Consider the following 110,452-nt stretch of genomic DNA (forward strand, 5'->3'; position numbering starts at 1 on the left):
AGTTTGTTTATTGTTTCTTTTCATGCATTTGATGATCTTCACTAGTTCACCAAGGCACCACCTCGAAGATGCATAATTCTCCGAAAAAACAATAACTGAGATCTTAGATTCTTCAATGGCTTTTAAAAGTGCAGGTGATATATCTTCCCCTATTCTCAGATTCTTATCATCAAAGAATGGATTGATTCCCCTCTTCCGCAATGCATCGCGAAGATAACCGATAAAATTGTGCCGCGTATCTTCCCCTCTGAAACTAAGGAAAACATCATAGGTAAAACCACGTGATTGGTCTCCATATTTTCCATAGACATGGTGAACAGAAAAGAACAAAACGGAAGACACTTGAGAGAGGGAGGGAGAGATGAGAATTTTTATTTAGTAACAGAACAGTCTCGACGAATCAAGCAGCTGGGTACCATGAAATATGAACTATATATGAAGTTTCTTGGAACATTTATATGATATCTTGTACAAAAAACGAAAATCTGAACTAGAAGATTGTGCTTCTTAAACATGCTTATATAGTTATATATGGTGTGCGTAAAACGTGAGTTTTTTTTTTTGTTTGTTTAAAACTTTCAAAAGGTACGCTTATTGAGTTATTTATTGATGTACTATTTCAGCTAATTTAAAACTTAAATTAGTAGACTGCCACAATATTAAAATTTGCATCAATATTCTATTCATTCTCATTATCAGTCAGTTCAGATCTGTTATGTTCAAATTTTCAACTACAGACGCACGTCAATAGTATATTTGCATATGATATGAGTGCAAGAAAAAAAAAAAAAAAAAAAAAAGTCTTTATATTTACACTTTTTTTTGTTTCACACATAGAACATGTTTTGTTTTAGTCCTTCTCTCTGCCTCCAATGCAAAAGCACATGTTATCATTGCTGGCTGGCACAAGAGATGAGAATGTCACACCATTTTTTTCTCAGGTCAACACTTGCCATATAAGCATTTATGGTAAATGCTGCGAAAACCAATATTTTGAAAGGGAAAGAAAAACTAGAGATCAGAAATGCTTATACTGAGACTTCAGAAGTTCATCAAAAACAAAATACCAAAATGTTTGATTCACGTAAAACTAAAACAAACCACAAATGCAAAAGGAAATTAGCAGAAAAGAAGTAAAACACGCCGCAGTTGTTTCCTTTTCTATTGATCAGGAACTTGGTTTGTCCTTCAAGTACTTTCAGTTTCGGTATCACTATCAGTATCCGTATCACTATCTGTGTCTGTGTCTTCACTTTCACTGTCACTTTCTTCCAAATATTTCAGGTAATAGATACATATCAATGCAGCCGCAGCCATAATCATCTGCATATGCATACAATGGAGCATTCGCCTTCGCTCTTCTTCATTGCCATCATTTCCACCACGTTTTTTATTCGAACTAAACACGCTATTTGTCATACTTGAAAGCCTGCAATGTTTCGCATACGACAGTTCTTGAATATATTTTATCCACACAGATACAAGAACCAATAATCACAAACACTACTACTACTTGGCTTGCTGCATAAATTGGAGGAATAATATGATGAGAAATTCTAATATGGACCACCTTAACAAGTGGTCCACCGTGGACTAGTATTACAAAATGTTTAAAAATTAAAACTACAAAACAACAAAAGAGGTTGTCTCTTGATAATGGTTCTTATTTTTACGATTGAAATAATGACTTAATTGATACTGATTTGATTAAAACAATGGAAAATAAATAGATAGCCGGTATTAAACCGACATCGTTTAAGTCACCGTCTTAGCCGTAAATATGAGAAATGATGAATTTTAACTTTTAATTTTTGAATAGTATCATCAACCGCTATGAAATTTCTATAATTTTTTAGTGGTTCACGGTGGACCACCGAAGAACTCACTGTTATATACCAACTTGTATTCACATTTTTTGTACACAAGTCACAGAAAAACTAACTGAAATCATCATATTAAAATTGACATATTATTAGACAAATTTGTACAATAACAGGAAAACTAACTGAAAGCATTATATTATAATTTTATTGAAGAAAAAAGAAAACAGAAATTATAGTATATGTGCAATGCATCAATAATGATAAGTTCTTTTTTTTTTTTTTTTGAGGGATCAATAATGATAAGTTCATCTTGCATTCATGTAAATTATTCTACAACATGGTGAAAAATGATGGAATAATGAATTGATAAATAATTAGAGCATGTTAAAAGTAGTGTAATCGGAGTAGTATTACCGTGGACGTGGGAAAACCAGCGACGGAGGAAAGCGCGCGATTAAGGATTGGAGTGAGCAGTTATGTTGTGGTGAAGTGGTGTGTAGAGTCATTTATAGCATATGTAATCAAACTCTTTTTTTTTTTTTTTTTTTGAGTATAAAACAAAATAGTGTTGTTTGACTAAAGATTTAGCGTTTTTGTTATTTTGTTATTTTAAAGATATAATTTGTCAATTAAACTCTTTCTTAGTTATTCTTATCTTTTTCGATAAAACCAATTAATCTTATGTATTTGGAAAACTAAAGTTTGAATTTTTCTAAATAAAGTTTGTTTCTTTTTAAACAAAGTTTGTTTTTTGTTATCTTCAACATTCAAATTTATCTATACTATATGTTAAGAGAATAGGGGATTTCGGACCGTATTTTTTGTTATTCTAATTATATTTTTAAACAATCTTTTTCTATAATAATGTTATATTGATGGTGTTATTAAAAAAGATGAGAATTTTTGTTATGTTATTGTTGTCATTGAAAAAAAAATATGGTTTGTTGAGTTTGTTACATTTGAAAGTCACAAATATCTATACTTATAATTTTAGTTTATATCAAAAATTTATATAAAAAATCGTTTGTAATTTACACGCAAAATTTATATAAAATATAGTTGATAATCTACACAAGTTAGCGCAATAAAAATAGCAGAAAGACGGACACATGAGTGTCTGTCTTTCCGCTAGTGTCACATGCTTCCTCCGTTCCTTTTTAAGTGTCTTTTTAGAAAATTAACACCAAAATAGCGACGTGTATTTTTGCACATTTTCTTCCTATTATACCCTCATTTTAATCCATCAATAAATTACTTTTTTTTGCACGCTCTCTCTCTCATAACAAACATTTGTTAATTTTCTAAATATTGTGCATATCTTTTTAGTTATTTTAAGTCAATATAAAAATTATATTGATGAAAAAATTTCTTCTTCATTGTCATCTTGTTATTGTTCTTGTATTTTACCAAATAAGTCTTCAACTATTGCTCCCTCTTCACCTTTCATCAGCAGTTTCAATGAGTCTTCCACTTTTTCTTCCTTTTGAACATTAATGGAGTCTTTTATTTTTCTTCTCTCAAATATGTTATTTTACTTTGCACTTGAAATTTTTGTTTAAAAAAAACAAACTTTATTCTAAATAGATAGCATTAATTAGTTTTATTGAATAAAAGATAAGAACAATTGACAAAGGATGTAATCGACAAATCGTATCCTTAAAATACCAAAAAAACGGTTAAATAATGAAAAATTCACCCTCTAAAGAAGTAGTTATCAAGCTTAGTGATCATATATATGTCCATATCTAGAAATTCAAAGATGTCATTTTTGTCTATGAAGTCGGATAAGTGCCGTGGACTTCATGGCTTTTATTCAAGCTTCTATCACCCTTTTTGGTCTTTGTGTGGTTAGGAAACTCATCGGATTTATTGTTCCTAGTTAGATTCGGGCACGCTCCTTTAGGACCAGCCTAAACTAGGACTTTAGGCCTTTAAATTTTTGAGTATACAGCAACCAAATGAATTGAGTAATAAAAAACTTTAATTGAGAAGATAATCCCATGAGATTGGTCTAAAGAAATGGGGAGCTTCAGCCACCATGAAATGCAAGTATTCCTTAGGAAGATTCATGTAGAGCAACCAATCACCATTCCTTTTAGGACTAGGCATTGGCATAACGTAGCCCGCATCACCACCACAAGGAATATGATAAGATCCAACCACGGGCTTCCCCCATCCGAAATCTACCTTCGACTCTGAAAACCTTTGCCCAGAAGACACCACAAATGTCGGTCCATCTGCTCCACCAGTTACTCCGCAATAAATCCTTGCCAATCCCGGAACCGGTCGATGCTCTTCCACCCAATCAATTAGTCCCAAGAAATGTTCTTCCGTGTCCGCAACCTCCACAAACTCATGAACTTGCTCTGTCACCCAACATAACGACTTTTCAACAAGTTCTTCTATTAATCTACAACTATAGGGAGTTGAAAGCACATTCCCAAAATACGAACTCATAAACTCTTCTTTGTTTTTGTCACCGTTGCTTAATCTCTTTCTTCCGTCAACCACAATCCCCATTTTTGCAACAACATTTTCACTATTGGTTGAAGCGGCTGATGCAACCATTTTCCACAAGAAAGCAGAAAACGATTCAAGTTTTGAGCGCTTAACGCTTCCACTATTATTTGTGTTGGCTAGTAACTGCATGGTGTTGAGTTCTTCGCTTGTTACGTAGTACATGCGACTTATTAGTGGGTTGGTTTTAATATCTAATTCGGGCTTGGATTCAGGTGGTGGAGGTAGATCCGAGATGGGGATGTACATGTCATAGAGTGAAGGATGGATGGAAGGTGGGTGTCTTGGGGTCAGAAGGGACCTTTGAAAACAAGGTTGTGTTGTTGGGATCAAAGACTTGTTATTGCTCGATCGGGCTATCTCGGCCCATGATACAAGAAACATGTTTGCAGAATAGGCGTCGGCTATTCGATGGTCAAAATTGCACGCCACTACTAACCCACCACATTTCATCCAAGTTGCCTGCACAGTTACAAGATGATAATAATTCTTTCACTATTCTAATAATCCCTTGAGATCAAAATGTTTTTGTAAATATGAACAAATATTAAAAACTTTCACCTGAACAGCAAGTACACCATATTTCTTCTTTGGAACAAGCTTCCCTTCAATGGTTTCCTCTGGCTTATACAAATCGAGAGATTGCAACTCAACATCAGCAACAGCTTCAACAAAATCCACACCACGGTTATTGCAAAGTAGCTCAGGTTCACCCATGGAGTTAGTAACCATTTCACCAGCAAATACGTAGTAAGAAACAAGAGCTTCAGCTAAGGAATTTTTCAAGCACCCCACAATAGTGTTATTGGTGGTGCCAATAGTAATCATAGGATTTTTGTAGCAAAAGAACACACCAATACTAACAGGGGGAAGTAGTAAATCAAGATTTGATAGTGCTAGCCTATGTTCTTGCATTGCTTTGGTAGCTGCAACTACCTCCTCGTTAGTAATATTGACACTGAATTCTACTTTTCCAATATTCATTTTAGTGATTAGATGTGAGAATAATCAAAATGGAAAACGTATCACCACTAGTTGATTTTGCCTTACTTGGTGAAAAATTTAGAAGGGTAGCATCCATGTATTTATTCGCTATGTGATATTTTTGGTAGGTGGTATTCTTTATTTTATCATTATTATTCAGATTCAAAGTCAATCTTTTTTTTTTTTTTTGTGTGATTGTAGATTAATCAAAGTCAATCTTGTGAAAATGATTTATTTTATATATGGGATATTTTTTGGGAGCTTGTAGGATACTTAAATAAGTTGAATTGTCTTGGTAACCAAAATTGGAACACAAGAGATACTACAACTTAATACAGCAGCTTAAGTGAAGCCATCCTAATCCTCTTGTTTTGTCCTGCACTTCGTCTATGCAATAGCCGGCAAAATGTGATCACTGCAACAATTATAATGACTAATGAGAGATTTTTTTTTTTTTTTAACCCATATCAATATTGATATGAAATTATGATAAGATACATCAGTTATTGTTGGTTTAACTTTGTTTTATATATTGAATTGGAAGAAGTAACTTGGTGAGGCTTACGTTACCCTCTCTTGTTTAGAGGGTAATTTATCCTCTCATAATATCAACCAATCAAAATGTAATATACATAAGTAACATTAAATGTCAAATAAATGAGTAGATTTTTTCTAAAAATAAATGAGTTAATCTTAATTATTATTTTTTTGAAGGAGAGTTAATCTTAATGATAAGGTAACTTTTAACACTTTTAATTTTTATTTAATTTTTTTTTTAAACAAAAAATGATTTAATTTTTTTTTATATTAAGGTGTTCAATCTTAATTAATTTACATTACAAGACTTATAACAAATAAAAATTTTACATCAAATTTCTTTCATCTGGATGTCCTTAAATTCATCATTTACATTCATAAATTTTCTTTCATTCCAGAACTCCGAACGTGAGAACAAAAACATCTCCTTCTTTCAAATTTCTTCTTCTTTATTCTTCCATATTGATCAATTTTTGTTTCTTTTTCATTCTTCTTCACGTTTTGATTGTTCAATTTTGTCGTTCCAAATTGCCGCAATTTCCAATTATCGTGAGAATTGTCGTTGTTTCTAGAACCGCGTCAGGTATCGTGACTTATTTTTTTTATTTAAGGAGTCAACCTACTAAAATATGTTAACACGCATAGACTTGTCTCACTATCAGCAAAAGCCTTTTAAGTCCAAATAAAAGAACAAAAGCCTCATCACATAACCATTTCAGCAGCAACCAAAAAAATGCTAGCAAACTCCCACAACATCACAGCGGCAACACCTGCTAGCAGCCCTCAAAGTACAACGGATGATTTACTCAATTGTTATAATTAACTACCTCACAACCAAGAAAAATCAAGTCATCATACCTGACGTTGTACTGGAAATAACGGTAATTCTCACGATATTTGAAATCATGACGATCTCACGAAAATTGAAAAATGCGGCAGTTGGGAACGACAAAATTGAACAATCAAAATGGGAGGAATAAATTTTATGAATATAACTAATAAATTTAAGGACATTTAGATGAAAGAAATTTGATGTGAAATTTTAATTGTTCTAAGTCAGTCATGTAGTGTAAATTAATTAAGATTGAAAACCTAAATATAATTAAGGCAATATTACATTATGGGTCCTTTATCTTATTTATCTGTAACACTTTAGTCCTTTGTCTTTATTTTTTCCCGTTTAGGTCTTTTATCTCTCTTAAAAGCACATATACATATTTTTTCGCATTTTTTTATTAAAAAAAACATAATTTTGTTTTTAAAAATATATTTTTATTAAAACTGAAAAAAAAAATCCAAAAATATGATGAAAATGTTCATCATCTTCATCTTCTTCCTTTGAATCTTCATCATCTTCCTTAAATAAAAAAAAAGAATTGGCAAAATTACACTTTTAGTCCCTTAACTTAATTTCAGGTAACAGTTTGGTCCTTTATCTTTTTTTCATTTCAATTTGGTCCTTTTTGTCCATTTTCATATGGTCCTTCAGTCTTCAAATCTATGATCCTCGTCTATGTTTGCATAAGAATATTAGATTTGAAGCTTGAAAATGTATATGAAAATGGACAAAAAGGATCAAATTGAAATGAAAAAAAAGATAAAGGACCAAACTGTTACCTGAAATTAAATTAAAGGACTAAAAGTATAATTTTGCCAAAAAAATTGTACTAAAATATATCTCCAAATATCGTGAATTAATGTTATATTCACCTCAAATCTTATTTTAAACACAAAAATCAAAATCTTAATTTCACAAATGTTGCAAGGCGGATGGTGGAGACTTAGTCACCGGCGGGGTTAGGCTTTACGAAAGTTAATATTTTTCTGAAAACAACAAAATTGATATGCAAAGCTGCTATCAATTTTGGGGTTATTTTTATGTCGGGCTTGAATATTGAGTTAGAAAATAATAATAATAATAATAATAATAATAATAATAATAATAATATACAGCTTTCACAATTTATATAACTATTTTTTTTGTGATGAAACTAAATCTCTTTTTCTATAGGGGTTTGATTTTTGTGTTTAAAAGAAAATTTGAGGTGAATATAACATTAATTCATGATATTTGGAGATATATTTGTGTATAAATTTTTTTGATTCAATGAAGATGATGAAGATTCAAAGGAAGAAGATGAAGATGATGAACATCTTCATCATATTTCTGGATTTGTTTCATTTTTAATAAAAAGATATTTTAAAAAATAAAATTATGTATTTTTTTTAATAAAAAAAAAAAATGAGAAAAAGGATGTATATGTGCTTTTATAAGAGATAAAAGACCTAAGTGAAAAAAAATAAAGATAAAGGACCCAAGTGTAACAAATAAATAAAATAAAGGATCTCTAATGTAATCATGTCTATAATTAAATAAAAATTAAAAGTATTAAAAGTTACCTTATGATTATAATTGATTCTTTTTTTAGAAAAAAATTGACTCATTTATGACATTTAATGTTGCCAATGTATATTACATTTTGATTGGTTGATATCATGAGAGGGTAAAATACCCTCTAAATAAGAGAGGGTAATCTAGAAAAAACCAGTATCTTCCAAATAATAAAGTTATCAAAATCGTTGTATAAAAATTGAGAAATGTTCTCTCTTGTGAACCGTCATTTAAAATCTTAATTTCTTCTCCTTCATCCACTAAAGAGAGGTGGTTTAAAATAAATTTTTTAACCCCAAATCACCCTTCTATAAGCCTGTTTAAAATTGTGGTGGATCTCCCTCCCACCGCATGTCTACAAGAAGCAACAATTTTGAGCTTCTTAAAATTCACGTTTAATATGCTTAGGACGCGATAATATGTTGCTAAACTCCAATCCAAACAAATACTAAATCGTTTTTCTCTTTCAATTTTATTTAAATAAGTGATTTTCAAATCAATTTAGGTTTTTCTTTCGTGATTTCGTCTTCTTGATGAGACATTATTTTGTTTGTCATCTTTGTGTAGTGTTGTTTGTCTTTCCCATCTTTTTCAAGTGTTTGTTCAGTTCATATTGTCAAATTAGCTTCGATCAAGTGCAGATCTAACCATGATTTTGACGTCGTCAACGTTGCGGATCTGAATGCATGAGTATTCCAGAGACTTTAATATATTCATATATGTAGGCTTATGTATTTTGTCGTTTTATGTTATTAACATGGATGTTATGAGTTTGTTCGCAGATTCAACCTTTTTATTTTTAATAAATTTGTATTGTATTGAGGTACTCTATCAATTTAAATGAATATCGTTTATTTTAAAATAAAAATAAATAAATGTTCGCCCGTCATCAAAGTCACCTGAATAATTTGTATCACCTCTTCTAAAATAAATGAATAATACTCACCGAAGTCATTGTGTAGGGTCACACTACAATACGTTGTCAAGTAGCCATGTGAACATTTATGGTAAATGCTGCATGTGGTAGAGATAAATCCAATATTTTGAAATTGAGAAATGATATTTGAACAACTTTTGACAGTTTTTGTGATAATTTTCTCTCACATACTCACATTATGTTGTTACTTTCTCTCTCTATTGCTTTGGTTTGTGTGTCAATCTCTCATTTTCTTTGTAAAACTTTGGTTGTCACAAAGGTTGTCATATAAATAGATGTTCAAATAACACAACTCTTTGAAATTATGTGTACGTAAATCATATGGGGTGTACATTTATAATGACCCTTTGAAAAACCCTATATGCTTGTCTTGACTTTAAAAATAAATGAATAATACTCACCGAAGTCATTGTGTAGGGTCACACTACAATACATTGTCAAGTAGCCATGTGAACATTTATGGTAAATGCTGCATGTGGTAGAGATAAATCCAATATTTTGAAATTGAGAAATGATATTTGAACAACTTTTGATAGTTTTTGTGATAATTTTCTCTCACATACTCACATTATGTTGTTACTTTCTCTCTCTATTGCTTTGGTTTGTGTGTCAATCTCTCATTTTCTTTGTAAAACTTTGGTTGTCACAAAGGTTGTCATATAAATAGATGTTCAAATAACACAACTCTTTGAAATTATGTGTATGTAAATCATATGGGGTGTACATTTATAATGACCCTTTGAAAAACCCTATATGCTTGTCTTGACTTTAAAAATAAAAAAGAGAGAAAATATATTTGTACTATTATTTTGAAACAATTCTATTTTTCTCATATTTTCATTTTATTTGACCATTTTTTTAATTTTTTCTGTATTATTTTGGTTCAATAAAAAGAGGAAATAGTATTTCAAAATGATCATACAAATATTATTTTAAAAAAATAAATAACTACCCTTTCAAATTGGCGGTCAAAACAAGTTTTGAAAAATATTGTAAAAAAAACTTGAAAAAACCTAGATGCTTGTTTCGACTTAAAAACCAACACCTAGAGGCACATTTTTTTCAATATTTATACTCTAAGGAGTAGTACATTAAAACATTAATTGATGATATTTTCAATGCATTTTGTTAATATATTTCATTTTTATATCTTCAAAAAATATATATACTATACTATTGATGTGTTTTAGCCTTGTAACAAAAAAAAAATATACATGTGAAACTATACGTAATGTTAATATTAATATTTGTTAGATTGTGAAAATATCAACTTGCTCATGATAGCTTCGTGGTAAACCCGAAAGCATTTGGGTTGTATGTGCATGTTCAATTCCCACCAGGTCCATATCAAATTTTTTTCGCATGGCGGTAATCATTAAATAATAAAAAAGTCAGCAAATCAGGGAGTGACACGCGGCGCATTTTGGCAGTAAAAAAAAAAAACAGAAAGAGGGTCATTTATGTATATATATCTCATTGGGGGTCATATCTGAAAAAAAAAATCAGAACAGGGTCGCAAAAAAAAAAAATCGAGTAATGGTTTGTATGGGATCAACTTAATGTGTCCAAAAGAGGTTCGGGAATATGATCCTCCATTTAATTATTTCAAAAAGATATATAACTCCTCTCTCTTTCATACTTTTTCCATTTATGTGTGTGCCTAAATGACATATATTTATGTTTGTGATCAAACAAGTGTTTCTCAATGTCTCAAATGGTTTGGCCTTTGATTATCTTTTGGAGCATTGTACTTGGTGCGAGAAACAATGATGATAAGTTTTTGAATTTTGAGGTGTCGGTTCGGGGAGAAGTTTCAACCTGTTGGATGGTGACAGTTGATTTTGATATTGTAAATTCCAAGAGTCCAACATAATATATTGTAAAAATATATTATTATTGTAAATTGACAAAATGAGAATTTGAATTTTGAGGAAATCAAATTGAAAGAACAATATAATGAAAATAATAATAATATAATGATAAAATAAATATACGAGTCCAACATGTTTTTAAGAGAAAATTACCAATCTTTAAAAAAAGAAGTTGAAATTGCTAATATAATTTGAAATGAAAACAATAATAATAAAATATATAGATTTGGTTTGAGTCTCGAATGATCAATTTTAAATGAAGTGAAATCGATACCCAATATCAAATTGAATTGATTTGGTTTAGTTTTGATCCAAACACGAAAAGAAAAAAACAAAATCAATTTAATCGATCAATTTGGATTGGAATGTCAGACTCATCGAATCGTTGATTTGATTTTTTTTTTTTTGTTGGTCAAATACCATAGTGCTAGAAATCCACGTAGACAAGTGTGGTGTCTTGAAATTCATTTTGTGTTATTAAAGTTTTTGTGGTTTTTGTGAAATTGTGATATCCAAATGAGATGTTACAATATGATTTTAATTTCCCCCTCATAGTTGGAAATTCAAAATATTTTGAGTAGTAACGTAAAATAAAACATTTCTTGAATGCTCTATTCTTTCTCGATTTTGAAACGAACTGAAACAGAAGAAAGAAAATCACATTGCAAAATCATCGTGATATGTTGTGGCTTGTGAAACGTGGATTAGGTTTTCTGTTACGATTCTTCTTCCGTTCCGTTAAAGCAGCTATGCAGTGCTTCTTCGGAATCAGAGACGATAATCGCCACCCTCCTCCACCTCTTTTCATTTCAAATCCTCCTCGCTCCACCGCCGTAACTCTCTCCCTAAAGATTTCCCAAGATTTTTCTTTCATCATTTTGTTCATTCAATTTCGAATTTCTCATTTTCAGCTGATTTTGATATTGTAAATTGCAAGAAATTGTAGAAATTATGCATGAATTTTTAAATTTTCAAAATTATCGAATATTAGGTTTATAATGAAAATTATTATTAATTAAAAATGTTGATGTTGTAAAGCAGGATGTGTTGATTTCGTGGAATCGTTTGTCATCTATAGTATCAAAAGGTATTTTTCTGTTAATCTCTTATTTTCAGCTTTTTGTTTTTGTTTTGATTTTTTTAGTGGTTATTTAGTGATTTGTGTTTTGGTTTTTCAGAAGAGAAAGAAGGTTTAGCTCGGAATGCTGATGTGGGGACTCAGGATTATGATCAGGGACTTAGAGATGAGGTATTTGTTCATACTGAGTTTTTCCTGTAGTGAATTTAGTCCTGTTTGGATATGCTTATACCACATAAGCTATTTCTATAGAAAAAGATAAAATAAAGTAAATTGTTTTCGCATAAGTTGTAAGCTGTTTTCATAAGATATCTTGTTGAACTTATGAAAATAAGCTGAAAACAACTTAATAACATTATCTTCAGCTGTTTTCATAAGTTGTCCCAAACAATCTAACAAAACTTATGTCGGTAGATAAGCTCAAATAAGTCAATCCAAACAAGCCCTTTGTCTACTAGGGTTTTGAATTGCAGTTGCGGTAATAGTTGCATTGCAGTTGCATTTGTCTACTAGGGTTTTAAATAGCAGTCTACTAGTGAATTTGTCTGCTTAGGTTTTAAATAAAAATTGCAGTAATAGTGAATTTATTACAATCCTTGATATGTGATTGATGTGACTTCAATTGTAGTTGCATTGCAGTCTAAGCAACATCAAAAACTATTTTGCCGCAGCTCATATTGTATCGTGAATCTTTATTTAAAACCCTGGTATCAACATGCGTAAATGAATATGCAAACTGATATGTAAATTTTATGAGAAATGATATTTGTACAACCACTTTGTGACAACTTTTTGACAACTTTCTCTCTCATACTCACGTTATTCTCTTATTCTCTCTCTCTTCCTTTTTCTCTCTCCATTGTTTTTGACCAATGAAAAGAGAGAAAAAAGAAGTTGTCACAAAAGTTGTATCAAATGGTTGTTCAAATATCATTACTCAAATTTTATTATAGTCTGCATTTGTTCATGGACAGGGGTGAATTTTGGTATATATTATCATGTGAGTTTTGGTATATATCCTTTCTAAGCGCTGCATTTCTGAGAGCAATTCAAAGTTATTTTATAAACCTTACGAGATTCAAATGAAAACAATCGAATAATGATTAATCTAGGACCCTCACTTAGCTTTCTTTTCTTCAATTATGAAATGTCATAAGTCATTACTACTGTGTCATGTTGTTTAGGAAAAGCTATCCTCAACTTATATATGCTGTTTTGTTTGCATTGCCTAAAGTTGTATCTATGCAACTCAGTATTGTTTTTTAAGTACTTCTAAGTCACTCATTTTGCAGGTCAAGTTTCTTAAAGCTTGTGGTACAATAGCAGGAACACCTGCTGAAATACGCAAAACATCGGCGAAACTGAAAGTGTCACCTGTTTGCGATAGTGATTCTGACCCTTTAAGGTTTCATTCCTGGCTTCCCAATACATCTGTTGAGAAACTTCAGCTGAATGTCCCGCTAGTTGACCCACCAACTCCCATTAAAATTTGCCAAGAATTGGGAGATAGCACGGATTCTTTTGAGCACACACCTAGCAGGTGCCCTTCAAATAGTCCCCCTGTCTCTTTCTGTTTTGGTATTTTTGAAATGGATATGCTGTATTGTATTTTGACTGAATGGTGGAGATGTATTTTGGTGGTTTTTTTTTTTACTGGATGTATTTCGTTGGCTAAAACTTGTCTATTTTTTATATTACATAGAAGTTATAGAACTAGAACCTGAGATCTTAATTTCTTTTGCAGCTTTGTCTTCAAGGCACAAGGAACTCAACATGACTCTCCTGACTATGTGGAAGGGAGTTGGACAAGGAGTATTCATACTGCATATAAGACTAGAAAGAATGAAGCTTCAGTTACACCTTGGCCAGCCGCAGACACTCAGAAGCAGAACAAATCCGTACGTTTTAAATGTGAATGTGACTTGGTATCTTATCAAAGCCCGCCAGATGATTGGCATATGAAGAAAAACAAGTCACCAGATAGCCAAAGTGCATGTAAACAATCACCTTATCCTACCCCATTGAAGTTGTTTGATGATATGCAAACACCTGGGACTGTGTACCCTACATCATTAGAAGATTTATATGATGGTAAGCATCGTGTACGGTCCCAGTTCATCTATCCAAATTGCAACCCAGGTCAGAATATCTTCCTTAGCAAGTTACTTGAAGAGCAGGTTTTTAACCCTGAGCAAGATTTAAGTGAGCTGGGTGATTCTATTGAGCGAGATCAAAATCAAACTCCTGCCCCTGAAAAAGGTCTGAAGAAAATCGAAAATGAAACTGAATCTAAGATCGAAGCAAGTTTGTCGTCTTGGTTAAAACCCGCATCAATCATTATGGAAGGTGAAAATGAGGAAATGGAGACTGCTGATTGCAAGATCCCGCAATCTGCTGACAGGCCTATTATTGGGGTAGTTTCTGCTCAGTTGAATGAAGATAAGAATTCTCATATTTCTCCTCCTAAGTGGCGCATTGGTAATGGCATACCCAACTCAACTAAGAAGTACAAGGAGGTATGCCTTGTAATCATTATTTCCTATTTGAAAGAGTATTTAAATCTAAATATTCTGCATCTGATTAGTGCTGATTGTTTCCAGGACCAGATGGTAAAGTGGCATGCTACACCATTCGAAGAGAGGTTGGATAAAGCACTGTCTGAGGAGAATTTTGTCTCTCAAAGGTATCCCTAAAACATCTGTTCATGCTATCCTCAAACATTAATGATTCATCTATGTTGCTTGAAATTTAACTCGAGTTTAGCACGCTGTGATGATTACAAATCAACAAAGAATGCTCATTTGCTTGACATGTCTGTGTGACAAATCTACTTGTTATTTCAATTTAATGAGGAATTTGCCGTTTCATTAGTTTGCACTTTGCACCGCTGAGTGTTATTGTTGGATATCTGTTAATAGTTGATTCTTAATATCTTAATGTATTTACAATGTCCATTTAATTTGTTGTTATCACCTTACAGGAAACTTGCTATTGCAAAACCAGTGGCATTTGAGGAGATTGAGGAGTGATACTCAACAGTCTCGGCAACAATCATCCACGATCAGTGGTGTTTTTGAAACATGTACATGTCCATTGATCCATCCCAACCAACTATCCCCTCTTATATTAGAAATCGTTCAAATTTAGGGACTACAATAAACTTATCATTCAATATGCTGATTGATTATAGAAATTTTGAGGTTTTAATTAGAACTATCAGGCTATTTGTGACAGTACAGTTCCATCCTCGTGGAAACAAATATTATGGAGAACCTTCATTTACTGGAAAAGTAATAGAAATGAAAGTTTTCAATGAACATGATAGGAAGCTTAATGCGGTGTCCTCGGCCCTTTTGCCTCTCTGTCAAAATATCTGTCGTTTGATTAATCTAACTGCTAATACAGTTTGATTAATTTAGTGGCAATCGTGAAGTTAATCAAACGACTGAGATTTTTCTCGTGGAGTTTTCTGCTGATCATACTTTGAATATCCTGAGATTTGATTGGGAATACTACCAACATTGAATTTTGATGAATGTTGCTTGTTAAATTAAAGCAATTAGAGTCGTACGGAAAACAATGATTAGAAAGGCTTGGAGCGGTCCTCTTTGATTGCTTGGTTCACTTTAGTTGATAAAGATAAAAAAGGCCATCGTCCCTTCATTTGTTATCCTTTCACTAGGCTTCGCATAATAAAAAATACTGAACCAAACTTTGCAACAAAAAATCTTCTTCTAAATTTGTATTCGAGATAAAGAATTGAGATTTTTTGTAAACAAATTTTCAAATGTAAAAGTATGTGCACTTTAGATGTACTGGATTTAAATCAAAGTAAAACTTCAGCCATCCTCTTAAGATCCACTCCAGACTAGTGGAGTAAGCTCTAGTCAACTTTATTTCTACAAAAAAAATTATTTTCGCAAGTGTCGTAACATAATTTTAAGATTTAAATTAGTCATTTATCTTTGATTCTCAACTTGATCATTTATGTCACAAAATGTTGGCTTTGAAGACCTTTTTTCTTTAGATTTGTTTACAAGATTTATTCCTTAATACAAAATAATTGAAAAACTTTAAATCCTAGTGGTCCCTATCCATACTCATTATCTTCATCAATATTTGGCATTCTTAAAATTTTAGATTTGGAAAGAACTGGGACGTTGATTCTTAACAAATAGTATTACATTAATAGATGGATATTGAGAAAATAAAAAACTAGACTCAAAAACGATATAGTGTTTGGCTTCGTCATGGTTTGTCAAAATCACGAGCAACCAACCATGATTCCTAAAAAGTTAGATTGAAAAAAAAAAAAAAATTGTGATGTTAATCCTTAGCAAATAACATTCCATGAAGAGTCCAAAGAAATAAAAATTAGACTCTAAAAGATGATATAAATTTTTGGTATTATAGTAGTTTGTCAAAATTATGAACCAAGCCGGTTTTAAAAGCACAAGGAGTTAATTCTGATTCTAACAAACTTATCTTCTCATAAGTCTCTCTTGATCTTGTCTTTGTTTCGTTATATGGTCCCTCTCTACCTTCTAGAACAAGATCCAACAACAAGGGTTAGAGTTGAGATAACATTTCCCTGTCTTTTCTTATCGTTCTTCACTCCCTATTTTGTCAATTTCTTAAAAATTTGAATGGTTTTAAATGAACGTTACGTATTTAGAACACTCTTCTAGCCAATTTCCCATCAATTAGTCCTAAACGATAATCAGCATTCATCAACCACCACCACCACGTCCCGTGTGAAGACCAAAAACCAAACATATTAATTGCTAACATAATGGGTTTATCCCACTAGTACTATTATTATTAAAAAGGCTTAAATGCAATTTTACCCCCCTATTTTGATTGAATTTGAATTTTATCCCCCCTATTTTAAAACTCGGAATTTTACCCCCTCTATTTTGATTGAATCGGGATTTTTCCCCCCTTATTTTAAAACTCGGAATTTTACCCCCTCTATTTTACGTTTTTCAGAATTTTACCCCCTACTTTAAAATAAAGAACCAAAAAATACTAGAAAAATAAAGAAACGATTATAAAATATTAATTTGGTAAAAAAATATAAGGAAAACAAGAAGACAAAAAAAAAAAAAAAACCTAAAAAATAGAAAAACAATGAAATTACAAGAAAAAATTCAATTAAGAATACATGAAAAAACTAGTTTGCACCTCTAAATATTTGCTATTTTCATGTATTTTCATACTAATTTTTTATTTTATTTTTAGAGATCATAATAGTTTTATGCATTTTTTTCTAGTATTTTTTATTCATTTTTTTAGTATTTTTTTGGTTTTATTTTTATTTTTTCATTAAAAAATATTTAATACAAATAATTAATTATGTGGATAAAATAGGGGGAGGGGGCAAAATCCTGAAAAATATAAAATGGGAGGGTAAAATTCCAAGTTTTAAAATAGGGGAGGCAAAATCCAGAATCAATAAAAATAGAGGGGGTAAAATTCCGAGTTTTAAAATAGGGGGGGTAAAATTCAGATTCAATCAAAATATGAGGGGGGTTAAAATTGCATTTAAGCCTATTAAAAATAAATCCAGTCCTACTCTTTTTTTTGGTCAGGCAATCGTGTCTTACTCTATTTGATTAAGAAATAATTTTGTTTGTTACACTAATTTATTTAGTTTAATTATTGTTTAATATATTAAATAAAGAAAAGTACCTTTCAAAATAAAAAATAAAAATAAAGATAAGTAATACAAAATTAATCAAAACTTAACGGTATTTATTTGTCTACCAGATATTTTAACACTGTTATATTTTCAATATCGATTTCGTAGTCAAAATATTTGATTAAACTCAAAAGGATCTCTTACTATCTCATTAAAAAACTATGCAACAACTAATAGTAGGAAAACAAAATTTGTCTAAGAAAACGTGCGTGTAATGCTCTCACCGCTTCTTGCCCCACGTCACGTGGAGTCCCAGCAGATTCCACCGATCAACCTCCCTCAGTGATTATATATTATAAGAAAGAAGTGAACTAACCATAAGAGGTTCAATAGAAACCAAACCATGGTAGTGAAGGTGTATGGTCCCCACTGTGCCTCAGCCAAACGAGTGTTGGTTTGTCTTGTTGAGAAGAAAATCGAATTTGAGGTTGTCCCTGTTAATGTCTTGGAGGGTGAACACAAAGATCCTGAGTACCTCAAATTACAGGTTCATCTTTGTTTAGTACTATGCTAAAAGTTTATTTATTTTGATTATTCATTTTCTGACTCATGCATGTTTTTTGTTCATAATCTGCAGCCTTTTGGAACTGTTCCTGTAATAAAAGATGGAGACTATACCCTTTATGGTTAAAACATCTTGACCCCATGTCATACTTTTTCTACTTCTTGTTTTTCTACATATTTGATATGGTCACAGCTTGTAAACACTTTAAACAAGGGTTTTATGTTGGTTATAAATATAAAATATGACAAACAAATTATAGACATTTGCATAACTTAATTGTCTTTTTTATCTTTATGTTTTCATCTATTTGTGCAGAATCTAGGGCAATAATGAGATACTATGCTGAAAAATATAGATCTCAAGGGGTTGAGTTACTAGGAAAGACAATAGAAGAAAAGGGTCTTGTGGAACAATGGTTAGAAGTTGAAGCACATAATTTCCACCCATCAGCATACAATTTGACCTGTCATGTTTTGTGTCCTACACTACTAGGTGGCAGCTCTCCAGATCCAAAGGTAATTGAAGAAAGTGAAGCAAAGTTGGTGAAGGTGTTCAACATTTATGAAGAGAGGCTATCAAAGAACAAGTATTTGGCTGGTGATTTTTTCAGCCTTGCTGATATAAGTCACCTTCCATTTATGGATTACGTTGTTAACAATATGGGGAAAGATTATTTGATAAAGGATAAGAAGCATGTTAGTGCTTGGTGGAATGATATAAGTAGTAGACCATCATGGAACAAAGTTCTTGAGTTATATAAACCTCCAATTTAAGTGTATCTTTGGATTGACAATAAGATTTGTTTTTAGGAAAAATAATAGTAATAAAGAATAAATGTGGCTTTAGCTCAAGGGCAGTGAGGGATTTTGGCCACTATTTGTTACTTCTATCCTTTTAGTTTTAGTTTAGTTGTGTTGAATTTGAGTATGCTTATGTTTTTCGCTTGTACTTTGAAATAACTTTTTATGAGCAATATAAATTAATCACAATATTAGTCCACTCTTCTAGATGCAATCACGTAGTAGAGTTAGGAAATTATGGAAAATGCTATAATGCACGAGAAAGTCTATCGTCAAATTTGCACGAATTGATATATCATTGTAGTTTGGTATTTTATCTTAGTTTTAATTTGAGTCAAAGTGGCCAAATATGTATTTAAATTCCATAAACACGTTTCCATGTTGTGTGTTTTCCAAATCATGCATGTCTTAGTATCACCTTATAATTGACATGTGGAAAGGTGATATTCTTAGATCCGGATGATATCATTTTAGTTACATTGATTTTTGTACTATATGTTATATATAAGAATACAATAACACCAATAAGCTAGCAATAAGTCCAATAGTAAAGTAAATTGCCTGTAATTTAACAAGTCGTGCGACATCGTGCGCTTGAAACTCTCGTACCATTTAGCATCGCTCGGAAATTATTACCCGTATAAAACATTTCATGGAATAAAATAACTTTTCATTTCCCATCTTTTTATTTCTAAGGAAATGGGTGGGAATAAAATATTCTCATGAAGGTGAATAAAAATGATGTAACCACTTAGTAACTAACCATATATTCAATGTTTACAAATAATTTCAAGAATATGGTAAATATTAACCAAACACTCCCTCAACAAAAAAATTAACGAAACACTTTTTTTTTTTAAAATACCCGGGATTAAGATTCCAATTATTAATTCCTAAACACTATTATTGGGCAAAAAGAGTTTTATACTAGATCAATAGTGTTGTCTAGACAAAAAAAAAAAAAAAAAGCAGGGACAAATTAAATTGAAAAAATGTCGTATACATAGAAACAGATTAACTAAAAGATGAAAAGAGGAACATAAACATGCGTAGTGACAAAATGATGACGGAGTGGACATCTGAGAACATAGTGACTCCGGCTGAAATACGAACACAAATAAAATGAAGTGACGAAGTGAGGACCCGAAAGTGGCGGAGCGACGGAGTAGAAAACGATACAATTGGGAACGATGTAAAAATTGATGGCAACTGACGATGGTGCAGTGCCTAGCCAGCGATGACGGTCTTGAAAATTCAATGGGGACAATGGTGAAAAAGAAAACTGAACTGTCTCTTCATTTTTTTAATATTTTTAAAAATATAATATATGACATCATGGTCAATGCTTATCATTCATATTATCTTCAAAATCGATGTAGAAATCATTTGGTCAGTAAAATTTCATTTTATTGATTCATTTAATAAATTATGTATGTGGTCTACATAATACACTCTACCACATACATCATTAATTGAATAAACCTAAAAAGTAAAATTTGCTTATATTTTGAAACGGATGGAGTAGGTCGTTACCTAAAATATAGGTTTTTGTTAAAAATAATAATCGAAAGATGTGGTTTTTAGATAGACGGTGTGATGATCAGCAGAGATCTCCATATCAATTATAATTTGAATTAGGGTTTTAACATAATTCATATTATATAATCTCAAATCCGGCAAAAAAGAAAAAAAATTGTTTGGATTTTATAATCCGAACGAAAATATTTGATAATTTTGAAAGGCGAACGAGAAACCAAAAGATGAGAGAATAACAAGGAAAGCAAAGATCCTAATAATGACCCGATCCTATTCTAATTTTTTTTAAAGAGAGAAATTATATGTTCTCTCTAACTCTCTTTCTCCTTTATCCACATGATAATAACCAAAATAACGATTTTTGTATGACTTGCTCTTTAATCTTCTTTAAAAACCAAAATATGAATAATATATTAAATTTATTCAACCCACAAAATGCGCCATGATTACAAACACTAATTATCTCAAAGGATAATATACCGATTCAAAAAGTAAAATCAGACAGGATAATATGATAGATGATACCCACCCTATAAACAAACAGCACAAAATACACGTGACCAAAAAAGAAGAACTTATAATGAAAAACGACAAAGTTACAAGAACATCAACCTCTGAAGAAATTGAAAGGTTGTATCCATTAATGATTGAAATCATATTTGAAACTGCTGCCTTTAAATTTGAACAACAACCACGAGATAATTTTAATCTTCTCCAAAATTTGATGAGAGTCACACACTTGTTACGAAAATATATATAACACAATTTCTCACTTTCTAAATAAACCATAGTCTTATTTGATCCATTGATCCCTCAAATAATTTCAAGTTTTCATTTTGATCCCACAATTAATAAAACGTACGTTTTGGTCCCTCAAATTTTCCTCCGTTTGCCAAATAAATCATGACTGTTAAGTTTAACCCCAAATGATGTCTATGGTAGACCAACCTTAAAAGTGATCCACCATAGATCCTATTAATTATTTTAATTTAAACTGTTTGATTTTTTTTTAAAAAAAAGATAATCATTAATCAGCAAGTCTATCTTATCATATGATGTACCACCAACACCTGATTTTTTCTTTTCTTCATCTTCTACATTTTCATCTTCTTCATCTTCATCAATCATATTCATATCTTCATAAAAATAAAATAAAAAATTCAAACAACCCCAAAAAAATTAAATTAAAAACCAACAAATTGTTTCTCCTACAAACAACAGTAGCATAAACAAAACCCCTTTCCTTTTTTTTTTTCTCTCTCGGATCCCAATAGAAAAAGAAGAAAAAACGTAGAAGGGAACAAAAGAAGAAGAAACGCATAAGGGAACAAAAGAAGAAGAAACACAGAAGAGAAAAGGGCAGGAGGAAGAGAGGGAAAACGGCGGTGGTGATATGAAGCTCTGGCGAGGTAACGAAGAGAAGGTTCGACATCGACGTTGTCGTCGCCGTCGTCTCTCTTCCGTTTCTTGATTGTTGCGACGCCGTTGATTTGGGGGGGGGGGGGGGGGGGGGGTTGGAGGCGTTGGATGTGATTCTGATGTGGAATAGTGAACGTTGATTGTTAGAGGGAGATAGTTCAGAAGTGGCCGCCATTGATCTTTACTGTGATTTATTTCGGTTTTGCTGAGTCACTTAAGTCTGTGTTGTTTTTGCTTTCTTCGTTTTATGCTGCTGTCTGTAAGGTTCCTTTGTGTTACTTGTTTTTCTTTGTTGGTTCTTGTTTGTATATAAGTGGCGGATTGCCTATTTGTAGGTTTGGTTTTGGGTTTTTGGAGACCTGTTTTGCTGCCGGAGGCGCTCCCTTTTGTTTAGTGTGATAATAAATTTTTGCTGTCATAGAAAAAAGTGCCGCCATTGTTAACCTCACTGTGTGTTTGCTTTGATTATTGATTGTTCTTGTTTCAACTAGTAAGTTCCTAAGAACATTTTTTTGGTATCCGATTTGATTTTTTTATAGAAGAGATGAATGAAGAATGAGTTATGATTCTACTGGTGTTAGATTACACAATGGTGGTGGTGGATTTGATGGTGTTGGTGGTCTGGAATTTGATGGTGTTAGAATTAATGTTTTGTGTTATTGATAGTTGTTGTTGTTGTTTTTGGATTTTTTATGTTTTTTTTTTTATGAATGTTGTAGAAGATGATGAGGATCATGAACATTGCAAAGATGCTCGCTAGAGAAGAAGAGAAATGAAATTGAGAATTTTAATTTGGCATTAGGGGTATTTTTTGTATTTCACATCGTTAGCATTATTTTATGAAGATCATGATCAAGAAGGTGAAGATCTAACGGTCCCTTTTATGATAAATAGATCGAACGGATAAAATTAAGAAAATTAATAAGGTCTACCATAGACCACTTTTTAAGATTGGTCCACCATATACATTTAAAGTTGAAGTTAACCGTCAGGATTTATTTGGCAAACGGAGGAAAATCTGAGGGACCAAAACGTATGTTTTATTAATTGTGGGACCAAAATGAAAACTTGAAATTAATTAGAGGACCATTGAATCAAATAAACCTAAACCATAAGCACAAATACCAAATAACATGATGTTTCTCCCTATCGTTCATTCCTTGCAAACTCAAAGCACAACATTAGTGAGTATACTCTAAAGCGATATTAGACAAAGGAGCAGTGGCGGAGCCAGAAATTTTATAAAGCTAGGCAAAAATTGCATATTTTCTACAAATAATTTTATAGACTTCCCATATAATGTTACTTCATTCATGCGGATAATTGCACATTTCCTGCGGATATATCTTTCCTGCGGATCCTAAAATCCTAAGGACCCACGAAGGTATTGCATTTATCGAAAAACCTAAATCCTTGGCAAAATCTGCAGAAAAAGCAAGAGGTTCTAATAATGGATGGACTTGTTACAAAGAAAGTAGAAGCTGAGTCTGGGCTAGTGCTCAGGCTAGCTGGGGGTGGCTCCGCCCCTGCAAAGGAGTAATATTTGATTCCCTCAACAAAACAAAAAAAAAAAAAATTGATTATAGCTCCTCTTATATGATGGAGATAAATGACTAAAACGAATGTAACATTTATCAATTCTTATATGAACAAGTTTCTTAGCAACTAAAACAAAATACGAAGGAAAAAAAAAAAAATTAGATATTTTTTAAGGAAAAACTAGATATATTTAAAGACTAAAAATAAATTACGAGCACTAAAACAAAAAATGCAATATTTGGAATTTCCGTTTAAAATTATAGATAAAACAGGTCGAAAATGACTGAAAAATATAATGCAGATTGCACTGTCTGCATTTACTGGCGTGAGTGGTAGTTAACTACCGCTGGGATAAAACAACCATTTCCGTGTGTGTTTAGGAAATAAGTTTGTGAGAAAAGCAATCTTCAAAACAAAAACCTTTTTTTTTTTTTTAACAACAAATATTATTTAAAAATTATATCCCTGCACAAGACGAACATATAGTAGTAATTTAGAGAATACAAACTAAAGGCACCGTATATAGGCGGATAAATTACGCTAATGATACGATCATATCAAGAATCTAGATGTTACTTCTTCAATAAATCACCAAGCATGCATGAACAATTTCTCAAAACATCGCAGCGGAATAAAACATCATTACATCGACACCTAAATAAAATATTTCAACAGTCATCCAAATATAATAAGTCACCAAGTTGCCATGTCATCACAATACACATAACATCATTGATACATCGTCTCAAAATCTCCAACAGACATAAATAAAGACAAACATCAAAGACCGACTCGTAATCAGAGCCCTAAAAACCAAGGCACCAAAAGCAGTAGACGAGGTAGCTCCAAGCTATCCTCAAGCGACTCCCAAAGCAAACAAACTACTCTTGCACACTGTCTATCCATCCATATGGATAAGGATGACGATCAACCAAACGACCACTGGGGGTTAGTTCAGTTTTCACAATTAAACATAATCTAACATAAGTATTGAAGGATTCATACATATCAAATATACATACTCAACATTCCTAGAATGCTAACTCTACATGAATATTATCCCTCATTCCATACACATCATGTTATCACACTTCTATACGAGCATAGCAAGCATATTCAATCTCTAATCAAATCATCAACATAAGCTCATCACTTAATAACATCAATCAATATAAGAATTTTCAAAGATCGTATCGTTTTGCCGTTTTTCAAAGAATCTAAGTTTTCAAAGCAAACTCAAGTTAAAGTTCATGATTCCCATCCAAAACATTTTTATAAATCATAACAAGAGTAAACAACCCTAACCCTACCCTTTTACACTTATGAGTTGTGTGTTCATTATTTTCTAAAGAATGTCTGTCATTTACATATTGGCCCTTTAGCTCATGAACCACTTCATATGAGAACATAATAATTATTCCAAGGGTTAATAATATATTTTATCATCTCTAACAGTAAGACATTACTCTAACTTGATTCAAAAGCTTATCATGAAGAGCTTATCGAAATAAGCTGAAAACAACTTATACAAGCATCAAATAAAGCTTTATCCAAACAGGCCCCTAGGTTAACAGTAAATTTCCCCAAAATAACACCCCCTAGCTTCATCCAAACAGTCACTCTCCCAAAATCATTCATTATACAACAAAATCATCAACAACAACAACAACAGTAACGCTCTAGTCGTTGTTTTATTTATTAAAATTTATTTGGAGTATATTATATGATTTTAATTAATAATTGGTGATTTATGTGGTGTGGTATATTTTATTATATAGTTTATTTTATAATAATTGGATTAAGTGAGAAATTATTATTATTTTGAAGTTTGGGGAATTAATAGAATTTAATAGAATTAGGAGGGAGTAAAGTGAAATAAAGGAAAGTTGAGAAGGAAGTTAAGAAAGAAAGAAAAGAGTCAAAAACATTCTTACGTGAAACTGTCAGTTTTGGGAGAAAGGGAGAGAAGAGCAAGTAGAGCCAAGAACCATTGTTTGTTGTGCATTTCTTCTGCAATTTTAAGGTAAGGGTGAGGTTTGCTTCAGTATTATAGACATTAATTTCTGATTTTAAGTTTAACAGAGTTTTTGGTGAGAATTAGGGATTATGGGTTTTGTGATGAAATGATGATTTTGGGGGTAGAGATTGTTGTTATGATGTTAGAAATAGGTTCTAAGTGTATACAGCAAGTTAATTCTTATCTGTAAACTGATTTGGGGAGTGAATTGAAGAAAAATGGGATTTTGGGGAAAAACCTGTTTTCTGTCTGTACAGAAGTTCATCGCTCGCCTCGCGAGTAGCTTGTGCTCGCCAAGGCGAGTGAGCAACTTCATAGCTCGCCTCGCGAGCAGACCAACTCGCCGTGGCGAGTAACCCAGTATAAAACTTGATTTTTAAATTGTTGTTATAAGATGTTTTTGGGATAGTTTAATGTACCTAAATGATTTTAGAGAGGACTAGAGCAAGTTTTAGATTAAAAAGATGAATAGGGAGCTTAGAATTGAAGTTTGAGTGAGAAAAATGTCAAAACTCCCGAGAGCACCATATTTTCACTCGCCTCGAGTTCGCCTTGAACTCGCCATGGCGAGCAACCCGTTTTGTGAGTTCGCCATAGCGAGCAGATGTGCTCGCGAGGCGAGTTGCCCAGTTTTTGTATGCTGATTGTACTTATATGAATGGTGATGATTGATGTTGTTGTTGAGCGTAATTGTGATTAATTGTGCATCTTTCTGGATTGCTGGATTACTAGTTGTTGATGTTGTTGATGGCTGTAATGTATGTTATATTTATTAAATCATACATGTTGAATAAATTCGGAGTCATATGAGAATGTATGCATGGTCAAGTTGTATGTAGATATACACAAGTGAGTCCATAACATATGCATAAACAGCGGGAGGACTCATGTCCTGGAGCACTAGTTGTTCACAGCGGTGAGGACTTCGATCATGATGAATGCTTTAACCATTCAAAAGCGGTGAGAGCTTCGGTCCTGTTTGGTACCACATGCATAATTGCATTTATTAAGGGGTCTTAGTGGTGTCGTCATGTCATGCATGAGTCTTTGTTGTTGGTTGTAATTGTTATAATGATGATGATGATGTTGTTGTTGATGTATGTATATTTATACACCTATTATGATGAATTGATTTGAAGATAAGTTGTTGCTTTGTGAAATATATATTTATATTTACAAGATGATGTATTGATGTTTAATAGGGTGTTAGATTCAATTGATGATTTTAATATCTATATTTTATTGTTGTGAATCTCACCCCTTCTGCTTGAAAATGTTGCCCTTCCTATGGGTAACTTGCAGGTGATCCTGAGTAGTCGGTGGTGGCTCAAGTGTCGTGTCTAGGGCTCTGATACGTGGGATGAGATTTCTTATTGTTTTCTTTCCTATGTATCAATTTTTGGAACATGATGATGTGGCCCTATGATTGTTTAGATTTCTTTGATGAGGCTTTTATGCCAGGATAATTTGATGGAGAATTTAACCGTTGTCATTGTTGTTTAAATGCAAATATTCCGCTGCAAGATTAATGATGTTTTGAAAGTTGTTTAATTAAATAGTTTCATATGCTATATAAGAAATTTTGAAAATGTAGTGTAGCATGCCCGTTTGGTGCTTAACACTGATGATTTTATTTATACTTTGATATATTTGGGATATCGGGGTGTTACAAAAAACATGCAACAAAGCATAAAAAACTGAGATAAAAACAAAAACGAAATTAAGAGAGAATTGAACTATAAAAGAAGAGAAGAAAGAGAGAAAGCATTTTTACAAAAGGAATGAGAGAGAGAGTTTTCACGACCGCGGAATGACTTCGATTCCAACTTAGAGAGAGAGAGAGAGAGAGAGGCTTCTGACTTCGATTTTGACCGAAGCAAGAAGCTGGTTTTGGGTTTGGATTTATGACTTCGATTTTCATTGATGCAAGGAAGGTGGTTTGGATTTCAGTTTTGGGAGAAGGACGATGGTTTAGTTTTCAGTTTTCTGACCAAAGGAATGGACGGTGGTATTGGTTCTGACTTTGAATCCCATTAGATTGATAGGGTTGATACACAGTGAGCTATCACGATTTTAGTAAGTGTTACACATTTAGTAAAATCGTGGTGTCATTATGATTTTGCCCAACTTATCAACCATCCAAACATTCAATCAGTTGCTGAAAGAATTTTACTATCTTATGAGACGTATCCGTGGTGTACATTGACATGTATGAAGTGGTTGACTACGACATATATTTTGAAAGTTTGCAAGGAAAAAGTAAGACCATGAAAAGCAAAAATTCAATTTTTTTTATAGTGATCGAGGTTTGAACTCCAAACATTGCATATATTATGCATTGTCCATATCAACTGAGCTAAGCTCACGAGAACAAAAATTCAATCCTTTAAAATTATTGTTATAATATATGAATTAAATTATACATAGATACAGATGGATGAGAGAAAGCTGTTAAATGCGTGAAAGGGTTCGTATTCTTTTTTAGTAAGAGTTACTTTTTTTTTCTTGTTCTTAGCTAATTTTTGTTTTTTTATTCGGAAGGTTGGAAATATGTAAAATAAAATTAATAATGAATTTAATTAAAGTAATAAATCAAAAAATAATAATTAAATTATAAATTAAATACATCAGTTATTCAATAAACTTAAAAATTAAATATAAAATCCTTATATCAATGATGACAACAAAATGTGAACTCGTTTTAGGTGGCGGCCAACTCCATTAATTATATTACTCTCACCAACTAGCAAGTTAAATTGATACTTTATAGGGAAAGTAACATGGGCTTACAGCCAGGATCAGGAGGACTACCCTTCAACCTCAGTTTTGTTTGTTTGTGTTGGCTATATATATTTTCAGATGAAGAGTAGAGACTCTATAAGAATGAAGTGAACTACCCACCCAAGAGTGTTAACAATCCCCCTTCTATCTTATTGAAGCATTTATTTTTTCAAAAGAAACCAAAACATGGTAGTGAAGGTTTATGGTCCCCATTGTGCCTCAGCCAAACGTGTGTTGGTTTGTCTTGTTGAGAAGGAAATAGAATTTGAGGTTGTCCCTATTAATGTCTTGAAGGGTGAACACAAGGATCCTGAGTACCTCAAATTACAGGTTCATGTTTGTTAACTAGGAATTAAAGTTTATTTATTTGAATCTTCATTTTCTAACACTCATGTACTTTGTTCATAATCTGCAGCCATTTGGAAATGTTCCTGTTATTAAAGATGGAGACTATACCCTTTATGGTTAAACATCTTGACCCCATGTCATGCTTTTCTAGTTCTTGTTTTTACACCTTTTGTTCCTTACCTTAAAATTCATGTTTGGTATATTGTAGATTTGTTAAAATAACTTGATCCACCATTTTACAAAATTAACATGGTTCACCAGGATTCTTGGAATCAATCGTAATATCAAACATATGCTAAATTAGTTTAATTTTAGAGTAAAGATACAAGTTTGACATCAAATTTAATCTATAAAAATAAAAACAACTTTTAATTTCTAAAATATATAAACCGTAATGACTTAGATCCCTTACCGGACAAAATTGGAGATAGATCAATGTTCACATAGGAACTAAATTGTTTTCAACTTATTTTTTGGAAAGATTAAAGTTTACTTTTATTCTTCTTATAGAATAAATTTTGAGTACTACATAATTTTTTCAAGGATCACAATGGTTCCTCACCCTTAGTTTTAATACAACAAGAATACATAAACATTTAATATACATTATGAGCTAATCATAAATCATTATTGCATGCCTACTGAATCTTATACTATTACCTTGCTGATTTTTATGTTTTCATCTATTTGTGCAGAATCTAGGGCAATAATGAGATATTATGCAGAAAAATATAGATCTCAAGGGGTTGAGTTGCTAGGAAAGACAATAGAAGAAAAGGGTCTTGTGGAACAATGGTTAGAAGTTGAAGCACACAACTTTAACCCACCAGCTTACAACTTGGTCATTCATGTTTTGTTTCCTTCACTACTGGTTGACGGCACTCCAGATCCAAAGGTAATTGAAGAGAGTGAAGCAAAGTTGGTGAAGGTGTTGAACATTTATGAAGAGAGACTATCAAAGAACAAGTATTTGGCTGGTGATTTTTTCAGCCTTGCTGATATAAGTCACCTTCCATTTACTGATTATATTGTTAACAATATGGGGAAAGATTATTTGATTAAGGAGAGGAAAAATGTTAGTGCTTGGTGGGATGATATAAGTAGTAGACCATCATGGAACAAAATTCTTGAGTCATATAGACCTCCGGTTTAAGTCTATGTTTGGATTGACGATCAGATTGACAAAATTACTATGAATCACCGCGATTTTGATAAATGTTACAATTTAAAACTTCTACAAAATTGTGGTAACATTGTGATTTTGCTAGCTAAAATGGTTGTCCATCCCAACATACACTTGGTTGCTCGAAGAAAGTCACTTTAAGGGAAAGTGCATGGAATTAGTGTTATCAATATCATGTTGGTAAAGAATAAAATGATTTTACTAAGTTTAAGGGAAGTGAGGGATTTATGGAGTGAGTGGGTTATTGTCCACCATTCGTTACTTCTCTCCTTTTATTTTTAGTTATGTTGAAGAATTTGGGTGTGCTCATGTTTTTTGCTCACATTTTGTGATCACTCTTTTTATTTTATATGAATCAATAAAATTATATATGTGGAACATTACAACTTAAAAATAATATTAGACCATTCTACGTGGTTCATTCATTCTTAAAAAAAAAAAAAAAAAAAAAAAACACCAAACTGACCTAAGATCTATGCATGGAAATTTTCAAGGGTTGTAAATACAGATAAAATACATAAATCTACATAAATTGATCACCAACTCATAATATTTTCCGTCAAAAAAAAAAAAACCAACTCATAATATTTCTTTTCAATACAAAATTAATTACATTTTTTAATATGTATGAAATGATCAAATATCATATAATTTGAGATGAAAAGAGTAATACTAATTTCATTTTAAAAAAGAGACTAATACTGAAATTCTCTCTTCAACTTCATTAATTTGTTAATGGCAATAGTTGAATTTAATTCGTTATTCCGTGCAATATGAAGGATAATATTGTAAGTGCAACTGTCACAATAATTTAAAACCATCATCAATATATGTGCTGATTTGTTGGCTTATTTTATTTGAGTCACAACTGATCTTCTTCTACTACATGATAATGAGAATCCAAAGAACATCGATGTCTTTTTAGTCTTTCTTTAGCATTTTTTAGTCTATATCTATAATTTAATATATACGATAAGAACAATGTGTTGGTATAATAATTTGAGTGTTGGTATAATAATTTGAGTTTTAAATGAAAAAGGTAAGAAAGCAATAACAAGAGTTTGATTCTAAGTTATAAAAAAAGAACTCACATGCAGCAGACACGCATAGTATATTTTGTTATTAGTAGGAATCAAATTCAGTATTCTAATATTTACGGACTCACACATCATGTCTAAAAAACACTCATATCATATGTAAACATGTACACCAATAAACTATATTAGACCTCAAGGTATGCACCATTATAAACATGACTAAAAGTCCGTTCAAGTGCATATTTTGATTTCATTTTTAGAGGAGTCAAAATTGATATTAATTTTGTTATTTGGGATTGAAATCTTGATAAGGAATATTATACACTCTCAGTGGTGTGTATGCTATCAAACACTTCAACACTCTTTTTAGTATAAGCTTAAAAGCTACGTGAATGGATGTGGATGACGAAATATGGGACGGAGACGACGGTAAGGAAGGGGTGACCGGGTGTTATACCTACAAATACTTTGATACTCAAATATGCACTTAATCAAGCCCATAAATTACGTTTTGAAGTCGAAAGAGTAGTTATTGTGATTATTTTTCTTATTGATTAAGTTTAGGGATAAATATTCTTCTGGTGCTTACAAAATTTGTGATAATTCGTTTAATCATTATGCTATATTGACCGGGGGTTCAAAAGTGAAGCGCTCTTTTTTTCATTTAATTTGGTTTACATGTGTGTGAGTTATATGGCAAGAGCGAAATGACAGGGTTTTTAATCATACGGAGAAATTGATGTCTCAACTGCTTGATAAGGTTAAATATTTATCTTTGTGGTGGCTGAAGCATAAGGTCGCAAATGTTTCTCTTGAGTTTGCTGGTTGGTGGCAGCGCCCCCTTTGATTGTCTGGGTGTTGTTTAATTGTATTGTTTTGTTTCTTTTTTATCCGTGCTCTAAATCTTTAATGTGTATTGGGTTTTTTTATGTGTATTTGAATTCTTTGCTTGAAGCATAAGACTGCAAATGTTTCTCTTGAGTTTGTTGGTCGGTGGCAACGCCTCTTTGATTGTCAGAGTGTTAATTAATTGTATTGTTTTGTTTTTTATCAGTGCTCTAATCATTAATGGGTGTTGGTTTTTTGTTTTATGTATTTGAACTCTTTACTTTTTCTCGGTACACCTTGTGCTGAGAATGTGACTTTTCGTGGTATTTTTGACTTGTTAAAAAAAAATCTTCGCTTTTAGAAATTAAATAGAAGGACTATAAACACTTATTTATTGATTTTTTTATTTTTTTTATGAAAGTATGAACTAAAATTTAATGAAACTTATACGAGGACTAAACATAATAGTTGTAATTTATTAGTATTAAAAATAAATTTAAATTTAAATATATTTTAATTTTTCTTTTTACTTAGTCCCTTTGTGAAAAATCATATAACTTCACTACCACTCCCTCGATTTCTTTTTAACTGTCGTTTTGGTATTTTAAAGATACGATTTGTCAATTATATCCTTTGTTAATTACTCTTATCTTTTTCAACAAAACTAATTAATGCTATATATTTGAAAAATTAAAGTTTGTTTGTTTTTTTTTAAACAAAGTTTGTTTCTTATTATCTTCAAATTTAAACAAAATTGTGTTACCTATAATGATGGTTCTATGGAGAGTTAAAATTCTATAAATAAGATAAATAGTAATTGTTAAAAATTTGAAGTGCAAAGTAAAAGAACAGATTTGAGTGAAGAAAAAAAAAATGCAAGAGAAAAAGAGACAGTAACTAACCATGGTTTGTTAAAAAAGAAAAATAACATATTAAATTTATTAGGAAGAGAAAGTGTGTGGAAAAAAAGAATTTATTATTGAATTTAAACGACACTTAAAAAGGAGCGTAGTGAGTGTACGAATGCAACTTATTTGACTCCTACAAATATTGATATGCAAGAACATAAGTTTGAATATGATATCATTTCTCCACACTTCAAAATATAAGTTTTATTTTTTAACTGGGTATCATCAACGTGCAATTGCAGAGACTAATAATTTGAATTTTGTAGAACTCAAATGAGCGACAAATTCTCCCTATAAGTATTAACGTTGTTGCAAGTTCAAGACTGAATTTGAACCGAAAACCTTAGTTAAGTTAAAAGAGACTCGAGTGTGTAATTACTAGGTATGTAAAAAAAAAAAATAGTTAAAAGAGATTAAAATCGAGTTCCCTGCCCTCCAAAAACGTGTAAACCAAACATCTTCTTAAATCTTAAATTTAAATAATCTCCTTTTTCCCGTCATTTCCCTCCAACCAATTCCCACGCACCAACCAAAAAACCATAAAATAAATACCCTTTATTTTTCCCTCACTAAATCTGATCGCACGCTTTCCTCCGCCGCTGGTAATACTACTCTGATCACACTCTTTCGTACCTCACTCGTAAATCCTTTTTCTCTTTATTATTATTATTCCATGATTTTCAAGCATTTTCTTTCTTATTGTTCCGACTTGCGTTGTGTCTCCATTTTAGAGGAACCTACTTCTGACCTAATACTATCATTTTGTTATTCTTTTTGTTCAAAATTATTATAATTAAATGGTTAAATTAATATCATGTTTGTGGATAAATTAAATGGTTAGTCAAATAAATGGTCCTTATAAATATTCATAATTTTGTTTTTAATCTCTAAAAAAATCACACTTTTTAATCTCCGTAAAAGTCTGTTAACATTTTTAGTCCTTATACAATTTTCCACCAGCATTTTCGATCGCTGAAGAAGTTACAAGATTAAAAAGTGCGATGTTTTTGTAAGGATTAGAAATAAAATTCTGGATATTTATAGCGTCCGTTTACTTAAATTAACCATAAAATAAAACTGTGACAATTGCTCCAATTTCAGTAATAAGGCATGTAGTGAATGTGAAAATTGTTCTTTGTATTGGTTTGGATACAATTCTCAGGAAACTTGATATGTGTTTAAAGATTTTTATTTTGATTGTAATGATGTATGTGTTGATATATTTACTCTCTTTTCTATGTAAATTTTCAATAATATAATGTAGTAAAACATTAATGCAGACTTTCAAATATGATGACTAGCTTGTTTAGTTCAAATAAAAAGCGTGGTAGAAATGATGATGATGATGAAGAAGAGCGAAAGCAGAATCAAAGGCCAATCTTCCATTGTACGCGTATGAATAAGATTATTATTGCTGCGTTGATAGGCATCTATTACCTGTACCTTTTAGAAGAAGAAAGTGACAGTGAAAGTGAAGACAGTGATAGTGATACAGATACTGATATTGATACGGAAACTGAAAGTACTGGAAGGACAAATGAAGTTCCTGATGATCAATAGAAAAGGAAACAGCTGCAATTTTGTTAGTACAAAAGGGATGATTCGGAAACTTGAGCTTTATGCTCTCATAAGTTAAATTGCTTGTGAATTTTGAGAGCCATGTTACAATGTGACTAATAGATAAGAAAAATGACATGCATTTTGGTTATTTTGAATTTTCAAGTTAACTAGGAAATTTATTATTGTTTTATGAAATTAGTAGTTTTGGATTATTGAACTAAAGTGCCATAAGAAACAATTTTTCCTCTTTGCTATGCACAGCTTTGATTTCTGTTTCTTCTGTTTTTCATGTTACCCTAAAGTCAGGTCTGTTGGTATTTGTTCTGCTCATGGAGGAGATTCAGTATTGATTTATTTAACCACCAACAGTGTGGAAATATAACTAGAAGTTTTTTCTTCTGTTAGACTGATGTTAGTATTTATGTAAGTTCCTAACGTTCTAACTTAAGACTCTTTCAGTGTCACTAGCTCATCAACCAAGCTGCCTAGTTAAGGTGACAATATTGTTGGTTACTGCCTAGTCCCCAATTCTATCATCAAACATCCATTTGAATTTTCAAGTTAGTGAGGAAGTTTATTTTATTGTTGTATGAAAATAGTAGTTTTGTGCTGTGGCAATAGAAACAATTTTGTTTCTTTGCCGTGCACACCTTCATTTCTGTTTCTTCTGATTTTCATGTTACCTAGAGTCGGGTCTGTTAGTATTAGTGCTCAACAGCTAGGCTTGTTCTGCTAAGAGCTTTTTTTAGCATATGAGAATCCCCCGGACCCCAACTACCAATTGTGTGGGGATATAGCTAGAAGTTTTTTTTTGATAGACTAATGTTAGTGGTTATGTTAGTTTTTAGGGTTCTAACCTTGAACATTCGACTTAACTTCTTTGGTGTTGCTTAGGTCATAAACCGAGCCACCTAGTTAAGGTGATATTATTGTTGTCTTGTCTTCAATTCTATCATCAAACACCTATTTGTTATTTAGCTTTGCCTAATGAAATGCTTAGGTTTTATGGTTAAAAAAAAAAATCAGCTGTCATATTAAATCTGTTTGATTAGTTTTTTAAAAGGCATGATGTTATCTCCTAGTGTGTTTTACTTCTTTTCTGCTAATTACCTTTTGATGTTATCGATCATTCTGATCTTTTTTTGGTAGTCTCACTTTTAGCAGCTAGTGTTTCAAAGGGAGTTTTGGGAAGAAAAAAATTTGTTGAGAAAAAATGGATTAAAAACACAAACTATTAATGTATTCAAAATATTGACCTGACAACATAATGTAGTGTGACACTCTCATCTCATGTGCCATTCATATAACAATAATGCTACTTATCACGAAACTTTTTGTGCCGACAAAATCACGATGTATGGAAATAACAGAGTACCACTGCCTCCTTTCTCTTTAGCCGCACATGTATTTCAAATAAACAGCAGATCTGACGGTGGAAAGGCATTCGTGAAACACTCGGGATGATTTCTTCGTTGTAAATAGCAGCGCCCTTAATATAATTAATTGTTGCAATAACCACATGTTGGCCATGTCATTGCTTTTGCATGGGATCCCAAAAAACGCAGAACTCGATAAAACCTGTTATTTGTGTGAAACCAAAAAAATATGTAAAGATGAAAACTATATTTTATTCTTGTAGTGATTGCATATCCAAATATAATATTGATGTACAGTATATCTGTAGATGAAAATTTGAACATAACTGATTGGAACAGCGTGATAATGAGAATGCATGGAATATTGATGTATCCTTAATTGGAACAGCGTGATAATGAGAATGCATAGAATATTGATGTATCCTTAGCTGAAAATTTGAATTTCACAGATCTCAGAACATGGTGGTTAGTTGTCTACTATTTTAAATTTTTAATTAGTTGAAAGAGTTGAAAAATAGCACATCAATAACTTAAGAAGTGGACTTTCTTTGTTCTACTTAATTTATTTGAGTTTCCTTTGAATTTTTAAAAGCAAAAAAAATAAAGAATAAAGCTCACGTTTTACCCACGTCATTATAATATATAAGCATGATCAAGATGCACAATTTTTAATCAAGTAATTGGGCTTAAGTGATTAATGAACTTCCCTCTAGAACGAATCGTTTGGAGAACTGAGTTCGATTGGAACAATTTTTTGTTAGACTTTACTTACATATCTGCCGAATTACGGATTACTAAGGTCTCTTCTCCATTGAAACCGAAGAGTTAACACAAAAAAAAAAAAAAAAAAAACGCAATCTTCCAATTCATATTATCGTTGTTTTTAAAAGATATCATAATAATGGGTTTATACTACTGGTAGTATATATACACTACTAGCTTTGGTAACATTTGTATCCATAGATATACCTTTTTGTCAGGAGAAAAAAAAAATCTATACAAAAACTACTTCGGTGTTCTAATCCTTTCTGTTCAATATGTCTATTGAAAAATATGGAGAACACTCGAGTGGTTTCACCTATGATGTTTTCCTAAGTTTTAGAGGAGAAGATGTGCGGCACAATTTTATTGGTTATCTTCGCGATGCATTGCAGCATCGGGGAATCAATGCTTTCTTTGATGACAAGAATCTGAGAATAGGGGAAGACATTTCACCTGCACTTTCAAAAGCCATTGAAGAATCTAAGATCGCAGTTATTGTTTTTTCTGAGAATTATGCATCTTCCAGGTGGTGCCTTGGCGAACTCGTTAAGATAATCGAATGTACGAAAAGAAACAAAAAACAAATTTCTTTTCCAATCTTTTTCCATGTTGATCCATCAGATGTAAGACATCAGAAAAATAGTTACGAGAAAGCCATGGTTGATCATGAGGTTAAGTTTGGAAAAGACTCTGAAAATGTAAAAGCATGGATAACAGCATTGTCTGAAGCAGCAGACTTGAAAGGCCACCATATCAATACCGGGTATGTAACTAAAGTTGTCTTATATGTAGAAATAGTCTTGTATGTCACAAGATCAAATCTATAATGTTTAGGCACAGTACATATTCTTCTAGTTCAAAAGGTCCTTGTCTCTGACTCTTTTTCAAGTCTATATTTTATGTTGATAATGTTGGATTTTAGTTCATGGCATGATCCGCTTAGGTACTTGTAAATTAAAGTAAAATACTTCCAAGAACAAAAATATTGATTAAGCATGAGTGAATTTGAACTATATAAACATTTATCATATAAATACTTGTAAATATAAGTAGTTTCTTTGATTAAAAAATTTACGAACTGTGTTATCCTATACTGATGTTCAAGTAAGTGAATCGCATTTTTGTTTAAAAATGAGTGGTAACTATTATGCTAGAATGAAACAAGTCTTGATTTTTGAAAAAATTACGTGTCATATTCTTGCAGATCCGAAATTGACCACATTAAAGAGATTGTTGAAAAGGTCCATGCTAACATTGCTCCTAAACCTTTGCTTTATGGTGATGATCCAGTTGGACTTGAACATCATACAGAAAATGTGATGTCACGTCTAGACAATACTGATCATACAGTAATGTTGGGTATACATGGACTTGGTGGAATAGGGAAAACAGAACTTGCCAAATCATTGTATAACAAAATTGTGCACCAATTTGAAGCTGCAAGTTTTCTTGCCAACGTTAGAGAGAAATCAAACAAAATCAATGGCCTAGAAGATCTTCAAAAGACACTTTTATCAGAGATGTTTGAGAAGCCAGATACCGATCTGGGAAGTACAAGTAAAGGAATCAAAGAAATAAAGCAAAAGCTGGGCAATAAAAAGGTTCTTTTGGTTCTTGATGACGTTGATAACAAAGAACAATTAAAAAATTTGGCAGGAGGAAGTGATTGGTTTGGCCCAGGTAGTAGGATCATTATAACTACAAGGGACAAAGGTTTGCTCATAGGTACTCATTCTTTTGTTGTTCAAAAGATTTATGAAATGACTGAACTTAATGAGAAAGATTCTCTTGAGTTGTTTTGTCGGAATGCCTTTGGAAAGAGCCATCCTGAAACAGGCTATGAAGCTGTGTCTTCTCGTGCGGTTGGATATGCCAAGGGTCTTCCATTGGCTTTAAAAGTAATAGGTTCTAATTTGGGTGGTGGAAAGAGTTTAAGAGCTTGGGAAGATGCATTGAAAAATTACGACAGGATTCCACGTAGAGGAATTCAAGAGGTGCTCCAAGTAAGCTACAATGTGTTGGAGCCCAATGCCCAGAGTGTTTTCCTAGATATAGCATGCTTCTTCAAAGGGGATAGAGTAGATTATGTTGAAGAGATACTTGATGACTTCGCTGCAGTAACTGGTATTGAAGAACTTGTTAATAAATCTCTCTTAATAGTTAAAGATGGCTGCTTGGATATGCATGATCTAATACAAGAGATGGGCAGAGATATTGTCAAGCAAGAGTCGCCACGAAATCCCGCCAAACGTAGTAGATTATGGTCTCATAAAGATATTATTAAAGTATTATCAAATGAAAAATATGTAAGAATCAAATCATTTACTTTTATTTTATGTATTTATAAATTATCGACGTGGTAGATCACAATTACATACCTTTTTCGGAAACCCTGATTTTATCTTTTTTACTTGTTTTAAAGGGAAGTGATGTACTTCAAGGGATAATGCTTGATCCTCCCCAACCTATAAAACAACAAGATTGGAGTGATACTGCCTTTGAGCAGATGAATTGCCTCAGAATTCTCATTGTTCGAAATACAACATTTTCATCGGAGCCTAAACATCTACCAGATAATTTAACTCTGCTTGATTGGGAGGAGTACCCTTCAAAGTCATTTCCCGCAATGTTTCATCCAGAGGAAATCATCGTCTTCAATTTGCCTGAAAGCAAACTTACACTGGAAGAGCCATTTAAGGTAAACTCGTAGCTTTTTATATGTTATTTTTTGTTTTATTTTTATTTTTATATATAACAATAATAACTATGTTTGTTTGACTTTTCTTTTGGCAGGTATTTTCAAAATTGACTATCATGAATTTCTCAAAAAATGAATCTATCACCGTAATTCCCGATGTTTCAGGAGTCGAAAATTTGAGAGTACTTAGACTTGATAATTGCACTAACCTAATTATGGTTCATGAATCCGTTGGGTTTCTCGAACACCTTACTCACTTCAGCGCTTCAGGATGCGCCAAACTTCGAAATTTCCAGCAAAAAATGTTTTTACCATCCCTTGAATTCCTTGACCTTAACTTATGTGTTGAACTTGAACACTTCCCAGATATACTGAACAAGATGAATAAGCCATTGAAGATTTATATGATAAATACTGCAATTGAGGAGTTGCCAGATTCCATTGGTAATCTTATCGGGCTTGTTTCTATCGAGATGACAAGTAGTTGGAAGCTCAAATATATACCATGTAGCTTATTCACACTACCAAATGCTGTCACCTTTAAATTTGGAGGATGTTCTCAACTTGCCTTGAGAAGATTTCTACATGATATCCCTTCAGCAGCCAATGGTCGTTCAACATTAAAAGCATTGCATTTTGGAAATAGTGGTTTGTCTGATGAAGATCTTAAGGCAATTCTTATCTCTTTTCTTGAATTACAAGAGTTGATTGCATCTGACAATAATTTTGTCTCTCTCCCTGTGTGCATTAAAGACTCTGCTCACTTGACAAAGCTTGATGTCAGTGGTTGCAATATGCTTCGAGAAATTCCTGTATGCATCAACTTAAGAATTCTGAATGTTTACGGTTGTGTGATGCTTGAACACATATCAGAGTTGCCATGCACTATTCAAAAAGTAGATGCAAGATACTGCATCCGCTTGAATAGAGAGACGTCGGAGATGTTATGGTATCAGGTACTTCACCTCTTTATAGCTTGTGCGAAATAAATTTGATGCCTAGCTTTATTTTAGGAGGTAATAAGGGAGATATGTATGTGTATTATTTACCTCATTTTAGTTTATCAAAATATAAAAGAATAAGAATCGTAACATAAAAACGTGCCGTGTAAGTATCATTTTACTTTTATAATGTCTTCTATGTGGCAAGTTAATGTTGTCATTCGTTTGTGGGTCAAAATTCACTCTTTTATAATGCTAGCTTTATATATCACAGTCACAGTGCAAACGTGGACTTTAGTGACAAATATATGCTACCGATTTTTTGGTTTTTGTAATATGACAGGTGAAAAGCGAGAGACGTGGATTACAGATTGTGATGCCTCAAAAGAAAACTGGGGTTCCAAATTGGTTTGACTACAGCTGCAAAGGAGGGAATCCGCGGTTTTGGGTTCGTAAGAAGTTCCCCAATGTTGCTTTAGCATTGGTATTCGAGGGAGTGACCGGGAGGGCCAGAAAATCTCGTCGGCTACTTGTTGAGCTTCACTTGGTTATAAATGGTCTCTGTGTCCGCCGTAAAGGTTATTACAACTTCAGAATTGAACAAAATCATGTGTTAGTTTGTGATTTGCAACTATTGTTCAGTGATGAGGAGTGGCTGGGCCTTGATGCATTACTTCTTGAGGATGAGTGGAATCAAGTGCAGGTTTCATATGAAGCCCCGTCTAGTGTGACACTAAGTGATTGGGGAGTATTTGTGTACAAGCAAGGAACCAACATGGAAGAATATGTCCAATTCATGTGTCCCGACCTAAAGTACTCACAGCTGGTAACTGACATATCACCCACAATGACAATAGTTCCTCCAAAAGATGATAAGCTAGAACAGATGAAGTTGATAGATCAGTTAGCTCTAGATGAAATGTTACCTGGGATGTTGAGGGAAACTAGGGACATGGAAGGCCGCAGTTCAAATGAAGGAAATTTACAAGACCTAATGGCGATTGTGAGTGGCCTAAATAAGGAGGTTCAAGATGCATTAGAAGGTAAACCGCTGGATAAAAAGTCCCCCCTGGCATGGATTCTTCAGATAGTCAATGAATCAAATGATGATAATGATGAGCAAGCAAACTTTGATCATACAGATGAAATGAAACCCGCCATAGGTGTAGGAGAAGCTTCAACCTCTGGCCACCAGGGAAGGTCAGAGGCCCAAGACAGCAACGCTGAGCAGGATGGAATAATGACAGGGATATTCTTGAATGGAATGGGAACGGGACTTCGTGAAGCACAGGGTATCTTTCCTCCTCTAGATATAGACACTATCATGATTGCTGCCTTAAATAGAGGTGAATGGATTAGATTGTCACTCCCAGAGTCTGAGGCCGAAATGACGATATACATGGAAGGAATTATCAATGGACTGCTGGAAGCAAAGCTGAGCTTTCCTACTCTGAAAGAGTGGGAAATACTAAATACCGTGTTAAGGAAGGAAGGCCATAATACGATGTTTCAACAAATAGATTGGACTGGAATAGTGATTCCAAGCTATGAAGATCCTTTGTTGCAAACATTCATGATGATGAAGCAAGGAAGTTGTGAATCGGAGAGGGCCAAGAGTAAACTCTTCTGCAAGTTGCTGGAGGAACAAAATGCTCTGCGCAAGAAATTTGAAGAAATTGATAATGAAATTGCTACTATGGATAATTCAAAGAAGGGTCACATCCTTAATGAGAAGCTGGCTGATGTTTTGAAAGGAAGAGCTGAAGAATTGCAGAGGTTCTATGATGCTGGTATTGAAGGCTTCAAGAACTCAAAAGAGATTCAAGATCTTATGACAGCTACATACTCAAATGGAATGAGGAATGGTGTCCTTGAAGCACGGGCCATATTACTTGCTCTGGACATGGACATAATAACTCACGTGTTTGAGGGGAATGAAAATGAAATTTCTGCTCAGGATAAAGATAGTCGCCTTCTTCCTTCTTCAGAAAATCAATATTACAATTTTGTGGAGAAGCTTAACACTCAATTTGCCTGGTATAGTTCAAATAAGGATCAGAGCCCTGATGACTGCCACACAAAGGAATCAAGCATTTCTGACTCAAAATCTTCTTTGGGTAGCACAAAGATTTGTGCAAACATTGGAAAAGAAAGTTGCAAAGATGTTATAAAGCATAAGAAGCTGGCTGCTGTCTTAAAAGAAAGAGGAGAAGAATTGACGAGTCTCTATGATGCTGAAATTGAACAATTACAGAACTCAGAAGAGATTCAAGATCTAATGAGTGCCATCTACTTGAGTGGACTGAAGGATGGAGTCCTTGAAGCACAGGCCACCTTACTTTCTTTGAACATGGACAAACCAACTCCTATGTTTGAGGAGAATGAGGAACATATTACTCATATGGCTTCCAATGATGAAGCTGTTATTGAAAATGACGATGATAAGACTATTGGCAAAGAGGATAATCCTAGTCCTACTGGTCCAGAAGTTGACAAAACTAGGGACACTCCTTACCCCTATGGTTGCTTCTGGAGGATTTTGCACACTTATTTTTGCAAGTGTTTTTCTTAGTTGTATGAGTAAAAAAAAATGAATAATTGATGCACCTAGATTGCACAAGCCATGTTTTCTACTTTCATTATTAGTGTCTGTTGATAGTAATAGACAATGAACAAGCCATGTAATTGCAGCTTGTGGGAAGCAATAAGCATTTATTTTTGTTTAAGTGGTAACATAGTTCTTCAAGTTACAGTTCTAAGCATTGTATGAAAATGCATTATCATCCACTTTGATGTTTTATTTTGTTTGCTTTTTTGGAAGTGTAAACTGATCTGAATTCCTTGTAGATGGATCAACTTCCAATTGCTTGTGGCCATAGATTAATTCTTGGTTTTCCAACTATAATTATTTGGTTTATTGGTAATTAATACTACATCTAAATCATTATTAATTTCTTTTATCAATGTTTTTTTACATTCATTCAACAATATTGGTGATCCTATCAATTTTCATTTTCACCATGGAGTGTGCATTAGTAGTTCGAAATCCTATCACTTTTTGAAGATTTTAAGACAAGTATGGTGTATCTGTGATGTTTCTGTTACTTCCTTCTAAACTCGAATCAGGGCCTGTTTGGATTGCTTATTTGAACTCTGAACTCATTTGATTAATGAGGGCCAAATAAATTTATCAGTGAATATACATGGTCGACCACGCATGATGTAACTGGAAATTCTGTATCCGAAGGAAGTGTGCATTAGTGGTCCGAAATCCTATCACTTTTTGAAGATTTTAAGACAAGCATAGTGTATCTCTGATGTTTCAGTTACTTCCTTCTAAACCTAAATTAGGGCATGTTTGGATTGCTTGATTTGAACTCATTTGATTAATGACGGCCAAATAATTGAAAACACTGATGTCAGGGAATAAACATGGCCGACACATGATGTGTCAACAATGATAAGAGAACATCAAATACGCGCTCCAGATTCATATTAAAACAATTGAAGACATTGTTGACGGTGAATGAGCATTGTCGACGCATGATGTGTCGATAATGTTTATTCATATTATTAGATAAGAAAACTTTCCGCAATATTTATCAAAAAAAAAAAAAATCATCACTTTAATTCTTATATATTGTGCTTTGAGGAATTAAATAGAAAGACTAAAAACACTCGTTTATTGATATTCTGTTTTTTATATAAAAGTATGGACTAAAATTAAATGAAACTTATACAAGGACTAAACATAGCAGTTCTAATATAAATTTTAAAATATTTTGATTTTTCTTTTTACTTAGCTCCTTTTGTGAAGAAAAAAACATGTAGCTTTGTTACTATATAAATACAACATATTTGACTGCTACAAATATTGATATGCAAGAACATAAGTTTGAATATGATAGGTATCATTTCTCCACACCATAAAATATAAGAGTTTTTTTTTATCTTAATTAAGTTACAAGAGACCCGTGTCATCTTATCTAAAGGTTATTGATTTAAAATATTTTTTTAATAATAAAATATAAGAGTTTAATTACTAATAAAAAAAATAATTAAAAGAGATTATAATCGAGTTCCCTACCCTCCAAAAATGTGTAAACCAAACATCTTAAATTTAAATAATCTCACTTTCCCTCTTCATTTCCCTCCAACAACCAAAAAAACCCTAAAATAAAAACCCTTTATTCCTCAATTCAATTCAATCACCACACAACTGCTTCCTCCAATCCCTAAAATCTAATCGCGCGCTTTCCTCCGCCGCTAGTAATACTACTCCGATCACACTCGTAACTCCTTTTCAACTTCCTTTTTATCACTATACTATACTATTATATTATTTATTTATTATTATTCCATGATTTTCAAGCATTTTCTTTCTTATTGTTCCGACTTGCGTTGTGTCTCCATTTTAGAGGAACCTACTTCTGACCTAACACTATCATTGTGTTATTCTTTTTGTTCAAAATTATTAATAATTAATAAAGCATGTACTAGTGGATGTGAAAATTGTTCTTTGTATCAGTGTGGATACAATTCTCAGGAAAATTGATGTGTTTGAATATTTTTATTTTGATTGTAATGATATATGTGTTGATATATATTTACTCTCTTTTCTATGTAAATTTCCAATAATATAATGTAGTTAAACATTAATGCAGACTTTCAAGTATGACAACTAGCTTGTTTAGTTCAAATAATAAACGTGGTAGAAATGATGATGATGATGAAGAAGAGCGAAAGCAGAAGCAAAGGCCACTGTTCGGTTGTACGCATATGAATAAGATTATTATTGCTGCGTTGATAGGCATCTATTACCTGTACATTTTGGAAGAAGAAAGTGATAGTGAAAGTGAAGACACGGACACTGATAATGATACAGATACTGATATCGATACAGAAACGGAAAGTACTGGAAGGACAAATCAAGTTCTTGATGATCAATAGAAAAGGAAACAGCTGCAATTTTGTTAGTACAAAAGGGATGATTCGGAAACTTGAGCTTTATGCTCTCATAACTTGAGAGCCCTGTTACAATGTGACTAATAGATAAGAAAAATGAAATGCATTTTGGTTATTTTGAATTTTCAAGTTAACGAGGAAATTTTATTATTTTGTTTTATGAAATTAGTAGTTTTGGATGATTGAACTAAACTGCCATTAGAAACAATTTTGCCTCTTTGCTATGCACACCTTTAATTTCTGTTTTTCATGTTATCCTAAAGTTAGGTCTGTTAGTATTTGTTCTGCTCATGGAGGAGATTCATTCAGTATTGATTTATTTAACCACCAACAGTGTGGAAATATAGCTAGAAGTTTTTTCTTCTGTTAGACCAATGTTAGTGTTTATGTAAGTTCCTAACATTCTATCTTTTGGCCTCTAACTTAAGACTCTTTTGGTGCCGGTAGCTCATCAACCAAGCTGCCTAGTTATTAGTTAAGATGACAATGTTGTTGGTTACTTCCTAGTCCCCAATTCTATCATCAAACATCCATTTGTAATTCAGCTTTGCCTTTGATTATTATTAATAAAATGCTTAGTCTTCATGCTTCAAAAAAAAAAAAAAAAAAAAATCAGCTGTCATATGAAATCTATTTTGATCGGTACCTCTTGTATATATCACGTTTATAAAACTTAATTGTTCTAGTCAACAAAATTACTGAAATAATGACACCAAACAAGTTAGCTGCAGTGATAGACATGAAAGACAATTTGAAACAACTTGCTCCCACACTGTATTATTGTTTCACGAAGATGTTATGGATGTATTATCAGATGAAAATTCTGTAAGAGTCATATCATATACTTCTATTTTTATGCATTTATACATTATGATATGTGTTATTAATGACAACCAAGGTTTTACATTGCTGAATGTTGCTTCTACAATTGTGGTCGCAGTGGGATTGCTTAGATATTAAAAAATTTGATGTTGCAGTCTAGACGACAATCACATTCACATACCTTTTTCATAAACCCTGATGACGATATGTAATTGATCTTATTTTTTTAACTTGTTTTAAAGGGAAGTGCTGTAATTCAAGGGATAATGCTTGATCCTCCCCAACCTATAAAACAAGATTGGAGTGATACTGCCTTTGAGAAGATGAATCGCCTCAGAATTCTCATTGTTCGAAATAAAACATTTTCATCAGAGCCTAAACATCTGCCAAATCAGTTAAGGCTGCTTGAGTGGGACGAGTACCCTTCAAAGTCTTTTCCAGATATCCCTTCCGCAACAAATGGCCGTTCAACATTAAAAACATTGCATTTTGAAAATAGTGGTTTGTCAGATCAAGTTCTTGCCACAATTCTCATATCTTTTCTTGAATTGATATTTCAACATTCATTTGGTACAACTTTTGTGACAACTTTCTCTCTCATATTCACATTATTTTTAACTTTATCTTTCTATTGTTATGGTTTTTGTGCCAATACTATTTTTTTCTTTATAAATTATGATTGTCAAATAAATTGTCACAAAATTATTTGTTCAAATAACACTCCTCATAGGTTAAGCATCCACCATTGTGGATGGTCTAAGAAAACTTTTCCCAACTTTTGCAAAAAAAAAAAAAAAATGAATGAAATAATCACTCTCCTTTGACATTATTCTTTCAATTTCAATCAATTATTGAGCCCTCCTCGTTAACCACTAATTATATGAGCCTACATGATTTAATCTCTTTTTGGTCTACACTCGTTTATTTTCGTCAATTATCACTAGCCATCGCATTTATAGCCTTCAATTTCTTGTTTTAAATTATTCATCTTCTCATTAATAGCTTCAATTCTTTCTTCTTCTTTTTTGAAAGATAATAGCTTCGATTCTTAATTGGTCTTATGATGATAATTGGTCTAATAAAATTAAATAGTGTAAATGATAATGCTTGAATTACATTCCCTCAAAAAAAAAAAGATAATGCTTGAATTACACATATATTTTCTCTTATGTTTTATGAGGAACATTTATGCTCTCTTATGTGAAAATAAACATTTCTCTTCAATGCAAAACATATTAGAAAATATTTCATTCCCCTCTCATGAAAGAAGCTTAAATTACATTAATCATCTCCCCGCTTAATCTTATGTTAACATCTCCAATTTCTTCACTTAGTAATTTTTTTTATTTCGAATAATCTAGCAAAAAAATATAATACACTCCAAAGAAAAATAATATTGTGTATCCATTTTAATATCATCAAAATTTGAATGCATATTTTTCTCTTTTTTTTATTTTTTTTTATTTTTGCAATTTCATTAACATCTAAGTTTAAACCCTATTGTAAAATATAAAACAACACATGGTAAAATTAAAATGAGTGAAAATTACTAAAATTAATAAAATATGGTTAATTGAAAGTGAATTTTTATATTCTAAATTATAAAGAAATTAATTTATTTCTCTTAAATGGTGGTTCAAAATTAATAGATATTATCAAAATATTTATTTATGTTAAAATGGACTAAAATGCAGTGATTAGTGAATATTTAATTATTAAGGGATGATATTGCAATTCAAATCTTTCATAAAAAGGGAGTATAAGTTTTATTTTTCAAAGAATTTGAGTATATAGTTTAACATAAGATAAGAGAGGAGTGTGATTTACATTTCTCTTAGACGAGGCCAGCACAATTTACTCAATTAAATAGTGTTGCTTGATTATAGATAATTAAGCAATCAAATGCTGATGTACCTTCAACTCAAGTTGAGCTGGTCCAACAAGTGATATTTAAAACAAATTTTAATATATGTAGTCATTTTGTTCGCATACGAGACCTTTTTTATTTTTTATTTTTTTAAAAAAACAATAACGAATAACAAATAACTTTTATTTTTACTTTCACATCGGTTTCTAACCCACTAAAGATGAGCGACTAATCTGACTTATACGTAGAATTATGCACGTTAACCAAACATATTGATTATTAGGAGTGTTACTTTATGTTGTTCCGAGTTAAAGTCTCCAACGAGACAACTTGATTATTGAATGCTAATAATGGTGAGCAGAGAAATGCATATTGCCCTTGTTCAATTTGTGAAGTTTCTTACTCCCTCCATCATAAATTGTATGTCGCTTTGGAAAAAAATTTGTCCTAAATTATATGTCGTTTTACGATACTAATGAAATATTGATGTTACTTTTCCTATTATATCCTTAACTATTAATTACTCTCTCTTCTTATAATTATTTAATTTATCTTTTCCATACCATTTATTAAGGATAATTTTGTAAAACAACTCATAATTTCTCTTCCCACACAATATTAATTACATTTCTTAATACGTGTGAAATAGCCAAAACGTCATACAATTTGGGACAGAGGGAGTAATTAATAAGGGTTGGTCATATAGTTTTTGCTCTGTTATATATTTTGTAGGAATGGTCAAGTTAGATATTAGCAATTTCAAATATAGCATGATAATGACGTCGTCGTGACATAAATTTTGTAGACTTTATATGTATTATTTTGGTCCAAGGGAAAAGAAGTTTCTTTCCAGACTTGACCACGAGAGTCGGTCTTTTTTCTAAACTTTTTTTTATTTTAGGGGATTTCTAAACTTTTTTATAAACAAAGAAAATTAAGAGAAAATGACACGTTCAAATTAAATATATGAAATGTGCATATAGACCCTTGTAGTAATTCCTCCGATTTTGGAGTTATTTAGCATATTCTCTTCACATTGTTGCTTTTTCCGCCATTTCACTGTCATAGCCAAGAATATGAACCAAAAACTTCACAAGATTCTCTCCTAGAGCCAAGTCAAGCTTCAAATCCCACTATCCACTAACATATAATAAAAGATAACATTTCTCTTATAACCCTAAAAAATAATTAATTCACAATGCAATCTGAGCGTAAAAAAATTTACATTGAACCGTTATATTATGATAATGTATAACTTTAATTTTAACTATTAATATTTTTCTAACAAAAATAAGAGCCTATAATATCAAAAAAAGAATCACACATATGATTAGTTGTAAATTGTCGATATTACACGATGTTTTGCACTAACAATGTATGACAATTAAACTATTTGATATATTTACCAAAAGTTTAATTAAGAGTAAGACCCAACCCTAATCTCATTTTTTTTAATAAACCCTATTCTCATTTTTGTTAGGTGTAGTATTCAACATTCAATCATTTCATATTATATCTTTTTTATATTGAATTATTCTTAAGTGAATTTACATTTTAGATTAATTTTTATTTATGGTATCAATACCATAAAAAATTAATATCATTTTTTTAAAGCACAAATGTCCATATCTCTCTATCGGTATTGATTATTTAACATGAAACAGAATTGGTATGCATGAGGTTTGTTGATAAGTCACAATTAACTCCAAAACTGAATTAATTGTATAGGACCATTTCAAACAAAAATCACAAGTTTCTGAAATTTCATTTTTCTTTTTGTTTGTGGCTTTCTTTTGTAGATAATAATAGTCAATCTTCATTTTTTTTTTGTCGAGTGGTATAGTGGTTAAGACTCACACATTTTAAATGTGGAGAACTGGAAAATTTAAGTTTAAATCCCGACCGTCCTGCATAAAATTGTTTGAGGTTCCATCTCCATCTTTTTTTGTTAACCCACCGTAATTAGGATTACAAAATAATAGTTATCTTTCATTTTTTATGATTAGAAAATTCATTCTTTTACTAAAATTAGTAGGGATCGGACTTTTTTTGGTCAATATAAGAAAACCTTTCTTGGTCTAGAATTTTTTTAATAGATAATTTTTTTCGGTATTTATTGTTGATTGAATTTGATTATGGCCAAAACCAATTATGTATGACTGGTCTGTTCCATCCATATATGCATGGAATAGTCAAAGTCGTGCCCACTCTAGTAGACTTTTTCCTTTGGTGTGTTTCCATAAAGCAAATTAACATGAATTCAAAAATTATTGTCATTGCCATTTCACCTTCCATGATTAATAATATTCAACGTTTGTCCTTTGGTGGCCTTGTGGGGGCCCCTAAAAAGTCTATATGTATATATTTCATTAGGTCAGAAACTTGTAAGCTTTTGAACTCTTTTTTTCTAAGATGCATACATCTCATAATGGACATATTTGACTTAATTCCAACGCCCAATTTTCAACTTAATTGATCAGAAAATTATATATTGTGACTCATACAATATTTTTTTTATATAAATGCATATATATTGATAAGAGGAAAGTTATTTGCATGCTATAAGAAGTTTTCAAGAGTTTGTTGTGGCACTCTAGGATTGACAAATATGGAGGTGGCAAAATTAGATAACTTTGATGACAAGAAAGAAGATGAAGTTGTGCTTCCTGGGTTTAGATTCCACCCAACAGATGACGAGCTTGTCGGATTTTATCTACGGCGAAAAGTGGAGAAGAAGCCTCTTCGAATTGAACTCATCAAAGAGATTGACATATACAAATATGATCCATGGGATCTACCAAGTAAGATTTCATTTTCCTCTCATAATATATGTTATTGAAACTTATATATATATATATACACACTATTTCAGCTGCTTTATGGTGCATCAGTTATAGTAATTGTTAGATTAATTTTATCTCTCTAAATCTAATAGATCTTACAATTGTTGCGCAATAAAGCAGTTATAGATGATCTAAACACCGCATAAAACTCGTCATAATTGTACTCGGTTCCTCTCACACCGTATAGTGGTGCAGCAAAAAAAAAAAATATGTGTGAAAAGGTGTTATCACATGCAGTGGTATATCGAATTGTTGTTCAATAATAGGTAAATTATCTAAATTTTTCTGTTAAAAAAATGTGAAAATCTAAATTATTATATCAAATTGTACACAAAAATATCAATTAAAACATATATATGCATGTTTACATTATAATATGGATCTATAGCTAGGTGCAACTATCTCCATTTTAATTATAATATAATATATGGTTTCTGATCTCAATTGCCTTCTTTGTTCTTGAATTTACATATATGCTTGTGACATTAAATATGAAGAAGCTAGTACTGTGGGGGAGAAGGAATGCTATTTCTTTTGTTTAAGAGGAAGAAAATATAGGAACAGCATAAGGCCTAATAGAGTGACAGGATCTGGATTTTGGAAAGCTACGGGGATTGATAAACCTATATATTGTGTTAAAGAATCACATGAATGCATTGGACTCAAGAAATCATTGGTTTATTACCGTGGAAGTGCAGGGAAAGGCACCAAAACTGATTGGATGATGCATGAATTTCGTCTACCACCTAAAGGAAAAACTAGCAATAATCAAGTTCTTAACCATACCAATGATGTTCAAGAAGCTGTAAGTCATTTATTGTATTTGCATTTTTATCAAAACTTTCATTATTTTTGTGTTTATATTAAGGGGTGTTTGAACTTCACTTATCATATAAGAATTTATTAGCCAACAATGTGACTCGATAACGAGTCCCTTAAGCATGTGTTCATTGGTTTGATACTTAAACGGTATGTTAAAATATTATATATTGGAAGAGAATAACATCTTGAACAGTTTTTATGTAGTTCGAATGATTAATCTCTGACTTTTTAAATGTGGATATCTTGAACTATCAAAAGTATATGAGTTTTTTTTTTTAAAGAAAAGTACGTAAGTTTATTGTATAAATTGTTTTGGATATTGATGAGAAAATGAGAATAAATTGTTTAAAAAAACTTATGAAAATATCTGGCGGAGCTTATGATAATCAATTCAAAACATTGCCTAAAAAAAACAATTCAAAACAATTAATTGACGAAGAATATATTTTGTATATGTCATAAGATAAGTCCAAATGACTTTTAATACTAATCTTGCAAAATATATATTGGCTTAAACTCTTTTTTTGAGGGGAATGGCTTAAATTTTTTATTTTGTCCGAAAATAGATGAGATTTATAAAACGTGAAAGCAAAAGCAACTTTTTTGTGAATAATAAAAAGCAAACCCGTCTAGAATCGTATGTAAAGACAAACTAGAGAGAAAATATTCAAAGTAATGACGATTACAACATTAATGCTGAGATTTGGGGTTAGAAACTCGTTCATATTTAAGATAAACCTATTAAGATGTGTATTATTCTACAGTCAGAAGCACGTTTAATAAACTTCATAAAATATATAAAAAAAATAAAGCGTAAAATATATAATTTATAAAATATTAAGGCATACAAAACCAAATTTTACTTGGTCAAAAAAAAATATATCAATTTTTACTTATTCACATTGGGTCTCTAACAACATGGATTGATTTACATCACGTTACTAAAAAATTACTACTTTTATAATTAAAATAATGACTTGGACGTTATCAAAATCTTTTAGGATACATCATACATGACATGCACATAGATAAAATAAAGAGTTCCGCGGGCTAAGCTCCATTTACTTCATTAGGGTTTGGATGTAAGACATGTGGCAAAAAAAATCTAACGGTTGAGATTTTAAATTAAAAAACAAATATTTGTTTAATAAAAATACATAATAATAACAAACAAATCATGTTCTCTTCTTCTCTCATATCGCAACAACCTTTTATTGTTTTTTAATTTAAAATCTCAACCGTTACATATTTTTTTGCCGCATATCTTACATCCAAACCCTAAATGAGTATATGAAGCTTAGCCTAAATAGAGCATACCGAACTCCAAAATTAAGGATCTAGAAACTTTGACATTTGCACTAAATCAGTTCACATTTTCTATGAGGCCTTGTGCCAAAAAACAAATTTGCTTTGAGGCCTTTGTGGTTCTTAATATAAGTGTTCAATAAATAAAATTGCTTTTTAGAGCCTAATTCTCATAGATTATACTTTAGCATTAAGATGAGAAGTTGTTTTTAGTTGCTACTAGAAAAATATGATTTTAATGAACTTAATTAATATATGGAAGAGAAAATTTAAATTGTGGTTTTTAATATTATAAATAAATCCAAAATATAATTTTACATAAAAATCTCTAGAAATTATTTTATTTATTAATCACTTTCATTGAGCCTTTACTCTTCCCTTTGGCATATATTCACTTTGTGCAACAAATTAAAGTCAAGTCAGTTTGACCTAGCTGGTACTTTACTTTATTAGCAAGCAACCTTTGAAAAGTGTGTTTTTGTTTTTAACATACTGTATGGAATTTACATTGCAGGAAGTGTGGACACTATGCAGAATATTCAAACGAATTCCATCATACAAAAAATACACACCAAATGTGAAAAAAGACTCGGAAGCAGCAGCATTCACTATTAACTCTTCAAGTTCCAAAACATGCAGCTTAGATTCAGACAACACCAAACCACAATACTTGACTTTCACAAACTCACAACATGTTGTTCAACAGAATCATGAAACCAAACCATTCATTAATGGACATGTTGTTGACCAAAGATTTAACAACTCATTTCTAAATCAATTAGGCAATGCAGCACAAGTTCCAACAACAACCTTGTCTCACTCAAGTTTTTGGAATGATCAAAATGTTTTGGATGATGCATTTGCAAATGAGAATTGGGATGATCTTAGATCTATTGTTCAGTTTACCTTTGATCCATCAAAGGTTTATGATTGTAAAGATTTTAATTAGATTTAACTTAAGATCATCATATACTATAGCTACTTTAAACTACTACTATTAATTACTACTAGTACATAAAACAATTTTCCGGTCCCACCTACTCCTTTATTGGGCACCAGTGAAGAAGTTTCATCCACCATTATATACGAGTTTAACTAATATGCATTGTTGATGTAAATAAGTTTTACACGTGTATCCAATCACATTTTACTATGTAGATATAAGTAATATTGATGCAGTTCATAGAAATGGTATTATGTGACAAAAAAAGATTATTTGACGGCTTGTGGGATTCGCAATGGCCTTATTCAAATTGAGGGCATACTATTTCTTCGTAGAGATAAATTGAGAGCCAGTATTCGCATAAACACACATTACCAACATTTGTCTTTGTTTACTAAATACTCATAACATTTTTCCTGTTTTTTTATTTCAAATCTTCCTACTTCATTTCATTCTCATATTGCGGCGGAGGCTTGCTTAATATGTAATCTTAACTGTTTGATACACAATCGTCATGCGGTTCTTCTAGTTTCCAATGTCTTTTCATATTCTAAAATGGATTTGAAAAGTTCTGAGACGTTGCCTTTCCCAAATTCCCCCCATCCTCCCTTTTGGTACTCCTTCCCTTCCTCATCCTTGAGCATACATCCAACTCTCTGAATTATCTCTAGAAATATGGTTGGCCTGCACATTTTACACAAGTAGCAAATCAACACCAACAATATTAAACAAAAGTACTAAAACACACAATACACTATCAATTTGATAATTTAGGCTCCGTTTGGAAGCGTAGGGAGGGGAGAGAAGGGATTTGGGAAGAAAAACAAGAGGCATTTTAACTACTATTTCAAATTTATTAGCCAATTGAATCAAACCACTTGATTATAGTCTAAGTGGATCTGTTATTAATGAAATCAAGACTAATAGTAAATAAAATAACAATAAAATGGTATGTATGTGATATGATGTGAATATGATTCAAAAAGATCATTACATACCTATCACCAATAGGCTTAGTAAAAATCTGAAGCAAAGTACCCTGATCATCTCTATCAACCAAAATCCCAAAGCTCTTCACACTCCTTAATCTGTTCATCATTCAAAACATCCCCAACACGATTTATCAAATTCCTATAATAAGTAACAGGAGGAGAAGGCATAAACTCAAAACCACCAACACCACTTTTCTTTCTCATTTCTCTCAATGTCTTGAATATATCCTCCGACATCAACGCCACATGTTGTAACCCTGCACCTTCGCTGTGTTCCAAATAAGTTTCTATCGGACTCATCCTTTTCGTCCCGTAAACCGCTCTCACTCGTACCAACGTCTTCTGATATAAACTCAGCAAACTCGTGAAAACCGGTGAATTGTTTGATGTACTTCAACGCCGGTGAAAGCTCTGGTACGTTTCCGACGGCATGGTCTAGTCGTCGGATTCCGAAGTCTACTGATAAGTTAGATGAACAGGTTCGAAACCAGGGAGGAACAACAGGTTTTGGTTCTGGTTCGGGTTGTTGTAACTGATGTAGCGTAAAACGACATCACCGAAGAGACGGACTTCGGAGAGTTTGACGCGGTTGTTAAGGACGACAGCAGGAGACGATGGTACAGCACCGTGGTTTACGCTTGTGGTGAAGGCGAGTTCTGCGTTGTCAACCTCGACAGCAACGGCGCGGACTGAGAGGCCGTGAGAGGCAGAGAAGGCAAAGCAGGCAGGGGCAGAGAAGGAGGGAATGGAGGCCGTTGGGGAAGGTGAGGAGAGTGAAATAGAAGGGGAGTAAGCTGCGGAGAAAAGGAGATTGAGGTCGCCGGAGCGGAGGAGGTAGGAAGCATGAGTTAGGATTCCAGTGGAGAGGTCGGATTTAGCAACGATTGGCATTCCGAGTCCGTGAGAGAATCGGCGTGCGGTGTTTGTTGCGTCAGTGCACCAGAACTCGACGTGGTGAAAGCGTTTGAATTTGAATAAGTCTGATTTTGGGTTGGCTCAGACGAAGTTTTTAAATCCAACTAACTTGAACCCGGTTTGGGTTCGGGTTTCTGTTTGATTGCCCATGGGATGCCGTAAGCAGGTTTTTGTGACTGCGGTTAGTTTGGTGTGTGTTTGTTGGAGTATTGTTGCTATTTTGAGGTTGTTGTTGTTACTGTGGTGACTTTAAATAGATCTAACAAAGATATGACTCTATTTGAGAGGGAAACATGCTATCCGATCTATGACTCTATTTGAGAGGGAAATTTTCTAACAAAGATATTTTTAAATAGATCTAACTAACAAAGATTTATGTTGTTTAACGGTCATCTCTTGTTTTTTATATTACTGTTTAATAGTCAAGTCTATAACATAGTTATAAAATAATGGTAATGATAAGAATTTAAAAAAACTATGGAGCCCCTAATATGAACATCAATTTAAAGGGACATTAGTGGATCTCATTAGTTTACTTGCTATAATTGGTCACAATTATAAGTGGTACAAACTTGTGGGACCAATTGACATTATTTACTATTTGTGTTGAGAATAATTGCCTTAGGAACACATGACTAAAAACATCACGTGTTTACAAACCCAAGTGTTACGAGTCTTTATTTTTTGTATAAGGCAGGACAAGAAGGTAATTTAATAAAATTAAAATATTGTACAGAATAATGTAAAGAGAAAATATAACATGGATAATGTGTTCATAATGTTCCGTTAATCCAATAGCATGTTTTATCATTGCAATAAAAAAAAATAGTGAAATGCATAGTGTGTCAGACCAATGTGATCACATACCTTGTGAATCTCAGCAAGCAAAATAAGAACTGAATCATTCTCAACTTGCAGATTGTTTGTAACACATGCAAAAGAGGGAGTGTGCCACAGAAGCTGCCTGTGCCCGAAAAAGAAAATAGTTATACAAAAATTAAATAAACAACAATTTTTCTGTTCTCTACTTAGCAGTGGTCATTCATGAGTGTAAAAATATCTTATCAGGGTAGAACCCAATTAATTGACAACAACGCTAACATCTTACACCACTCACTATCAATGACAATACAGCAAGGATTTTCATAAAGTATATTTCAAGCTTATGACCCCTAGTTACCTATGAAAGAAAAAATAACATATGCACTATACTTTCAAGAATATCATGATTTCGTGTATGGTACTAATCTTTAGTGCATACAGAGGGGGAAGGAGGAAACCACTAGGAATTACTTTTCTGCGAGCAGCGTCCAGGCATGGTGAAGGCTTGCTCCAGTCTTTATCTCCATACCTACACAAATAACAGGTGATGGCAAAACGCCAAATTCATCACACAGTTTTGGACCAGCTTGAAACATCCGCTACACCAGTAACAGGTGATGCCAAAATGTACGCGTCATTGGAAATTGTTCAGACAGGAGCCGGAAAGTGTACAGATGGTGGCTGGAAAGTGTACAGACGGTGAATGAGCTGTACAGACGATGGCAGGAAACTGTACGGTACAAAATAACTTGACAGCACGCTGTGCCCCGTATAGATGATTTGAAAATTCTGACAGCAAAAGTACTCAGTCAGATTTGCTCAAGAGTTGTTTGCGGAAGTAAGTAGATTTTCCTAAGTCAGGAGCTCTGATGCTGTGTAAAAAATAGGGAGAAGAAATTCTCTGAAAGTGCTTGAGTGAGTAAAGCACTCAACAACCATTTTATACACTCCATAATTATTATTACATGCTATGCTTACAAGGAGAAATAAATAAATACAAGACTCCCTAAATACATTTCTAACACGAACCCAAGACTACATGAAACTAACTATTTCCAACATGTTTATTGTGTTTAAAGTATCTTTTCTAGCTAAATAGTAAAATCTAAAACATTTGTTATTTAACTGTTTACACATGTTGATTTATGTCTAGTTGGCTCAGTATGAGAACAACCTTGTTCCATGGACTCCAACCTCCCACACACCACTTGGTCAAAGAAAGGATGAAAAGACCAATGGAGATTTGCATTGCAGTAACCCAATGACTTGTTGGAAAAGAAGGAGGAACACCAAAGATCACAACATGAATTATGCAGTTCTTCTAGTTTCCAAAGTCTTCTCATATTCTTCAATGGATTTGAAAAGCTCAGAGAAATTGCCTTTCCCAAAGCCCCCACATCCTCCCTTTTGGTACTCCTTCCCTTCCTCATCCTTGAGCATGCATCCAACTCGCTGAATTATCTCTAAAAATATGGTTGGCCTGCATATTTTACAAAGGTCATCATCCCCCAGTTTACAAGACAAAAGTACTAAACACACAACACACTATCAACAAATCAATCAATTTTAATCCTTATATGCTGATTTGATTACTAAACTACTCCTACCTATTCTGACATTCTTCTAACCTCTAAGACTATGTAGGGAAAAAAGTTTTACATTAGTTTTGTAAGGATATGATATGTTAATCAAATTGTAAACAATAACGACAAACTTTGGTATAGTGCTTATAGGCATTGTTCCTACTGTTCTCTACTAAAAATATAGTATGACCGTCACCAATAATGTTAAAAGGATGTCTTTTTTATATAAAAAAAAAATATCTCTTTGTGAGAAGAACAGCTACCTATATCGCTACATCTAAATTTTGTCCAAACTAACAATATTAACCAATATTCCCCTTGAAAATTAAAGATCATTACTGTATTATGAACCAGTTTTGAGTTGACCATAGGCCGATTCCGTTAAGGTCCAAATGCCGCTAGGTAGGGGTTAGTTGCTAAGCTTAGCTAGTTACTATATTATTGGATAAAAAAGCTAGTAGCTTGATCATGCACAAGAATCAATTGGACAATTCTTGAGTTCGAGAATAATATTTGATCAAATTTTTCTTATTTCCTGAGTGAACTCAAGATTTGTCAATGGTATTTCTCCTAAAAAATCAAAGGGTTAACACCAAAATTGGAGATTGATCATAATAGTCCGTAAACGTGGTAGATCACTTAACACAAATCACGTGTAATGTTTTTTTGGCCCATGAGTTGCATAAGGAGTGTAGTATTTTGCATTGTCAATAGAGACTGTTTTCAAAGAATCTCAGGGCATTATAGTGGTTTTCTCCTCTCAACTAGGCATTTTACATGCACAAAAATCAATATCCAAACTTTGAACTACTTGCTTACTAGACTAGAGCCGCCGTTGCTCAAGTCGTCTAGAGTTGGTAAAAACAGTGTAACATAAGAGAAAGGATGAGGGTTTGTGTACAAGATAAATCAACTAACTAAAATCCTATGCAGCACCATGCACAATCCAACTATTACAAAACCATCAGATTCAATGCACTATTAGATCTAACAGCTAAGCTGCAGCACTGCAAAGGACGAAAACAAACAAAACAAACTACTATAATAGTCTAAGATGCGATAATAATTATCTGGATTCCGGAGTTCCTGCGGAGTCCAGTAAAGTCTAGCTAGTTATTGTTCTAGATAACAATCAAACTCAAGTGCGCTCATATTCATTCAACCTTAACTAAAACTTATTAACCGGTTGACTCAAACCATTGATTATATTTGAAGTTGGTATGCTACTAATAATGAATTCAAGTTAATAAATTGGCATGTATGTTATATGTATGATATGAAATGATTCAAATAGAGCATATATATAATATATATACCTATCTCCAATGGGCTTAGTAAAAATCTGAAGCAGAGTACCCTGATCATCTCTATCAACCAAAATCCCAAGCTCTTCACACTCCTTAATCTGTTCATCACTCAAAACATCGCCAACGCGATTCTTCAAATTACGATAATAAGTCACCGGAGGAGAAGGCATAAACTCAAAACCACCAACACCACTTCTCTTTCTCATTTCCCTCAATGTCTTGAATATATCTTCAGACGCTAAAGCCAAATGCTGAAACCCGGCACCTTCATTGTGCTCCAAATACGTTTCTATCGTACTCTTGCGCTTTGTTCCGTAAACAGGTTCGCACAACGGAAGCAACACCGTTTCATCATTGTTCGCCAGTGCTACTGCGTTCAATCCACTCTCAACATCTTCAGCTGTGAACTCCGCAAAGTCGTGAAAACCAGTGAATTGTTTGATGTATTTCAACGCCGATGAAAGCTCCGGTACGTTTCCGTTGGCGTGGTCTAGTTGCCGGATTCCGAAATCTAGTGATGAATTAGATGATTCACCTGAAAGAGTTTCGAAACCAGGGAGGAATAACAGGTTCTGGTTCTGATTCGGGTTGTTGTAACTGACGTAACGTAGAACGACGTCGCCGAAGAGACGAACTTCGGCGAGTTTGACGCCATTTTCAAGAACGACGGGAGGAGATGATGGAAGTGCGCCGTAGCTTACGCTGACGGTGTAAGCGAGTTCCGCGTCTTCAACTTCGACAGCGAGGGCGCGGACGTTGAGGCCGTGGGAGTTGGAGAAGGAGAAGCAAGTGGAGGGGGAGAAAGTTGGAATGGAGGCGGTTGAGGAAGGTGAGGAGAGAGAAATGGAAGGGGAATATGCGGCGGTGAAGAGGAAATTGAGGTCACCGGAGCGGAGGAGATAGGAAGCGTGAGTAAGGTTTCCGGTGGAGAGGTCGGATTTGGCGACGATTGGCATGCCGAGTCCATGAGAGAAACGGTGTGCAGTGTTTGTTGCGTCGGTGCACCAGAACTCGACGTGGTGGAAGTGTTTTACTTTGAACCGGTCTGTTTTTGGGTTGGTTCGGATGAAATTTTTGCACCCAACTAACTTGAACCCGGTTTGGTTGTGTGTCTCGTTGGCCATATGATATTAATATATTATGAGTAAGAAGGTTTTTTTTTTTTTTTTTTTAAGAAAAATGAGTAGGAAGGTTTTCTTCTTTTGTCTTTTTTGAGGAAAATGGTAAGAAAGTTGTTGTTATATGGTGAGCTTTGTGTGTCTTTCATAAGAGCATTTGTTACCTATTTATATAGGGTAGAATGTGATTGATGCTTTAATTTTGTCTTTTTTCAACAATAATATTTATAAGAGTAAATCATTAAATTGGTTCTCGTCTTTGTAAGTTACTCTAAAATTAGTTTATGACTCTATTAATATTTTAAAATGCTTCTTGTCTTTATCAAAAGTTTATCAATTAAGTCTTTCGTCATGTGACAAAAACATAGAGACGGAGATTTAATTGAGAAATTTTTGATAATATTTCAAAATAGTATATGTCTCTGTCAAAAGTTTCTCGATTAAGCGTATCGTCATGTGACAAAAACATAGAGACATAAATCTAATTGAAAAACTTTTGACAAAAACAATGACTATTTTGAAATATTAATGGAGTCGTGGATTAATTTGAGAGTGACTTATAAGACAATGACCAAATTGGTGGTTTACTCTATTTAGACAATCTCAACCTTTATCTCTTGTTTAATCATATCACAAATTTATTCCATATATCTTATTATGATTTCTTTCTCTCTTGAGGATTTGATGCAGTTACTGCAGGACGTTGTAATAAACCTTGGTCATCTGATCTAAAGTCAATAGAGTTATGAATATTTTAGTTAACTTTAATAGTTTATGGATCAAATTGATGATAGAGTGATAGTGTGGCAATTAGTGATAGTGTAGCAATTAACTTAACCATTTATTCAATTAAAACCATGTGTTTATAATTCAACGAATCAAAAATTAGATTTTCATCTCCAAAATCTTTTGTTGGAATGGAAAAAATACATTATTAAAAGAGCAGTGTGATTTGAACATTTTAAATTTGACCATGTATTTTGATGCCATATAAAAATACATTATTTATAATTATTATTTTACTAAATAAAGAGCAAAAAAGTACTAAAAAACAAAAATCATATCTATATTGTGTGTGTTCACAGACATGTAGTTTCGGACACCAAAAAAATTTCGACATAACATTTTTTTATTAAAACACATTAGACATCTATAAATCAAGATATTACTATAATATCACATCGTATGAGTTGTTGAAAATTAGTGGGTTGATTATATATTAAATGTTACAACCATGACTTTATATGTGCATGATTAAAAAGAACACCGTCATGATAAAATTGTTTTTTAATAACAGAAAATTTTGAGTCAATTATAATAAAATTCAATCATGACCTTTGTTTGTGTACACAAACACGGACACCAGAAAGTTTTCAACATAACATTTTTTTATTAAAACACATTAGACATCTATAAATGAAGATATTTATGTAATATCACATTATATGAGTTTTTGAAAATTAGTGAGTTTATTATATATTAAATGTTACAGCCATGACTTTATATTTGCATGATTAAAAAAACAACGTCAAGATAAAATTATTTTTTTATAAAAGAAAATGTGTGGGTTCATTATGATAAAATTCAACCATAACCTTCAATGAGCAAGATTAAAAAATAACCGTCAAGATAAAATTGTTATTTTTTTGAATAAGAGTCAAGATAAAATTGTTTTATTTTTTAAGAAGGTCAAGATAAGATATATTTTTTTTACATAAAGGTCAAGGCAAGATTGTTGAAATAGTAAGATTCAATATTTTTTTAATAAAAAATCTGAAATACCAAAGCTCCCTAATATGGTTTGGGAATATACAAATTTTCAATGAAACGAACCTTGAGAAATTTTCACAAATTTGCCTCTAAAATGTAGGGGTCAGATAATTTATCCTTAAAATTTGTGAATATACAAAATAGTCTCGTATTTTGAATTGTGTCAAGCAAATTGTTCATTTTGTTAACTTGTGTGGAAAAATGTTTGTACTATGCTTGAAGGGGGTCTTAGCATTCGTTATATCAGGGATACTACTAATTTTATTGCTATTAAAGAAATTTTATCTGTCATCAAAATTATAGCAAAAATGGTAGGAAATGTTGGTTAGAGGCTTAGAGCTGTCTTTGGTGAACTCATTACAAATTCCAGAGGATATTCACACGCGTACATTTGGCCACGTTTCACTACGTATATATTTGTAGAGATGTTTTAAAACCCAATATAACATTTTTTTTGGCTACGTAGATAATTGTAGAGAGCCTTTAAAACCCAAGTATCAATATCTGACCAAAGTAATTATTGATAACAATTTGAGGGTGAACGAGCATGTCAGAGCAATTTGAGCAAGCATGTTGGTTTGAGTGTGAAGATGTAATATTTATGGTTCTTATGAAGAAAAAAAAAACACGTAAGAGAGACCAATTTGAGGTTGTTTCATTTTAGTAAACCAAAAAATAATAACTTTGTGGCATCTCTAGTATCTAGTATTATTGTTTTAATGCAGCAGCAGACACTTGACACTGCAAGTCATCATCAAATAAATATGAAAAACTTATATAGGTTTTCTAGAAAATTAAACAATGCATCAATGTTAAATATGGTATAATCCCATTCAATCCAATGGGGTCAAGAAAGCTCATATGAGATTTTTACTGTTGTTAAAAGTTTCTTGTTGTATTACATTTTTGTCAGAAAAAGGTACTCCCTTCTAGGGTAATTATAACACAGTTTAATTAAGCAACTGATGAAATGAAAAATCAATTAAGTTTACACACTCAATCAACAAAATGGTATATAATTACATTCTCTAATATTGAAAATTTTGCTATCTTGTACATGTTTGGTTATTATCATCAGGGCTGATTGAAAGAGTTTGATCCTTGTTCGTGGTGATGATTGATACCTGGCTGGCTAACCACTGGAATATCCAAGCTGCTTCCATCAGTTTCTGGCGTTGCTACTTCCCTTACATCGGATATCCTTGCCTCCGTCGCCTGAATATCACTCCATTCATTGTCCCCAACTGGCTGAATGTTGTTTACCTGGTCTGTTGCCATGTGAACTACATTCTCTGCAGGGATAGGGTTTGCTCTAGAAACACTTAGGCATGCTTTATCCACATTTTCTTCAGTGGGATCAACATGCTTTGTATCTGAGCATGACTCTGTCTTCTCCACAACTTGAGTTGCATCAATGTGTTGCCTGTTAACAATTAAAAAAATAAATTATGCTATGTCAAATTTGTTTTTCTGATACTCCACATCTCGTAGCTGGCATACAAATTCAACCAAAACGTACTCGTAATTCATAAAAGACAAACAAACCATCTGAAGTTTCCATTTAATTCTCTAGTACTGAAATATAATAAATACTTCCATCTTTATGTTTGGATTAGGTGGGAAAAGAAAAGAATACTAGTCAACAAATATAATTAACATGGTTATTAGTATCTTATGGTACATGTGTGTCTCGATTCAGTACAAAATTGAACTTGAACCTAATCCATATGAATTTTTAGTGTGTATCTATATTGAACATGAATCTCATCTTGAATCCGGATTCATTGTGGACGATCCTGATTCATTATGATAAATCCTGATACACTACGATCGAGTCCAATTCACTCTAATGAATCACCATCTATCCTTAGTGTAGCCTGCCACGTTTATTGTCAACTTTGTATAGCCAGCCACTTTTTTTATCATTTGATTTAAGACTTCAATCTTGAATCATTTTGAGATTAGTAGATGATACATTAGTTTATAGGTTTGCTATGTTGCTTGTTTTTACTTAAAAATGCCATAATTTTATTGGTAATGGATCTTACGATTCATAAGAAGATTTGATTCGGGATTCCGAAAATCGATATTCCAATTCACAATTTTGATAACCGTGATTAACAAAGCTTCAAGCAAGGGATAAAGAAAACCGGACGCTGACCTTTGAAGTTGTGCTTTTAGCATGTTAACATATGCAAGAAGTTCCTGCTTCTCTTTTGTTGCCACTGATTCTCTCTGTACAGATTCCTTTATCCTAGCTTCAGCATTGGCCTCAGCAACCCTGACCTTCTCTTCCGCTCTTACTACAGTTGCTTCTAAGATCACATCATGCTCTCTAGCTTTTCCAAGTTCAGTACGCCACATATTTGCCTCCTTAATAGCAGCATCTCTCTGATCGGTTAATTGCTCTCTTTCTTTGCTTAAGCATGTAATTTTTTCTTTGTACTCCTTTAGCTACAACAAACAATTTAAAACAAATAGAATATTCAAGAAATTTCAAAGCAAATAATGCACATAGTAATAGCTACATTGTTGTCAATTGCGGAAAATAGCGGTTCATTCAAATAACGATTTGTTAACATGTCGCAGAACCTCTATTCGATAGCATTTTGTACTAAATAGCATATCGCAGAACAATAACGATTTGTTCAAATTCCGCTGCGTTATAGCACTATAGCACCACACCGCTATAACCTCTATCTGATAACATTTGTGCTAAACAGCATATCGCAGAACAATAACGATTTATTCAAATTCCACTACAGTATAGCGTTATAGCACCACTATAACCGCTATTTAACAACATTGGCCAAAGGTCACTCATCCGAAACAGTTTTTCAAGAGTTGCTCAAATTTCTATCAGCCAAAAATTAAAGCATACCTTCTGTGCATACACCTGCTGCTGCTTCTCAGAATCTTTTCTCAAACGCTCAATTTCTGCACAAACAATTCTCCGTTGCTCATCCATAGTATAAGCAGCAGATGCTGCTGCCTCAGCGGCTTCGGCAGTCTCAGATAATTTATCCGCTATTTCTGTTATAGTTGAATCACGTGCGCGAAGGTCTCGAGCCAAATTCTGTAGCTCCTCATCCTTAACTCTTAGTGTTTCCTATTAGTAAAACAGAATTTTCAGACTGAATCCAAAGCAATAAAGAACCATAAAGGCCCAAGATAACGATCTACATCCCTATACAAATATTCCTTGTCTAATTACAAATTTCATTTTCTCTATTTATATATCATATTTGCATTTCTTCTTCGGAACCTTTGCCACTAGATTCAAACCCCCCACCCGCCCCATATACTGAGAAAAGGAGAAATTCACTGTGACACTTTTTCTTTTTCCTTTTGCTTCCTTGTTCTCTAAACAAGAGAACACAAACCAGAAGTGCATGAAGGTCAGAGAGCCAACAAACCAGCGATATAAAGGGTGGGCCTATACTATACAAACTCTAAAGCCGAAGAGAAAGATTGAACCGTTTATAAAATACAAGCAATGCAGTAACAAGGAAATACCTATTTCTATTGTTTGCTGCATGACATACAAAAAATCCTTGCTATGATTCAACTACAGGATTCAGCCATACTGTGGACCTTGCCACAGCCACTATTCAATTTGATGCATTGCATAAAAAGTATGACAATTAAATTCATAGAATCATACACTCGATTCTTTTAGGTTTCTTTTTGGAAAATTTTCTAGCAAAAAGGTATCCAATCAAAGCTAAGCTTGGATAAGCTCTAAAAAGTAACTTATATGTTCTTAAGAAGCTACACATTTCAACATCTCAGAAAATCCCTAAATTTTCATTTTCTTTTGTAGTTTTTTCTAATTAAAAAAACAATTTATCTCAAATTTTATTATGATCCCATTTATTGTGTTTTTCTGAAGACTTTGATTATTATTGAAGGTGAATTTGATGTTAACAGTGAAGATCCTAGCTGCTACCATGTAGACCTGAGACTGTATATGCCAGCCCCTTTCAATTCCTTAAGGTTTTATTAATTGTTATTAATTAAATATTAATTAACCTATCCTTGCCTCTCTTAAACCTGCAATCAATGAAGACGATTGAATTGTGTGTCCAGGATACTAAGAGTGATTGAACTAATTCAACAAACGTTCCTTCTAACAGTATAAGGTATGATGGAAGCAAATACTAGAGAGATGGCAATTGACAACTATTTACAGATTCAACACATGAAGAAGCAACAAAAAGAATCCAACAAAGTCCAAACCAAACAAAGATAAGGAAAAAAACACAAAGGGTGTACTAAAGCCCAGCTTTTAGAGAAAATTCAACAATATGCATATTAAGATTGCAGACACAGTATATACTAAAAAACTGAAGGTAAAAATATAAGGATCTTCAACCCTGCGTCGCCATCATGAAAGCTGAATGCACTGAAACATAAAGAAAGATAGAACAAACCAAGATGAGGGTGTACCTTCATGATTGTTAAATCATCCATAGGACCATCAGTAGTCCTATTTGGCATCATTCCAAGAGCATTTCGCAAAGAAATCTGCATTGCCGCTTCAATTTCTTTAGAACATTCCGAGGCTGTGGAGTTGGCTGCAGCAACAACAGTTGCAACAGTTCCTAATTTTGTAGAACCATTCCCACTTAAGGAATTCACAGCTTCTTTATGAGCTTTTAGAACCAACTGAGTGGCACTGGTGTGAGAGTAAAAATAAATCAGACAAGGAAATAATTGCAAACTATTAGACAAGAAAAATTGCAGAAACAGTGCAGTAATCATACAAATTGATCCATTTTAATGGAAAGCAAGAACACAATAAGAGGAACATAGAAGATTAAGCTAAACTATGGTATTCAATGGGTCTCCCTTTCCAAGAAGAAGCCTATTAACGTGAGTATAAAAAACATATAGTTGATAACCCTTAGGCTTTGTTTGCGAGTTTGGAGGGCAAGGGAGGGAAAGGCTTGGGAAAAAAAGGAATGAGCAAGTGGAAGAAATAAATGAAAATGGGAGAGGAGGGCTTTGGGGGGTTAACTTTTCTTCATGATACAAAACCCTCCTCATTTGGAGGAACTAAAAAATTGTATTGGAGGAGGATTTTGGGGGGTTTTGGAGGGTTAATAAGAATTTTTCAAAATTAATCTATGTTGCTATAATATTTTTAAAATTAAAAATAAAGTAATCATATGCATTAAATTATCATTCTCTAAAAAACTACTTTTTAAAATTTTTTGAAAGATTTCTCTATTTTTCCTCATATTTTGCACCCCTCAAAGCCTTACCTTTCCTTCCCCTCCAAACTACCAAACAAAGCCTTAGAAAATTATTGAAGGAAGATACTACAGTAAAGAACATCCCATAATTTTAAACAGGGCATGGAAGTGTAACGTTCCTTGCGAGTTTTAGCAAGAATTTAGTGAAAGTAATGAGTAACTAAACGCATAAGTAAACCTTACTTTTACGCTCAGTTTGGAGCGAAAAAAAACAAACTGAAAATTTGGACGGAAAAAGGAAAGCACAAAACTCGAAAAAATCCTCCGTCGCTTGGCGTCCCGTAACAGTGAGCAAGGAAGGAAAAATGTTTTGTGGCCCTCACAAAATACACCTCTCTCAGAAGGAGGAAAACAGCCGGCAAATAATTTCGTTTTCTTTCTCTGATTTGAACTGTCTTTTTGTTATATTTTAGTATTTGGAAGGTATTTTTGTACAATCAAGCAAGATAACAAAAAAGTTATAACTTTCTTTCCTTTTGTTTCCTCTTCTACCAAACAACTAAGCAATCATCTTATTTTCTACTCTTTTTCCTTTTCGGAAGCTAAAGGAGTTTTTGGCTCAAGTATGTAACTACACCCGCTATAAATATCTTATAAATTGATGTTTTGTACAAAAGAACGTTAGTGCCATTTAATTTCATAATATATTGCACATCAATATGAAATTAAAAACAGGGAGCAGAAAGCCGGGGATTATGAACATACTGCAACGTTGACACCCATGCTCGAGCTGCACCAGGAGTCTCTGCGCATAGGAAGTAATCCTTTTTCTGTGGTGTCCCGATATCTAAATGAGGAAGTTAAGATGCAACGAAAAAAGTACTTTTGATACATACATTACCAGTATATGATCTGTACGATCAGAAAGTTATAAGAATATAAAATGACAAAAAAGGATACAAATGCAGCATCCGTCATACTTCGGTAGCCCACTGTGATACACGGAGATAAATCAAATTAATATAAAACAATCAAATCAAAAAGTAGACATTCATGAATCATATTAGAAACACCATCCTTACTTGAAATTCACAGGAGATACAGTAATGGTGCTATTTGCATCAAATAGAATAGTTCCCTTAACAGTTGGCTCATTTCTTCTTAACCTAAAAATCAAAGAAAAATAACAGCACAGATGATCAGCATCCAAAATGTTACTACTTTTCCATACACAAAAATAATATATGAAGCTTATTTATATATAAACCTACTTGTATTCCATTTTCCCAGTTGTTGGATCCAAGATCACCCAACGTTCGTTCCATTTCCTCAGCTGTCACCATAAAAATAACAAATTTTTCACATAAGCTAGCTAACATTCAAGGGAAAATTCAAAGAGCGTAGCATTTTATCCTAAGAACATCAAAACAAGATTGGATACTCAAAGGATCACAAACTATGAAGCATGACAGGGACACTAACACATCACAACTGATAATAATTCGTAAAAATGACATAATTCAATGTAATCACGTGTGTTGGTATCTTATGCTGACACATGTCGGACACTAAGTGTCGATGCTTCAGAGATCACAAAACCCACAACACATTTGAATTACAAGGTAATCATAATTCCAATAACACAATAAAAATTGAAACTCGAAGATTAATAATATGAAAAGGGGCAATCTTAGTAATTAAACAAAAATAACACAATATTGAATATTGATCAACAAAGTGATTAATTAATCAAAAAAAGGAGGATAAGTTAATTACAGTTTCGGATCTCTTAAGAAGTGGACCCTGCAACAGGTTTCTACCAGAAGCAGAAGCTAGCTGACGCTTGATCTTCTCCAAACTATTCTCTGTGTTTTCAACAGCACGCTGTGACATTGCAAATTCAGCTCAGTTTTAACAGCGTTCGAAGAGAGAGAGGGAGAGAGAGGGAGAGAGAGAGAGAGTACCGGAGAAGCCATGAGGCGTAGATCAACAACTCTTGTCGGAAGCTTCAAAGTTTCAAACCCAACAAAGGGTTTTTGTTTTTGTTTTTGGATGATACTATGTTTCTTCAGATTTGCTTCTTGTTCTGTTTTTTGTTTTTTTTAATGTGGTTGAATATAAATACTATATTATTTGAGACAATAAATTATTTTCAAAAATTAAATGAAAATAAATAAATTATTAATTTAATTTAATATAATGGGAAAGATCGAGGGGAAGAAGACTTGTTGGTAATTTAATCTGCGCTGACTAGTAGTTGCTTGCACTTTGCTTGATGGTGTGTGATTGTCTTGATTGCTTGGTAGAACAATAATTATATTTTTTACTATAAGAAATGAAAATCAATTCATGTTTATTATGAAAACTAAAAATTAAGGTATAATTTTGTGTTTTCTCCTTGAAGTAAATTTTACGGAAATATGTAAAAATATTATCTATTGATTATGGAGAAGAATAGAAGGATGACAAATCAAAAGCGATTTGTATTTAATTTCACTTTATAAAAGATCATTTTTTTAAACAACAACATAACTAAATAGGATAAAAGTTTGTATTTTTTTCTTATAATCTAATATTATAAAGAAAATAACCATTTTTTACTCTTTTGGACTATCCTTTTCTCTTTCTCAAATACCCTCCAATTTAAATGCAAATAGCACGTATATAGATAAGAGTAAATTCTTGTCAAAAAAAGAAAAATAGATAAAAGTAAATTCAAATACTAAAAAGACTTAAATGCACTTTTGATTCCCTAATTTTAACTTAATTGGAATTTTAGTCCCTTTATTTTTAAACTGTTATTTTGGTCCCTATTTTAGATTAGTTGGAAATTTTTTAGTCCTCCATTAATTTGTGATTTGTCTGGCACTCTCAATAATGACGCGACAGTGATGTGGTATGTGTATGTTTGATTATTCATATTCCATGTTATTTTCCAAAATAGTTTAAAATACATAATAAAAAACTAATTAATCTAAAAGAAGCCCCAAATTACGCTTTGCCCCAAATCAGTCGGATTTAGAAACCAAAAAAAAAAACATATAACAACCAAAATAAATTGCATTGTATAACAGCATCATGAGTTTGCCGACGGTTTGGATAATTGGCAGAAAGTGTTATTACATAAGGAAAAACACATTGGTGCGATCATTGTAACAAATCAATCACGTTTAAATCACTTATTAATAGTTAATTTGACAACAATTGAGTGATTTTACTACATTCAAAATCCTACTGCAAATAAATTTTGCAGCAAGTTCAAAGTTCTTGAGGATACGCCTGCACACAATTGCAAATACATGTATTATCCCAAAACATAAAAGCCAAATTAAATCGTTGACATTGTTCGCACGAGGATGAGGGTGGTGATGATCACGTTTAAGGGGAAAGAGGGAGAGGATGAAGCAGAATATCAAAGAGGGTCGCATTTATTTATCGAAGAGGATTCAAACACAAAGCTTCTCCTTAAAATTGAAGAAATCTTTTACCATTTCTTCAAGTGTTTTTGGGTTGTGACTTAATATTTTAATTTACATCTTGGTATGAGATTATACGAAAATATTTTCTCTATACAACTAAGTGCGTCGCAAACTCCGGTGAAAATCTTAAGAATTTATAGTATGAAAAAAGTTTAATGGATGTTAAACAGGGTCGTGATAGATGACAAAATACTTCCTCGAAATATTTAACAATGTTGGATTCGAACATAAAGCTTCTCGTTAAATTTGAAGAAATCTTTTACCATTTCTTCAAGTGTTTTTGGGTTGTGACTTAATATTTTAATTTACATCTTGGTATGAGATTATACGAAAATATTTTCTCTATACAACTAAGTGCGTCGCAAACTCCGGTGAAAATCTTAAGAATTTATAGTATGAAAAAAGTTTAATGGATGTTAAACAGGGTCGTGATAGATGACAAAATACTTCCTCGAAATATTTAACAATGTTGGATTCGAACATAAAGCTTCTCGTTAAATTTGAAGAAATCTTTTACCATTTCTTCAAGTGTTTTTGGGTTGTGACTTAATATTTTAATTTACATCTTGGTATGAGATTATAAGAAAATAATTTCTCTATACAACTAAGTGCGTCGCAAACTCCAGTAAAAATTTTAAGAATATATAGTATGAAATTTTTTTTATGAATACAAGTAAATAGAGATGATAATAATAGAGAGAAGGAGAAGAAGAGAGAATAAGAGCAGTATTCTTATTCACTGATGTGTATATCAATGTTATAAATGAGCTCTATTTATAAGGAAATATAGTAGCTTATGAATTAAGCCCAATAACCTAGTAGTATGGTCCACTAACACATTTGTTATTTGGACATCCACTATTAATATTTATAACATAATGGATGTTAACCGAGAGAAAGAAGAATGATCATGTTCATAAAGTGATTGCAAAACACCATATCTATCAATAATGTGGATTTAAAAATTACAAAGATATTAGAATAACCCATAAGAAATTCAATTGCAAAATCTTAAAAGATAATTATGAAAAGCATTATGGTATCCCTCGATTAAACAAATTTGATGAAATTGCCAGATAATCAAATAGGTGGTTAAAGAATGATATATTAACTGCATATATTGTATTGCAAGTTGGTGATTGAGATTCGCCAAGATGTTATGTCCTTTGATTTAGATTTGTGCATCTGTTTTATATAGGTCAAATATTGAACTCATTTGTAAATGAAATCAAAAGTTTTGATTTTATTTTAAAAGAAAACCTTAAACAACAAAATTCCCATAAACATAAAACATATATTGTCGTCGGGTAAGCTCTCACATTTCTACACCAATAATTTACTTCTATTTAGTTCGATGTATCAATTACTTACTTCGATTTTGTCATTTGAAATTATTATTGTGTTTTTTAAAATCGTGGTATTTTCATCACCTTGTCGTTAGATTAATCTAATTACCAGTAATTATTGTTTAGAGAGGTTAAAATAAATGCAGATTAAGAGTATCTAGATTCCAAATACTATTCTCAGAAAAATTGCATTCAATAAAGAAAAAATCTTCAGACTTGAGTGATATTTAAAACAATAAGAAATTTTGACCCTCGTTAATATTGAAACATCCCTTAAAAATGATGTTTGACGGATGTTTGATATTACAGGTGGAGTAAGCTGCTAGTAATTCATTTTATAAGGTAGACAACAAAGTTAGAAAAAATTTAAAGACGTTACTTTGAAAGAACAATTTATTGTTGTGATATTATAATATAATAAATCAAGAGTTGTGATTAAATTTGACTCATAGGAGAGAAAATTTGATTTGAATGAACTAAATGTTGAGTCTTGTCATTTGGTTCACCATCCCTAATAACTATGTTGATTCATTATTGTTTATCAGAGTCTTCAAATTTTTCACAGCCTACCCTGAAACAGAAAACATTGAATATGATAGTAAGATATGGAACTAATAAAGTCAAATGAAGCAATTTGACAGTAAATCACTTACATTTAACATCTTGACGCCGCACTAAGTGCGACTTTACCCATTTAGGCAGTGGCCAGAAAACCTATGTGGGGTTATGTTCGAAAAACAATACATGTCACGATACTAATATCATATAGCCATGCACCTCAAAGCATAACATTCTTCAAAGAAATTACAATCAAATCTATAAAAAGTTAAAGCCATTTTTTAAGTTGTAATCATTACGAAGTCACAATGATTTACACATGAACACTAGTCGGTCACTTTCAAAACTTAAATTCATTCTGAATAACTGATGTAGTATTTTTCTATCAATCAAAAGTAAGTATTGTATATCGTCTCCATATAGACTAGCGCGATATTCAAGCCATTCAACAATCAATATTGTTCTAAGTGTATGGATTTAAAATATTTGTTTGTGTAAACCTATAATAACAACTGCAATCTCATGATCAAACAACGAATTCTAACTTTTTAAACGGTATTATCACAATCACTCAACAACATCATTTGTGTCCAAATGATGTCGTGATTTCTAATGGACTATTCAAAAGTCGATTTCCCAAACTATTAAACAATCAGAAAGTCAATCGGATCGTTCAATCGACGATTTCCCAATCTATTAAACGACCCAAAACCATTAAGTTCTTGATTACAAAGTGATTATCAAAGATTAAATCCTATGTCTAGAATTAAAACTTAGATAGATTATTATTTTAACCCTAGATTCAAAAGTATTTGTCAATAACATTTCAAATCTCAAATAAAGCTTTAAATGCAAGAATAATAAGAAGATTGAATAAATAAGCTAGAACCATATATTAAAAGATCAAGAGTTTACATAATGACTTGTTTGAATACCTCAAAACCCACAAGGGTAGATGTAGCTACATATGTCTTTGCAAGCTTGACAAAGGATGAAAGAAAGATGAAGATTTCATGCCTAGATTCATGATGTCTCAACAAATCTTTTGTAGAATCTACTCCTAACACCTTACGTTGTGTTTCTCTCTAGAAATGTCATCTTTCTCCAAGAAACCAAAAATCTCCAAAAATGTGATACCTGTACAAGAAAAGCATGATTCTGTTTGTCTCCAAAAAATGTATATGTCCTTTGTTACTGTGCGGCTTCTCTTATTATCATAGCATGATGCCCTCCTTTTGCTTCTTCTCTCCGGTCAATAAATAAACTTTGGGTCAAAAGCCCAATTGCTTCAATCTCCCACCATGTGTTTGCATTTTCCTTTTTATTATTCACATCAGCTCATGACACACAGGCCAGGTGTGACACATCCACTGGCGGAGCCAGAAAATTTATGGAGCTCGGGCAAAAAATTAATCTTAAATTCACATGTGATATAATATATAAACAGTCATAAATCGAAATATTTTTTTTTATTTTTTTTCCTAAAAGAAATCGAAATAAAAGAGGTTTATCATTTTGTCAACAAAAATACAATTTAAAATAGGGTTATTAATTGAAATTGACCACGTAATATACGTGAAGTCTGAAAATTGACCCTGTAATTAAATAACATGTATTCTAACCATGTAATTCGAGATTTTTGTTATTTATAACATGTAATATACGCGAAGTCCAAAAAAGCAACCGAGAGATTGAATTTTTTCATGATTTCCTAGAGGCGAGTTAAGAACGTTAAAATATGGCTTTAACAATAAAATTATAAATTTTCAACAAACGACAAATTAATTATGAATTTTTATAAGTGTCAAAAGCTCAAAAAACAAAACAATGAAAATCTCAATCTATAAATCGAATTTTGAGCTCATTATTTGCAGAGACATCTATAAAAATACATAAAAAGGATCTATAAAGTTTCATAGCATTTCGAAGTCGTTTAAATTTATTTTGATTTTTTAACTGAAACGTGCAAAATTGAAATTTTGTTCCGCGTAAGTGTATACTCACAAGTGATCAAATTTAGTTCCCTAATTTTGTAGGCATGACTAGAACATGATAAGAACCTTCACAATGAAATTTTGTAATTTTTAAACGAGATACAAATTAATTATAAATTGTTTAATAAATTCATAATTATGAGGGAATAAAAATTCATAATTAATTTATCCATGGTCGAAGAAATTTAATTTTGTGTAAAGCTATATTTTAACGTGAAAAGATTCAACTTGTAGGTCACATTTTTAGACTACACGTATATTATAGGGTGATCAAAATTAAATAAGAAGAAATTCAAGTTACAATGCTAGAATATATGTTTTGTATTTTATTAGGTTATTTTTCAAACATAAAGTATATTACAGGGTCAAGTTGAACAATTAACCCGTTAAAATAAGAGACATGAACCCGTCAATAGTGTGCTAAATAAAATTCCAAGACCTATTTGCGTGTGACAATTTTCAGATTGCCCAAATTTTTCTTTTTGTAAATGTGTTAATGAGCTTTTGGGTTGAGTCTAATGTGCAAAAATTATCAATCGAGCCCGAACGACCGTCTGGGGTCGCCATATAGTAGAACCGCCCATGGACACATCAATGTAATTTACATAAGCACAATCAATTTTATTTTCTTTGCTCCTATGACTACTAACTATAATAATAATAATAAAATAAACTAATTGACTCAATTCATAAATAAAACAACAATTTATTTAAAATGACTATAAATGAAATATTAAACTAATAAAATAGACTAAAAATTTAATTAAAAAGACTCTAAAAATGTGATATAACGGACAGTCATCACTAACACATGAATCATGAAAGGTACATCGACAAAAATGATGTGATTTTTGTCAAGATTAGATAGAAGAAGATGGTCTATTCATTAGTTATTTTTATTGAGTCATGTTTTGTTTTTCTTTCTGTTTTTTTTTTCTTCCATAATGAATTTAGGTTTTGATAGTGACTAACTAGTGTTCATGTGTTAATCATTGCGATTTCAACTTTTCATTGTAATAATTACAACTTAAAAAATGACTTAGCTTTTTTATAGATTTGATTGTAATTTCTTTGAAGAATGTTATGCTTTGAGGTGCATGACTATATAGTATTAGATAGGGCTGGACAGCGGCCGATTCTGATCGGGGTTCGATCCCAAAATCCAGAACCGGCCGGACCGACGAAGAAGAAATAAATAAGCTTCACTCATACTAAAAGTCGAAGAACGGTAGTAAAATACACCGTCTTCATCTTTCTCTTTTTTATGACTTCATCCTCCTCTTTTATTTCACTTCATCATCATCCTCTATGTCATCATAATCATTTGTAGTTGCTTCATGAGATCAACCACTACTTCTCCACTATAAAATATGCAATCTGGTCTCCATTCTTCAACTTTTCTTTATCGCATGAGGTGTTGAACCAATTGAAAAAACCATAGGAGGTAAGACTCACTTCAAATGTATTGTTGTCCTCGTCACTCTTTAGGAACAATGTCGGGAATATTTACTTTCCCGTCTATAGGCGTAGATTCAGTTGATGTTAAATCTCCCATGTGAAAGTTAAAACGCTTTGGAATGTGTTTATTGGAAAAATATTCATTTTCAATGAAATCAAATATGATCGTAAATCTTAATTTTGAATCTGAATCGTATTCAACCTCAATAAAAGTGAGATGGTTCTACAAAATAACAGAATTTGTGTCATTCAACTCACGTCCAAAGATTAAATAAGCCTTAAACACGTTAAACCATAGTTCAGCTAAGAGCTTAATTTGTTTCTTGCATTTGTCACAATGTGTTTTTGGTTTTTGAATGAAATCATGTTCTATTCTTTTGTTGCAATCTTCTCCTCCGGGAGAGTCTTGTTATATTCGTGTTGATTTTGCATCATCACTCTTTCATAAATCCTTCCCTTTTCAAAACTCAAATTTTTGGAGGCGAATCGCTGAGCAACCTTGTTTTCTTCATCATCTTCCATTTGCAAAGCGATCTTCTTTCTTTCATCAAAGTCTTCCATTTTCGAAGACCGAAGGCTGAGTCGGCGCATGTAAGGCTACTGTCAATAGAAGACAATGAATAAGGTAAATATCAGCTATCAAAATCCTTGTGTTTTATAGACTGAATTGTGCAAGAAAAAATTCAAAATCATGCAATAATCAAGTTTGTGTGTAGAACCAGAATGGTAGTTGCAAGGAGAGGATTTAGTATTTAATGTTTGGGTTGTATAAATAAAACCTTGAATGTGTGTCATATATGTTTAAGTAGTAATATCTTATAATAGAATATATAATAGATTTTGTGCTTTTCATGATTTATAGTTATGTTTATGAAAATAATTGATTGGTCTTAATTTTGGTTAATGGTTCACAGGAACAAAAACATTTAAAAAACTTATGAATTCTACGACTTCCCTTTGTTTGTTTTTTATCATCAACGCATGCACTTAGTAGATATGGTTTGGTTAGTTCCAGTTTATCCTTAACCAATTTGTTTCAATTTATGAAGAAATGAAACATTATATTGAGGAATCAAGGTCCAACCGCAAACAATACTACTGTTGTATATCCTAACAAATGCATCAAACTTAATAGCCTGATTGCTGCTTAAGTAATGTCTTTTTAACACCAAAAAGTGTCCTCAAACCCACACCTCAAGTATCAATGGGTGCGAAACATAGAGAAAAGATAACAAAAATTTAATAAGATAAACTAGAAATCACATTAAGTTCTCTATTTGAAACTAGAAATGCCACATACTAAAAAGTGTGGCTTTATTTCTCATATCATAAGCTTTATATACTATTCTTCTGCATTGTGTTGACTAAATTATATTTATGTATAGCATACATTATTGCAGTAAAAAAAAGCAGACTGACGTATACGAGAGTGACATCTGAATGTTTGTGTCCGTCTGAACACTAGTTTCTATAATGTTGATATCTAACATATGTCGATTGGACCAAACAAATGGGCTGAAAGGAATCTGAATAGCAAATACTGTCTTGAAATTTGAATTATTTTAATCTCATTTCCATAAATAAAAATAAGAGCAGTGCTATATAGCACGATGCCCTTTCCCCACGAATTTGCACGACATGCATAAACAACACACAATTTGCTTTATTATTAAGCTTGGAATACTGATGCTAATTATCCTTTTAAAAATACAACAATAAACTAAATATACTAAAACAAAAAAGCAAGCATAATCCAAACAATGTTGCTACGATCACCGTCAAAGTTGGTATATCACTACAGTTCAAATAGTGTTTTCTCCAATGAGATAAAGATTAAAGTTTAAACAATTGAAGAGTTTTTTTAAATATATTTTATTATAGGATTGATTTTTAGTAGCAAACAACACCACTAAAAGAGACACGTTTTTCTCTCAAAAAAAAAAAAAAAAAGAGACACGTTTTGTGTTTTCTCATCAAATAAGAGAGAAAAAAGTTGCCGTGCATCACGCACGAAAAAAACTATCGTGCATTACATCATTATTCTAAAAATAATAATGTTTGCACATTCTGATGGCACAAAAGATTAAAAGAGAATAATTTTATTATTATATTACAAGGTGGAATTCTTGCAAAAGAAAAAGAAAAAGAAATAGAGCTCCCGATTATTATTACAAAATTTACAAGGTTATATTCTAAAAAAAATCTTTATTCAACCTTAAAAAAACATTTATTAAAAATTGATTTTCACTTTTTTATTTTTGAAAGAAGAAAAATAATTTTGACTCTTGAATTTTAAACCAAGAGGCATATAAATATTTTTCCCGGTTAGCGTCGTTACCCACAGTTTTCGTTTTCATTTTCATTTTCATTTTGAGAGTGAGAAAACGAAGTACAAAATTCAAACCCTAGAAAGCACCTCCAAGTACAGTTTCAGTTGCATTGTTCTCGTTCTGTCATTTCATCGAACAGATAGCAGGCAAAACACAAAGAGCAATAGAAAACTGAGAATCAATGTCTGTGATGTTGAAACAACCAGGCGCATTTACAATAACTCCACACAAAGTATCACTCTGTATACTCCTCAAGATCTACGCTCCTCCAGGTCAAGTTTCCGTTCCTTTTCCGTTCGAATCTGTTGCTCAACACAATCGCCTCGGGTTGTTCATCTTAGCTCTTACCAAGGTATCTTCGATTTCATCACCAATTGTTATTCCACTGTATTCTATGTTTTGTAGCTCTTACCAATTGTTATTCCACTGATGCATCACAAACACATGTGATTTCATTGAATTTTGTTGTATTTTCAAATGATTATCAGTATCCATGTGTCAGTTGTGGTGTTTGTGTCATGTCTGAATTAGTTCTTCATCCAAACAGACATGTCGATCCTGATAATTTGAAAATTTAACATAATTCAATGAAATCACGTGTGTGGGTGTTGCATCAGTGTTGAACACTGACACATGTCAGACCGGAACATGCCTTCGATCAGAAGTGTTGGTGTTACAAAGCTAATAATGTTTATTCTATTGTATTATATTATATGCTTGTGATGTGACTCTTGTGCAGTCATGTGATGATATTTTGGAGCCAAAATTGGAAGAACTCATTAGTCAATTGAGATTGATAAGCCAAAACTGGGAAGCAACTTGGCTAATTGATCAGTTGATTAGTAGACTGTCATGTCTCTCATCACCTGATGATTTGTTTAATTTTTTCACCGATATACGAGGTTAGTTTATCGGCATTGTTTTTACAAGCTCAATTTTGATTAATTTGTTTCGTTTTCTATTTTAACTTGCTAGTTGCAATGTAGTTGGTTATTTTTGTGTTTATTGATATGAAAATGTTGTTGTTTAGGAATAATTGGAGGTCCCGATTCAGGTGATATCGAAGCTGATCAGGTTATTTTGGATGCGAACAGTAATTTGGGGATATTTCTTCGACGTTGTATACTTGCTTTCAATTTGCTACCGTTTGAGGTATGGCGTTTTCCTACTTTCCTTTTGTGACCAGTATATTTTAAGACCGTTATACAAATTAGTGAAATGTTGGAGAAGGTGTAATGCAGCAGTAGGTTTAGTAAGTGCGTGTTAGTCCACTTTTATTTGAGCATTGTTTTATCTTCATTCTGTTCTCACGGTTCTGTTATTCGGTTCTCTTTTTCTTATCTACTGCACTTTTACTTGAGCAATTTGTTAGTTTTGCTCTGTTCTCATGGTCCTGTTATTTTGTTATTCTCTTTTCTCCACTAGTTCAGATTTGTTTGAGCATTTCAACTTTGCCACTCTCTTGTTTCTCCATTTTTGTCAGCTTTTGTTTTATTTATTGATTTGTTCATTGCGTCTCTCTCTGTGTGTGCGTGTGTGTGTATATGCGTGTGTGTGTAAATACACACACACACACACACACATTATGGGTAGATTTTTGGCTTTCCTCCATGAACCGCATCTGCCATTAATAACATGTTCCCAACAAAGAAAATATTTTACTTTTTCTGTCTCATATGCCCAGTTTATATTTACTCATTTTACTTTTATTCTTCATAGCGAAATTGTATCATCTGTGTAATCATTAATTTAAATGTCCAGGGTGTATGCCGTCTCTTAACAAACATAGGGATCTATTGTAAAGAAGAATTCTCAAGTATTCCTCCATACGAAGAAACTAGTTTAGATGGTTCTAGTAGTAATCTCGAGACGTATTCAGAATATGAGAACATGGACTTGGAGAACTTTTTCTATGATAAGGTTTCAGAAGAAATTGAAGCAAGAAAGGAGGCCAGTGGAAGAGTTCCGTTTCATCTTCATACACCTAATGCACTTCTGAGTTTAGTAGATGGTATAAACAGGATCCCTTCTTTAGTGTTGTATGTAATTCTGAAAGCACTAGGAAGTTCTAAAAATCTGGATTTTTTAAAGTAACAAAATCCCAATTTTCTGCTCAGACTGTTATTTTTCCCCAACTTCACTTTTGGTTTTCTCTATTTATGGCTTTGCTTTTTGTCTTGCTGATTGACACAATTATGGAACTCACACGCAGATATTGATGTGCCTGCTGATTCAGCATCAAAACAGAGTGATAAATTAAGAGTAGGTAGTCCATATGAAGACCGCCATAGTAACATGGTACGGGATATTGATCCCAGTGGTGCAGTATTTTTGCGCACAAACTGGCAGATACAAGGCTACTTACAAGAACATGCTGATACAATTGAAAAGTGAGCAACTTGAAGTTCTGAAATTATATGATTTTTTAAACATACTTTTAACTGTATGGTTGTATATGTTATTTTCAAATTTTATGCATTTTGCAGAAATGGTAGTGCCGTTTCTTTGAATGGGTTCGAAATTGTTCTGCGACAGCTACAGAAATTGGCACCCGAACTGCATCGAGTAAGTTTAGGGGGTAAATTTGGATAACATTTATTAAACCTGCTTTTCTTTTCTAGATTTCCCTGAAGTTTAATGCTCGAGTTTCACCTCTATGCAGGTTCACTTTTTGAGCTACTTGAATGCTCTTTCTCATGATGATTATACTGCTGCTTTGGAAAATCTTCATTGCTATTTTGATTACAGGTAATTGAACAGTTAGTTATATATCTAATATCTGTTGCCTGTTTTATGTTACCAAAGCCCTCGTCACCCTGCCAGCATTCCATTTTTTTTTTACTTTTTCTACAATCTCTTTCTCTTGAATTCAATTTTACTTTATAGTTTCCAGTTTATGTTTTTGAAAATTTAATTGTAAATTCTTAGTATTAAACTTCCTGATGAATTTTCGGTCGGTCAACATATGTTTGCAGACATGTCTGATCAATGATCATAGCTCACTGTTGATATTATGTCTATTTGATTTATGATTCCTAGTAATCTACTGTAAAATCATAAATATAAGAGTAAATTACTCTCCCTTCCCTTGAAAGATAATGATATTACAACCCCCTCACCTCATGTTTCAAAACATACACAACCCTCCCTTCAAAGGTGCTGAATTATATATTTTGATCCAAAATGACCTTTTTTTGTCCAATTCATCTATCGGTTTTCTTAGCCATCAAAGGAGATCGATTGCTCTTGTCCCAAGCTTTTGAAGTAGGTCTCCGTATAATCCACCCATCATTTCGAAGCTCCAACACAAACACAACAATAGTAGCAAAGTGCACTATCTTTTCAACAAAACTTGTTAAAAATTAAGAGAATATATTAACATCAAATACGATGATGGATAACGGGATGAAATCTCCACAATGGAATGGGGAAGATAGAAAATATGACAGTGAAAAAAGATTGGACAAAGGTCATTTTGGTATAATAATTTTTTTTTAACAGGGTTAAATGGAAGTTATCGGAAAAATATAAATTCGGATGAAAATATATAATTTTGCATCTTTGAAGGGAAGGTTGTGTATGTTTTGAAATATGAGGGGAGGGGGTTGTAATATCACTATATTTGAAGGGAGGGGAGGGTAATTTGAGTGAGTAAGGAAACAATACAAATAAATTATGTAGAAAATGAGTTGTTGCCTAGGAATTAAGTACCTTCTGTTAAAAGAATTCTGTTTCTTTGTTGTCTTCCACGTGATTATGGGAGCTGCTCAAGTTTATAAATCATTCCAACCCTAGGTTCTAATAAAATGTCTGTTTGTTGGACAAAAGTGCAGGGAAAGAAGGATTTGATTTTGTTCCTCCGTCTGGTAATAATAGCTCTGGAACATACGAAATTGCTTTATTATGTTTGGGGATGATGCATTTCCACTTTGGGCATCCAAAGCTGGCTTTGGAGGTGAATTCTTTGAACATTTTGATTTGGATACTTGCTCCATTTTTCTACCTTTCTTAGACCTAAAGGCTTTCTATCATTTATACTATGTTGTCAGCACGCAATGTCTATTATACTTTGGTGCGTTACTTATATTGTTTGGTTATGTTTAGGTTTTGACTGAAGCAGTTCGTGTTTCTCAGCAGGTAATAATCATATAATTTTTTTTTTGTTTATTCATTAAAATTGCTGACCTGATCTGTGCTCATCAAGTGGCACAGAACTAAGGTGACAGCAAATGTTACCTTACAGTATATGTGCTATAGTATTACAGATACTTGGAAAAATAAATCTCAGCAAGTGTTTCCATTTAAACCCAAACACGTCTTCCCCATACATTAGCTATATGTTGTGCTTTGAATACTGACAGCTTTCATTTATGCAGCACAGTAATGATACCAATCTTGCATATACTTTAGCAGCTATCTCAAACTTGCTGTTTGAAAATGGCATCTCAAGCACTGCTGGGATACTAGGATCATCATATTCACCGTTTACTAGTATGGGTATTTCACTCTCTGTTCAGCAACAATTGTTTGTTCTCTTGAGAGGTTCTTTGAAGAGAGCAGAGAATTTAAAGCTAAAACGGTTGTTGGCTTCCAATCATTTGGCAATGGCGAAGTTTGATTTAACGGTAATGTGATTTTCTGACCACATTAAACTTTTTGGTTACACTGTTAATAATTTTTCTATATGAAAGTGGTCATTTAGCACATTCTTTGAATTTGTCCCCTAAATGATAGTGTGAAATCATTGTTGTCTTGTCAGTATAAGAACATTAGCTTGTTAGTATCTCAAGAAATTCAATCCTCAAGTACATTACTCCCTCTGTCCTTAATCTTTGCTCCTTTAAGGTTTGTCCGTAATCTTTGCTCCATTAAGGTTTGGGCACACATATTAAAAAGTAATAAAGGTATTTAGACCCTTTTACATGTATTTAGTAAAAAAAAATTCATTTAATTCATGCTTTTTATTTTTCTAAGGGTATAAAAGGAAAAAGATCATTAATTGTATCTTGGTTTCCTAAAAGAACCAAAGTTGCAGGACAAAAATAAAAAGCTAAAAGAACCAAAGATTAGGGACGGAGGGAGTAGCTTGCTAGCATAAGAATACGAGAGAGATACAAAATTGTGCAAATTATAGACAGAGCCACACTTTAGAACTATATGGGAAAAAGTAATTGAGGGTAGATTTAGATGAGATCTTCACATTAGAGAATTGGTTTGGTTTTATCCAAGGAGGTCAACGACAGAAGCTGTATATCTATTGCAAGGTTTGATGCACCTATAAAAGGGAAATAAAAAGACACACATGGTCACGTTTGAGATTCAGAAAATGTGCGCTAGGGGGTATTACGAGAAGCCTTTTGAAAGGCTCTTGAGGAGGGTTAACTTCTAGTCAATATCTTTGTTAAGCTAAATGGATTCTGATTCATTTCGGCATGTAGCATGACTTTCCTGTAGGGCACGACTTGGTTGATTTGCTATCTAAGATTGAAGTTTGTTTAGGATTTGATTGTTGTCATGCATAAACTTCAAGTTATAGCATTTGCTCTATACCAAGTAGAAAGGCCGTTGTTATGATGAAAAAAGTTTGTATCTTTTTATCCCTCGAAGAACCTCTAAATGTGTCATTTGATTTATGTTTTACTACTTTATAAGTCCTTATTGCTTCTTTACCTAAGTTTGGATCATTGCTTTGAATGTTTTGGGTTACAAAAGACCTGGTTTGAGTATGAACATTCCCAAACGTGGGATGTAGTGCATTTGAGCACGGTCCATATCTCCTTACCTTAGTTTATGTTTTTTTATTGACGGTTGTTTACTTACGTGTTCCTTGTTTATGAAACAATAAATTCTAAACTTCAGTTGTGGAGAGAAGGTTTGAATTGAAGGCTTTTGATAAGTTGGAGTTAAAAGAATTATATGAAATATATGGAATGGTTATTGAAGATGAAAGTTAGGGATCATAACATACCTGAACTTGTACAGTTTAGGAATTCCCCTGGGAATCCAAGGCCATTATTCCCGGTGAAGGAAAGAATAGAGTACGAACTTTCCCGCAGGAATCTAGTGACCATTAGTTTTTTGTTCTCTTTCTTCGTTTTCATTTCCTTTTTTTTACGTTGAAGTATAAATAATTCATCTTGTTTTTATTTTGATTCTTTTTTTCAGGGATTTGGATAGGAGACAGCGAAAATACTTAAAAAAGGATGTTTTCATTGTTTCTTATACAAAACTGGGGAAACAAGAAATAAATTGAAAACAGCATGGCATTTTTGAAATTTAAATTTTAAAGTAAAAATAGGAATTGAAAACAAAAAATGGAAATGGAAACGAAATAGGAGGTATCTTCAAATATGGCCCTAATTCTAATAAATTTTCAGATCTTGTTAATATTATGGCTGAACCCCTAGTCCATGTAGCTAACAGTATATCATCATTATTTGTCATATTTAAGTTACTTAAAACTCTACCAGTGTGAACTGAATTGATTCTTTAGTCTTGTTAGCTGCAAATGAAACTTGAATTTTATCTGATCCCATTTTACATCATAGTAGTATCTTCTCTGCAGCATGTTCAAAGGCCCTTGTTATCATTTGGTCCAAAATCTTCCATGAAGCTCAGTACATGCCCAGTTAACGTTTCCAAGGTAGTAAAATTTTGTGATTATTCTTGTTTAGTGACTGTTTGAGAACTAGAGAATTAGATTAATTACTTAATGCATTTTCTTTCTTTTATATCTGGCAGGAACTCAGGTTGAGTTCTCATTTGATTAGTGATTTTAGCACTGAGAGTTCTGCAATGACAATTGATGGTGCCTTCAGTACAGCCTGGCTCAGGAATTTACAAAAGCCAAATGGTTCAAATATTTTTTGTCAGGATTCTGGATCTGGCAACAGTTCTAATATTCCCCAGTTCTGTGCCCAACCAACATCAATTCCTGGATCTGTGTTGCAAGTACTGGGATCATCTTATATACTTCGTGCAACAGCTTGGGAGTTATATGGCAGGTAAAGTTGCTATCTGTGTTATAGATATACATGATTATATCAATTAAGGTTACATTGAACTATTATTCTCTTTTTCTTCAAACTGCCTGTCAACAGAATACAATATAATTGATCAATGTTTAAGTTGATTTAACTATGAATTATTAGTAAAAGAAAAAAAATCCTGCTTCAGCATGATGTCGTTGCTTTTTCTTCGACGTATTTGGCACCACCAAGTAACAAGTCTTTCCCTTTGCAAGGTAGATTATAGTTCTAGACTTATTAGCAGCATCCTGCACAGGTCACACAAATTGTTGGGTAGAAGCAAAATAGATTAGCACCAAATCATAATGATTTAATCAAAGAATGTAATTGAGCCTGTAATAGAAGGGCCAAAACTCTAATAAATTTGTATAGAAAAAGCTAATGTATTGAGAAAAATGATATCATTAAGAGTGAGTACCAGAATGAATGCAAAAGGTGAGCAATAGTCATGATTTGAACAATAGTTATTCCTATAGAACTGTCACAAATTATGGGGCCCAACTCATCCTTACAAAACCGGCTTATATGTTTTGGGGAGCCTCCTCTTTATAAATTCTTCTCAAGAATCATATCTATCCGATGTGGGACTAAATCCACTGAGTGTTGGCTGCAACAAAAACTTGCGAGTTAAGTCAACAAAATAAATTAAAATATTTTAAAACATAGAATATTTTGATAGGGAGAGTGGTTCCCAATAACAAATGTGTACACACTACACAGATATCCTTGTAATGTTATATACCATAATTGAACAGTTTAGTAGGTGGTAAGGCCTTACTTACAAACATGCATGCAGAACCGAGTTGTCATTCAGGATGATTTCTATATTCGGATTTAATCTAGTTAATATGGTGTTCATGTCATAGAGATTCGACAAAGTTTTACGTTGGCTGTCGAGGACTAACACAACCCTCACCTTTTACCCGGGCTTGGGACCGGCTATGTATAGCAAGGCTAACATAGACAGGATTACCCGGGCTTGGTTTATGATAGAACATTATGGCGTAATTTGATCCATGTATGTAGACTACCCCGCATAGTGGGATAATGCTTGGTTGTTTTTGTTGTTGTAATATGGTTTTCAAACTCAGCAAGATAAATTGTATCAAAATGGGTACATAAGCACAATCATATTGACCAAAATTCTCGAAGCCTTGATTTTATTATACCAGACTTTTTGATAAACAAAATTAACCAAAATGCTTGTTTTGTTTTGAGATCTTTTCATCATTCTGGGGCGATGAACAATATTTACTTGTTGGATATGCATGTATAATGTTTATTTCTTCATATTTTTGTAATATCTTGGAAGCTTGCTGTGTGTATTTCGTCATCTGAATTTGTTCTTTTTCTTTTTTTGAATTGTCATTAGCACTCCTATGTCTCGCATAAATGCGCTAGTGCATGCAACTTGCTTTGCTGATGCATCAAGGTAACTACTGAGCTGAATATACTACAGACTACAAATATTATGTTGAGTTGCTAATTCTGTATCGCCTTTGTTTATTATAAAGTAGCTGTTTAACAGCCATTTTTTTCCGCTTAAATGTTTTAATCCCTAAAAACGTTTTTTCTAAAATAAACTCTATCGTTTTTTCACCTTTGTCTATATTTTTAAAAAAGGTTTCTAGTCCTCAAATAAAGCAAACTATTTCTTATTAAATGTTATGACTAAAAACAAAATAAATTTAAATAAGGGCTAATTTAAAAATCATCATATTTTAGGGATTAAAAAAATATTTAGGACTATTTTTATGCTTGCTTTAACTTTAATTTTGGTTACTCCAGCTCATCAGATGCAGCATTAGCATATGTAAAGCTCATTCAACATTTAGCAGTCTTTAAAGGATACAAAGGTTAGATTGGTTGCATAAAATAGAATAGATTCCTGCGGTCCTGCCCTTATATGTGTGTGTGTGTGTGTGTGTATAATTTCATTAGTAATGCAAATTGCCTTTTGTTAATACGAGTTGTTTTTTCTTTCTTTTATTTGCTCCTTATTGTTCTTCTGTTTTCATTCTGTGTTTAGAGGCCTTTTCTGCCCTTAAAATAGCAGAAGAGAAGTTTCTATCTGTCTCAAAATCACAAATCATACTGCTAAAGCTGCAGCTGCTTCATGAGCATGCTTTACATGGGTAAGTAGTCTAGGTCAACAGTTATGTTCAAATTCTTAAATTCTGCAAGCAGCTATGATTTAAGCACTGTTAATAACTTAATTGAGAATTATGCAGCGGACGTTTAAAGCTGGCCCAGAAACTGTGTGATGAACTTGGTGCTTTGGCATCACCTGTTACTGGTGTAGATATGGAGATAAAGACAGAAGCAAGCCTTCGCCATGCCCGTACCTTGCTCGCAGCAAAGCAATTCCGAGAGGTTTCCCCCCTCCCTCTGTATGCTCTAAAGATCAGTAATATACAGAAAATCCTGATATTTTTTGAAGTATAAGTGCATATGTAATTGTTTCTTTATAGGTAATTAGGGGTCGAAATCTTGAAATATATTATTCTATAAGAATCCTTGCGGTATTGTCATTGATAGTGGTTCTACTCTGATGTGATATATTTTAAAGATTAGTAATATTAGTAATATAAGAAAATCCTGATATTTTTTAAAGTATAAGTGCATATGTAGTTGTTTCTTTATGGGTAATTAGAGGTGAAAGTCTTGAAATATATTATTCTATAAGAATCCTTGCGGTATTGTCATTGATAGTAGTACTACTCTGATGCGATATTTTTATACTCATGCATGACCACTTTGCTGCTGAATTAATACCACCCCCTTTAAATACATGTGTTGTTTGTGCATTGTCAATGCCGAAATTGCCGGACCTTTATGTATTAGAGTATTTCTGTGGGATCATAGCTTCTTTGTATTTGAGGAAAAACACAGGAGTTAAATCAATCATTTTTTACTAGGCTAAATTGAGAACAGAAAAATTGTTGTTTTATTTAATTTTTGAATAATGATTTTCTTTTTCAGGCAGCTTCTGTGGCACACTCCCTCTTTTGCATGTGTTACAAATACAATCTTCAAGTTCACAATGCATCTGTTCTTCTTTTGCTTGCTGAGATTCATAAGGTATGTGATCACATCTGTCTGATACACTATGCAATTCATGTAGTTGAGATCCAGCTATTTTATCGTGTTTGCTCTCTTTTCGGATAACTTTCTGTTTAATCAAAATTTGCTGTTGGGTTACAATTGACAGTGTGGTGATATCCCCTCTCCAATTCACTGCACGAAATGTCAGTTGTGTATCAAATAGTTAAGATTACGTGCTAAGCAAGCTATTATACGAATATTTAATAAACAAAGACATATGTTGGTGATGTTATTTAAGCTTGTAATAAGCACTCACTAGCATCACTCTATTATTGAAGGAAAAATATTTGTCACAAGTCATGACTCTGCGTGTTTTTATTTCTTATTGTTTAACTGTGATGATTTATTTTCTTTTTAATGCATTATCTAAATGTGCATTCTATGTTACTTGATGTGTACTGCTTTAAATCATCATATGCTCTCCACAGTTTGTTTGCTTTAAATCCCTGATTTTTATTATGTTTAATTTTATCAGAAATCTGGCAATGCGGTTTTAGGGATACCATATGCTTTAGCAAGCCTTTCATTCTGCATATCATTTAACTTGGATCTTCTAAAAGCCTCAGCTACTCTTACTTTAGCTGAGCTATGGCTCTCTCTTGGATCAAGCCATGCCACACGGGCACTGAACCTTGTCCGTGGAGCTTTTCCGATAATTCTTGGTCATGGAGGTTTGGAGCTCCGCTCACGGGCCTATATCGTTGAAGCAAAATGCTATCTATGTGATACAAATTTCAATGGTACGTTGCTGAAGATTGTAGATGGTAGACTATTTAGACTATGCTATACGTTGTTGCACCCAAAAGAAAAGGACTGCTATTTGTTCATTCAAGCTTCTTAGTTTCTACATTCATATTTCATATATTGTTTCTGCAAAACTGAATTTATAATTCTGTAAGAGATATTGGCCAAATAGCTGGAGAACTATGTAAGAACTATTAAAAATGGTGTCAGATTGAAACTTATGCGAGGTAGTTTTGGCATGCTTTGAAAAGGTTAAATAAATCCTTGGGGCAATCAGACCCATAACTAATTGAAACTTTGGGCGCAATTTAGAGAGGATGGCTGAAAACTTGTTTGAAAAATATTGTGGATTTCAAGTCATATAGCTTCCTGAGAGGGTGGAGGCCCTATCCTCTTCCCCCCTGTTGAACCTTCAACTAAATCTCTTTTTGCTCATTTGAATTGTTATTTCAGTTGGTGAAGATTACAATTTTGTGATAGATTCATTAAAACAAGCTTCTGAAGAACTCCAACCTTTGGAGGTAAGCAGACTTTATGCATTTTAGTCTTGTGTGTGTGATTTTCCATTGTTTGTTTTCCGTTTGTAAGCAAAAAGGAAGCATCTGTTTAACCTCTGGTTTTACATGTGTCCCGTGTCTGACGTGTATCAACATCCCCATTTAGGTGTCCGTCTAAAAAAATAACTTTTTCAATCTGATAGATCTCTGACACCGATAGGACACCTTTACGGTGGGAAGAGACATTTTTAATGATATATTGTGCCTTTTTTTTTTTTAATAATGCGGTTGCAGTAGTTTGTAACTTGTTTTGGATATTTTATTTTGATTATTTTTTGTTTTCTAATTATGTGAATCATCTCTTTTTGATCTTTTATAATGACGTTCATAGATTATTTAATCCCATTATAACATATCTTTATCGGTACCATAGATTTTGGACAATATTGGTGTTTATTTGTGGGGTCAGGTTATTTACTTCATCAGCACTAATTATGTATATGAAACTAAAGATATTCATACTTTATTACGAATAACTGTTACAAACTTACAATGATAAATTAAAGTGAAAGTGAGATGTCATTATATGCTTGCATATAGAATATAGATAAACTCTTTTGAAGTTGATTTTATAAACCTCGGACATATGAGATTATGCTATGTTGTGATGTGGAAACTGGAAAGTCCCTAATAAAATACCACTACGAGAATTGATGTATTTGACGATTTTTTTTCTCTTGTTTTGCATCTCATCTTAGCAACTCTTTCTTCTCAACCTCCAAATCTCTAGTATATTTTCTTCATGATTTGGTTTTCTTTTACCAAGTGGACAGAAAAACTGACATAGAAAGATATTTCATATTCCCAGTCAAATTTCTATAATTTTGAAGTCCTTAGTACTAATCGGTTATTGTTCCTTCATTTGTAAATAAAATAAAATAAATTTGCTATTTGCTCTTGCATAGAAAATACTATATGCTACTTGACTTCATTATTGTTACGCATTATAAAGTTACATCTTGAGTGCTCTGCAGTTTCATGAATTGGCGGCTGAAGCATTCTACTTGATGGCCATGGTCTATGACAAACTTGGGCAATTAGAGGAAAGGGAAGAAGCTGCAACTTCATTTCAGAAACATATATTGGCTCTTAACAATCTGCAAGATCATGATGATCCTCTTGTTAGTATATATTGAATGTTCTGTTTACCATTTTTTTTTTTGGTGATAGCTTACCAGATTATATCGGACACTGATCTTAGTATACTATGTTATGTAATTATCAATAGTTGTCTATAGCATTAGCCATTTTGTTTTGTTTGAGGTTGATTATAAAGTTAGCCAAGATTCATGACGCCACAAACGCTTTGAATATGTTGTCTTCACCACACCTTACAGAGGACAACGGTTCGACACTCACCACACCTTCTGGACATTCTAAATTAAATACTTCAAGTTGTTGTACTTGTATTTTGCACTGCTGGGTTATATTTGGCATAAAGTATTGCAGTTGATTTATCAAGAGAAATGATGTTTGTAGAACCATTTTTTGGACAATTTTTGAGAGAATCTTTTTCCCCTTTTTTTTTTGGGACAAAAAGATAGAAAGAGGGAGAGTTTGTCCCAAAATAGTTTTACAAATGTCATTTCTCTTGATTAAAGTTTTTTTTTTGTTTCATATGAACACCATGTTAAATTAGACGTGTAAATAAATTCACTAGGATCTAGTTACAATTATGGTGGCTTAATTAGGGAGGAAAAGTATCATTTTTATGCATTCGACCAATCATATCATATGAGTCGTATGTTTGAGTGTGGTCAACCACATCATAATTTCTCACTTTTTTGGGAAAAATTTGAATGGAGATGGATTGGAGTTCATACAATTGACACTCAGATGAAGAAAAGAGAAAAGTTGAATCAACAAATATTTTCATATGGTTAGGTTTATAACTTAATTTTTTTTAGGAGACTGACTTTTTTCAGTTTTTTTAAAGGATTCCCATGACCTGTGGTGAGACTGTACTAATCTTTATTTTTATTTTCATTTTCGTTTTATACATATGTTAATACAATCTCGCCATGAACTATTACGAGTCAGCAATTGTCCTTGCCATGAAATTTGACTTGATGAATTCTTCACATTTTACTGCATTGACTTCAAACTGCAACAAAGCATCCAACAACTACTTTCTCATGAGATTAATCCACCTGCATTTTCAACTCATGGTTGAAGTACTATTGCTTGAACTTTCATTCACCAAAGGAGCAACACCCATTTGAATATGAAAGCAGCACAATGGAACCAAATCCATCATTGCTGGCTTATTCACGAGAAATTTTCTTGGGGCTTCTGTTCAAGCTAATCCACCGATATTATAGTGATTGATCAAATCACCCATTAAAAGTGCTTCTGAATATTCCTGTGAGGATTCTAACATTGTGTGTGTAGCTAAATCCCTTTGAGATTGAGACAATGGCATTATCGTTGGTGATCTTTCCTTTCTTCTTTAGAAGAGATTCATTATTGAGGAAGGGTTTATGTGTAGCTGGATCAATCCCTTGTTTCATTACTTACTTGGTTGCAGCCGATCCCTCCAACTAAGTAATTGTATCATCCGAATCTAGTTTAGTAATAAAATTGAATTACCATGCATGCTATTAAATTTATTTCAGTTACCCTTTTTTTCCTTTCAAATAACTTAACATTTTTAAGATGAATAAGTGAGTTATCTGGAGTTCGAACCTCAGTTCTTACATATATAATGCAACGTCTCAACCAATTGAGTTAAACTCACAATTTTAGTGTGTGAACTTATTTAAAAATAGATACAATGTGTTGTACAATTTCGAATGAAAAACTCACGCTAATAGACCGTGTAGTTAAATATTTTAATAAATCAATGGACGTCAGCTATATAATAATAATAAGAGTAATAATAACTCCATCATTTAAAACGTTAGTCGCTAATTTTGAAAAATAAAATAAAAAATTACGTTCAATGAATTATTTAAAACTTTGTTTCTTTCAAATTTGTTTTTTTTATAACACTAGTTTTTTAAAACTTAATTAGTCTGTGCACATGTTTTTTAAAACTAGTTATATAACACTAGTTTTTTTTAAAACTTTATAGTCCAGTCAAGTAAAGGCTTCTTGTGATGATGTGTGATGTTAGCATCTCCACAAAATATATTATCTTGACATTACTACAATATTCCCTCGTTGTTCACGAGTTAATTACGATCTAACTATGAAACTTCCTCACTCTCACTCTCACTCACTCTCTTATTCTTTGTCTGTCTATAAATAACATTCTAAATCTTGGCTTTCTTTTTCAAGTTTCAAACCAATTACCAATCAATCTCCCTGAACTCCTTTCTTTCTTTTCATTTTCTGGATTTCAAATCCTTCACTTAACAAGAGAGAAATGGAAGTTCAACGCCAAATATATTCTGATCCCTCCAGCAAAACAAAGAAGAACCAAAAGCAGCAGAATTCACTGTCACAAACTTCTTCACTTTACTTAACAAACACTTTTTTCTTCGGTCTCTTCTTCTCCGTCGCATACTTTCTTCTTAACCGGTGGCGTGAAAAGATCCGAACCTCTACACCTCTCCATGTCCTCACAATCTCCGAGATTCTTGCTCTAGTTTCCCTCATTGCTTGCCTTATCTACCTTACGGCTTTCTTTGGCGTTGCCTTCATCCTTCATTACGATGAAGAAGAAGATGAAGTTGCTGACATTGCTGCGAAAACCACCAAAGTCATGCCAAATCTACCGGAGGAAATCCTTGTCCAAAAAGTTTTGTCCATGGAAGATGAGGAGGTTGTTGGTGCAGTGGTGTCTGGATCAATTCCATCTTACTCGCTTGAATCGAAGCTTGGAGATTGCCGACGTGCTGCTGTGATTAGGAACCAAGCTGTGGAGAGAGTTACTGGAAGGTCACTTGAAGGTTTACCAATGGAAGGTTTTGATTATGATTCTATATTAGGACAATGTTGCGAGATGCCAATAGGGTTTGTTCAGATTCCGGTGGGTGTTGCCGGTCCTTTGTTGCTCGATGGTAAAGAATACACCGTGCCAATGGCAACCACTGAAGGTTGTTTAGTTGCAAGTACCAACAGAGGTTGTAAAGCTATTTATGTTTCTGGTGGTGCTTCGGCAGTTGTCCTTCGTGATGGAATGACCAGAGCTCCTGTCGTAAGATTCAACTCCGCTAAAAGAGCTTCTCAGTTGAAATTCTTTTTGGAAGATCCTCTAAATTTTGATTCCATCTCTCATACATTCAACAAGTAAGTATTTTTGAATTTTGAATTTTGAATTTTTGTTGAAATGACTCATTTGGATAATTAATTGATTTTGTTTTGGATATATATTTAGGTCAAGTAGATTTGCAAGATTACAAAATATTAAAGCTACTATAGCAGGAAAGAATTTATACACTAGATTCACTTGTTCAACCGGTGATGCAATGGGGATGAACATGGTATCAAAAGGTGTACAAAACGTACTTGATTTTCTTCAAACTGATTTTCCTGATATGGATGTTATTGGTATATCTGGAAATTTTTGTTCGGACAAGAAAGCTGCGGCGGTGAATTGGATTGAAGGGAGAGGGAAATCAGTGGTTTGTGAGGCTGTAATTAAGGAAGAGGTGGTGAAGAAAGTGTTGAAGACTAGCGTGGAGTCTTTGGTTGAGCTTAACATGCTTAAAAATCTTACTGGTTCAGCCATGGCTGGTGCTCTTGGTGGCTTCAATGCACATGCTAGTAATATTGTTTCAGCAGTTTACTTGGCAACAGGTCAAGATCCTGCTCAAAATGTTGAGAGTTCTCATTGTATGACCATGATGGAAGCTGTTAATGATGGCAAGGACCTTCATATCTCAGTCACTATGCCTTCCATTGAGGTATAATTACTTGTTTTAATCTTTATTATTGGTTTGGTTATTGCATTACTTATCTCTAATTCTCAAGAATATTACTACTATAGTAAAAAAAAAAAAAAAAAAGGCATTGATTTTGTGTATGATTTATTTACATAATATTTTAATAATGCAGGTGGGTACAGTTGGAGGGGGTACACAACTTGCATCTCAATCAGCTTGTCTTAATTTACTTGGAGTTAAGGGAGCTAGTAAAGAGAGTCCAGGAGCAAACTCTAGGCAATTGGCAACTATAGTAGCTGGTTCAGTCCTTGCAGGAGAGCTTTCACTCATGTCTGCAATTGCAGCTGGTCAACTTGTTAAAAGCCACATGAAATACAACAGATCTAATAAAGATGTCACCAAAGTTGCTTCATGAGATAAATAACCTTTGCATGTATCATCAAGAATAATATTTCAAAAGGGCATTAGTTGATGTTATTGATAATGATGGGTGCACAGCCTGCAAACAAAACTTCATCCATGTATATGGTCCATGCCATGGGATCATATCTATCTCAAGTTGTACAGAAGCAGTTAAATGAGATTTATTTTGTATTTTTCTTCTTCTTTAGTGCTGTAGTATGTCTCAATTCCCATCCAAAGCTTAAAGATGTGGTGTACTATTTTAATATGAGATTTTTCTTTTCTTTTTATTTAATTTTCAATTTTTATTGCTTATAATTGTTATTTACCTCCTTTCGTTTTGATTGTCATTTTAGATTTATTTATACATATAAGAAGATCAATAATTTTTTGTACCAAAAAACGAAGATCTATAAATTTTACTATTTGTGATGGAATTATTTCTCTTTTTTCTATAAGACTCTTGACTATTTATAGTGTATCTCATTTTCTTTATTTTTTGTCTTCAATAAATACTAAAATGTATTATTGATAATATAATAACAAATATTAGTACATTTTAACTTTGAAAACAACAAGCAAATAAGAGCAAAAGTTTTCTAAACAAAACGACAAATAAAAAGAAAATGAGGGAGTATGTGCTAAGTTGTGTTTTTGTAATTTTAAAATGCCAAACATATATTTTAGTGGGATATTTTGAAAATAAACACGATACCAAAGTGAAATGTATACAACCGTTAAAAGTACACTAAGCAAAAATTAAGCATATTGCCTAAATTATCTAGCATAACTAATAAACTGGTTCATTCATATCAACAAGAATTGAGTGTAGATTTTTACTTCACTGCATACGAGTCTTGGTTGAGACAAATGTATACATTTGATGTTTGATGTATCTCACTGAAAAACAAAAATAGAAAAAAAATGACACTTGGATTAATACGACACTTTTAGATAAATGATGCTGACAATTTAAAACTAATAAGAGGTAATTGTGGTGCTCGTAAGTATGAGCAGAGTTAAGATGATGTGGTTGGAGGCACTGATAGAGAATATGTTTTGTAGATAGATATGAGGTGCTATGCTTGTTTTTGGCAATGTAAATTTTGATTGGTTTCTAACAATGTATTTAAAGAATATGGTGATGAGGATGCTAGATTTTAGTTATATTTTTGGGCATAAGTGGTTTATTAATTATTATTTGTGAGGATGTTTGATGTGGAACATGCTTATCTTGTGTTAGATAAACATTTTTCAATATTTTATATGTTTAACTTAAACTTTAACGGATAAGGAAAATATGATGTTTATATTTGTCGTATTCATACGTTTAATATATTGTAGTCGTTTGATTGAGCTTGTGTAATTCGTATTTTAATATAAACTATTTGATTTCGATCAAAGGACTATTAAAGCGCAATTGTGACAAACTATTCGAACTTAATAATTATTTTTATAAATAAGACCTAATAAAGTAATATTTATTCTAGAGATTGCAATTGTCATTGCCATTCTTATTTGAAGTTTACTAACTTAGGTTGCTTTAATGAAAGTTGAGTGTGGAGGATGTTTTTCCAATTCAATATTTCTAAAAACATTCCAACAAACTATAGAAAGTCGTGTTTTTCTTCTCCACTTCCCATATTTTTTTATTTGTTGTCTATATCCTATGAAATTATCATCATCTTCACCATTTTTTCCTTCATCCTCATCCATCCACTCTCACACACCATTTCTCCCACGCAACACACAAAACTCCAACCACGCCGCCACTCCATTACTCTCATCCAATCACATTCCTCCACGTTTCACATCCCCTCAACATAAAAACACCAACACTCTTACAAATTCGAACAACAACACCAAGACAAACACTAAAACAACAATCTCCATGGCCATCGAAACAGAAACCCAAACCCAAACCCAAACCGGGTTCAAATTAGTTGGCTTCAAGAACTTCGTCAGAGCCAACCCAAAATCAGACCGGTTCAATGTAAAACGCTTCCACCACGTCGAGTTCTGGTGCACCGACGCAACAAACACCGCACGCCGCTTCTCTCACGGACTCGGAATGCCGATTGTCGCTAAATCCGACCTCTCCACCGGAAACCTAACTCACGCTTCTTATCTCCTCCGCTCCGGCGACCTCAACTTCCTCTTCTCCGCCGCATATTCCCCTTCCATTTCTCTCTCCTCACCTTCCTCAACCGCCGCAATCCCCACTTTCTCCGCTTCCACTTGCTTCTCCTTCTCCGCTTCCCACGGCCTCGCCGTCCGTGCTGTTGCTGTTGAAGTCGAAGACGCTGAAGTCGCTTTCACCACCAGCGTAAACCTCGGTGCAATTCCATCGTCTCCTCCGGTTATCCTCGAAAATAACGTCAAACTCGCGGAAGTTCATCTCTACGGCGACGTTGTTCTACGTTACGTCAGTTACAACGACCTGAACCCGAACCAGAATCCGAACCTGTTCTTCCTCCCTGGTTTCGAACGTGTATCAGATGAATCTTCTAATTCATCGTTAGATTTTGGAATCCGAAGACTAGACCATGCCGTCGGAAATGTACCGGAGCTTTCATCAGCGGTGAAATACGTGAAACAATTCACCGGTTTTCATGAATTTGCTGAGTTCACAGCGGAAGACGTTGGAACGAGTGAGAGTGGATTAAACTCAGTGGTGTTAGCGAATAATGAAGAAACGGTTTTGCTTCCGATGAATGAACCTGTTTACGGAACAAAGAGAAAGAGTCAAATAGAAACGTATTTGGAACACAATGAAGGTGCTGGGTTACAGCATTTGGCGTTGATGTCAGCGGATATATTTAGGACACTGAGGGAAATGAGAAAGAGAAGTGGTGTTGGTGGGTTTGAGTTTATGCCTTCTCCTCCAGTGACTTATTATCGTAATTTGAAGAATCGCGTTGGCGATGTTTTGAGTGATGAACAGATTAAGGAGTGTGAAGAGCTTGGGATTCTGGTTGATAGAGATGATCAGGGTACTCTGCTTCAGATTTTTACCAAGCCTATTGGTGATAGGTATGTATATGCTCTTTTAGAATCATATCATGTAATTACATTTCATTTTGTTGCCTTGATTTCATTATTAGCATAGCAACTAGACTATAGTCAAGTGGTTAGAGTTATGTGGTTAATAAGCTTCAGATAAGTTAGAATCGAATCGATATGAGCACTTGGGCTTGATTATGCCTAGAACAATCATTGACTAGGTTTTACTTACCTCTATCCCCCGAACTCCGGATTATGACTATAGCAACTTATCCCATTATTATTTGTTTGGTTTGGGGTCCGGGTTCCTTTGCAGCACTTCAACTGAGCCGTTGAATACAATACTGCACCTGAATCCAACGACTTTGCAACAGCTGCATTGGCGTCGTGTAAAATTTTCAATAGTTGATTTAACGCATGCTAAAACCCTCGTCCTTTTTCCTTCTCTTAAATTACACGTGATTTACACAATGATGATTCTCATCACTTAGGATGACATGAGCTATGAGGATTCTCATCACTTAAATAAGTAGTTGGGGTTCCAAATCTGATTCTTGTGCATGTAGTGCCTAGTTAAGAGCAGAAAACCGCTGCAGTGCCTTCAAATTCTTTGAATAGAATAATCTCTTGCTTACTGATGGAAATCATAGGCCAAAATAATGTTACACATGATTTGTGTTAACTGATTTACCACGTTTGTGGACTATTTTGATCAAACTTCTATTTTATCATGTTCAGTTAGGGATCAAAGACACTACTATAACCATTCTTATGCATGATCAGACTCTTAGCATTACTAGAACCATTTTTGTGCATGATCAGAATCTTAGCTTTTTTCCTGAAATAATGAAAGTGTAGCTAAGTAACCTCAGAAATTGACCCCTACCCTACCTAGCCACAAATAGACCTGAACAGGATTGTACTAAACCTGCTTGGTGTGTGGCTCTGGTTGACTTGAAACTGGTGCTATGATCGACTTAAAATTGGTTCATCATATAGTAATGATCGATAATGTTCAAAGGGAGTATTGGTAAATATTGTTTACAATTTGATTAACATTTCTTTCCCTTTAAAAAAAGTGCTAACATGAAAGATTCTCCCTACATAATTTTCGAAGAACGTCAGAACAGGTAGGAGTAGTTTAGTAATCAACCAAGCATATAGGAATAAGGAATTGAATTGCTTGATTTATCATTTATTTTGGTTTGATGCTTTCGTGTACTTGAGTAGTAAAAATGCTCCTTGAATTGACAGCAAGTTTATGGGAACAAATTCATTGTGACGCAATTACTGATCTTGACCTTCAATCTAAATAAATGATTGAGATCGTTTGAAATTGATTTAGCAAATGTGTAATCTAAGTCATTAGATCTCAAATCACATGGCTGAAGCTGATTACTGCGTAAAACTACGTGATACTTTTACAGCAATCCAAATCCCTATATTATATATCGAGAATGTTTTTACTTAGTCCCTCTCACCCTGTTTATTTCTTAGACCATCGATTTGATAGTGTGTTGTGTCAGTGTGTTTAAGCCTCTTGCCTTGTATAATGGGGGAGTTATGATTAGTTAAATATCGTTGGCGTTGATTTGCTACTTGTGTAAAATGTGCAGGCCAACCATATTTATAGAGATAATTCAGAGAGTTGGATGCATGCTCAAGGACGAAGAAGGGAAGGAGTATCAAAAGGGAGGATGTGGGGGCTTTGGAAAAGGAAACTTCTCGGAGCTTTTCAAATCCATTGAAGAGTATGAGAAGACTTTGGAAACTAGAAGAACTGCATGATCCTCGTTCTGATCTTTTGTGGTGCTCCTACTTTTCCAGCAAGTCATTTGTTTACTGTAATGCTTTTCTTTGACCTAGTGGATGGTGGGAGTTTAGAGACCTTGGAACTAGGATGTTGATGTTGTTCTGTTATACTGAGCCAACTATATGTAAATCATCACGTGTAAACGGACAATAATAAGTGCTTTAAATTTTACTGCAAGTTTTAGTTAGAAAACATACTTTAAACTCAGTAAGCATTATCTTTCCAAAAGTATATATGAAGAACTGGTCCATTGCTTTTTTTGGCAGTCAATATTACGACTTTAATTTTACAACACTTTTCTTAAATTTTAATCCATGAAGTTATTAGATATTAAGAATGAAGACAGTGTATAAAAAATATATCAGAAATAACAAAAACATAAAGTTATGTTGGTTTAATTGTCTGTAGTTCAATGAACCTACTGACATCAAACAACAATTGTAACTAAACTTCTAGGTAATATAAAATCGATTCTCTATTGATCATCAATTAAAAAACAATTAGCCATGGATTTTGGACAATTTTTCTTTAAAATAAAATCGACTCTGTATTGAGTGTATCAATTAAAAAACAAATGGGTGAAAGCAAAATCAAAAAATTCCATTGCCGGGAATCGAACCCGGGTCTCCTGGGTGAAAGCCAGATATCCTAACCGCTGGACGACAATGGAAAGTTGTGACAATAATTGACGACGATTCAACTATATATAATATTCGTATTAAAAAGGTTTTCTTAGACCTAAAAAAGTTTTGCTTCTTTTTTTTCGTTAAATAAAAAAGAACTAAGTGAAATCCATTTGCACATGAGAAATTAAGCTAAAAGCCCTCAAAATAATAGGGTACCTCTCACAAACTTATAGACAAAGAAAATGATGTTTAAGTATATTTATTGGTAATTTATTCCTTTAAGTTTATAGGAGATTGACTTTCTTCTATCGATTTATGAAAATATATTTGCTTATTCTGATTAATGCATACAAAATCTTATACACGTTAAATGAAAAAGAGAGAAAGTCCAATAGAGCAATATTTTACTAAAGTTATATTTTTTTTGGATGCGTGTCACTAATTAAGGTTGACATTCATAAAGTAAAGAATGTGAACTATAATTAAATAATGCAATTAGAAAAAAGCACACACTCCTTTCCTTCATCACATATGGGCATTGTGCTTACTGAAAATAAAACCACTCAAGCATGCTAATGAATGATTCCAACTTCACGCCACAAAAGAACAGATTAGTTTAATTTAATTTCATCCAACAAGTGAATAGCAAGTATATATATAACTTAGTATACATATATGCATATGCTCTATATAAAGCAAAAGCCAAAGAGAAGAATCAATATTTGAATTAGAGAGAAGATATGAAACAAAGTAACAAAGGGCATGTTCCGGTGCTAGTAAGCAAAGGAGGAGAAGATATGGAGAGGATTTGGGTGAGCATCAAAGTGATTCATCATCCAAAAATTGTTGAATTCTTAGAACAATCTGCTAAAGAGTATGGATACCAACAAGGTGTGCTTAGAATCATATGTGATGTTGACGACTTTAAAGACATTCTTGCTAACATCTCCTAATCTTTCGACAAAAAGAAAAAGAGTTGGCACCTCACCAGATGCTTTGCCTTGGTTGAGTAATTTTTTCATTTTTATTCTTTGGTTTTCCCTATGTTCAATATACTAAGATTACTTTATTCGAAGCACTTTCAGATCGTCTCTTCCAACTAATCGAATTTGAAAATTAGTTCGTTATATTGTTGGAATCTAGTTTATTTTGCTAGACCAACATCACCAATACAATTTTATTTTTTATAAGAGGGATCGTCTCGGTTGAGTATTAAAACTCACATGTAATCTCCGTGAGCATAGCTCAATTGGTATGAACATGCATTGTTATATGTAGGGGTCAGGATTTAAACCCCGGACATCCCACTTATTCACCTTAAAAAAGGTGAATTCTAACCACTAGATTACTTAAAAAAAAAAAAAAAAAACTCAATAAAATATACGATTAGTCTATATTTTTAGTCAGCGGCGAAGCTAGCAATAATTCTATGAGGTGGCCACACAAAAATTAGTCTATATTTTTACTGCGGCGAAGCTAGCAGTAAAATATACTTAAAGATTTTTTTTTAAACTAAACTAACCCAGTAGGCAACAAAAATTCACAATAATTATTACTTATATAAAATGTTCTTCATAAAATATACACTTGATTCAACAAGAACGGATTATACCAAAAAATATGGCAATAAACTATTTTGTACCAAAAAAGCCACAGTAGAATAGCGGATTGTACCAAGAAGCTTTAAAACAACGAGGATGATCATCATTTGATAAAGGATATGTTATAAGAATAGGTTGGCATGGCCCACGTCTAAGATAGGCACGGCGAATTTCATCTCTTTGATTTACAGGAAAGTCCCAAATCATCGGTCGCAATCCTGGATCTACTTCAATTTGAGAACAACTCATTTCTTTCTTCATGACGAAGTCTTTGGTGTTTTGGCTCAGATTGTTCTTGTTCTTGAGGTGAAACATTGAGGTTGGATGCTTTAATTGGAGAGGAACTACTTGCAGCATTTGTATCCACTCTTTTAAAGAATGTGTCAATAGTTTTCATTTTACTCATACCTAAAATAATAAATCAAATAAACATAAGAATTTTTGTTGTTTAAGTCAAATGTTACAAAAAAAAAAAAAAAAAAAAAAAGAACTAGAACTATACGGTATTATTGTTAACCTAATTTGTTTTTCCTAACCCAAAACTAATTTTTTATGAAATTGCTTAACTAAAACATAAAAAGGTACAAAAATATAGTAACCATAAAAACTAACCAAAGTTTTAACAGCTTGTAGTGCTATCTCATATCATATATGCTAAATTCTAAAGCAAAACATTAAAAATTGGTTTCAAATTAAATAAGATTATTGTGAATTGAGATCAATCGAATCTAATTATGTTGCTTGATGTTAGTTGTTGATGTTTAGGTCACCATGTCGTTTGTGGCTCTTCTCTTCCATTCCATGTATTGTGTAACTGTATTGTGATTGTGAAAAGTGAAAAGTGAAAAGTGAAAAGTTAAAAAGTCATCCTTGTTTTATTAATTGTGTGGTGCTGGTGGGCTGAGAGTTTGTGGGTCTACAATTGTATTACTTTATTTGTTAAATAAATCAAATATTGTTATTATTTATTATTTATCTTTTTTTGGTGTTAATCTTTCGGTTCCTATACGACATTATCAAATATTTGAAGTTCGATCGGAAGTTAAATAAAAATAGAAAAAATTATTTCACTTAAAATTAAACTTGGGGTAGCTAAATATATATTATTAGAGGATAGCTAAATATAAAAATATACCTACTCGCTCAAATTTTTTTTTTTTTTTTTGGGTAGCAAGGGCTACCCCTCCCTTGTTCTACCATCCGCCCCTGTTTTTAGTGTCTTTTACATTAAGGTAAGTATTACTTTTGTCTCTCGATAAATTTCCACCAGCTTTGGACCTCTATTTTTTTTTTTTTGGAACTATAGTATAGAACGAACATATCTTTAATTACGTAACATTGCAAGCTTTTGATGAGATAAATGACCTAAGTAATATAAATAAATAAGATAAAAAAAGAACTCTCGTATGTTTTTGCCAAATATGTATGATGAATGTGAGATCTAACAAACTCAATTACCTAATATACATTTTTAGGCTACTTTTTTTATTGCATCCACATATATCATCGCAAAAAAGCTCGAGAAAATTACATGTTAGAAATTCAAGTGACTAGCATATTAGATGAAAGTAGACATGTTGGTCACCACATAAGGGAAGAAGAGAAGTGTCAACACTATTATCTTTTCAACATTCTCTTTACACTTAGTTTTTTATTGAATGAAATTCATATATAGATCATACCATTTTACATGGTACCCATCTATAAAGTGTGGGACAAACATGAATTTCACTTAATTAAAGAATGGATGTTAGAGACAGTGTTACTAGTACTTCTTAAATGAATAAATTTATATACCTAATGTTATCATGATTTTTATAAAAATGTAATGTCCAAATTATTTGTTTGGTTGCTCAAACCCTAATATGCAAGCCTTCCAATTCTTAAGCTCCCTTGTGAATATAACAGTGGTATATATCAAAGTCATTGTTCAACTTAAGGGAAGGAGAAAAAGTAGTTTCATGTATTACAATATGATTCAGCTCAAGTTTTCATTGTGCCTCCAGCTGAGGTATCCAATATCACCCTAGTCGAGCTGTCAGCCCTAGAGTGAAGATATTCATATGATTCAGCTCATTAATACCATTCTCAAACACCTTTTAAGCAACAATTTAAATTATTATGATACATCATAAAGAGACTCTGCATCACCTTGCCCACAAGAAACTTCTCTTCTAGATCTTCCCAAGTTTGGACACTGCCACTTGGAAGAGCCAACAACCAGTCTTTTGCTCATCCTATTATAGACATATCTTCCGTGATTCCTTATGGAAAGCAGTGTTGACAAATTTAATAGAACTTGCTCAAATTAAAATCGGAGTTGCCTTGTTAAAATTAATAAATAGCCACTGACAACGGCTTCAAAAACTTGATTGTCGATTTAACAATTGTACTAAATTGTCAGTGTGTAATAATATTGATAAATTTGTCTCAACAGGGATTGTGAAATTTCTATCTGACAACAACAATTATAATTAGGATGTATAAATTTGAGGGTTACGCTTGGAAATATTTGATTAGCAATTAACGAGATAAAAACTGATAAAAAGAGTGATTAGATTTTGTTCAATTCGGCCCTCTATTTCTACTTGATAACCATGTCCAAAGCCTAGAATTGCCTACATAATTTCACCATATTTGAACAAACTAGCTATGACCAATGTCTTGGACCATAACTCTCTTCACTAATTACAACCCCCTAAAGTCTTTGGTGATTTCGTAATCATTAAAGGTTTGATTGCACATTAAAAAATTGTCAGAAATATGATAATAGAATATTTATAAAGCTAATAGAGATTGAACAATTAATATTAAGTCAAGTTTCAAAAACTAGGATTAATAGTCATTCAAAATCTAGATCGATTCATAAAAATTTATAAACGCATAAAAAGTGTTATGAGCAAATATTAACTAAATAAAACTAAGCAATTCAATTGTATTCTAAGGTACACAATTGATTACATACTTGAAGTAACTACAGAGAAGGTCCTCTATATGACCTAACCTTGAAAACTAACTGCTCATGATAACTAAACATAAACAAAAGTATATGAAAAGCAATACATAAGTATAGGATCATTGTATGATGGTTCCACCCCTCCGAGATGTTTTCGGTTTCGCCTAGCCTTCAAGAATAGTGTTCTCCAACTTCCAGGTCGTAAAAAGTCTCCTTTTCAAAGAGAAAGAGTGTGGTTTTTAATTAATCCGTGTTTCCCTAATTTTCAAGAAACGGTCGTGCGGGACGCGCATGGCGTTGCGCGCATCACACATGAGACAACGACGAGACACTTTTGTTTTCTTCCTAGTAGCACGATGCACAACTCTTAGTGTGCATTGAATGACCCAATAGGTAACTCTTTTGCATTCTTTCTTCATTGTCTCATTTCTCCTTACTGAAATATTTGTAGTGTCTATACTCCAAAAGGTTACTTGATACATCTTATAAACAAAGTCGTCTGATTTGTGCGATTTGTCATGGTCCCTAAGTCTTGTGGGCACTTTTATTCATTCCATGATCCTTCCTTTGATTTATTACAAAACTCAATTAAAACATATAAACATTTGCTAAAATAACTATAAAATGACTCCTGACATATGTTAAATATATATCATGGCAGTCTGTCATCACAAATCCAAACACAAATCCTATATCTTTTAAAAGAAAGTAAAAACCTCAATTTATGGATTAAATGTGAAGACATAAAATTATCAAAAGAAGGAAATAGTTTATAATAACTGGACCGATGTTTTTGGTACATCAATAATAAATGTGATACGACTAAAGGCTAATTAATCTAGTAGGAAGAATATGTAACTTGGACAACTTGCAATTTGCACCTTGTGAACAACAATAATACAAGTTTCTATTTAAAAATAATGTTAAATTTTTCTAGGAGGTTCTCTTTAATTGACTTGTTATGTTAATAGATACCACTTAAACCCCTTGCCACTAAACTAATCCCCTTGTATGAAACTATACTTGCATATTCTGATGTACGCACACGTAGTAACAGAAAGTCTAATACACGTTAAATAAAAGAGAGGGAAAGTCCAATAAAGCAATATGTCACTAAAGTTATTTTATTAAGATGTCACTAAATATAGGTTGACATTCGTAAAGTCAAGACAATGAACTATATTAAATAATGGTAATAGAAAAGCACACTCCTTTCCTTCATCACCTATGGACATCATGGTTATTAAAAATAGGAAAATGTTACATAGACACCTTTTAATTGCATACACCTTTGTACACCCTATGTATTAGGAAGAGAGAAGAAAAGAAGAAAGAGAAAGTGTACTTATGCGGGGTTCATATGACCACATATCAGATTTTTGTGTGGGTGTCAAGGGATGTATTGCCACTTAAGGGTGTTTATGTATCATAACTCTTAAAAATATACTACCACTCAAGCATGCTAATGAATCATTCCAACTTTACGCCACACAAGAATATATTAGTTTAATTTAATCTCATCCAACAAGTGATCAATACCAAGTATATAAATATGTAGACATATTTGCATAAGCTTTATATAAATCAAAATGCAAAGATATACAGAAGAATTAATACTGAATGAGATAGGAGAGATGAAACAAAGTAACAAAGGGCATGTTCCAGTGCTAGTAGGCAAAAAGGAAGAAGAAGAAGAAGAAGATATGGAGAGGATTTGGGTGAGCATCAAAGTGATTCACCATCCCAAAATTGTTGAATTGTTGGAACAATCTGCTAAAGAATATGGATACCAACAGGGTGTGCTTAGAATCAGACGTGATATTGAGATCTTCAAAGTCATTCTTGCTAACATATCTTGCACTTCACGGGTTGCTTTGTCTAATTAATTGTCTTTGTTATTAGTATTAAACTCAATGTAACATTATTATTTTCATTCAAATCCCCTTTTTATTCACCAAACTCTCTGTAATAATATATAGTCTATCTTTTTAGTCTTAATAACTATTACTTTTTGTCTCTCAAATAAATTTTCGTCAGCTTTCGACCTCTATTTTTTTGGGGTATGTAGAATGGAATATGTGTTTTGGTTAGACATAATTTAACATGTTAATAGTCTCGTGACTTTGGTCAGTAGAAATCTGTGAAGCCCGGATACGAGATACGATACGGATACGATACTGCACCGATACGTCGATACGGAAAAATTTCAAAAATCAAGATACGATACGGCTGAGATACGTTAATAAAAAAAAATTATATAATTAAATGTACAATATAATTATAACCATTTTTTTAATATGCAAGTATATTAACAAACACAAGAAACCAGGCTCGTAGCACATTAACATAAATATAAATAATATTGACGATTAAGAGAGTGGTCATTAGTCAATTACATACACAATATATACCAAAAAGAGCACCATCATAGCTATACATCAATGCTACACTATATCCAAAAGGAACTTGTTAGTGTTATACTATATCGATCCAAAAAAGAATCACTATATCCAAAAAAAGAACACATCAGTACTAAGAGTTAACACTAACAAGTAACTAACGTTTACATCTCCTCTCATCCATTCTCATCATCAAGATACAAATCAACTTCCAAATCCGATTCATCCAAAGACAACTCTGCTAACTCAATTCCAACACCATCAAGCGGTTCATGTGCATCTCCACTAATGTCCCACATTCTTAGAAAGGGAAAGATGCAATTGGTTGTGTGGTGTGGTGTGGGTCGTACCGGCACCAAAGAAAGATAAAGAAAATGTATATACTCCCTCCGTCCCTATATGTAAGCACCCATTTGATTTTATTTTTGTCCCTAAATGTAAACTCCTTTTCAAATTACTAGATGCATTTATTATTATTTTCCTAAACATACCCCTAATTAATCCTACTAATTTGTCTTGAAATACAAAAAGTCAAATTTAATACACATACAAACAAAGGACAATTTAGTAATATTAACACATAAAATAGACACATTAACTACACTAACAACTTTTCTTAAGAAATGTGAAAAAAGCAAAGGGGGTTACATATAGGGACGGAGGGAGTATATTATAGTAATATAATGTTTTTATTCTTATTTTTTAAAAAAAAAAAACAGAAATCAAAATAATATAAAAAAACACAAGTATCTGTGTGTATCGGGATGTATCGGAAAGTATCGGATAATTATTTTTTAAAAAAATAAAATTTAATATTTGGATACTCTCCGGATACGTATCAGGAAGTATCGGGCAGGTATCGGTGCAGGATACGCAGGGGATACGGTACGTCATCCATTTTGAAGTATCGGGGCTTCACAGGTAGAAATACTGCCTGCGATATGCAGAGTTGAGTTTTGAATCCTGAATTTTCTATGTATTTATTTTAAAGGATGAATTTCTAATCAATATACCACTTGAACTAAAGAAAATGTAACATATTAATTAAAATATGTGTCGTTTTAGTAAAAAAAAAAGTTTCGAAATGAATGTCACTTGAAGTTTTCAATGTAGAATTATTATTTTACTTTCAATTGTACCTTCTAATTAATTAAGCGTACACTACTTCTAAAACATTACACCAATAGTAAATAAGACTAGTTTAATAAAATTGCCGTGTCTTTTGATATCATTATTACATTTCTTAATTTATGTATAAAAACTTTAAACAACGCTCATTTTAAAACGGATGGAGCACGATTTTTATTGCTTTTCCCATAAAATGTATGTTTGATTTACTGCTTCTTTCATATAGTTTGCGGTTAAAGGTAAGTTGTAATATTTGTACCCAAAAAAATAGTTCATGATATATGAAATGATCTACTTTAGATTTTTATTCTCCATGCATGTGACATGGACACCTCATAACCGTTGATAATGCTGTCGAGGGAAAAAAAATGCCAAATTATAAGAGTGGTTCATGAATTTGACATGCTATTGCATCAAATTAATTGAATCTTGCAATTGGTGCACCATAAAGCAGGGGCGAAGGATTTGGGTTAGCTACTACATCTACATGTACATGGTGCATGGTTGTTTTTCCACATAATAACCGAGTAATTTTGGAGAAATACTTGCTCCGTCGTAAACATAAATAGAAAAGTTTAGGCACATACTCATTAATGAAAAAAATAAAAGAGAAAATAATTGCATGATGTGACTATATTTATTCTCATTTATTTTACTCAATTTATGTGAGTGTGTATAAAAAAATTCATTTGTGTTTGCCCCCGAGTAAGACTTGCTCGTAATCTTGATAAGTAAAATAAGCCAAAACATATAATCAAATGATTGAGTTTAAGTAGTTAATAAGTACTCTTTAAGATAAATGGTTCAGTAGAAACTAAACTTAATTCCTGAAAATAATTCTTAACCAGATTTTATTTATCTTCCAACCAAACTTTTAATAGATACCTTTCTCCTAAAAACATGTGTACTATGCTTAACCAAAGATCGTGGCAGCTAGGCTTCAAAGTTCATCAATGTATATATGTGACACACTTGTTTAATTTATCATTAAGGTGAAATGGATGAATCAAAATTGCATAGCAATACAATTGAGAATTCTCTCAAATTCTTTCATCCCATCTATAGGAACTTCCGTGTATAAATTCATGTAAAGCAAAAAAGGATGATGATGAATCACAAGAGTTTTGTAATGCTCAAACTTGTTTGTTAAAAGAAAACAACACGCATTGCTCTTTCAACTTTTCTGCTAAGTTTCACTTAAAAAACAAGAAAATCCCATAGAAATTGAATACAAAACATATTATGCAATATTCTCTCAAAAAAAAACATATTATGAAATATATGCATTCGTACCTATATATATACTACATCCGTTCCTAAATATAGGAACCTTTTATCAAAATTACGGAAATTAAGAAAGTTGGTAGTAATATTAAATTTGTATATAATTATTGTTGTTTTTACAATTTTATTCTTAAGAGAGAGTTAATTTATGTTTTCAATATAATATTTATTGTTGATTGAAGAAAAATATGCAAAATAAATAAGGGTATGTTAGTAAAGAAATAATTGATGTACTTAAAAATATCAAATGAGTCATATAAAAAGGACAACTTTTTTCAAAAGAGTTGTATAATTAGGAAGGAATGTTGTATATTTATTCGTTTAATTAGTGATGTACCTGTATTTGTTTTTTTTTTTAAGGAATGTACGTGTATTTATTTATACACACGAACGCATACACGCTATTCTATGTAGTATAACTTTTGGTAAATATACTTAGCATCACGTGCATTATTTGGTGAG

General features: G+C 32.6%; 11 protein-coding genes, 1 non-coding gene and 1 pseudogene across 13 annotated transcripts; 8 read left to right on the plus strand and 5 right to left on the minus strand.

Annotated features, from left to right (window-relative positions):
* Positions 1–3,499: 3,499 nt before the first annotated feature.
* On the minus strand, positions 3,500–5,404 carry LOC11431497 (coniferyl alcohol acyltransferase). The gene is made up of 2 exons (XM_003617325.3): positions 4,902–5,404; positions 3,500–4,802 (listed from the first exon to the last, which is right to left on the minus strand). Exons 1-2 carry the CDS (start codon positions 5,322–5,324, stop codon positions 3,804–3,806), a joined length of 1,422 nt encoding a protein of 473 aa, XP_003617373.1. The 5' UTR covers positions 5,325–5,404; the 3' UTR covers positions 3,500–3,803.
* A 6,123-nt stretch (positions 5,405–11,527) lies between these two features.
* On the plus strand, positions 11,528–15,456 carry LOC11437046 (protein JASON). The gene is made up of 7 exons (XM_024783609.2): positions 11,528–11,894; positions 12,100–12,148; positions 12,240–12,310; positions 13,432–13,679; positions 13,884–14,655; positions 14,740–14,822; positions 15,120–15,456. Exons 1-7 carry the CDS (start codon positions 11,742–11,744, stop codon positions 15,166–15,168), a joined length of 1,425 nt encoding a protein of 474 aa, XP_024639377.1. The 5' UTR covers positions 11,528–11,741; the 3' UTR covers positions 15,169–15,456.
* Positions 15,457–18,031: 2,575 nt separating this feature from the next.
* On the plus strand, positions 18,032–19,344 carry LOC11427321 (glutathione S-transferase F9). The gene is made up of 3 exons (XM_003617328.4): positions 18,032–18,327; positions 18,418–18,466; positions 18,661–19,344. Exons 1-3 carry the CDS (start codon positions 18,184–18,186, stop codon positions 19,116–19,118), a joined length of 651 nt encoding a protein of 216 aa, XP_003617376.1. The 5' UTR covers positions 18,032–18,183; the 3' UTR covers positions 19,119–19,344.
* Positions 19,345–28,459: 9,115 nt separating this feature from the next.
* LOC11437047 (glutathione S-transferase F9) lies at positions 28,460–30,348 on the plus strand. The gene is made up of 3 exons (XM_003617329.4): positions 28,460–28,767; positions 28,853–28,901; positions 29,481–30,348. Exons 1-3 carry the CDS (start codon positions 28,624–28,626, stop codon positions 29,936–29,938), a joined length of 651 nt encoding a protein of 216 aa, XP_003617377.1. The 5' UTR covers positions 28,460–28,623; the 3' UTR covers positions 29,939–30,348.
* A 6,259-nt stretch (positions 30,349–36,607) lies between these two features.
* On the plus strand, positions 36,608–42,865 carry LOC11426756 (TMV resistance protein N). The gene is made up of 5 exons (XM_003617331.4): positions 36,608–37,202; positions 37,644–38,745; positions 38,862–39,137; positions 39,233–40,093; positions 40,422–42,865. Exons 1-5 carry the CDS (start codon positions 36,715–36,717, stop codon positions 42,648–42,650), a joined length of 4,956 nt encoding a protein of 1,651 aa, XP_003617379.1. The 5' UTR covers positions 36,608–36,714; the 3' UTR covers positions 42,651–42,865.
* A 7,282-nt stretch (positions 42,866–50,147) lies between these two features.
* On the plus strand, positions 50,148–53,801 carry LOC11429958 (transcription factor JUNGBRUNNEN 1). Of its 2 annotated transcripts, none has more exons than XM_013598914.3 (3): positions 50,148–50,533; positions 51,076–51,380; positions 53,217–53,801. In XM_013598914.3, the coding sequence occupies exons 1-3, from the start codon at positions 50,341–50,343 to the stop codon at positions 53,649–53,651; spliced, it is 933 nt and encodes a 310-aa protein (XP_013454368.1). In that variant the 5' UTR covers positions 50,148–50,340; the 3' UTR covers positions 53,652–53,801. The 2 variants fall into 2 exon arrangements, with proteins under 2 accessions (XP_013454368.1, XP_003617382.1); XM_003617334.4 differs by having other exon boundaries at positions 50,149–50,533; positions 51,073–51,380.
* Positions 53,802–53,991: 190 nt separating this feature from the next.
* On the minus strand, positions 53,992–56,406 carry LOC11433518 (4-hydroxyphenylpyruvate dioxygenase-like; annotated as a pseudogene).
* An 865-nt stretch (positions 56,407–57,271) lies between these two features.
* On the minus strand, positions 57,272–60,403 carry LOC11433008 (4-hydroxyphenylpyruvate dioxygenase). Its single transcript, XM_003617336.4, has 2 exons — positions 59,274–60,403; positions 57,272–57,854 (listed from the first exon to the last, which is right to left on the minus strand). Exons 1-2 carry the CDS (start codon positions 60,386–60,388, stop codon positions 57,683–57,685), a joined length of 1,287 nt encoding a protein of 428 aa, XP_003617384.1. The 5' UTR covers positions 60,389–60,403; the 3' UTR covers positions 57,272–57,682.
* Positions 60,404–62,999: 2,596 nt separating this feature from the next.
* LOC11425834 (switch-associated protein 70) lies at positions 63,000–69,473 on the minus strand. The gene is made up of 10 exons (XM_003617337.4): positions 69,315–69,473; positions 69,127–69,234; positions 68,622–68,683; positions 68,433–68,516; positions 68,311–68,342; positions 68,116–68,197; positions 66,602–66,830; positions 65,034–65,261; positions 64,314–64,606; positions 63,000–63,575 (listed from the first exon to the last, which is right to left on the minus strand). The coding sequence occupies exons 1-10, from the start codon at positions 69,324–69,326 to the stop codon at positions 63,227–63,229; spliced, it is 1,479 nt and encodes a 492-aa protein (XP_003617385.1). The 5' UTR covers positions 69,327–69,473; the 3' UTR covers positions 63,000–63,226.
* Positions 69,474–78,483: 9,010 nt separating this feature from the next.
* LOC11432455 (anaphase-promoting complex subunit 5) lies at positions 78,484–91,365 on the plus strand. The gene is made up of 20 exons (XM_003617339.4): positions 78,484–78,867; positions 79,255–79,417; positions 79,546–79,667; positions 80,277–80,526; positions 80,728–80,905; positions 81,002–81,080; positions 81,178–81,263; positions 82,344–82,470; positions 82,620–82,652; positions 82,892–83,140; positions 85,081–85,158; positions 85,257–85,519; positions 86,916–86,975; positions 87,332–87,399; positions 87,573–87,678; positions 87,775–87,916; positions 88,526–88,624; positions 89,124–89,388; positions 89,846–89,913; positions 90,924–91,365. The coding sequence occupies exons 1-20, from the start codon at positions 78,697–78,699 to the stop codon at positions 91,083–91,085; spliced, it is 2,769 nt and encodes a 922-aa protein (XP_003617387.2). The 5' UTR covers positions 78,484–78,696; the 3' UTR covers positions 91,086–91,365.
* Positions 91,366–93,163: 1,798 nt separating this feature from the next.
* LOC11435433 (3-hydroxy-3-methylglutaryl-coenzyme A reductase 1) lies at positions 93,164–95,495 on the plus strand. Its single transcript, XM_003617342.4, has 3 exons — positions 93,164–94,182; positions 94,271–94,799; positions 94,951–95,495. The coding sequence occupies exons 1-3, from the start codon at positions 93,317–93,319 to the stop codon at positions 95,191–95,193; spliced, it is 1,638 nt and encodes a 545-aa protein (XP_003617390.1). The 5' UTR covers positions 93,164–93,316; the 3' UTR covers positions 95,194–95,495.
* A 1,354-nt stretch (positions 95,496–96,849) lies between these two features.
* LOC11442258 (4-hydroxyphenylpyruvate dioxygenase) lies at positions 96,850–100,266 on the plus strand. The gene is made up of 2 exons (XM_003617343.3): positions 96,850–98,213; positions 99,800–100,266. Exons 1-2 carry the CDS (start codon positions 96,850–96,852, stop codon positions 99,969–99,971), a joined length of 1,536 nt encoding a protein of 511 aa, XP_003617391.2. The 3' UTR covers positions 99,972–100,266.
* A 328-nt stretch (positions 100,267–100,594) lies between these two features.
* On the minus strand, positions 100,595–100,666 carry TRNAE-UUC (transfer RNA glutamic acid (anticodon UUC)). Its single transcript has one exon. It is a non-coding gene; the product is annotated as a tRNA-Glu (tRNA).
* Between the last annotated feature and the right edge of the window lie 9,786 nt (positions 100,667–110,452).

This window comes from Medicago truncatula, chromosome 5 (genome assembly GCF_003473485.1).
Source record: "Medicago truncatula cultivar Jemalong A17 chromosome 5, MtrunA17r5.0-ANR, whole genome shotgun sequence".
NCBI classification, from domain to species: Eukaryota; Viridiplantae; Streptophyta; class Magnoliopsida; order Fabales; family Fabaceae; genus Medicago; species Medicago truncatula.

Bases quoted from the DNA above. Each gene is read 5' to 3' on its own strand.
- LOC11431497 (XM_003617325.3), bottom strand. From the start codon at position 5,324: ATGAATATTGGAAAAGTAGAATTCAGTGTCAATATTACTAACGAGGAG. The intron at 4,803-4,901 runs GTGAAAGTTTTT...GTAACTGTGCAG, and splicing joins ATGGTGTACTTGCTGTTCAG to GCAACTTGGATGAAATGTGG.
- LOC11437046 (XM_024783609.2), top strand. From the start codon at position 11,742: ATGTTGTGGCTTGTGAAACGTGGATTAGGTTTTCTGTTACGATTCTTC. The intron at 12,149-12,239 runs GTATTTTTCTGT...TTGGTTTTTCAG, and splicing joins GTCATCTATAGTATCAAAAG to AAGAGAAAGAAGGTTTAGCT. The intron at 13,680-13,883 runs GTGCCCTTCAAA...TTTCTTTTGCAG, and splicing joins TTTGAGCACACACCTAGCAG to CTTTGTCTTCAAGGCACAAG.
- LOC11427321 (XM_003617328.4), top strand. From the start codon at position 18,184: ATGGTAGTGAAGGTGTATGGTCCCCACTGTGCCTCAGCCAAACGAGTG. The intron at 18,328-18,417 runs GTTCATCTTTGT...CATAATCTGCAG, and splicing joins CTGAGTACCTCAAATTACAG to CCTTTTGGAACTGTTCCTGT. The intron at 18,467-18,660 runs GTTAAAACATCT...CTATTTGTGCAG, and splicing joins TGGAGACTATACCCTTTATG to AATCTAGGGCAATAATGAGA.
- LOC11437047 (XM_003617329.4), top strand. From the start codon at position 28,624: ATGGTAGTGAAGGTTTATGGTCCCCATTGTGCCTCAGCCAAACGTGTG. The intron at 28,768-28,852 runs GTTCATGTTTGT...CATAATCTGCAG, and splicing joins CTGAGTACCTCAAATTACAG to CCATTTGGAAATGTTCCTGT. The intron at 28,902-29,480 runs GTTAAACATCTT...CTATTTGTGCAG, and splicing joins TGGAGACTATACCCTTTATG to AATCTAGGGCAATAATGAGA.
- LOC11426756 (XM_003617331.4), top strand. From the start codon at position 36,715: ATGTCTATTGAAAAATATGGAGAACACTCGAGTGGTTTCACCTATGAT. The intron at 37,203-37,643 runs GTATGTAACTAA...ATATTCTTGCAG, and splicing joins GGCCACCATATCAATACCGG to ATCCGAAATTGACCACATTA. The intron at 40,094-40,421 runs GTACTTCACCTC...GTAATATGACAG, and splicing joins CGGAGATGTTATGGTATCAG to GTGAAAAGCGAGAGACGTGG.
- LOC11429958 (XM_003617334.4), top strand. From the start codon at position 50,341: ATGGAGGTGGCAAAATTAGATAACTTTGATGACAAGAAAGAAGATGAA. The intron at 50,534-51,072 runs GTAAGATTTCAT...TTAAATATGAAG, and splicing joins TGATCCATGGGATCTACCAA to AAGCTAGTACTGTGGGGGAG. The intron at 51,381-53,216 runs GTAAGTCATTTA...TTTACATTGCAG, and splicing joins CCAATGATGTTCAAGAAGCT to GAAGTGTGGACACTATGCAG.
- LOC11433008 (XM_003617336.4), bottom strand. From the start codon at position 60,388: ATGGCCAACGAGACACACAACCAAACCGGGTTCAAGTTAGTTGGGTGC. The intron at 57,855-59,273 runs GTATATATATTA...TAAAATATGCAG, and splicing joins ACTAAGCCCATTGGAGATAG to GCCAACCATATTTTTAGAGA.
- LOC11425834 (XM_003617337.4), bottom strand. The intron at 68,517-68,621 runs GTAGGTTTATAT...TTTGATTTTTAG, and splicing joins ACTGGGAAAATGGAATACAA to GTTAAGAAGAAATGAGCCAA. The intron at 65,262-66,601 runs GTACACCCTCAT...TTTTACTAATAG, and splicing joins ATGATTTAACAATCATGAAG to GAAACACTAAGAGTTAAGGA.
- LOC11432455 (XM_003617339.4), top strand. From the start codon at position 78,697: ATGTCTGTGATGTTGAAACAACCAGGCGCATTTACAATAACTCCACAC. The intron at 78,868-79,254 runs GTATCTTCGATT...ACTCTTGTGCAG, and splicing joins TCATCTTAGCTCTTACCAAG to TCATGTGATGATATTTTGGA. The intron at 89,389-89,845 runs GTACGTTGCTGA...TTGTTATTTCAG, and splicing joins ATGTGATACAAATTTCAATG to TTGGTGAAGATTACAATTTT.
- LOC11435433 (XM_003617342.4), top strand. From the start codon at position 93,317: ATGGAAGTTCAACGCCAAATATATTCTGATCCCTCCAGCAAAACAAAG. The intron at 94,183-94,270 runs GTAAGTATTTTT...ATATATATTTAG, and splicing joins ATCTCTCATACATTCAACAA to GTCAAGTAGATTTGCAAGAT. The intron at 94,800-94,950 runs GTATAATTACTT...TTAATAATGCAG, and splicing joins TCACTATGCCTTCCATTGAG to GTGGGTACAGTTGGAGGGGG.
- LOC11442258 (XM_003617343.3), top strand. From the start codon at position 96,850: ATGAAATTATCATCATCTTCACCATTTTTTCCTTCATCCTCATCCATC. The intron at 98,214-99,799 runs GTATGTATATGC...TAAAATGTGCAG, and splicing joins ACCAAGCCTATTGGTGATAG to GCCAACCATATTTATAGAGA.